Below are 144179 nucleotides of genomic sequence, written 5' to 3'. Positions count from 1 at the left end.
CATGATGACATATATCCCTATGGGTCCTCACATATTAGAATAATTTATATGGGTTGAAGGGAGATGACCTATGACCCCTTTTGACACATTCCATGATGACTTATGTCTCTAGGGGTCCTATCTTATGACCCCTTTCGACACATTCCATGATGACATATGTCTCTAAGGGTCCTAGGACCCTTAGGGACATATTACAATCGTTTATATGGGTCAAACAGGGTCATACGATGACCTATGACCCCTTTCGACACATTCCATGATGACATATGTCCCTAGGGGTCTAAGACCCCTAGGGACATATTAGAATCATTTATATGGGTCGAAGGGAGTCATAGGATGACCTGTGATGCCTTTTGACACATTCCATGATGACATATGTCCATAGGGTCCTAGGACCCCTAGGGACATATTAGAATCGTTTAAATGGGTCGAATGGGGTCATAAGATGACCTATGACCCTTTTTGACACATTCCATGATGACATATGTCCCTAGGGGTCCTAGGACCCCTAAGGACATATTAAAATTGTTTATATGGGTCGAAGGGGGTCATAGGATGACCTATGACCCCTTTCGACAAATTACATTACGACATATGTCCCTAGGGGTCTTAGGACCCCTAGGGACATATTAGGACCCCTTTCGATGCATTCCATGAAGACATATGTCCCTAGGGGTGCTAGGACCCCTAGGGACATGTTAGAATTGTTTATACCCCTTTCAACGCATTCCATGATGACATATGTCCCTAGGGGTCCTAAGACCCCTACAGACATGTTAGAATCGTTTATATGGGTTGAAGGGGGTCATAGGATGACCTATCACCCCTTTCGATGCATTCCATGATGACATATGGCCCTAGGGGTCCTAGGACCCCTAAGGACATATTAGATTCATTTATATGGGTTGAAGATTTCGATGCATTCCATGATGACATATGTCCCTAAGGGTCCTAGGACCCCTCAGGACATATTAGGCTCGTTTATATGGGTTGAAAAGGGTCATAGGATGATCTATGACCCCTTTCGACAAATTCCATGATGACATATGTCCCTAGGGGTCCTAGGACCCCTAGGGACATATTAGACTTGTTTATATGGGTCGAAGGGGGTCATAGGATGACCTATGACCCCTTTCGACCCATTACATGATGACATATGTCCCTAGGGGTCCTATGACCCCTAAGGACATATTATAATTGTTCATATGGGTGGAACCCTATGACCCCCTTCGATACATTCCATGATGACATATGTCCCTAGGGATCTTAGGACCCCTAGGAACATATTAAAATCATTCAAATGGGTTGAATGGTTTCATAGGGTGACCTATGACCTCATTCAACCCATTCCATGATGACATATGTCCCTACGGGTCCTAGGACCCCTTGAGACATATTAGAATCATTCATATGGGTTGAAGGGGGTCATAGGGAAACCTATGACCCCCTTCGACCCATTCCATGATGACATGTGTCCCTAGGGGTCCTAGGACACCTAGGGACATATTAGAATCGTTCATATGGGTTGAAGGAGGTCATAGGTGACCTATGACCCCTTTTGACCCATTACATTACGACATATGTCCCTACGAGTCTTAAGATGCCTAGGAACATATTAGAATCATTCATATAGGTCGAAGGGGGTCATAGGATGACCTATGACCCCCTTCGACCCATTCTATGATGATATATTTCACTATGTGTCCTAAGACTTCTAGGGACATATTAGAATCATTCATATGGGTAAAACTGGGTCATAGGGTAACCTATGACCCCCTTCGATAGATTCCATGATGACATATGTTCCTAGGGGTCTTAAGACCCCTATGGACATATTAGAATTGTTCATATGTGTTAAAGGGGGTCATAGGGTGACCTATGATCCCCTTCCACCCATTACATGATGACATATTTCTCTAGGGGTCTTAGGACCCCTAGGAACATTTTAGAATTTTTCATATGAGTTGAAGGGGGTCATAGGGTGACCTATGACCCCCTTGGACACATTCCATGATGACATATGTGCCTAGGGGTCCCACGACCCCTAGGGACATATTAGAATCATTCATATCGGTCTAAGGGAGTCATAGGGTGACCTATGATCCCGTTCAACCTATTACATGATGACATATGTCCCTAGGGGTCTTAAGACCCCTAGGGACATATTATAATCATTCATATGGGTCGAAGGGGTTCATAGGGTGACCTATGACCCCCTTCGATGCATTTCAAGATGACATATGTCAGTAGGGGTCATAGTACCCCTAGGGACATATTAGAATCATTTATATGGGTCGAAGGGGGTCATAGAGTTACCTATGACCCCTTTTGACCCATTACATGATGACATATGTCCCTAGGGGTCTTAGGACCCCTGCTGACATATTAAAATCATTCATATGGTTCGAAGGGGCTCATAGGGTGACCATTGAACCTCTTCTACCCATTATATGATGACATATGTCCCTAGGGGTCCTAAGACCCTAAGGATATATTAAAATCATTCATATGGGTCGAAGGGGGTCACAAGGTGACCTATGACCCCTTTGGACACATTCCATGGCGACATATGTCCCTAGGGGACATATTAGAATCCTAAGGACATATTAGAATCCTAAGACATATTAGAATAATTCATATGGGTTGAAGGGGATCATAGGGTGATCTATGACCCCCTTCGACACATTCCAAGACGACATATGTCCCCAAGGGTCATAAGACCCCTAGGGACATATTAGAATTGTTCATATGGGTCGAAGTGGTTCATAGAGTTACCTATGACCCCTTTCGACCTATTACATGATGACATATGTCCCTAGGGGTCCTAGGAACCCTACAGACATATTAGAATCATTCATATGTGTTAAAGGACCCATTCCATGATGACATATGTCCCTACGGGTCTTAGGATTCTTATGGACATATTAGAATCATTCATATGGGTCAAAGGGGGTCATAGGGTGACCTATGACCCCCTTCAACACATTCCATGATGACATATGTCCCTATGGGTTGTAGGATCCCTAGGGACATATTATAATAGTTTATATGGGTTGAAGGAGGTCATAGGGTGACCTTTGACCCCCTTCGACACATTCCATGATGACATATGTCCCTGGGGGTCCTAGGACCCCTAGGGACATATTAGAATTGTTCATATGGGTCGATTAGGGTGACCTATGACCCCCTTCGACCCATTCTAGGACGACATATGTCCCTAGGGGTCCTAGTACCCTTAGGGACATTAAATTTTTTCATATGGGTCAAAGGGGGTCACAGGGTGACCTATGAGCCCTTTCAACCTATTACATGATGACATATGTCCCTAGGGGTCCTAGGACCCATAGGGACATATTAGAATAGTTCATATGGGTTGAAGGGGGTCACAGGGTGACCTATGACACCCTCCGACCCATTCCATGATGACATATGTCCCTAGGGGTCCTAGTACCCCTAGGGACATATTAGAATTTTTCATATGGGTCGAAGGGTCCTACACATCCCATGACGACATATGTCCCTAGGGGTCCTAAGACCCCTAAGAACATATTAGAATTGTTTATATGGGTCGAAAGGGGGCCATAGGGTGACTTATGATTCCCTTCCACTTGTTACATAATAACATATGTCCCTAGGGATCCTAGGACCTCTAGGGACATATTAGAATCATTCATATGGGTTGAAGCGGGTCATAGGTCATCCTATGACCCACTTCGACATATTCCATGACGTCATATGTCTCTAAGAGTCGTACAACCTCTAGGGACATATTAGAATCATTCATATGGGTCAAAGGGGGTCATAGGGTGACCTATGATCGCATTTGACCTATTAGATAATGACATATGTCCCTAGGAGTCGTAGGACCCCTAGGGACATATTAGAATCGTTCATATGGGTCGAAGGGAGTCATAGGTCATAGGGTGACCTATGACCCCCTTTGACACATTTCATGATGACATATGTCCCTAGGGGTCGTAGGATCCCTATTGACATATTAAAATCATTCATATGGGTTGAATTGGGTCATAGGGTCACCTATGACCCCTTTTGACCCATTCCATGATGACATATGTCCCTAAGGGTCTTAGGAACCCTAGGGAGATATTAGAATCATTCATATGGGTTTAAGGTGGTCATAGTGTGACCTATGACCCCCTTCCACCCATTACATGTCAACATATGTCCCTAGGGGTCCTAGGACCCCTAGGGACATATTAGAATCGTTCATATGGGTCGAACGGGCCCTATGACCCCCTTCGACACATTCCATGATGACATATGTCCCTAGGGGTGCTTGGACCTCTAGTGACATATTAGAATCGTACATATGGGTTGAAGGGGGTCATAAGGTGACCTATGACCCCGTTCGACCCATTTCATGACGACATATGTCCCTAGGGATCCTAGGACCCCTAGGGACATACTATAATCATATATATGGGTTGAAGAGGGTCATAGGGTGACCTATAACCCCCTTCGATCCATTAGATGACGATATATGTCCCTAGGGTTCCCCTAGGGACATATTAGAATCATTCATATAGATTGAAAGGGGTCATAGGGTGACCTATGACCCCTTTCGACCCATTACACGATGACATATATCCTTACGGGTCCTAGGACCCCTAGGTACATATTAGAATCATTTATATGGGTCGAAGAGGGTCATAAGATGACCTATGACCCCCTTCGACCCATTCCATGACGACATATGTCCTTAAGGGTCCCAGGACCCTTAGGGACATATTATAATCATTTATATGGGTCGAAGGGGGTCATAGGGTGACCTATGACCCCCTTCGACACATTTCATGACAAAAAATGTCCCTAGGACCCTTAGGAACATATTAGAATCGTTCATATGGGTCGAAAGACCTATGACCCCCTTCCACTCATTACATGACAACACATATTAGAATCGTTCATGTGGGTCGAAGGGGGTCATAGGTCACCCTATGTCCCATTTCAATGCATTTCATGACAATGTATATCCCTAGGATCCCTAGGGACGTATTGGGAATGCGTCGAAATGGGTCACTAGGGGCCCTAGGGACATATGTTGTCATGAAATGCATCATTTCGATGCATTTTATGATAATATTATATTTAATAATTATATAATATTTTATATTTTAATATAATAATAATATATTATTAGATTATATTAAAATAATAATCATATATGTTATTAGATTATAGATTTGATAATAATAACCATATGTTTTATTATATATAATAATTTAGTCATATAATACTACTATATATATTTAATAATATTAATATATACCATATATATCACTATATTATATTTAGTTATAATAATAATAATTATATTTATAACTATATTATATTTAATAATAATAATCATACATATTACTATAATATAATAATAATTATAAATAAATTTCCCTCTAAAGTGTCCCTCTTAAATTTATTTCCTCTTAAATTTCTCTCCCTCCAAATTTTAAATTGGAAAAAATCCCCCCTCTCAAATTTCCCTCCAAATTGGTGTGGAAGATTACCAAGCATGATTGGATATCCGATTTCATATCCGATATCCTATTTCAAATTTGATATCCGATTAGACCTAGTATTTACCAAGCCTATTCGATCATCCCAATAAACGTGTTTGAGAAGGGTTTCAATGCCACTTAGACTTCGAGTAGCCATTTGACAATGTTATTTTGATCAAAATTGAATGAAATGAAAAGAATTTTTTTATATCACTCTCGAGATTCCATCGATATAATTGCTTTCAAATTCTGATTTTGATAAGTATTTATTAGTTAATTTTCAATGAAGATTATTGTAAGTGTTGAATAACATACTGATTGAAAAATAGCTATAACTTTCAAATGGTATAACATTTTTCAAATCCAAAAATTGTGTCACATTCTATGCTTCGCATAGTATAAAAAAAAAAAAAAAAATTAAATTTGGTAAAAAAATTTATTAGTTAAGGTGGTCAGACACGGGAGCTTTTTTTTTCCAAAAATGTTTTAGTAGAAAATTCATATTTAATTATTTATTTGGAATAAAAATACCCAAAAATATGAGTCACATCCAAGCATGAGTCTACTTTTTATATCTATAATTATATTAAAAAAATATTATCATTTGATTTTGATTAAGGTGGTTAGACATACACCTACTTTTTATTTTCGTCCTGAAATTTTTGTAGTACTGCATTAAAATCCAAACTTTTGACCAATCAATTATTTTTCTCTCTAGGTAAGACCTAATAGTTTATAAACTAAATTCAATTTTCTTTGGATTATTTTCTTACAAATTTTTTATATAAACTCCATAACCACTTTAAAATTATGTTCCAAGTTAACATAACCCTGATTTACCTATTTTAATTGCCACTTAAGGCCATAGTTTGGTAGACCATGATCCTGCACATACCTAATTATATCTTGTTTTGTTGTTTACAGACCAAAAAAATTTCTACAATCTCCCATGATGTATTCAAATATATTGAGGAATTGATGTAAGGAAGCAAAGGTGTGTGGAATCACTTCTTACGATAATCTTTGAGAGCATGATTATGCAAATTCAACTAACTATTGCAGAGATATCAAGAAATGCATAATAACATAATTAAAATAACAAAGAACATATAAGATTACCATGGGGAAATCCTTCCAAGAGAAAAACCCCACCCTCCAAAACTCACACAATCTATTATCAAACCAAGATGATTACAATACACTTGCAATGCAAGTTCTTACAAGAGCACATTACCACAACTCAAACTTGAAGAAACTCCTTCTAGCACCAGTCTTGCAAACTAAACTCAATTTTCACAAACACCTCCCCAAGCCCTCTTTTTATAGTAATGTTACAACCTGGAAACTACTTGTGGTTTTACAAAACCATGGGAAAAACTACCATGCTACATGTTACCCATTTTTGACATTTACATTTTCAATATGAAAAAATAACTAGGTTAAAATAGTAATCACATCCACAATTTTGTCTCTTAGTCTAGACCCCCATTTAAGTCATAAAATGAGACATCAAAGCTCTAAAAATGACCTACCTATATTCTACTATGGACAAGACTCATTTTTAACAACTCATTAACCAATTTTCAGTGTATAAACAAGTGAAAAACTTCCACAAACAAATTCTACAATTTTCCAAAAGAAGATTGCAAGGTTGAGACACATGTTCTCAACATTCTCCCACTTGTCAAACACCTTGCAAGAGTCAAGGGATCCAAAAAATATTATGGACTTAATTTCTAGGGGCTGAGAGGCCCATAGACTCTGAACACCATCTAAATTTCTTTGTGCTCACGGGCTTAGTTAATGCATCAATAACATTCACCAAAGTCTCTACCTTTTTCAGCTTCACCTTGCCATCCTCAACTATATCTCTCACAAAATGATATTGTACATCAATGTGCTTGGTCCTTGCATGAAAAGTTGGGTTCTTCGCTAGGCAAATTGCACTTTGGCTATCACTATAAATTGTCACTATACCTTGTTTGAACTCTATATCTGAACAAAATCTCTTTAGCCAGATAGCTTCTTTGTAGGCATGAGTAGCTGCCATATGGGTATGTGTAGGGTCATGGTCAACCAAACTATGGCCTTAAGTGGCATTGAAAAACTAACAAATCAAGGTTATGTCAACTTGACAAATAATTTTAAAGTGGTTATTGACTTTATATCAAAAAGTTGTAAGAAAATAATCTGTACAAAATTGAATGTAGTTTCTAAACTACTAGGCCTTATCAAGAGAAAAAAATAATTGAATGGTAAAAAGTTTGAATTTTAATGTAGTACTATGAAAATTTCAAGGCAAAAATAAAAAGTAGGTGTATGACTGACCACTTTAATCAAAATCAAATGATATTTTAAAAAAAATATAATTATACATATGAAAAATAGACTCATGGCCAGATGTGACGCATATTTTTTGGTATTTTTATTCTAAATAAATAATTAAATATGAATTATCTACCAAACCTTTTTTGGAAAAAAAAAGGTCTCGTGTCTGACCACCTTAACTAATAGAAAAGTTTACCAATTTTTTTTTTCTTATACTAGGCAAAACATAAAATGTGACGCAACTTTTATATTTAAAAAATGTTATACCGTTTGAAAGTTATAGCTATTTTTCAATCAGTATGTCAATTAGCACTTTATAATAATCTTCATTGATAATTAACTAATAAATACTTATCGAACTTAGAATTTGACAGAAATTATATTGATGAAATCTCAAGAGTGATATTAAAGAACCCTTTTCATTTCATTCAATTTTGATCAAAATAAGATTGTCAGATGACTACCCGAAGTTTGAGTATCACTAAAACCCTCTTCAAATACATCTTTTGGGTTGACCGGGATGGGTTGGTAAATACCAAGCCTAATCGGATACCCAATTTGAAATTAGATATCCGATATGGCTCGGTGAATTTTGCTAAGAAATTTGAAATCCCAACCCATTTTGGAGGGAAAATCGGATTTAAGAGTTAAAGCTTATGATTTATAAATTATTTCAGTTATATTACTATGTAAAGATGTAAATATATATATATATATATATATATACTAACATAATGTAAAGATATAAGATATAATCTATTAATATACAATAATATATTATGTTATTCTTATTATAATCTATAAATATAATTTATATTATTATTATTTTTACTAAATATAATAACGCAATATATATATATGTATGTATATGGATTATATATTATTATATTAATATGTATGTTATTAATATATATAATAACCTAATATTTTCATTAAATATAATATATGTATAATAACGTAACATATTATATATAATTATTTTAATATGTATGTTATTAATATACATAATAACGTAATATTTTTATTAAATATAATAACGTAATATATATATATATATGTTATTAATATATATTATTATATTAATATGTATGTTATTAATATATATGTATATTATTAATATATATGAGTCAAAGGGGGTCATAGGTTGACCTATGACCCCCTTTGACCCATTAAATGATGACATATGTCCCTAGGGGTCCTAGGATCCCTAGAGACATATTAGAATCGTTCTTATGGGTCGAAGGGGGTCATAGGTCTTTGACTCATTAAATGATGACATATGTCCCTAGGGGTCTTAGGACCCCTAGAGACATATTAAAATCGTTCTTATGGGTTGAAGGGGGTCATATTTTGACCTATGAACCCCTTCGACCCATTACATGACGACATATGTCGCTAGGGGTCCTAGGACCCCTAGCGACATATGTCATCATGTAATGGGTCGAAGGGGTTCATAGGTCAACCTATGACCCCCTTTGATCATATATATTAATAATATACATATATCTTAATAACATACATATTAATATAATAATATATATTAATCATATATATATATATATATATATTAATATGTATAATAAGAGCGATTCTCATATGTCCCTAGGGGTCCTAGGGACATATGTCATCATGTAATGGGTCAAACGGGGTGATAAGTCAACTTATGACCCCCTTTGACCCATATGAACAATTCTAATATGTCCTTAGGGGTCCTAGGACCCCTAGGGACATATGTCATCATTTAATGGGTTGTGGGGGGTCATAGGTCACCCTATGACCCCCTTTGACCCATATTAACAATTCTAATATGTCCCTAAGGGTCCTAGGACCCCTAGGGACATATGTTGTCATTTAATGGGTCGAAGCTCTTAGACCCATAAGAACGAAATATGTCCCTAGGGGTCCTCCCTAGGGACACATGTCATCATGTAATGTGTCGAAGGAGGTCATAGGTCAACTTATGACCCCCTATGACCCATAAGAGTGATTCTCATATGTCCTTAGGGTCCTAGGGACATATGTCATCATGTAATGGGTCAAAGGGGGTGATAGGTCAACCTATGACCCCCTTTGACCCATATGAACAATTCTAATATGTCCCTAGGGGTCCTTGGACCCCTAGGGACATATGTCATATTTTAATGGGTTGAAAGGGGTCATAGGTCAACCTATGACCCCCTTTGACCCATATGAACAATTCTAATATGTCCTTAGGAGTCATAGGACCCTTAGGAACATATTTACTCATTTAATGGATCAAAAAAGGTCATAGGTCACTCTATGACCCCCTTTGATTCATTTAGGACTCCTAGGGACATATTAGAATTGTTCATATGGGTCAAAGGGGGTCATAGGTTCACCCTATGACCCCCTTTGACCCATTAAATGATGACACATATTAGAATTGTTCATATGGGTCAAAGGGGGTCTTAGGGTGACCTATGACCCCCTTTGACACATTAAATGATGACATATGTCGGACCCCTAGGGACATATTGGAATTGTTCATATGGTCAAAGGGGGTCATATGTTCACCCTATGACCCCCTTTGACCCATTAAATGATGACATATGTCCCTAAGGAGGACCTCTAGGGACATATTAGAATTGTTCATATGGTCAAAGGGGGTAATAGGTTCACCCTATGACCCCCTTTGACCCATTAAATGATGACATATGTCCCTAGGGGTCCAAGGACCTCTAGGGACATATTAAAATTGTTCATGTGGGTCAAAGGGGGTCATAGGGTGACCTATGACCTCCTTTGACCCATTAAATGATGACATATGTCCCTAGGGGTCCTAGGACCCCTAGAGACATATTAGAATCATTCTTATGGGTCGAAGGGGGTCATAGGTTGACCTATGACCCCCTTTGACCCATTAAATGATGACATATGTCCCTAGGATTTGTAAGACCCCTAAAGGCATATTAGAATTGTTGATATGGGTCAAAGGGGGTCATAGGAATTGTTCATATGGGTCAAAGGGGGTCATAGGGTGACCTATGACCCCCTTTGATCCATTAAATGATGACATATGTCCTTAGGGGTCCAAGAACTCCTAGGGACATATTAGAATTGTTCATATGGGTCAAAGGGGGTCATAGGGTGAGCTATGACCCCCTTTGACCTAATAAATGATGACATATGTCCCTAAGGGTCGTAGAACCCCTAGGGACATATTAGAATTGTTCATATGGTCAAAGGGGGTCATGGGGTGACCTATGGTCCCCTTTCACCCATTAAATGATGACATATGTCTCTAGGGGTCCAAGGACCCCTAGAGACATATTAGAATTGTTCATATGGGTCGAAGGGGGGTCATAGGGTGACCTATGACCTCTGTTGACCCATTAAATGATGACTTATGTCCCTAGGGGTCCTAGGACCCCTAGGGACGTATTGAAATTGTTTATATGGGTCAAAGGGGGTCATAGGGTGACCTATGACCCCCTTTGACCCATTAAATGATGACATATGTCCCTAGGGGTTGTAGGACCCCTAGGGACATATTAGAATTGTTCATATGGGTCAAAGGGGGTCATAGGGTCACCGACGACCCATGTTGACCCATTAAGTGATGACATATGTTCCTAGGGATGTATTAAAATTATTCATATGGGTGCGCTTTGACTCATTAATTGATAAAATATGTCCGTAGGGGTCCTAGGACCCCTACGAACATATTAAAATTGTTCATATGGGTCAAAGGGGGTCATAGGGTGACCTATGACCCCCATTGACCCATTAAATGATGACATATTTATATACAATTAATACTATTGTAGCATAATAATAATATAAATAAACACTAAATATTAATACTATTATATCTATAGTAATAATAATAACACTATTATAGCTATAATAATATATATATATATATACTATTATGGCATAGTATTAATATATATATTAATACTATTGTAGCATAATAATAATTGTAATATAAATAAACACTAAATATTAATACTATTATATCTATAGTAATAATAATAATACTACTATAGGTATAATAATAATATTGATACTATATATTAATACTATAGCTATAATAATAATATATATATTAATACTCTTATAGCTCTAATACTATATATTAGTACTAATAAATTAAAGTCGGTTTCGCTCCAATAATTATTATAATATTAATACTATTATAGCAAAGTCTATTTTCCCTCCAAATGTCATTGGAGGAAATCGGATATCCGATCTCAAATCAGATATTCGATATTGGATTTTTCCTGGCACCAATTTCTAACATATCCTTGTCCCTGCAGACCCGACAACATCACTTTTTCAGTTCTTTTTTCATCGGTTTTGCAAAAAAGTGCATTTTGGGGCCCAACCAATCGAAAAAAATTTGAAAATATAACCTTAGGTGTTCGAATTTTTCATCTAAATGGGGAGCAGCAGTCGTCGAAAGGAAAAACGCAAAAGGAAGATATCCAATGAAGACATTGCGGCATATAGGGCAAGAGACAAAATGGAACACTGAAGAAAAAGATAAGGTATGCTAAATATCAGTCAAGTTGATGATGAATTAGTCAAAGGTGAAATCATAGAGTCAGATAATGAATATGTACAATTGAGGAATGAAAATCTACCTATTGAAAACGATAATGCCGAAATTGAAAAATTTAGAGAATGAAAATTTTGAAGATGAAATGCTACCAAGTCATAATCCAAATTGCATAATTGACCATGTCAAAAATGACAATGCACAGGAACCTAATGCACAAGAACGTTACATATCTCCTAATTATATTCCACACGAAAGTTCTAAAACATCAGAATGGATAATTGAAATTGATGAAATGATTATTACTAGTTTGGAAGGGAAAATATTAGAAAGAACCATTCGGTTATGGGCTTCAAGACTATATCAAATATTTTTCGGCAACAAGATAGTGGTAGAGAAATGTAAGCTTTTCATGCACTTATTAAAGATGCAAAAGATGAGACCTATGCTTTCCAAATTGAAGATTCGTGTCAATAAAAAGTTGGAAAAAAATACCATTATTGTGAAGAATCTTTTCAGTGCTCTCAATAGCATTGAGAAAAATAACAGGGAGAAGGATAAAAAAGATGCTCGAAGGGTTATTACAACCTCTTTGGTAAGTCATCATTTGAGAAAGGGTAGACATATGAGACAAACTTGTATTGATTTGAATCTAAATCGTACTACTTTGAGAAGAGCACTTAGTCGATGAGAGAAAATTGATGATCCTCTTCAAAATGAAACATGGGTATTTGGTGGGAGACTTCCACATTTTGATAAGAAGCTATCTGATGATGTGAAGGAAGAAATTACACAATTTTGGCACTCTAACTCACGAGTATCACCCAATGCTAAAGACGTGTTAAAGTTGAGAATTGGCATCAGAGACTGCACGCCACATCCTAAACACTATTTGGAGGTAAGTCAAACTATGTTGTTCAAATAATTTAGAGAGAGTCATCCAAGTCTTCATATATCACAAAGGGCTTTTGAATCTTTGAAGCCATTTTATTGTGTGCCACTCAAAATTTGAAATACATGTTGTTGCAAATATCATGTTTAATTTTCTATGCGCTATGAACTATTATGCTCCATCCGTTCTACTTTGCATATTAAATAAATGTTGGAAGATTGTAGTGCTAGTGAGCTTCCAAAATCATCAAGAGACTTTCTAGATCAACTTTTACGTCGTAGAGTTGATGGTTGTTTCTTTTATAAAAATGCTTGCTTAAATGAGAAGTGTTCAGAATGTGGTGGCTTATCCAAGTTTGACATATGTTTCCATGAGAGGTGCGAACAAGATCTTGGAAAGACAATAGTGAAAAAAAGGTATATGAAACGATGAAATACACATTGAAGAGTGGAGGCAAGAGCTCTAGATGTGAATTGGTTGGAAAAGATATCAGTGTGGCTAGTTTTATTTTAGATGTCAAAGTAAATATTTTTTACAAGTATGCAAGACATAGTCACATGTCTCAGTGGTTGGATGAACAATTTAGAATGTGAAAGGAGACTTTTCCCATTGGCACTATTATATCAATTGTTGATTTTGCTGAGAACTACACATTGCAACCTCAAAATGAGACACAATCTTAGTATTACAACTCTATTCAGATTGCTATTTTTGTTCACATAGCATATATACATGCCCTTGATAATGCGGAAGATAATCGAAAGATTATTAGAGACTATCATTTTTATATGAGTGATGATAGATCTCACTCTCACAAGTTTATGCAACATTGTTTCGAGAATTATTTTTATTTCTTACATAAGCATGCAATTGCTATGGATAGACATATCATTTGGTCAGATAACTGTACAGGTCAATTCAAGAATGCTCACATGTTTTATTGGTTGTGTAGGATGCACGTAGAGGGAGTGGTGTGTCATATTTGGAGTTTTTTTGAGTCCAAAAATGGAAAAGGGGAACATGATGGAGCGGGGGCATGTATGAAGAGAGCTCTAGTCAAGGAGCAACTGAAGATTTTAGCAGCAGAGCTTCTTGATGCTCGTAACATTGTTGATTGGTGTAGTTTAGCATTATCACGGGGGGGGGGGGGACTCTTGATTAAGTGGTACACAGGTTCTTTTGGTTGGTTGAGGAAGGGTCCATAGCTGATAGATTAGATTTTGCTACAGTGAGAGACTCATCAAAAATGCATTCATTCTGCAGCTCTGTTTCTAGTACATGGACCATTTGGACATGACATCTAGCTTGCTTTTGTCCTAGTTGTTTTCAATGTGATTGGGATCATTGTGAGTCAAGTGAGAGGGTGGACACATGGGCTCCACATTATCTTATTCCATTGTCTATCATACCCTCTATCAGAAATGATGACATTGAAAGTTCACTTGAGCATAACCATCTATCAGATCTACTTCAGCCAAGACATGTCTTTGCATTGGTTGCACCATAAGGGAATGATGAGAAATCTGATTATTAGTTAGCATGTTGTGTAAGAGTTAAACAAAAACTTGCACAACCAATCACAGATGATGATGGATTCACATATCCTACTGGTTCAGTGGTTGTCATCGGAACATGGCTACGGACATACATGCTTAGAAGGAACGAAATTTTTGCATTCGAAGACTATCAGAAGCACAAAATAATTCTCATATATTCACATCTTATTATAGCAACAAATGTAAAGTTGTTGAAGCATCAAGGAAGACCAAAAGTAAAAGAACTTTTTACTATTGTTAATGTTGATCATGAAGCCTTGTTGGAGACCCTAAAACAGAGAGAGGACCCTATTGGAACACTCGACTAGGTATATTTACTTCTTATGTTATTTTCTTCATAATGATTCAATGAACTGATGATTATCTTGTTTAATACAATAAGTTACTAATTTTTTTATGATATTGGAATGTAGTTACATCATGAAGAGTTGGGGGGGGGGGGGGGGGGGGGTGGGTGGGTATTGGGGAGAATTTCTAAGATTTATGATGTATTATGATGTAAAATGTGAATTTTTTTTGTAATAATGAAAAAGACAAGTTAAATTAGTTGCACATTCTAATTTTTATTTTGGTAGGTTCTTTTTAAGAAATTATAAGAGGAAGATATTGAACAAGTTCTTGCAAATCATATTTGCATGTGATACAAGGCTATAAGGACGATTTTAAGAATATTTATAACTATATGAAAGATAATTGCTTGCAGATATCTTATTACAAATTTGGTTTTTTCCTTATTTGACATAAAGCTGACATTATGATTATTAAAACTATTTTTATCAAACTAATCAAATAAGAAAAATCTAGAAAGTACGGATGAACAATTAGAATACTTGATTTCTTCTATTTTGCAACCAATCATGGCATTTGAAAGCATAAAGAGTCATAATATTGTATAATATTTTGAAATACTTTCATATTGAAAAGTTGTAAAGGACCATGAGATTTGAACTTTAGTAATGTCTAGGTTTGCATAGGGTAAGTGAGTCATTAGATAGGTCCTAATAAGGTCACATAATAATCTCAATTTATTTCATAATTTGAAACATTCAATAAGTCACTTAAAATTTAGCTTATTGCTTTAGAAAATTCAAATTTTGAATGTAACGGCTATATGAGCATTTTGGAAGGAAACTCCATATTTTAAATTTAATGAAATACAGGAAACACTAGTGCAAAGCACCTAATCATTTTTCTTTTCTTGATGTAATAAGGTCTAGGGATAGATCTAATGATCTCCCTGTGACCATCCACATTTGTAATGGACACAAGACCGTATGGTGCAACTATAAGCCTTGGCCATGAATTGGTCCAATAAAGTAGATTTTGGTAAATTCCATATTTTTTAGGTAAGTCTAGATGTTTAGAACATTATTAGGGTCCCTAGGAGTTTGTAGAGTCTATTTGCAATCAAATTTGCAATAAAACTTGTCTTAGCACAAAAATTGCAAAAAGTTGCTTAGCAACTTTTGCAATTTTCTTGACAACTTTTCAAAATCTAACTCCTAACGTCTAGAACTATTTAAATCACCAGTGTCATTAGCTCTGGGTGGGTGGGTGAACCCTAGTGACACCCTTGTTCTAGCCACGAAGATCCTTTATCGTTCGTAGCCACTCCGTACCGAGGAGTCCCCAATGTTCTCTAAGTGCGTTTTGAGGTCAATCTTCTGAGGGTCATAACTCAAAGCTCGTGAGGGCTATCGACAAACTATTGAATCCTATAGGACAGTGATGTTGAGGCCTAAAATAACCTATCTCATTTTTGAGAGATCACATTATGTTTGGATTCGGAACAATGATCTCGCTCGATGCCAAAATTCGCAGTGTGCCTCAGTTCATAGGTGCACCATAGCGTAACTTTGAAACTGTTGATTGTGGCATCAAATCGTTAGCACCATTAGCTCTGGATGGGTGAGTGAACCCTAGTCACACCCTTGTTCCATCCACAGAGACCATCCATCATTTGCGGCCACCCCGTACCGAGGAGTCTCCAAGGTACTCTAAGTGCATTTCAAGGTTGATCTTTTGAGGGTCATAACTCGAAGCTCGTGAGGGCTATTGATGAACTGTCAAATGCTACAGGACAGTGATACTAAGGCCTAAAATAACTTATCTCATTTTTGAGAGATCACATTCCATTTGGGTTCGGCACAGTGATCTCGCTCAATGCCAAAACTCGTAGTGTGCCTCAGTTCATAAGTGCACCATAGCGTAACTTTGAAATCATTGATTTTGGCATTGAATTGTCAATGCCATTAGATCCAGATGGGTGGGTGAACCCTAGTCACATGCTTGTTCTAGCCACGGAGACCATCCATCATTTGCGGCCACCCTGTACCGAGGAGTCTCCAAGGTGCTCTAAGTGCATTGTGAGGTCGATCTTTGGAGGGTCATAACTCGAAGCTTGTGAGGGCTATCGATGAATTGTTGAATGCTGAAGGATAGTGATGTTGAGACCTAAAATAACCTATCTCATTTTTGAGAGATCACATTCTGTTTGGATTCGGCACAACAATCTCGCTCGATGCCAAAACTCATATTGTGCCTCAGTTCATAGGTGCACCACAGTGTAATTTTGAAACCGCTAATCTTGGCATCAAATCATCAATGCCATTAGCTTCAAATGGGCAGGTGAACCCTAGTCACACCCTTGTCCAGCCACGAAGACCATCCATCATTTGCGGCTACTCCGTACTGAGGAGTCTCCAAGGTGCTCTAAGTGCATTTCGAGGTGGATCTTTCGAGGGTCATAACTCAAAGCTCGTGAGGGCTATCAATGAACTTTCAAATGCTACAGGACAGTAATACTAAGGCCTAAAATAACCTATCTCATTTTTGAGAGATCACATTTTGTTTGGATTTGGCACAACGATCTTGCTCGATGCCAAAACTCATAGTGTGCCTCAATTCATAGGTGCACCACAGTGTAACTTTGAAACCGTTGATCTTGGCATCGAATTGTTAGTGCCATTAGCTCCGGATGGACAGGTGAACCCTATTCACACCCTTGTTCTAGACATAGAGACCATCCATCATTTGCGGCCACCCCGTACCGAGGAGTCTCCAAGGTGCTCTAAGTGCATTTCGTGGTTGATCTTTCAAGGGTCATAACTCGAAGCTCGTGAGGGCTATCGATGAACTATCAAATGCTACAAGATAGTGATACTAAGGCCTAAAATAACCTATATCATTTTCAAGAGATCACATTCCATTTGGATTCGGCATAGCGATCTCGCTCGATGCCAAAACTCGCAGTGTGCCTCAGTTCATTAGTGCACCACAACGTAACTTTGAAACCATTGATCTTGGCATCAAATTTTCAATGCCATTAGCTCCAGATGGGAGGGTGAACCCCAGTCAAATGCTTGTTCCAGCCATGGAGACCATCCATCATTTGCGGCCATCCTATACCGAGGAGTCTCCAAGGTGCTCTAAGTGCATTTCAAGGTCGACCTTTCGAGGGTCATAACTCAAAGCTCGTGAGGGTTATCGATGATCTGTCAAATGATACAAGAAGGTGATGCTGAGACCTAAAATAACCTATCTCATTTTTGAGAGATCACATTCCATTTGGATTCGGCATAGCGATCTCGTACGATGCCAAAACTCGCAGTGTGACTCAGTTCATAGGTGCACCACAGCATAACTTTGAAACTGTTGATCTTGGCATCGAATCGTCAGTACCATTAGCTTTAGATGGGCGGGTGAACCTTAGTCACACCCTTGTTTCGATCACAAAGACCATCCATCATTTGTGGCCACCCCATACTCAGGAGTCTCCAAGGTGCTCTAAGTGCATTTCGAGGTCGATCTTTCGAGGGTCATAACTCAAAACTTGTGAGGGCTATTGATGAACTGTCAAATGCTACAAGATAGTGATACTGAGGCCTAAAATAACCTATCTCATTTTTGAGAGATCACATTCTGTTTGGATTCAACACAGTGATCTCGCTCAATACCAAAACTCGTAGTGTGCCTCAGTTCATAGGTGCACCACAATGTAACTTTGAAACCATTGATCTTGGCATCAAATTGTCAGTGCCATTAGCTCTAGATAGGCGGGTGAACCCTAGTCACACCCTTGTTTCAACCACGGAGACCATCCATCATTTACGGCCACCTCGTACCGAGGAGTCTCCAAGGTGCTCTAAGTGCATTTTGAGGTCGATCTTTCAACGGTCATAACTCGGACCTCGTGAGGGCTATCAATGAACCGTCGAATGCAACAGGATGGTGATGCTGAGATCTAAAATAATCTATCTCATTTTTGAGAGATCACATTTCGTTTGGATTCGACACACCGATCTTGCTCGATGCCAAAACTCGTAGTGTGCCTCAGTTCATAGGTGCACCATAGCGTAACTTTGAAACCGTTGATCTTAGCATCAAATTGTTAGTGCCCTTAGCTCCCGGTGGGCAGGTGAACCTTAATGACACCCTTGTTCTAGCCACAGAGACCATCCATCGTCCACGGCCACCCCATACAAAGGAGTCTCCAAGGTGCTCTAAGTGCATTTTGAGGTCGATATTTTGAGGGTCATAACTCAGAGCTTGTGAGGGCTATCAATGAACCGTTGAATGTTACAGGACGATATCGATGAACTATCCAATTAAGTCTCTTAAGTTGAGATATTTTGAAGTTATGTTGAAATTGAAAAGTTGTAGTATGAGGATAGTAACAAAGTGAAGTGCTAGTTATCAAAGATTATGAATCTATGAATGACTTGGTGGTTGGGGATAGAATCCATGGTTGAGGAGTGGAGTCCTTAACTATTTTGAGATTAGATTTGAAGCCAAGAGTTAGTTTCAAGGTTGAAGGTGAAGTTTAAAATCAGATTTGGGGTTATCTGAACCTTGTGTAGGAGATTAACAAGTGTGTTTATGTCATGATAGCACTTCAAATTATACATTGCATCCAAATTTGATAATAAAGGTTGTTAAAATGTTATTAAAAAATTATTGCATTTGAATCGAATATAACAAACATAATCAAAATTAATGATATTCCATAAACATGAAAAATACACATGATCCACGATAAATTGAACAATACTAGATACTAAATTAATATGTATATCATTGTGCACATAAATGATAAAAATATATCAAAATAAATGTATCCATAGACAAAATTTTACACAAATATATATCAAAGATCATGTATCTATAGACAAAGTACTCAAATATATATCAAGATACATAGATCCATATACAAAATGTGGCTGATCATGCCATCAAAATGTATATAATATCAATGTTTCTGTATATAATGTGGCATATGCCATCTCAAAATATCTCATGATGCATCCTACGAAAACTATACTATCCTAGGGTGCTGGTGGATGATCAAAATGCAGCCTCTTCACTGCACTAGGTGGATCAGATGGCTCCTACATAAACAAAAAAGCAAAACCCAAAGTTAGACTACTAAATTTATATGATTCTACGTATCTAACATTGAATTACTCAAATGCATAATGATCTTTTTTGTAATGGAGATTAATACTATCAAAAAATCATAATAAATATCTCTCTCGTCGACCTCCTGCACCAGTCAGGAGTCCTCTCGTATGCCCTCGACAATGCTAGTACCTCTCTGATTGTGGGATGTATATGTTCAAATACCTTTGTCAGATGAATCTACAATTTAAACTATAACATTATAATTCATAACATGCTAAATTTATAAGATATTTAATCATGAATTCAAACTACAACTTACTATTTTAGGCTCCTCCTCAGGAGTGAGTGGCCGCGTCATCAAATCTACATAACTCTCTCGTCAGACCTCATGTGCACTAGGAGTCTCCTATGAGATACAAAATAGCAGTTGTTAATATCACAAAAATCAGTTTTGAATTTATTTATGAAGATAAGGATAATAAAAAATAAATGATACTTATACATACAATGGGGCTCTCAGTGCGAATGAAAATCCCTGATGGTCTACGATGTGGAATCTGTACAGGCTCATCACTAGTAGCGACGCCCTATATACAATAAAGAATGTAATTAAATGGGATTACCACAAAAATTTTACAAAAATGCATCAATATTTAATCAAATAGAAAGCGCCTAATTACCTTTCCTTTGTCAATGTGTGCTGGCTCACCCTCCGCACTTTGTCCCTCCGGGACAGGTGCTACCTACAAGATAAAAGAGAGATTAGCAACCATATTTGCTACAATATCAAATAGAAAAAAAAATGCGAACACAACATAATGTATCGTAGATGTCTCAAGGCCAAATGAAATGGCCAAGAGCGTGGCATCATCAATCTATCTAAGCTCCTCCTCGGTCATCAACTAGACATGAATGAAGATCACATACATATAAAAGTCAATATGGCTTAAAAATTAAAATTACTCTATTATAAAAATTAACTTTAAATCACATATGTCATAACAAAAAAATATATACATGTACCGACACTGAAGGAGTCCATGCCTCTGCATTCCCCTCCTCTCTTGCATAAGGGTTTGTAGCCTCTGTGTGTGTGTCTGGTGTATCCTCGTCTAATACAAAATGATACTTAGGAAGATCACCTATGGGACCCAGGAAAATATATTCTTTCACGTAATGCAAGTGTGAGGCACACAAACGTGTGATGAGCTAGCCGATGATGAATTGGAACCAACATCATTAACATGAGGAGGCAGGATTGACCTAGCCTGAGATATCATTAGGCTACTCAGCCTATGAATGGCTCTGATAGTCTGAGAGCTAGCCTCTATCACAATATTTGGATGCTACACTCGAGGAGGAGGGGAGATGTTAGTGGGGGGGACAAAAGTGCCAGCTTTCTTCCACTAGGAAGAGGGTCTATCCTGAGGAGCTCCTAATCCTAAGCCCATGTTGGGCTTCATGCTCCAATAGTTCACTTTAAGTTTCAACACAAATTCAACATATAATTTTCTAAGGAAATAAAATGGTATGTCTAAATTGCCATGTGGAGGGATATCAAAGACCATCCACCAATGATCCCAAAATTTTGCACGTATGGCATCATTTGTGCACCATTTAATCGATAGTTTGGATTTTTTTGGGTCAATTGGTAAACCCATTTTCGGGTTAGCAAAAAGTCTGGCCAAATTGTCTTTGCTTATGTTGAGAGTCGCAACCTCATCATAATCCAAACCATCATCAAACATCTCATGCATATGATCATGCCAATGAAGAGCGGCATTTTGTTGGTTTGTAAGGGTTTCAATGTTATCCACTATGGTGTTTGACATGGATAACATAGGAGCCAATGCGGGTACATTATTATATGTTCTATGCAAACCTCTCAACTTGGTGAGATTTTCATTTATCAAATCCTCGATTCGAGGAGGGTTTTGAGGGGGTAGAGGATCATTTGGTGGATGGTTTTGTGGGGGTACTGGATCATTTCGTGAGAGGTTACGAGGAATATTATTCCCTGCCTCAGTGTCATCATTCTTATCAGCGATTCCTATTGAATTGCAAAATGTAATATATATTAAAAAAAAACCTTAATTTTAACCTTTTTTTTTCAAAAAAACCCTAGATTCAACTAAAACAAACAAAATCATGCTAAAATCTATCAAATTTAAATTAAAAATTAGTTAAAAAAATAAATAAAAATACCTTAATATCCGATATCTGGTCTCGTGCTAATACTGGCCCCCAAAATGCGAGAAATAAGGGCCCGCGGGTCTGGTCTTTTTTTAATATGTAATGTTATAGATATCGGATATCGGATATTGAATCGGATATCCGATCGCCCACATATCTTATATTTTATATATAAGATATAACATATAACATATAGCTTTGAAATATTATATTATATTTTATATATTTTTAAATTATATTTTACATATATTATATTACATTAATATATATTATAATATAAAATATTATATTATATTATTATAATATAATATTATTATTATATTATATTATTATAATGTATTATATTATATTATATTATTATAGTTTATAATATATTATACTTTTTTAATTGCAAAAAGAGGGGTAAAAATTTATTAAGACAGAAAGGAATACAACAAGGAGAGCTCAACAAGGAGCTCGATCCTAAGCAACAAGATCATCAAATTCTTGCACCATCTCAAAGGACAGTTGCCTCCTATCCCTAATATATTATACTTTTTTATTTTTATATTATATTATATATATTATATTACATTACTATATATTATAATATTAAATATTATATTATATTATTATAATATAATATTATTATTATAGTATAATATTATACGATTATAATATAATAATAACATTATTATTATATTAAAGTATAATAATAATAATTACTATAATATTATATAATATAATATTAAATAATATATTATACTATTATAATATAATGTTTTTATATTATTATAATATAATAATAAAAATGTCATATGATTAATGGATATCCGATAATATCGGATATCTGATATTAAATCGGATATTCGATATTAGATTGGATATCTGATAAGGCTCGGCTTTTCCTTCTAGGCTTGGTACCTGGATAGGTAAAAAAAAGTTAGAGCAGATTTTGAAGTGCTTTTAGACGTGTTCAAAATCTATTTTTTTCACATCGCCACTTTTTGGCACACCATGATCCTGCACATACCCATATACTCTACCTTAGTAGTGGACAAAGTGACCATAGCCCATTGCTTACTCATCCAACTAATTGCACCACCAAATAATGTAAACACATATGCACTGGCGGGTCTTCTTCTATCAACATCACCGACCCAGTCTAAATCCACATAGCCTCGAATATCCAAGGAATGCTTGTTTCTTGTTCCATGAAAACATATATTGAGTACTCTAAGGTACCCTGCAAGTATCTAAAAACTCTTTTTACTGCATCGCAATGTGCTCTTCCTGGATTAGACATATAATAGGAAAGTACTCTCACTGCTTGGGCAATTTTTGGTCTTGTACAAACCATAACATACATCAAACTTCCAACAACACTTTGATATGGTACTCGACTCATCTCTTCCATCTCCAATGGGAATGTAGGACATTGTGAGCTAGAAAGCTTTATTCCCATAGTAATAGGAAGATTCAATGGTCTTGAATCTTGCATATTAAACCTTTTCAAAATAGTACCAACATACTTACTCTGGCCTAGCCAAAGCTTTCTGTTCTATCTATCTTTTATAATCTCCATTCCCAGAATGTGCCTAGTTGCACCAAGATATTTCATTTCAAACTTTATTGAGAGTTGAGATTTGAACTCTGCAATCAAACCTTTTCCTTTGCCAATAAACAACATGTCATCGACATACAAGGCAATAACTAGGAAACCATCACCATCAAATTTGAACTATATACAGTGATCAGATTTAGATTGCATAAATCGCAAACTCAACACATATGTATCAAACTTCTGGTACCACATCCTAGGACTCTATTTTAAACCGTACAAGGATTTCTTGAATTTACAGACCAAATGACCTTAACCTTTCACCACATAGTGCTCTAGTTGTGACATGTAAATTTCTTCCTCCAAATCTCCATGAAGGAAAGCAGTTTTCACATCCATTTGCTTGATCTCTAGATCATAAGTTGTTGCAATAGAAAGCAAAAATCTAATGGATGTCATTTTGGCTACTAAAGAAAAAATCTCATCATAATCTACTCCCTCAACCTAAGAGTAACCTTTTGCATCCAAATGTTCTTTATTCTTCTCAATGCTTCCATCTGAACCCATCTTCCTTTTGAACACCCATTTACAACCAACAGGCTTCCGTCCTTTAGGCAATGATACAAGGTCCCATGTTTGATTCCTCTTAAGAGATGCCATTTCTTCATCCATGGCTATTTTCTAGGACTCTGAATCATTCATACCAAGAGCCTCTTGTACAGATCTCAATTCATCAATATTAGCATTCAATGCAAATATGCACCACCAATCATCAAGAGAATACCCATGCCTTTCATGTGGTTTCCTTTGTCTAGTAGATCTTTGAAGAAGATCAGGTTCAAGTTCAGGAGGTTCAGGTTCATGATTAGGTTCTCCCTCTTCCTTTGATGATTCAAAACTTGTAGAGCTCTCTTCAAAATCTCATCTTTCTAAGGGCCTCGATTCAACTTTCTCAGGTGTAGCAGGAAGTTGAATCGCATCTTTCTTTTCTTCAATCTGTTCTAGCTACACTATAATAGAAGGCTTAGTTTCTCTAAAAATAACACTTTTGGAATAAAATACCTTTTGTGCAACAGGATCCCAAAGCTGTTTTATTATTTTCTCTTATAAGTTGACTAACTTTGATTAAATGGTCATCTATGGTTATGGGTAGATGACGATGGAAGAAGGGAGGAGTATTAGTTATCATTTATGTTCTTATTATCATTCATTATATTTTGTTAGTTAGATGCTCACTAAAAAATAATCTAATAGACCAATAGCAGTGATTTTTTAGAAATTAAGTTTGTAATTGATCAATTGTAAACTTTTTTGGCGACAATAGCTTACGATTATTCGTGGTATAAATATTTTTGTTGTCAAATCCAATGAAGAATGAGACAATGTAGCTTTTGTTTCAGATGAAATATCAAAATGAATACTTTTGGATGCTTATATGTATAATGTATCTCACAATATTTGTCTTTACTACTCAGAAGTTAGAACAATTCCTAGTAAAAAAATGTTGAAATCTAATACCCTTGCTCCTATTGCTTTTCCTATAGGAAAGCCCTCAGACTATGAGAGCTATCCAACTGAGATTTAAAATAGATTATTTTATTTCCCTTTGGATAATAACTGCTCGGGTATTCCTTATCAAGGAGGATATGGGTTCTTGGAAAACCAAAATCTGAGTTGGAAAATGTTTCTTGGCTGCCAGAATGCTGAGTTCTATTTAATTTCTTTTGTATTTGACCTATCCATTAAATTTAAGAATGTTGACTCGATTTTAAAGAAATCGTATGCCATTACTTCATTATCTCATATCTTCTTCGTTTCCTTATGGTTGTGGTCCTCTTATAAAGAAGTATGGTCTCTATGAGTGCCATGATTACCATAAAGGTGAACGGTTTTGGCAAAAAAATTGAAAGTATTGTGGTCGCATGTCGTGGGTGTTGGGTATGCAGAAATTGGATTGAACAAATATTGTTTTAACAAGACTAGAAACTATCAATACAAACAACTACCTTTACCAACGTCCCTTCGCTGATGCAAGGTATGGCATTTGTCACCCACTGAAACTCAAATGATTTTATACTACCTCAAAGGAATTGTGATCTCATCCAACGGTGGTTAGCAATGTTATAGTAGTCATGGCCATTGGATTAGGTTGAGCGGCAGCTAGTGGGGAGATGGCAATTGTGGGGTCTACCCCTAATCTGTCGAATTTGAAGAAATAAGGGTCAGGGCTCACAATATCATGGACGTGGCTATCCTCCCTACAAATCATACCATTGACTAAATGAAAAACATAATGATTTTTTTTGAAATTTTGTGATCGAAAATAACAAAATTTCTGAAAAAATTTCGTCTCCAGTGCATTTTGTCTGGAGATTAGCCAATGCCCAATATCATCAGTCGAGGGAACATTCTGATCAGAGGTGGGAACATGAACAAAGAAGCCGCCATGCTCATCAGAGTATTGAGGTGAATTTGTGGGTCAGATTTCAAGGTGAATTTGTGAATCAAATTTCAAGAATAAAAGTTCATACCATATTCACATATTTGAATATCTCCATGGACATTTGAGCTTCAGTATTGTTAGTAATGATGTTGCTTCTTTCAATTTTGATGATTCTTTGAGTGCTCTTGCATAGCCATAACCTTATTGTGTTCATTATTCTTTTATTGTGCCATCAGATTTATGCTATGATAGATTTTATAAAATTCATAAATCAAATGTTTCCAGCATCAAGGTCATGATGCAAATCTTTGACATTATTTTCAATGAAGAAGGTTCCAAATACAACTAACTTCTTAAAAAATTAATTAACTGTTAACAATAGATTTAAAAGACTAAGGAAAAAACTTCTTGCTACTAGTTGAAATACATTCATAAGGAAAGTGCAAAATCAGACCAACAACCATTGACTTAAATCTAGAAACATTTATTATGCCTCAGTCTAAGTATTTTAAACTATCAATGTGAACACATCTAACTTCCAGTCCTCTCACTTATTTTGTAGTCCTCTCACTTATTTTGTATGATTGACTTGTTTTAATTTGTGGATAAATGAGAAGTGGAAATTAGTACACAACCATGACTAGAGATATGAGGCATCTTATTTCTTTTATTGCATCTCAACTTGATCAAGGACTTCTGAAACTTTATCTGATTTTGATATCTACTCACCTGGAGCTCACTTAAGCCAGCTAAAAACACCATCAAAGAGAATAAAGATATAGTCTTTATAAGATCCGTAAACATCAACAATCAAATTGGTTTTATTGTATCATGACAACGTTAATAACCATAGATAAATAGAAATAATTATAATCTACACACTTGTGAAAAGCAGCTAAAGAGTGAGTGACCCTACATTGTATCGAATACAAATGAGATGGCCAATTGTATAGAAATAAAAGAATGATAGCTGCCTATAGAAGTCAACTCATAGAGAGCTATCAAGCCTTGAAAGTCCAATACAGTAAAATACTCCATGAGAATTTGTGACAAGTTTTATATAGTTAGGGATTGAGAAGATAGAATGATAAGGACGTTGACAAACAAGAAAGACTCCTATGATAAATGATAAGGACGCAATGATGTGACAACAGAGAATGAGGTAGCTTACATGGAATTGCAGGGATAACAAGCAGCGTGAATCAAATTTGCATGCACTATTTATTGATGAAAACTATTTTGTGGTTGTCAATGTAGCCCTGGGGCAGGCCACAACAATTCTCCTGACGCTAGGCCTTAGCTTCTTTGGGTAAAAAATTGTTTGAGAAAGAATAATCCCAAGTCTTGAAGACTCAGGATTCAGAGTGGATATTGTCAAATAGTGGCAGCGTATAGAATGGTTCTGCTCATGTATTAGTATGTAATTTTAGTCATCAAAATGAATTCCTGCCTCAAAGCGTAATATTATTATGTAGATGCACATGCTATAAATACTAATGAGAGGAAAATCATTGTATTAATTTATAATGGTATGGAAATATAAAAGCTATGATCTAGTTGCAATGGAAATTATTAGCAGTAAAAATTTGACCCACAAAAAAAAAACAAGTAAAAGTACAAACAATTAAAATGAAGTCCCCAAACAACATACAGAGAAAACATAACAGAAGGAAGATGATTTCCTTCGAGTCATTTGGTTCTTGAGAGCATCCAAAAAGGAATGTCTTTCTGGAATGATGCCTAGAAGCAACACACACAAAACAAACCAGCTGGTCATCGCATTAAAGAGTAATGTGGGAGTTTTACATGCTTATGACAGGTAAAATAAAATAGACATTCCAAAGTTATGTCCTTTCAGAGCAACTCTTCATGAGGCCTCAGAATATTCTCTTGAATCAATGCTGGTAACGTTGAAGGATGGAGGAACTTCCAATGAGAATAGGCGGTAGTAATTTTGTTCAGATCAAATGTAGCATGACACACCATTTATGTACTTGACACAACCATGTGTTTACATACTTTTAAGGCTTTCTCCCATGTGCAATTCAAGTAATATATGTCATGATTACCTAGACTTACACTAGGAGTCTTGTTTATCATAGCATCAAACCATGATTCCTTACATTATTATTGATGTCTTGTTTATGATGTCTTTGTAGAATTTACAATGCTTCATATGCACTTGATACTTTGGATTTCACTTATAGGTATTTGGTTATAGTTTGATAACACTCCTCAATAACATTTGTTTTCATAAATATTTAAACATATTGCCCACCACTATAGTGATAGTCTTATTTTTAATTTTACAATCTAATAATATATAATATAAATTATGATTAATTTATAAAATTCATATTTTTCATATGTCCAAAGCATATAAAGGATTTATTTTGAAAAGTTCAAATGGACCAAGGTACTGTAATGTTGCAGCAATCCATATCTCACACGGTAACTATAACTATAACTATAACTATAATAAAAATAATTATTTTATTTTCATATGTCAAAAGCATCTTAAATGGCTAGTTGCACAATCTGCAGACATTTGGTTCCCCTAAAGGCATCTTAAATGGTAGTTTATACAAGAGGAGCCGCCAAATGAACCAAGCAACTTTAGCTTCAACAAGTTTTTTCTAGATGTTATAGTAGCATTTTTTCCAAAACTTGTGGTTTAACTTCAATTTTCATACTGAATTTAGGTAATTGGAGATAGAGTCATAAATGGGGGGTTCAAATAAGAAACAACTGCTTGATATTCAAAAATAATCTCAGGAAAGATCCTAATCCTACTTCAAAGATCATTCTTTGGTGGGCTCACGATTATACAGTATTTGAAATTGATATTTGCAGAGGTTTTCTTTAAGAAGTTTCATGGGAAGATTCTTCCATTGTGGACGTGAGGGAAAGGCAAGAAGGCGAAGTCCAAAGGCCATTGTAAAACTCATAGTCTATTTTCATCTTCTATCCATGAGTTTTCTTGGAAACTACAGTCGGTGAAGTCTTTTAGACATTTTTCCATAGCCATTGAATATAATTTGTTACCATGGATCATTTGCAATCAGTCTTCTTCTCTCTTGCTTAAGAAATTGTTGTATTCAATTGTTATACTATAACAAGATCTGGTGTGTTATCGAGATTGCATCAACAAACATAAATTTTTGGTACTTCGTGACATAGGATGGAAGATGAAAAAACTCTTAGAAAGGTCAACAAACATGTCTCAAGAGTCGGTGAATATTTTGAGGTTGACTTCTCACAAATCTGGGAGTTTATACTGCTTCTAGAGTGAGTCAAGGTAATTTGAGTTGTGCAATTCCATTATCATTGTAACTTGAGGTGAATTCTCTCATTGCATCGTTAGGCTCAGGGATAATAGGTATACAGAACCTAGATTTCATATTGGTTTGAGCAATTAGTGCTTGATATTTAAAAATAAGCTTTGAAATAAATGGGGGCTAGAATAAGCAACAACTACTTATGAAGAAAAATGAACATGAATGCATAAGATTTTTTTTCTATTTTTTATTGTATCTTATTTTTTTTCAGAAAATTTACATACAAATTTTTTTATTAGATTTTTTATTTAAACATTCTTTGAGAAAGAGCATGGAAGTACCTCTTCAAAATAGCAAAAATAGTTAACATGAAAGCTAACCTTGGAAAACACGTGTTTTAATCCGCAACTTAGTCAAAGAAGAAAATGAGCCAACTCGGCAACAGAGGAAACCAATTTCACATGGTTAAAGAACAAACCAAGCCAAAACTGAGTCACTTGGGAGAAGAGTAAACCAAGCTAACTCGGTCAATGAAGAACCTGAGCCAATTGGGTAAAAGAAGGAACCAGATAACACGAAATGTTAGACACAAATTTTAGCGTGTTAACCCAAAACAAAGAATCCATCCCATTGAAGATCTCTATGATCCCCTATTAGAGATGGGTTGAATGGGGGACAAAAATGGGCAACATTCTTGGTGACTCAATGGGATGCTTTCCTGCTATGCATAGATCAATGACCTTAAGTAATCCATTGGGCATGGAGTCACCAAGAAGAAATGATGCGTTGTCCCATGTAATGTTCCCTATTATTAGTTTGATTTTTGTAGAGAAGAAAATCGATGGTTATGTGCCTAGGATTGGTCCCATACGGATGAGGAAGTGCCTGGAGTGCAGTGACAGAAGCCGTACGGTGACTATATATTGCTTGTAGCAGTCCGTATGGGAGTTAACAAGAGTGCAAGATTCTCAGTAGGAAACTAAGTCCGTACGGTGAGTAGGTGGGCCACAGAAGACCGTACGGTCTATTGTCGTACGGTGGTATGTTTGTCGAAGGGAATGAGGAGGTGGTCGTATGGTAGATCACAAATGACCATATGGGAACCATAGATCTAGCCGTACGTTGCACTATTATTATATTATGAATGGTGAATTATGAAGCGGGCCAAATACAACACAGAGGAGCCATATGGGCATGAGGAGAAAGAGTGAATGATGAAGGCCGTACAGTAACATTCTAGGAGGCAATTATCAATGCAAACTAATTGATAATCAATAGTTTAGTTGCAAGAAAACTTACACAATTTGCACATGCAGAGACTAAGCATTCACCAACAGGAATAGAGATGAAATTTAGCCTTTAGATTTCCCAAAACAAACTAGGGACACAATAAGAATAGGGTGAGGGTTTTGTTCCCACCGAAACCGAGCGAGCCAAATAGGGAAGGTCTTTCACTTTCGAAATGGCGAACAAATTTTGAACTCCAACAAGAATCCGGAGTACAGAGAAAATATGATCCAAAAACATACCTATCGACTACTACGAGCCGTGCTTAAATACCAATTGGAAATAGCTTTTCGAGGGTGTACAAAGATTAGCCGATGGCGATACAAACTACTATGAAAAAATTAAATTTGGGTCCAAGTTAATTTAAACAATTGGCCCGTTACACAAAAAAATAATTAAATACATTTATTTCTGTTCAAGAACATTATAGTCCTCCCGTCTCGAAATTTGCTTGTCCTCAAGAAAATGCAGTGCTGGATGCTGAAGGTTGTGTTCGCCTTCCCATGTTGCATCGTCCAACGATAGATGTCGCCAACATACCAAGTATTCTCTCACCGTTTGGTTACACAAGAATTTTTTGCGTACTTCGAGAATCTCAGCAGGTTCCAAGATGAGTTTCCCCTCCTCATTGAGTGGTGGAAGATTTGTAGTGACAGAGATGTTTTGCCTGATAGCCTTCTTTAGACAAGAAATGTGGAAGACATTATGAATGCGACTACCTTCGGGAAGCTCTAGTTTGTACGCTACCTCACCAATGCGATGGATCACGCGGTAGGGACCATAAAACTGGGACTTTAGTTTCTCCTTCCTTGTTCCCTTCAGTAAGGACTGTCGATAAGGCTATAGTCGGAGATAGACCAAATCCCCCACTTCAAAACTCCTCTCTAATCAATGTCTTTTGTCAGTTTTGTGCCTGTTACAGGTTTTCTTTCAAACTCTTCAAAATGTCCAGTCCTTCTTGAAGCCAATCCTTCACCTTTGGAGCACGACTGTCGCTCAACACTGTATCGAGGAAGGAGAGTGGTTCGTGCCCATATAGAGCCTTGAACGATGTCATTCCAATCAACATGTGATAAGTGGTATTGTAGTAGTATTCTCCGAGGTGGCTCCATTTCACCCATGCATGTTGTTGCACCAAGACGTAGTTTTGTAGATAACCTTCGAGCCATTTGTTCACAATTTCAGTTTGGTCATCTATCTATGGGTGGTAACTTGTGCTTGGTGATAGTTCAGTTCTTGCCATCCGAAACAGTTTTGTCCAAAAGATACTGATGAAGCGTCTATCTCGGTCGTTGACGATGTTTTGGGGTAACCCGTGTAGGCAGAAGACTTCTCTGAAAAAAAGACCGGCGATCTGTATAGCCTAAAGGTCAAAAAGGATGGCGAAGAAGTGAGCATACTTTGTCAATCAGTCAACTACCACAAAGATGCAATCCCTTCCGTTCACCTTGGGAAGACTTGTTATGAAATCCATTGATATACTTTCCCACTTATGTTCAGGAATCGGCAGAGGCTATAGCAGTCCAACAGGAAGAGTGTGTTTGGATTTGTTCTGTTGGCAAACAGTACATGCTTTGACATGTTGCAATACATCCCCTTTCAATCCCTTCCATGAGAACCTCTCCCGCATACTTCTGTAAGCTTTTAGGAAGTCGGGATGACTAGCCAGAGGGGAGTCGTGCATGTGCTTCAAGATCTTTTTCTTCAACTTTTATTCAGGCACTAGGTAGATCCGATCCTTATAATAAATGATGTCATTCACCACCTTATAACGATCATCATGGATGTGACCATCCATTATCTCATAGGCGAAAGTATTCTTGGAATATTCCACCAACAATTGTGCCTTCCAATCAGTTGAGATCTGCTCTAGTGAGCAGATGGTGGGTCTTTAGGACAAGGCATCTGCAACAACATTGTTTTTCCCCTTTACATATTCAATATCAAAATCAAAAGATTGAACCTTGCTTACCCATTTTTGTTGCCGTTCGTTCAGATCTCGCTGCTCCAGGAAATATTTCAGACTGTTGTGATCTGTACGAACAACAAACTTGGCACCAACCAGGTCTTGCCGAAACTTGGTTAGTGCATGAACAATGGCCAACATTTCCTTATCATAGATGGAATATAGGTGCTCGGCTGGTGTAAGCTTCCTGCTCTCATAGGCGATGGGGTGTTTTTCCTGCATCAAAATTGCTCCAATGCCTTCCCCTGATGCGTCGCATTCCAAAATGAATGGTCAGGTGAAGTCGAGCAATGCCAACACCGAACAAGTGCTCATGGCCTCTTTTAACCTATCAAATGTGAGTTGTGCTTCTTCATTCCACTGGAAAGCCCCTTTCTTCGTTAGATCTATTAAAGGTGCACTAAGCTGAGAAAAACCCTTGACAAATCTCTTGTAGTAGCTGCACAATCCGAAGAACCCTCGCAAGTCCGTGAGTGATTTCGGGGGAGGCCAATTGAGGATAGCTTGGATCTTCTCCTGATGCACTTGAACCCCATATTGACTGACAACATGCCTCAAGTACAATATCTCTGTCATTTCGAACTCACATTTGGATTGTTTGGCAAACAAGGATTGTTCTTCCATGATACTTAGAACCTCGTTCAAATGTTTCAAGTGCTCCTCCCATGTCCTACTATAAATGAGAAGATCATCAAAGAACACCAACAAATACTTATGCAACTACTTGTTAAAGATGCAGTTCATGCATGACTAGGAACTCATAGTGTTCGTAATGGAAACGGAAGGCTATTTTCTCCACATCCTCTTGCCTCATTTGGATCTGATGGTATCCAGAATGAAGATCTATTTTTGAGAAATAGACCGCACCCTATAGTTCATCTAGCAGCTCATCTATCCTCGGAATGGGGTACTTGTTCTTTATTGTCCTCTTGTTCAGTGCACGATAGTCCACACACATACACAACATTCTGTCCTTCTTCTTGACCAACACCACTGATGATGCGAATGGGCTAAAACTGGGATGGATCCATCCCTTATCAAGTAACTGCTGGATCGTCCATTCGATTTTATCTTTGAACTTTTTCGGGTGGCAGTACGATGTGGTTATAATAGGTTTCACTCTTGGTTCCAATTCTATTGTATGTTCAAATCCTCAATGCGGCGGTATGCCAAGAGGAATATCCATGAAAACCCTTTCATGCTTACTTAAAACATCTTGAAGCTCTTTATCCTGTGGAGGTGTTTGGTGCCCCTTAATAGGTTCCACCGAGATGAAACATTGTGCACCCCACGCAACATCATCATGTCGTAGGATTGCCTCCATCTGATGCGCAGACACTTCCTTTGGTCCTTCGTTTGCCATCCCTCAGAGGACCACCTTCTTCCCGTCAGCCACAAAAGTGAAGTCCATTTGCTTGAAACTCTGAGTGTATTCATCAAGCGTCTCCATCCACTGTATGCCAAGGATGACCTCCATGTCGGCTAGATCCACTATGAAAAAGTCCTCTATCACTGTGTGATTTGACATCGTGATGCTTAGCTGAGGAACTAGGTGCGTGTAGGGCAGGAAAGTCCCTCCGACAACTTTGACCTGAAAGCCCACATGTGCTTCTTTCGAAAGATTTCTTCGCTATACTAAAGATGAATTTATGAAATTCAATGTAGCTCTGCTATCCAGCGTCACTGTGACCCTTTGTCCCTGAAGGGTACCTCACACACGAAAAACTGTGCACCTCATACTGCCAGCCAAGGCAATGGATCCTCCACGTTTTATTAAAGCGGCAATCCTCTCCGTATGGTTGAAGTTGGCCATGTCAATGTTATCGTTAGGTTGGATGTCTTCCACAGGCGTTTCCTCTCGATCTTGCTCATCTTCTTCATTGGACATCACTTCGATGTAATGAATTTTCTCTTTCCCGAGGCATCGGTGGCCAGGTTCCCAAGGCCCCTTGCAATTAAAACATAACTTCTTTCTTCGGAGTTCTTGTCAAGATGCTTCATCCAGTGATGGCTTCTTGGGTGGAGGTTTGTCCCTCAGGAACATCAATGATTTTAGATGTGAATGAATCCGAGAGGATGAGGATGATGCTGACGACGACGCCATGCTTTGTGCCTTATTGATTGCTTCCGTCAAGGTTGACGAGTTGAATCCTTTCACCCAACCTTTCAATGGTTCTGCTAGTCCATCCATAAAGAGAACGACCCACCTTCGTTCAGAGATGTTTGTCACCAACACAGAAAATCTCTAAAACTCTGCAATGAACTGATCTACTGATCCCGTTTGCCTCAGCTGTGCCAGATCTTTGAAATTGAGCTCGGGGTATTTTCCATCAAATCGTTCAATTAGTCTCTCTGTGAACTCAGCATAAGTCTTTATTTGATCATGCCCAAGAGTGATAGTGTCGTGGTGCCACCATTCGTGCGCAATGTCCTCCAAGTGTAATGCGGTAAATTTGATCACTTCTTCTTTAGGCATAGGATTTAGCTAGAAGTAGGTGTCAGCTTTCATTACCCATGCCTGTGCTAAAATGGAGACTGAACCATCAAATGGAGACAGGCTCACCTTACTCAATTTTCTCCTTAGGTCATCATTAAAAAATCCTCCTCTGTTTCCACCTCCCGCGTATCTCATTCTTAGATTTGCGTAATCCTTGTAGGAGATGTCTTCTTCAAGATTTGCATTTCACCAATCCTCCCGTATTTCCTCGAAGGTTGGAAGTCTCTCTCTATGATGTGTCTCAGTCCGTGGTGGGAAAATCAGCATGGATGGTTGAGAGTGTGTAGTGTGAGGGTGTGATTTGCCTACCATCGAATCTGCGCTATGTCCATTCGGTTCTTCATAAAAAAATTTTTTTGCCAACTTTTTGAGAGTTTCTTCCATAAGCTGTTGAGTATCAGTGATCTGTGCCTAGTTCTACACAAGATCCCTCATATGTGCAATGAGTTCGGCACCTGTTGATTCTCGTTCCTATCCCTATTCTTCAACCATTCAATCAACAGAATGTGTCCTTCTCTTCCAACTATAAACTCACATTCACCGATCACAGGCTGGTAGGATCGATTGCTCTGATACCATTGTAATGTTCCCTGTTATTAGTTTGAATTTTGTAGAGAAGAAAATCGATGGTTATGTGCCTAGGATTGGTCCCGTACGGATGAGGAAGTGCCTAGAGTGCAGTGACAGAAGCCGTACAGTGACTATATGTTGCTTGTAGCAGTCCGTAAAGGAGTTAACAAGAGTGCAACATTCTCAGTAGGAAACTAAGTTCGTACGATGAGTAGGTGGGCCACAGAAGATCATACGGTCTATTACCGTACAGTGGTATGTTTGTTCAATGCAATGAGGATGTGGCCGTATGATAGATCACAAATGACTGTACGGGAACCACAGATCTAGTCGTACGTTGCACTATTATTATATTATGAATGGTGAATTATGAAGCAGGGCCAAATACAACACAGAGGAGCCGTACGGGCATGAGGAGAAAGAGTGAATGATGGAGGCCGTACAGTAACATTCCAGGAGGCAATTATCAATGCAAACTAATTGATAATCAATAGTTCAGTTGCAAGAAAACTTACACAATTTGCACATGCAGAGGCTAAGCATTCACCAATAGGAACAGAGATGAAATTTAGCCTTTAGATTGCTCGAAACAGACCAGGGACACAATCGGAATAGGGTGATGGTTTTGTTCCCACCGAAATCGAGCAAGCCAAATAGGGAAGGTCTTTCACTTCCGAAATGGCGAACAAATTCTAAACTCCAATAGGAATCCGCAGTATAGAGAAAATATGATCCAAAAACATACCTATCGACTACTACAAGCAGTGCTTAAATACCCATCGAAAAAAGCTTTCCGAGGGTGTACAAAGATTAGCTGATGGCGACACAAACTACTATGACAAAATTAAATTTGGGACGGATTTAATTTAAACAATCGGCCCGTTACACAAAAAAATAATTAAATACATTTATTTCTGTTCGGGAACATTACATCCCACCTGCAACTTCATAGAATTTTGCAACTAGAAAAAAAAAACTTCGGGGAGCTTCGAAAAGCTCAAGAGAGCTCTAGAAAAGGGAACAAATATGCACACACGCTTCTTGGAAAGCTAGAAAGACCTACTCTTAGAATATGTACAAAACAAGATAGCTTTCCAGCACTAGATATGGATAGAAACCAATAGGAACTCAAACTTTTCTTGTTTACTAACAAAGAAACCAATATGAACTCATCATGAGAGATATAGACGAAGAGTAAAACATAAATAAGTAGACATAGACATATATAAATAGAGAGAGGGAGATAAAGATATATGGGAAAGGAAGGAGATAGAAGTATACATATGAGTAAGAGAGTTAAGGAGATGTGGATATAGATAGATAGAAGTGAGAGTGAGAGAAAGAAGGTGGATATTTTTTTATTTTTTTGGATTAGGGTTCACAAAAATAAAGAGAAGTAGGGATAGAGTGATATAGATATAGATATATAAAGAGTTAGAAAGCGATGGAGAGAGAGAGAGAGAGAGAGAGAGAGAGAGAGAGAGAGAGATGGGCATTAGAGAAATGGTTCGGTGGTCTTGTGACCACCTCCAAGATAGGTACCTTGACTATCCTCACCACTCAATAAGAAGAATTTTCTTTTTAATGGTGCCAAGAGATGAGTCTAACTAGGTATGGAATGGGAGAGAGAGAGAAATATATAGGTGATAAGAGAGTTGTAGAGGGATTCAACCTTGTGTACTTAAATCTTGTACCATGAACCATTATCCTAAATCATATGTAGAGTGGGAGAGGGAGAGAGGTATATAGGTGATGAGAGAGTTGGTGTAATTGAATATTAACTAATTGCCATTTAATTAATCTTAATTAGGATAATTAATTGCATAGTAGTTCAAATGTGATACATATAGGATTTCGTACCTATATTAAGTACATGGTGTAGGAGGGTTCTATTTTATGTGGGGATAGTTGTTATCATTCAAGACAAAGAGTTCTCCCTCTCCCCCAAATCTCTCCCATTACCCTTCTAGACACTCTCTTTTTCATCCTAGCTCCCTATGACCCCTTTTAACCCATTTGAAAGCATAATGTATGTCTTAAGGTGTGCAAAGGATTCTTTTGTGTTTTGGATTGGGATTCAACCTCCAGCAATGGTGTAAATTATATCCCGATAATTCTAGGGCCAGTCGATTACTTGATATTAATTTTTTATTGTGGCTTTCCATTTCATGTTACCTCAATCTACAAAATGATGAGATCTTCCTTCTAACTACTTGTTCATATGCTTTGTTCCAGTGCTAAACTATTGCATATATAAATTTGTAACGAATGAAAAATTCTGACATCGTTTATCTTCCCTTTTGTTTTAAAGCACTGCAAAGAATTGAATGGAAAGCTCATGTATTTACCAGTTCTATAATCTAATTTTTTTTAAAACTATTTTTCATTTATTTCAACTTATTGAAATAAGAGATGTCAGTACATTGGTTTTTCCAATCTCATCTTTAAGTCGATGTGTCGGCTTATTGTGGGAGCTTTACTCCCAAAAATTGTTCTTTTGTCAAATATGTTTTAAAACCATTTTCTGGTTGATCTCAGATTTTGTATTTTATCTTCCAATCAATTTTGCCTAGCTTAAATCAATTTGAAATAACTTAGCATGATAAGTATTTTAATTGATATTTTTGAGATTCAACCATAGAGCATTTAATTTCATTATAGTAAATTATTTTTTGGGATTTATTATAGGCATATTTTATGAAAATTAAGTTCTCCATTTTGTCATGAAATCATAGACTTTTTATTCTGTCTTATTAAAATCCTGACTTGAATAACATGAAAAATATTTTTGACTTGATTTATATTCATTTTGTCTTATTAGGGCACCAACAATTTACTAACTAGCGCAATCATTATGCTGAAACAGATACAATTTTGTTCAAAGATGTCATCATGAAATAGAGGTTTTTGCATGATTAATAATTTTTTATTGTAATTTTCATCTAAAAAACTATTGAACATAGTAGCATCTTTATCCACATTAGATTTTGTGTGTAGTGATAGTTCACTGGTCAATTCAATTTTACATTCAAACCAGTTTAGCTAGAGCTTTTCCAAGTTTTTACAAAAATTGTACATCGTGTATTTATTTTAGGTGATGATATTTTGAAATTTTGTAAATAGGAAATTGTCATATTTGTTGAAGGATGATCTTAGAAAGATTTTGATGTTATTTTGGAAATAAATAAAAAAACTTCATATTCAACTATTTTATCTAGCTTGTATTTATTTTTAGTTAATTTTAATTGATTTCTAACTTTAGATTGGTTCATTTCTAATTTACATTAGTTTTTCTTTCTTTTTTAAAACATTTTAAATTACTTATTAACTTAGTTTAATTTTTAGGAATTAATTATATTTTCTTATTTAAATTTGTTTTCTTTTTAATCCACATGCAATCTCTTATGCACAAGAATTGATCAATTAGGAGTCTTAATTTCTCTACCACTTCTTTCTAAGAGTCAACCCACATTTTGTAAGTTGTTACAATTTTCAATTGCATGTACTTTTTAAATTAGTTTGCATTTAATATATTTTAATAATGAAAATATTAATAGTATTGATATAAATATAATATTATATTATAAATTAGTCTATATTAGTTTTCTTAAAAGATGTTCTATATTAATTTTTTAAAATTATTATTTTTTAAATTATTTAAATTAGAAAGTATTTTAAATTTATTTTTTAATTTAAATATGTATACTATATGATATAATAAAGCATATAGTTCTTAAAACAATAATCAATGTAAAAAATAATATAAATTAAAATTCTTGATTGGCTATAAAAATTTCTCAAGTAAATGAAATTCAATATATATTCAATTAATGTAAAATATTGCATTTATATTATTTTCTCTTACAACTTATTATGTAGTCGTATTGGAATAACTTTTGCTTCTTACCGAAATTAGAAAAATTATCATTTTTGTAAGTGTATCACGTGTCCTTAAATAAGGACTCATTTTGTGTGTCTTATGTCTCATTGTAATAAGATGTAAATTCAAGTAGAATGGTGAAACTAATCCTAATCAAATAAATTTTAAACATAATATGTAGACTAAAACATAATATGAAGCTCCTTCCAAATCCATCGAAAAACATAAAGTTACAATATTGCGCATAATTTTTTTAAAATTTGCATTTAACTTCTACTAAGCTACACTTTGTTTTTGCACATTTCATTTTGTCCACGTTCATTAAATTCCTTCTACATTTCAATTCTAAATTGAAATTCAATTTAGTATATTAAATGTTATTTACTTTGACCAATTACACATCAATAAAATATAGAGTTCCATTGTTCATCAAGAATCAATAAAGAAAATCAATTTGGAAAAAGAAAACATTAATTTATCAATCATAATATAATGAACTAAGTAGTTATGCGTGAAACTTTCTTTGTATTGTATTTGATCCTTTTTAAGTCTTGCTTAATATTAATTAATCAATCATAATATAATGAACTAAGTAGTTATGCTTGAAACTTTCTTTGTACTGTATTTGATCCTTTTTAAGTTACAATATTTCGCATAAATTTTTTAAAATTTGCATTTAACTTCTACAAAGAATTATGACTAATTTATATTGATTTTTCAAGCTCTACTAGCATTATACTAATCCTTATGCTCATCTGGTAGCCAAGCTACACTTTGTTTTGGCACATTTCATTTTGTCCACGTTCATTAAATTCCTTCTACATTTCAATTCTAAATAGAAATTCAATTTAGGATATTAAATATTATTTACTTTGACCAATTACACATCAATAAAATATAGAGTTACATTGTTCATCAAGAATCAATAAAGGAAATGAATTTGGAAAAAGAAAACATTAATTAATCAATCATAATATAATGAACTAAGTAGTTATCCTTGAAACTTTCTTTGTATTGTATTTGATCCTTTTTAAGTCTTCCTTTTTAAGTTACAATATTTCGCATAATTTTTTTAAAATTTGCATTTAACTTCTGCAAAGAATTATGACTAATTTATATTGATTTGTCAAGCTCTACTAGCATTATGCTCTGTTGGTAGCCAAGCTACACTTTGTTTTTGCACATTTCATTTTGTCCACATTCATTAAATTCCTTCTACATTTCAATTCTAAATAGAAATTCAATTTAGGATATTAAATATTATTTACTTTGCCCAATTACACATCAATAAAATATAGAGTTCCATTGTTCATCAAGAATCAATAAAGGAAATAAATTTGGAAAAAGAAAACATTAATTAATGAATCATAATATGATGAACTAAGTAGTTATGCTTGAAACTTTCTTTGTATTGTATTTGATCCTTTTTTAGTCTTCCTTTTTAAGTTACAATATTTCGTATAATTTTTTTAAAATTTGCATTTAACTTCTGCAAAGAATTATGACTAATTTATATTGATTTTTCAAGCGTTACTAGCATTATACTAATCCTTATGCTCACAGGGTAGCCAAGCTACACTTTGTTTTTGCACATTTCATTTTGTCCACGTTCATTAAATTCCTTCTACATTTCAATTCTACATAGAAATTCAATTTAGGATATTAAATATTATTTACTTTGACCAAATACACATCAATAAAATATAAAGTTCCATTGTTCATCAAGAATCAATAAAGGAAATGAATTTGGAAAAAGAAAACGTTAATTAATCAATCATAATATAATGAACTAGAAGTAGTTATGCTTGAAACTTTCTTTGTATTGTATTTGATCATTTTTAAGTCTTCCTTAATATTATCTTATATGCATGAAGCTTTCTTTGTGTTCTACATACTCAGAAAAAAGATGCAAGAAGAGAAATCACCTATCTCACCCAACTAAATTACAAAATTTGGCATCCACCTACCTCACATGGAAGTTGAGCTTACTAAAAGTGTTAGTCCTATAAATGATTATTGGTGTAGGTACGAGTGCCAACAACAAGGTTCCACTAATGTGCATGGTTTTCTATGGGTTCCACATGCACCAATGGACATGATCAATTGGAACAACCAATACAAATTAGATCAAACAAAGAAAATCATATTTCCATGATCAATGGTTAGACTTCCATTATTGGGTTAACCTTTTCTTTGTTGATCTTATGTGCTAAGTCTGACAATTTTTAGAGCACTCAATTGTAACATTTGAGAGATTCAAAGCGCTAGATTAGAAAAAAATCAATTGAAATTGTAAGCTTATTTTTCATCACGTTTATACCATATTTTTTGTAGGATTGTAGTAAATATATATAGATTTTGATTTCAACTATTTGGTAACACTTTTTAAAGGTTTAAATGGAAGATTATTAAATTACTTTCACTACAATAAATTTTATTTTTCATGTTCCATTTATCACATGAATGAATGTCATTTTGTGTTGGTAACTTTATATTAAATACATGACGTTTGATTTTGACTGTTTCTTAACTCTTTTTTCAAGTTTACATAGAAAATTTATCTTAAATTTTAGTTTGTCTTTCCTATCGGCTCATTGTCGACTGCTAGTATGTATTAGTTTTTTGAATTGGATATGTATAATTATGTGTCAAATAGAAAGGGTTAAAGTTATAGATCGATCATATATATATAAGGCTAGGTCTTGTGGGAATGGAAAGGGGGCTTGTCTTATGCTCTATACTCGAGCTGTAAATTTTAGTTCCAAAATTTAAAGTGTGCATAAAAAATAAGTTAAAATATAGCTTATTCATGAGACTAACCAGTTCCTTAAAAATAGCTTAAGCCCCTCTCATAGAACCTCTCCCTTGATCCCTTCTACCCTTAAAAATAAGTGCAGTATCGGATAAAGAAACTGCAAAGGATATGGGAAGCTTCCATGAACCGAGCTGGAAATGTTTTTAGTACGATCTTTGTTTTAAAAGTGGAAAAAACATTCCATTATGTCTGCAGCTCAAAGCCAAAACAATGGATATCATCCTTATCATCATCTTACAATAGGCCGTCGGGGATGATTATTGCATTTTGATTAGCTTTAGCATGCTCTGAAAAACCTTCCCATTAAATATGTTATGCGTTTTATTTTCAGTTTTGAATATTGCTGGCAAAAAAAATTCCTATTATTTCTATCCTGTTTTGTAAGTTTTTCTCAATAAAACATAAAAAGAAAAATTGTTTCCATATGGATCAAGCAAAATTCCTCAATATCCTGCAATTCAATTCTTTGGTCCGCATGCATTCTGCAAACCAAGTCTGTCATTCTAATGTTAGAAGAAGACCCGCTGCTTTTTCTGACGCCAAATCTCTTATAAATGTTTTCCAAGCCCGGGTAGAGAGGTATTACAGTAGTGTAAACCGAATGCAGCAGTCCTACAGAACCTGACTGCACTGCACTCCAGGTGTAACCTTATCTATAGAAAATGAATATCTCGAAGATGTTGTAAATTAAGAAGCTCGGAGGGTTTATTTGTTTCTCACTTTGATCACACAGAGCTGCGAGTTGGCTGCAATGATGATTATGATCCGATTGAAGGATCTGAACCACGCTTCTTTATTCAGGAAACCAAACACTGCTCTGTTTTGATAAATTCTCTTTGAACACAGTGCAACAGTCAGAAAGATTCTGTTGGTGTGCACACTCTGTCATTCTCTCAAATTCTAATACCATAGGTCTTCCACAAAAGCATTCCATCATATGCATTTGTCTTCTATGGATCTCTAACTTATTCTTAAAGATGTTGACCCATAAGAGAGTCTTTTCAAATTTGAAATTTCTGGTTTCTAGAAGGATTATCAGTTGTGTTTTCCATCTAAGTTTAAAAGGCCTTTTTTTGCTATGTTCGAATATCTTATTGCCGTATTTATTTCTACTTCAAGGTCTCCTTTCCTTTTGAAACCTTTTAGAACTGTTGGTTGGTGATTCCATTTCTTGATTGAAATGATCATTATCAGATATCCTTGATGTGATTTATGCTAAGTATTGACAGCAATTAATATTGCTCATATATGTGATCATTCTCAATTCACTGCCATATATTCTTCCTACAAAATTTTAGTCCATATTATATTGCTTCTTGCTCTACCCTTACCTTGAAAGGTATACTATTCTGTATAATCTTTAATATAAAATTCCAGATCAAAAGTCCCAGAAAATACTTAAACATCTATCTAGATCAATTATGGTGGTAAGTACTTTTCCAAACTAAGATGTCATTTCAGGATTATAATGATCGCAATGACTTCTACACTCATTCAAACTAAAATCTATATCTAAGGAGTCTCTCTAAAATATAATTTATCTTTGAATTTGGTCTGCAATAAATGCCTTGCTTGATTGGCAACCCACTGATCTTCCATCTCCTTCCACTCTCCACGAGTGTCTTGCCTTGAATTTTTCATCGATGTTGCAATCTATCATTTTCCTTCTTCTCTCAACTTTATATATGATTTTTTCAAAACATTGCAGAATTCGCAACTTAAGATGAAAGGTCAAGAAAGCTTAGAGAATCTCACACCAAAGTGTACCAAAGAATCAGAGTGGTCTCTACTGCCTACCTCCTAAACTTGTCAAACTTATTTACCAATTATTCTAAAATTCTTCTTCATCGAGATCCAGAAATCTTCTCCTCTGAGATGTTTGTGAAAATTAATGAAGTTAAAAGATTGTTAAAAAACATGCAGTCCTTGAACAGAACTTGACGTCTCAACTTCTGAGAGTATGCAATGACATTTTTCAAATGGCATCAATAAACCATGAAAATTTTATAAAAGAAAAACAAAATAAACAAACATATATTACATAGTATGTCTATGAAAATAGAACGGGTTCTATTTAGAAATGTGTTGCCTCCGAAAACAGAATTTTGTACTTCTTTCTAATGATGAATCAGAGAGAGTGATGCAAAATTTTAATTAAAATAAACAAAAACCCAATATCTTACACAAGCTTGGTGAAGAATTCATGGGCTGTAAAAGATTAATAGCTACTAGTGACATATAACTTTTGTTATCCTCACTTTATACAATACTACACACACAAACAGCTACTTTTGCACTCCCCAGATCACAAGGAATTTCTCTTTTCAAGGGTTTTCTCGATAGCCAACAACTTGGGCTGCTGAAAACCAGTTCAGCCCAACCTAGGTTGACAAAATGATTAGATCCCTTCCCTCATGATATTCAACAGAAAGAATTTATTTGTTCGACATGAAAATAAAAACTCAAAATAATAAACACATAAACATATTGACATAGTTATTAGTATTTTATCAACTATAATCAGCCCTGTGCAGGCTAAATGTTCACAATTATATGGTTGCTAGAAACAGTTCCTGAGAGAGAACATCTCAACCTCCCTTAAAATCTTAGTTTCACACTTGGAGAGCGGTTCTACCTTTCTTGGCCTGAAAGGGGAGAGTTTTTTTAAAGAAGAGAGTTTTTTCACTATGTTCGTGAAAGCATAATCTAGCATCCACTCGTGTGTTCTTCTTTCCTCAGTCATCTGATGCCTCAAACCAGCCTTTCCAGCTTCAGAATTTTGATTATCAAGAGGATAGACACGTCCTTGCATAAATTTTTGTGGGCTGTCAACCTCTGTATTACTACTGCATTGCACACTAGAAGTGCCAACCTGAATATGACAGTTTTGATTGCCATCTCCAGAGCAAGAAGAATTTAAAAAATCACATATGCTGCTATCAAGCATAGTAGTTTCATTACCTTGTCTGCCATCAGCACCTTGATCATCTTCCCACTCAACAAATTGTTTTATATGACCATCTGCATTGACTTTGGAAGCCATTTCAGCACCAACACTTCCTGAAACGTAGTCATGGTTTTCTACTGCCTCATCTTTGGGGCATAAATTTACTTGAGAGAATGATACAATAGATGTACCATCCTCAGAATCTCTCTGACTGCTATGATCAGTTCCAAGAGCATTTATCAAAACAGAGCATTGTTGTTCAGTGTGCTCACTTTGATCATTATACATGTCCTGGCAGCTAGCAGATTGCTCTATGAGATCATAAGCACTAACGTCGGAAACAGAGCCTGCTGAAATGCACCCATTTGGTTCTTTGTCTTCAACTTTAAGGGATGGCATTGCTTCAGACCTAGCATGCCCTGTTTCAGCACAATGCACCCTGGCAGGCAATGGTGTAATGTTATTTTGAGTCCTCCTATAAGCCAAAAACTGCTTCACAGAGGGGGTCTTCACACAATGAGAAACATTCAATACCTTGCTACACAAATCAATCTTTGGGGTTTTCGATTTTAACAACCCGGGAGCCCTAGAGAGCTTCGAAGCATCAATTTTCAGGGCTGTTTTCTCAAGGGACTTGGAGGGCTTCGACCCATTGATTTGCACAAGATTTTTCTGGCTCGTTCTACACCCCAACAAAGAACTCTTCCTACCAGAATCTAGAGATACAAGTCCTAAGGAAGAGTTTCTACACTTTGTAAAATGAGGAGGAAACTAAGTTAAGGGTTTGAATTTTTCTCGAGCGCGGATGGATGAATTGGCGGTGGGCCATTGGTAATGGGGCACCATTGCCTTGCCTGCCTCTAAGCCATTCTTTTCTTTAACAATGGGGCTCATTTTTTCAACTTTACTAGAAAGCCTTCTCTGAGGTATGGAATCCATCAAAACCTCTGCTTCAAAGTTTTGATTATTGTTATAATACCTCTATCTACAAAGGCGTGGAAAGCATCCAAGTTTAAACTTTTGTAATGGCGGGAAATTATTTAAAAGAGATTGGGGCTCTGGAATTGGAAATAGGAAATTGGAAGGGAGAATGGGTGCGAAAATGAACATTTGTTGATAGCAGATTTTTACGCAGGCAGTGTTTCTCAAATTTTCCTTTGCCCTTCCTATTTTCATCGTTTATTCTTCTCGGCACATCTCTATTTCCGCTGCAAAGACAGAATATGAAAAGTGCGGCAAATTTAAATTATTCATCAACAGTGCGGAAATGAATTTTGGTGCGGAAATGAAGTTTGGAAAATATTTATTTTTCTTAGCTTTCCTATCCACTTGCTTTTTCTCGATGCTTAGATTGAGATTTATCAACTCTAGCTTTGAGTCTTCTCATATTATTAGTTCTTATTTAGACCACCACTATTAATGCATGAATAGTTTAATTATATAATAAAAAATAATGGACAATAATTGTAAAGTCTATTTTTTTTATTAATTTTTAAATTTATCAATTTAAATGTCATGTACCTTTCATACAATGATTATGTTGGAATAGTTATTGTAAATCAAATAATTGAATTTTTAAAATAATTTGTGTGTTTAATAAATGACTTGAATGATTATTTATATGCATCCTAATAAATGCATATTGTTGATTTTAACATTATGTTGTATACATTATCTAGGTATTTTATTATTGTAAATCTAACAACTAGATAATTGGAAAGTTTTAATTATTAGTCCATGTTATATTAATTTATGTTAATAGTTTTCGAGTGACCTTACAATTAATCCATGTTATATTATTTATTTAACTTATTTTATTCAAATTTTTAGCTATTTAATGATTGGGGTTTTAAAAAAAAAAAAATAGCATTCTTTTAATATTTGCTCATTGAAAAATTAGGAAAAAATACTCTCAACATGGCATTCTCTTTTTATTCGGTGTGTTAGATTTGTGCTTTGACAATTTACAAGCCTAGGTTACATGTCCATAAAGGCTCTCAAGTGGCATTCTATTTTTATTCAATGTATTAAGTTTGTATTTTGGTAGTTTACAGTCGTAGATTACATGTTCATCTCACACCTTGTGTTTTAATTCCTTTACCCAAAACATATATGGCTTAATTTTTTTGTCATTAAAGCTAGACATGGCAACCTGGTGCAAATAAATAAATTTGTGAATGGACTAGTTTGTTTGAATTTATTTATGGCATAACAACTACTCCTATTATTCAAGCAAAAACTTGGTAAGCCTATTTTATTTATTATTGAAATACATTGACGAGCATGCTCACTTCAATCATGAGACATGGAAGGAATACATTGGTAGGCTACTTGGGAAGGAATACGTTGGTAGGCTACTTATTCTTCTCTTCTCCTGATTCCCCTGTTACGATCTAGATGAATAATTTATTTCCAGTGAGTGTGAATTGATTTAAAACATATTGCTAGCAACAAAATTAGTTGATAACTAGGAGATATTTTCCATAGCAAGTCAAATTATGATATTGCTATCAGGATTTAATTATGTAGCTTTTTAGTCAAACTCATTGACTCATTTTCATGAGTAGTGGTTCACGAAACCCATCTCTCATGAGAATGAATGGAACACATAACACTTATTGGGACTATGAGCATCACCTAGACCCAATGAGTGTTATGTGTTCCATTCATTCTCATGAGAGATGGGTTCCATGAACCACTACTCATGAAAATCAGTCAACGAGTTTGATTAAAAAACTACACAATTAAATTGTGATACCAACATCATTAAAAAAAATAGTGTTTTTGGTTGTAGCTAGAAAGTTAGAAACTAAAGACATGCAAAGTGGATTTCTAACAACACAGTTTACAAAACTTTAGTTAGCTTTGACACTTCCATTTTTTTAATTCTTAGTCTTTGTTACATTTGGTTGTCCTTTAGTTAGTCTGTACATTTTTTACTTGCTGCTTCTAATAGTTGTGATGAAGTATCTGTTATTTTTCTATATGTACGCAACAACTATTTTTTGGAATGGGTATAAGCTAATTTTAGAGGCAAAATGAGAATAAGTATTCCTATTCCCTATTCCAAGTGATTAATCAAACAGAAAATAGAAAACGTATTCCAACTTTTCTATTCCTATTACCAAATGGGTAGAAGAAGAGGAAGCCATGAACAAGAGCAGTATGAAGAGCAATCCCTTCGCCATATGTGAAATTAGAGAAATGGTCTACTCATGCTAATGTTTAATTGGCATTAGTAGCGATGTAAAACATACAACGACAACATAAATGACGATACCTACAAAGCTTCACATAATGTCCCACTTGAAGTTTGCGCATTAACTTCCAAATTATGTGCTTCGGAGTTTGCACTTGCAGCAATGGTGATTGGCTTATTACTTAAACGGAGTATTCCATACCCGCATCAACCGTTCTGTAATCAGACAATTGAAATGATTTAAATAATTATAGTAAAAGTTAGAATACAATGTGACTTGGATTAAAAAGTCAATGATAAGACGTTTAAATTAAATTTGATAATAATTATATTAAAGATATGTATACCACTGTAGTGATAGTCTTATTCTTAATTTAATTATTAATTTTACAATCTAATAATATATAATATAAATTATGATTAAATTATAATATTCATATTTTTCATATGTCTAAAGCATATAAAAGATTTATTTTGAAAAGTTCAAATGGACCAAGGTACTTTAATGTTGCAGCAGTCCATATCTCATACTGTAACTATAACTATAACTATAATAATAATAATAATTTTTTAACATATGTCAAAAGCATCTTAAATGGCTAGTTGCACAATTTGCAGACATTTGGTTCCCCTAAAGGCATCTTAAATGGCAGTTTATACAAGAGGAGCTGCCAAATGAACGAAGCAACTTTAGCTTCAACAAGTTTTTTCTAGATGTTATAGCAGCATTTTTTCCAAGACTTGTGGTTTAACTTCAGATTTCATACTGAATTTAGGTGATTGGAGATAGAGTCATAAATGGGGGGCTCAAATAAGAAACAACTGCTTGATATTTAAAAATAATCTCAAGAAAGATCCTAATCCTACTTCAAAGATCATTCTTTGGTGGGCTCGTGATTATACACTATTTGAAATTGATATTTGCAGAAGTTTTCTTTAAGAAGTTTCATGGGAAGATTCTTCCATTATGGACATGAGGGAAAGGCAAGAAGGAGAAGTCCAAAGGCCATTGTAAAACTCATAGTCTATTTTCATCTTCTATCCATGAGCTTTCTTGGAAACTATAGTCGGTGAAGTCTTTTAGACAATTTTCCATAGCCATTAAATATAATTTATTACCATGGATCATTTGCAATCAGTCTTCTTCTCTCTTGCTTAAGGAATTGTTGTATTCAATTGTTATACTATAACAAGATCTGGTGTGCTATCGAGATTGCATTAACAGACATAAATTTTTGGTACTTCATGACATAGGATGGAAGATGAAAAAACTCTTAGAAAGGTCAACAAACGTGTCTTAAGAGTCGATCAATATTTTGAGGTTGACTTCTCACAAATCTAGGAGTTTATACTACTTCTAGAGTGAGTCAAGGTAACTTGAGTTGTGCAATTCCATTATCATTGTAACTTGAGGCAAATTCCCTCATTGCATTGTTAGGCTCAAGGATAATAGGTATATAGAACCTAGATTTCATACTAGTTTGAGCAATCAATGCTTGATATTTAAAAATAAGTTTTGAAAGAAATGGGAGCTAGAATAAGCAATAACTACTTATGAAGAAAAATGAACATGACTACATAAGATTTTTTTTTCTATTTTTCATTGTATCTTTTTATTTTTTAGAAAATTTATATACATAATTTTTTATTAGATTTTTTATTTAAACATTCTCTGAGAAAGAGCATGAAAGTACCTCTTCGAAATAGCAAAAATAGTTAACCCTGGAAAACACATGTGTTAATCCACATCTGAATCAAAGAAGGAAATGAGCCAACTTGACAATAGAGGAAACCAATTTCACACGGTTAAAGAACGAACCAAGCCAAAACTGAGTCACTCAAGAGAAGAGTAAACCTAGCTAACTTGGTCAATGAAGAACTTGAGCCAACTGGGTAAAGGAAGGAACTAGATAACACAAAATGTTAGCCACAAATTTTAGCGTGTTAACCCAAAACAAAGAATCCATCCCATTGAAGATCTCTATGATCGGCTATCAGAGATGGGTTGAATGGGGGACAAATATGGCCAACATTCTTGGTGACTCAATGGGATGCTTTCCTGCTATGCATAGATCAATGATCTTAAGTAATCTATTGGGCATGGAGTCACCAGGAAGAAATGATGCATTGTCCCACCTGTAACTTCATAGAATTCTACAACAACAACAAAAAAAAAACTTTGGTGAGCTCCAAAAAGCTCAAGATAGCTCTAGAAAAAGGAGCAAATATGTACACACCCTTCTTGGAAAGCTAGAAAGACCTACTCTAATATGTACAAAACAAAGAAGCTTTCCAGCACTAGATATGGATAGAAACCAATAGGAACTCAATAGGAACTCAAAATTTTCTTGTTTAATAACAAAGAAACCAATAGGAACTCATCATGAGAGATATAGACAAAGAGTAAAACACAAATAAGTAGACATAGACATATATAGATAGAGAGAGGGAGATATAGATATATGGGAATGGAAGGAGATAGAAGTATACATATGAGTAAGAGAGTTAAGGAGATCTATGTGGATATGGATAGATAGAAATGAGAGTGAGAGAAAGAAGGTGGATTTTTATTTTTTTGGATTAGGGTTTAGAAAAATAAAGAGAAGTAGGGATAGAGTGATATAGATATAGATATATAAAGAGATACAAAGCACTAGAGGAGGGGGGGGGGGAGAGAGAGAGAGAGAGAGAGAGAGAGAGAGAGAGAGAGAGAGAGAGAGAGAGATGTACATTAAAGAAATGGTTTGGTGGTCTTGTGACCACCTCCAAGATAGGTACCTTGACTATCCTTACCACTCAATAAGAAGAATTTTCTTTTTAATGGTGCCAAGAGATGAGTCTAACTGGGTATGGAATGGGAGAGGGAGAGAGATATATAGGTGATGAGAGAGTTGTAGAGGGACTCAACCTTGTGTACTTAAACCTTGTACCATGAACCATTATCCTAAATCATATGTAGAGTGGGAGAGGGAGAGAGGTATATAGGTGATGAGAGAGTTGGTGTAATTAAATATTAACTAACTACCATTTAATTAATCTTAATTGGGATAATTAATTGCATAGTAGTTCAAATATGATACACATAGGATTTTGTACCTATATTAAGTACATGGTGTAGGAGAGTTCTATTTTATGTGGGGACAGTTATTATCTTTCAAGACAAAGAGTTCTCCCTCTCCCCCAAATCTCTCCCATTACCCTTCTAGACACTCTCTTTTTCATCCTAGCTCCCTATGACCCCTTTTAACCCGTTTGAAAGCATAATTTATGTCTTAAGGTGTCCAAAGGCCCCTTAACACACATATTATCATTTGAATGGGTTAAAAGAGATCATACGGTACCTTATGACCCATTTTGACATAATAATGGGATATCTAATAAGGGACACCTTATGTAATTGACATAATATTGAGGCTGGCCTTATGCATGATCAAGGATAGTGAATTTTAAATAAATTTGAAAATATTTGTGTAGTGAAAAGTGTAAGTATGGATGAAAGAGAAGATGTATGACAATGTCCAAGCATAATGTATAAGATTAAGTGAATAATTATAAGTGGAATCTATTATTGAGTTGAATATTAGGTTTAGAAAATTCATTACCTTTATTAGTTAAGAAAATTCACCCTAAGCCATTCAATACAAGAGAAAGAGGAGGTTACAAACATAACTCAAGTTAGATTGGCATCTAAATGAGATCAAGCTTTTCTTGTTAACTAAAAAGAAACCAACTGTATGCACTCATCATGACAAATAGGTGTCGCAACATGCAATGTTTTCTATAAAAGATCAAAAACTATGAGTGTTCATGGTAATAGAGAGGGTTAATAGATAGAAGAAAAGAGAACCAAGTATAGGGAAATATAGCTCAATATATAGATCAAGTATTGAGTTGCTGAGATCAAGTATCTAAGTCTCTCATGTCTCTATCTCCTATAGCTTTATGTCCTCTCTATCCACCCCATCTTGAGTTTTTTTTCTTCCCCTTGATATCTTCCCCCACCCACTTGTTTCTCTCCTTCTCTTATACTTTTTAGTGAAATATCTATCTCTTTATCCCCCTGTCTACATAGGGTTTAGGATACAATATTTATGGTCTATGGATTGGGTTAAATAAGGTTGATGGTATTTCTAATGTTGATACTTTCCTCTATTTGTCTATTTCCCCTTTCTCTTCTCTATAATTTATCTAGGTATATCCTTCTATTGACTTACCTATCCATAAATATATTTCCCATTCCTTATTGAAACCCTAAATCACCTATATCTCCCCCTACCTATGGAACACAAAGGGAGCTGAATATATATACAAACTCAGAGAGAACACTTTTGGATTGCATGATAACTTAAGGTATTACCATCAATGCCAGAGGGGTGAGATATATGGAGGAGGATAGAGTGAAGTGGGAAAGGGATCATGGAGGAAAGAGAATGTATGGTAGGATGACAAGGTAGATAGTGAGAGAGGTTGGGAAAAAGGAAGAGAGTGAGAGAGGGATGGGGAAGAAGGAGAGAGGGATGGTAAATAGGTGGAGAATAGAAATAGGGGGAGAGTAGTATGGAGGGAATAACTTACCCATTTTTATTTCCCTCACTCTTTCCCCTTCCATCACTCTCCCCCTCTTATCATAAATTAAATCTCTAATCTTAGCGAGAAGGTAAACCTTAACCATGGTGTCAAATCTAATCCTATAAAAACTATAAACAATAATCTCAAACCCTAACCCTGTCTAACCATTATATAATGTCTAACTTAATTTAGAATTATTTTTAGTTTTAAATTTTATTCACATTAATGAAGAATAATAAAATTTCTAATTAAGAATGATGGATGGATCTAGTGAAGGAAGATCTACTATCTCTAATGAAGAATCAAAAGCTTCTAAAGCATCTTAAGGGGTTCTCGAACCCCTTAACACACATATATTGGATCTAATAGGTAAAAAGAGGTCATGGGGAAGAGGAAGAGAAGGAAAGTAGAGAAAGAGTGGGAGAGGGGGAAAGAGATGGATAGACCCATGTAGTTTCCTTCTCCATCTACCCCCTCTCTATTTCTCTCCCTCCATCTAGAATTCCCTCCCAAAAAAACTCACACCTATCCTCCTCTTCTATATCCCATCATTTATTTATACCCCGCTCACCTTCTCTTTATATATTTTAGGTCTTGAAAATAGATCAAGATATTAGAAATAGATCAAAATTTTATTGTTTAATAATAAAGAAACCAATAGGAACTCATCATGAGAGATATAGAGAAATAAGAAAACATAAATAATCAGACATGGACATATATATAAATAGAGAGTGAGACGAGGGAGAGAGGTGGGGAAGAAGGATAGAATGAAAAGGAGAGATAGTGAGGGAGGTGAAAAGAGATAGGCCCCACCCAATGTCAAGTTCTCCCCTCCACCTTCATACTGTTGAGATCTAATTGAAAAGATCATTGCTAAGAGAGATTACTGAAAGAGGGAGATTGTTGAAGAAGACTATGTGTTTCAATCATTTTTTTTGTCACTATTGTCAAACCTGCTATTTGTTGGTAAGACAATTGCTTATAAGATTCAAGTACTGTCACTTAGTTGATTGATGAAGAGGATTTGATCAATAAGATGTAACAATAGCACATAGAGGAAAGTTTGAGTTATGAAATTGTACTGAAGTACAAGGATCAGTTAAGATAGTGATGACATGATTTAATTATAATCTACTTAAGGCCGATTACACTTAGAAACTTTAGAAGAACAAGTTACATAAATTTTGTCTTCCAAGCTTGACCGAGTGGATAGTAGGTGCCAAGCAAAGTCAGTGCAAGCCGAATAGAAAGTTAGTTGGAGCCAAGTAAAAGAAAATTCTAGTAGATGCTGAGAAAAACAATTGATGTCGAGTAAAGTTTGGTTGATGCCAAGCATTAGTAAACTTTAGTTGATGTTGAGTGGTTACACAATTGATACCAAGAAACGTAGTATGTGTCGAGCATCAGAAGGTTGATAATGCCAAGCTGTTGCATTATTTAAAAGATCAAAGATTCATTAAATCTAAGTCGACAAGTTTGTTTTCTTAAATTTTGTAAACTAGGAGGAAGATAAGGATGATGAGTTGGTGGCACAAAATTTGAGGTAAACCATTATTTAGGTGAATTCAAATGGATTCTAGAAGAAAGATAGAATATGGGGTAGATACATTGTATCCTACCTAATCTATTTAAACCCTAAAATGGACGATGAAAAATAAAGCAACAAAGTATTTTAATTTTCTATTTATAGGAATGTCTAGTCATGAACCAAATAGAGCAGAAAGTCATGTGCGAGAAACTAAGGGAGACAAGGTTTTGCTTCATCAAGAGACCTAAGAGAAGAATCTGCAATGGCATGCTAAGCAAGAAGGCTTTAGGAGATTAATGCTTGAGGGGTGAACAAGCTATCTTAGCTATAAAGTATAAAGGCCAAGTAGAATTGAGGACTGAATAGAGATTTTTAATCTGCAAGAAGAGTTGTAAGTTGTATTAGATCAAAGCTCTACTTTTACTCTCTAACAATTGTATCAGTTTAGGGTAAATCTTTTGGATTAAGGTTGACCTAACAGTCATTTGTAAATCCATTAACTAGGTGGCATTCCAAGTGAATGACCTAAACTCCTCTAACAAGGCTCACTCCTAATAGGGTGATTGAAATCCTTTAATCGGCTCAAATTTAATAGTGTGTATTGTAACTTTTAACGAGGTTGGCCTTTCATAGGGCATCACTTTAGAAGAGTGAAAAGGAGTAGCATGTTACTGGTGGTTTTTCCCAAATTGGGTTGCCATGTAAATCATTGTGTCAAGTGTGTTGATGAATCTATTATGTTTCATGTTTTACATTTCTGCAAATTGATTTGATAGTAACCTACAAGTTTTTAGTGATTGCATAATCCTATGGATGTACGCATAGATATGAATGTTTTATGGGTTCACTAAGCTATGAAAAGTTTTATTTATACATCTGGACCTTGAATAACTAATTCATCCCCCCTCTTAGTTATTCTAGGGAATTCCAACACATACCTCTATCTTTTCCTCTCTCATACTCTTACCTTGATTCCACCAAAAATTAAAGGTTGGACTTCAAATCCTTTCTCTTTAAGAAGGAATCCACAAAATTTTGAACTATCTAGTCATCTTTGTAACCTTTTCATTCTTCTCTACAAGTTTCTCTTCCTTGCTTCTTTTTTCTTTTGCATTCCTATAAAAATTTAAACTCCACAAGAAAGTTCACTTATTCCACACTTACTTCTATTTCTTGGTTTTTTCATACCAACATTTCCTAACTCTTTGAAAAAAAAAATTTCCATACACTCTTCCATTCTATTTTTACTATGCAGATTCAAACCCAATTAACAGAAGTGTGTATCATATTTTTATCTTTATATATAGAGAAACCTATAGATGGCAGAAATTTTATGGGAGGGAGAAGTAATACACTTTGTTAACATTTTTAAAGGGATCTTGGAGGCAAGGGGGAGTATGTATTAGGATAATAGGGAGTATCTTGTTATACACTTTGTAAATATATCCCTTCCATCTCTAGCTTTACTTCTCCATTATTACTCTCTCCCTATATATCTCCCTCACACTAGTTACCCCCATTTCTCTCAATCTTCTATGCCAAATCAATGGTACAATTGGTTGAGAGATAAAGTAAAGTGGTTTGGGAGAGGAAGAGATGGAGAGAGTGATAGAGAAGAGGGAGAGAGTGATAAAGAAGAGGGAGAGAATAAAAATAGGGAGAGAGTGATAGAGGGGGATAGACCCACATATAACTCCCTATCTATCTACCCCCTTTTAATTTATCTTCCTCTCTCTAGACCTCCCTATCCAAAACCCTTACCCTATCATCCTCTTCTTTCTCACATCACCTCATTATATCTCCCTCGCCCTTTCTTGATAGGATTTAGGGTTCAATGTTTATTTCACAAGGTGAAGGGCATATAAATAATTCTCTAATTTGATATTGCATATAAATAATTCTCAATGGTTACAAAAAGCCATCAAACCTTTGAATTTGAAAGCCATAGGATGGTTATTGCATTTATTATGAAAATTTTCTTTAAAACTTATATTGGTAACCCTTAAGGCTTTTATGTTGTAATATTGAATTACTAAGATCCTTGTTGTTTGGAATTTGAAAGAGATAAGAATTTTTGTTTTAATACCAAAGAAATCAGTAAGAAGTCATCAAGAGAGGTAGGTGCCACAACAAGCAATGTGCCCATCCCCTTCTTTCCCTCTCACTCTCCCTATACCCTTATCTACCTCTCTCTCTCTCTCTCTATCCTATTCTCTCCACATCTTCCTCTATCTCATTTAAAGTGAGATGAAGAAATAGAGAGTTATGTATATTCCATTCCTTATTCCTTCATCCATATATTACATTCCTTATTGAAACCCTATATCACCTATCTCTCACCACTAGGTAAGTGCACCAAGTTGTGGTGCCAAAAAGGTGACACCTTTTTTATTTTTTCTAATTTTCAATAGCGTGTATGTGCTAGCATGTACGTGCTTTATAAAAAACCATTTTTTTATAAATGGGTTGCATACCTATAGCCCATTCATTTTTCCTCTATTTTGCTACTTCCCCTCCTCACAGTGCATACATGGATTGAGAGAATAGAAGGTTTTTTCCACCCGCCTTACCAATATGCCTCCTCACCATTGAATCCCCAAGAAGATCAAAATCAAAATCCTCAACAAGATCCAAAAAAAAACCCTCCACAACAAGAACAACAAATTCCGCAACTTGAACCAATTGCAAGACCTCCTCTTGGCACAAAAGAAAACATTTTAAATGAAATAGAAAGAGGCAAAACCGAATTAGAAGCACTCATTGGTAGGTTGAAAGCTTGTGGACAAACCAATCCAATGAGAGCTCAATTGGCATCCTCCCTCGAGTCCATTAAGACCCACATAGCTTTTGTTAGTGGTCAGATAGATGTTTGGTGGGTTAAGAGGGATGAACAAAAAAGATATTATGCAAATAAATTATCATATCAAGATGTTTAAAGAAAAAGATATACAAAAGGTAGGATTTGTGCATTATTTAGAAAGCCTAGTGAACAAGATATTTTTAGAGAGGGTACTAAATGGTTCCCCATCTGTTGGTGCATACAAGATGGTATTAGAAATATTTTTTGGGATAGATGGTGGATGGTTTTTGATGCCCCTCCTTGCAATAATCATGAGGTCTTGATAAAAGTTGCAAAGAACCACAAAATAAGCATGTACCATCCAAGCATGATGTCTTGTAAAATTTTTGGCCATCTCCTATTTCACATAAAATGTTGGATATGAATTCCCTTGAAGATTTTGGTGGCTCATTCATGTCACAATCCTGCAAAATAAACGTAGAATGCAAAAATACATGTATATGCCTAAAAACATCAAAATGGTTAGAAAATCCAATATGTATCCTACAACAACAAGTTGTGTGTGTGTGATTTATCTTGACATAAAAAGGTTTACCCATCTCAAAAAATCTTTGACTTATTCGAATTTGAGGATACATACCAATAGATTTTGCAAAAAATTGTGCCTGAGTTGAGTTCAAAAAATGTTTCACATGTGGGTGATGATTTTGGCTACCAATCCTCCTCCTTACAACATCTCTTTGATTAGGGGAAACATGTGTGTTATTTTTCTAAAAAATTTTGATCAATGATTTCAAAGCTTCACTAATTTCTTTATCCTTTCATGGTAGTCTACTGCTAAATGTCCATAACTCATTTTTTGTTGGATCTTCTAATCTCTCACGCCTTAGCATGGCTCTCCTTAGAGTACCTCTACCAATTTTCAATATTTTGCTTGTCTTTCTCATGAGTCGAGCTTTCTTCATTTGGGTATTTACAATTGTTGATCTCAGTACTCATCTTGTGATATTACTATGTTTGATGCATGATTTAGAACCCACTTTGTCATAAGCACTCATTAGATTCTTTACAATACTTTTTTCATTTGAATCATCCATCATTCTTATCCCAAGAATCTTCATGATAGGCCTAAATTTCAAATTCCTCATCATTTCAACAAATAATTGGCATTGACCTGTAATATTTAATTCTTCAAAGAATAATCTCCACATACGATTAATTTTTCTTTGACAATTACACTTGCTACTTTTGTCAGGCATTGATTTTAAAATGTTAGTATCAATATCAATCAAATATTTTGGTCTTCTAAAACAAATTCTAGAAAGTGTTATAATCTCTTCCATTCCCTCAAAATTTTGAAAATCAACATAAGGTTGAGTGTTTTGCATACCTTGAATAGAAGATGATGTGCCTTGGCAATAAGATGTAAAAGATGGAATATCACCTACTTGATATGTTAATGTTGTGCCTTCAACATGACATGATGGAGTGTGTACATCGTCGGATCTACAAATTAGTGTCTCTTGAACATGAGAGGATGATATGACTCCAATATTAAAAGATGGTGTAGCTTCACAATTTAATTGTCTTCTTGAGTGTAATAGTCTTGTTCATTCTCTTTGTCTTTCCAATTCTTCCTCTTTGTTTCTTTGTATCAGTGGTTCTTGATTCTCTTTGAAATTCAATTATTCATTATTGCTTTCCAATTTTCTTTTTTCATGTAGTAGTTTCATTTTATCTCTTTTAATTGCCAAATCTCTCTCCCTATCTTCATTTGTTTGAGTTTTTGGTTTCTTCTTTGGCATGATGATGATTTCTACATGTCAAATTATTCAAACATTTGAATCGCTTACAATTTGTAAATTACAAATTGTTCAAATACATATCAAAATTACAATTATTTCAATGAAACACAATATATATCAAACAACTTGCCAAATTTCTAACCATTTCCAAATAATAATTCATTCAAACATACAAATTTCAATGAATTCACTATATATTAAACAATATGTCAAATTATAATCAAATTTGTCTCTATATACCAACAAACAATATTTAAAAAGGATTGCATAAACCTTTTCTATAGAAATAATATTCAAAAAGCCTTCAAATAGTGTATCTAATGATTGAATTTGGTGTTTGCTAGCTTCAAAAAGTCTTCAAATAGTGTTTTCTAACTTCCAATAGCTTGAAACCCGTGTTTTCTATTGGAAAAATAGAATGCACAACAAACAAAAAGCAAAGAATGGATATAATTGGACCCAAACTTGGTTTGTGATCATTTTTGGGTGATTTGATATAGTGCGTACACACTATAGCATGTATGCACTATGTCAAAACACATCTCTCCCTATCCCACCATCCCCATCCTCTATTCTCTCTCTCCTCTCCCATCCCCTACTCTCTCACACTCTCCCTCTCCTATTCCCTCTCCCATCACCTACTCTCTCTCACTCTCCCTCTCCTACTCCCTCTCCCATTGCCTAATCTCTCTCACTCTCTCTATCTCGTCCCCTACTCTCTCTCTCACTCTGTCTCTCCTCTCCCATCCCCTACTCTCTCTCACTCTCCCTCCTCTTTCATCCCCTACTCTCTCTCACCCTCTCTCCTCTCCCATCCCCTACTCTCTCTATCTCACACACTCCCATTTCCCCTCTCTCTCCCATCCCCTATACTCTCTCTCTCTCTCTCTCTCTCTCTCCCTACTCTCTCTCCCCTCTCCCATCCCCTACTCTCTCTCTCTCCCTCTCCCTACTCTCTCTCCCCTCTCCCATCCCCTACTCTCTCTCTCTCTCTCTCTCCCTACTCTCTCCCATCTCCCATCCCCTACCCTCTCTCTCTTTCTCTCCCTCTCCCACTGCCTACTCTCTCTCACCCTCTCTCCTCTCACATCCCCTACTCTCTAGATCTCTCACACACACTCCCATCCCCCCCCTCTCTCTCTCACTCTCTCACTCCCTCTCCCACTACCCACTATCTCTGTCTCTCTCACTCTCTCTCCCTCTCTACTCTCTCTCCCATCCCCTACTCTCACTCTCTCTCGCATCCCCCTACTCTCTCTCACTCTCTCTCCCATCCCCTACTCGCACTCTCTCTCTCATCCTGTTCTCTCTCTCTACCACCCCTACTCTCTCACTCTCTCATAGTCTCTCCTATCCCCTACTCTCTCTCTTACACACACTCCCATCCCCCTCACTCTCCCTCTCCCACTGCTTACTATCTCTCTCTCTCTCTCTCCCTCTCTACTCTCTCTCTCCCATCCTCTACTCTCACTTTCTCTCCCATCCCCCTACTCTCTCTCACACTCTCTCCCATTCCCTACTCTCTCTTACACACACTCCAATACCCCTCTCTCTCCCTCTCCCACTCCCTCTCCCACCACCTAGTCTCTCTCCCATCTATTACTCTCTCTCTCTCTCTCAGTTTACTCTCTCCCTCCCCTCTCCCATCCCCTAAACTCTCTTTTACATATACACACTCTTGTCTCCCCTCTCTCTCCTCTCCCATCCCCTAATCTCTAGATCTATCACACACACGCCCATCCCCCCTCTCTCTCCCCCTCTCCCACTCCCATCCCTCTCTCTCTCCCTCTCCCAATCCCATCCCACTCTCTCTCTCCTTCTCCCACTCCCTCTCCCACAGCCTACTATCTCTCTCTCAAGTTCTCTCTCTCCCTCTCTACTCTCTCTCCCATCCCTTACTCTCACTTTCTCTCCCATCCCCTACTCTCTCTCACACTCTCTCCCATCCCCTACTCTCACTCTCTCTCTCTCTTCCATTCTGTACGAGCTCTCTCTGCCACCCCCTACTCTCTCTCACATGTTCACACTTTCTCCCATCCCCTGCTCTCTATCTTACACACATTCCCATTCCCCCTCTCTCTCCCTCTCCCACTCCCTCTCCCACCACCTACTCTCTCTCCCCCATCCCCTACTCTCTCTCTCCCCTCATCTATCCCCTGCTCTCTCTCTTTCACAAACACACACACTCCCATCCCCCCTCTCTCTTGTCTCCCATCCTCTACTCTCTAGATTTGTCACACACACTCCCATCCCACCTCTCTCTCTCCCTCTCCCACTGCCTCTCGCACTGCCTACTATCTCTCTCTCAAGTACTCTCTCTCTACTCTTTCTCTCTCTCCCATCTCCTACTCTCACTCTCTCTCTCCCATCTTGTACGATCTCTCTCTACCACCCTCACTCTCTCACACTCTCACACTCTCTCCCATCCCCTACTCTATCTCTCTTACACACATTCTCATTCCCCCTCTCTCTCTCCCTCTCCCACTACCTACTCTCTCCCCCCATCCACTACTCTCTCTCCCTTCTGCCATCCCCTACTCTCTCTCTTTCATAGACACACATACTCCCATCCCTCCTCTCTCTCTCCTCTCCCATCATGTACTGTCTAGATTTGTCACACACACTCCCATCCCCTACTCTCACTCTCTCTCACACACTCTCTCTCATCCCCTACTCTCACTCTCTCTCTCCCATCCCATCTGAGCTCTCTCTACCACCCCCTACTCTATCTCACACTCTCACACTCTCTCTCATCCCCTACTCTATCTCTCTTATACACATTCGCATTACCCATCTCTCTCTCCCTCTCCCACTGCCTACTCTCTCCCCCATCCCCTCCCTCTCTCTCTCCCCTCTCCCATCCCCTACTCTCTAGATCTCTCACACACACTCCCATCCCCCTCTCTCTCTCTCCCACCGCCTATTGTCTCTCTCTCTCTCACTCTCTCCCTCTCTACTCTCTCTCTCTCCCATCCCTTACTTTCACTCTCTCTAGCACCCCTACTCTCTCTCACACTCTCTCCCATCCCCTACTCTCTCTCTTACACTCACTCCCATCCCCCCCTCTCTCTCTCTCTCCCACTCCCTCTCCCACTACCTACTCTCTTTCTCTCCCATCCCCTACTCTCTCTATCTCTCTCCCCTCTCCCATTCCCTACTCTCTCTCTTTCACAAACACACCTATCCCCCCTCTCTCCTTTCCCATCCCTTACTCTTTCTCTCACTCACTCTCCCTCTCCCACTCCCTCTCCCATCACCTACTCTCTCTCTCACTCTCACTCTCTCCCTCTCTACTCTCTCTCTACCACCCCCTACTCTCACATTTTCACAATCTCTCCCATCCCCTACTCTCTCTTACACACATTTCCATCCCCCCTCCCTCTCTCCCTCTCCCACCACCTACTCTCTCTCCCATCCCCTACTCTCTCTTGAGCTACTCTCTCTCCCCCTCTCCCATTCCTTACTCTCTCTCTTTCACACACATGCACTCCCATCCTCCTCTCTCTCACTCTCGCTCTCCCACTCCATCTCTGACCACCTATTCTCTCTCTCCCTCATCTTGTACTCTCTCTCCCCATCCCATACTCTCAATCTCTCTCTCCCATCCTATATTCTCTCTCTGCCACCCCTACTCTCTCTCTCACTTTCTCTCTCTCCCATCCCCTAATCTCTCTCTTACACACATTCCCATTCCCCTCTCTCTCTCCCTCTCCCTCTCCCTCTCCCTCTCCCACTGCCTACTCTCTCTCTTCCATCCCCTACCACACACTCCCATCCCCCATCTCTCTCCTCTCCCATCCCCTACTCTCTAGATCTCTCTCACACACACTCCTATCCCCCACCTCTCTCTCCCTCTCCCACTCCCTCTTCCACCACCTACTCTCTCTCTCTCACTCTCTCCCTCTCTACTCTCTCTCCTCCATCCCCTACTCTCTCTCTACCCTTTACCATCCCCTACTTTCTCTCTCTGCCACCCCTACTCTTGCTCACACTCACACTCTCTCCCATGCCCTACTCTCTCTCACACACACTCCCATCCTCCTCTCTCTCGCTCCCTCTCCCACTTCCTACTCTCTCTCTCTGCCATCCCTTACTCTCAATCTCTCTCTGCCATCCCCTACTCTCAATCTCTCTCTCCCATCCCATACTCTCTCTGCCACCCCTACTCACTCTCTCACACTTCTCTCTCCCATCCTCTACTCTTAACCTCTCTCTCCCATCTTGTACTCTCTCTTTACCACCCCTACTCTCTCTCTCACTTCCTCTCTCTCCCATCCCCTACTCTCTCTGCCACCCTTACTCTCTCTCACTTCCTCTCTCTCCCCTCTCCCATCCCCTACTTTCTCTCCATCTCTCTCTCTCACACACATACACACAACCATCCCCTGCCCCTCTCTCTTGCTCTTGCTTTGTGTCTCTTCTTCACTCTGTATGCACTATTTAGGTCTCAATAGTGCGTGCACACTATAGCGCGCATGGGCTATTGAGACCCAAATTCAAAAAGCTTTAAATAGTGCATGCACACTATAGGGCACATGTGCTATTCAAAGCTTTGCATTAAACAAAGCCTAAGTCTTGGTTTTGCCTTGGAGATCCAACCCAAAGGTTTGGAGTCTATAAACTAGTCTGAGACATGTTTTGCTGCAAATATACAAAAAATGATTGATTTTTCTTGTGTGCTCTCCTTCAAGATTCCTCGTGGTTGAGCATCGATAAGATCAAGTTACATGACATTTCAGGTCTTTGTGTTAGCTATATAACCATATAATTTATTTTTATTTTGAACTATTTCAAGCCTTTCATCTATAATTTCTTTTGAATATATGTCTATTTTTTGTCAAAAACCAACATGTACTAATTAGGCTGTAGATTTTAGCTCGTTCATTGAATTTTGCAACAACTTAATTTTTTAGAAATTGGACTCGATTCTACACACTTTGAAAAAGTAAGTTTTGATTTTAGATTAGTTTTCAAACATCTCTAGGGGGAGCACACAGATATTTCACATTTTTGGGATGTGTCTAGTTAAAAAGTTCATTAAAAAAAACATACACATTATAAAATTACCCAAAAAATATGGGATAAACTACATAGTGTTAAGTAACTTTTTACCAGAGCGATTAAAGAATTTCAAAAAAAAAGTTAAAATTTTAGGGGGGCCACACTTTGTACTATGCTATGTTTTTTTGGAATAAATAGTACCACTTTCTATCGCCCCCTTTTATGAGGACCTAAAACTAAACCATTTTGCAAAAAAATTAGTAGTTTAGAAAGTAGATTCAAAGGACTACTACTTTTTTTTTTTCATATCTTGAAATTTTGAGTGTAACTATCTTCAAATTCTTGTTGAAGTTTAGAAATTGTTTATTTCAGAAAAAAGGTGTCCAATTTTACCCCCCTTTTGGCACCACAACTTGGTGCACTTACCCCACTAGGTATGACATTTCCCTTCCACTCTATCATATATTTTTCTAGGTCTCTCACTTTTTTTTATAATTTTACCTCTCTTCCATCTAGTATTACTATTTATCTCTCTTTATTATTATATCCCTCGTCTCCTCCCTTCCTTCCACATTTAGTTTTCTTCCTCCCTCATTTCACTTTCCTTCTATATCTCCCCCATAATAGCTACCTCTCTTTATATATTCTCTATGCCAATAGAATGTACATTTGGTTGATAGAGAAAGTAAAGTGGTAGGGAGATCATGGACAAAGTGAGAAAGGGGGAAGAGAGGGAGAAGGGGAGAGAGGGAGAAAGAAAGAGGGGAAATTGATTTTGATAAAAGATAGAGTATGATAGGATGACGGATGTGAGAGAAAGAAAGTTTGGGAGGAGTGAGGGAGAGGGAGAGAGGGGAAGATAAGTGTGGGATGTGTGTGTGTGTCTATGTGTGCATGTGTGTGTGTGTGTGTGTGTGTGTGTGTGTGTGTGTGTGTGTGTGAGAGAGAGAGAGAGAGAGAGAGAGAGAGAGAGAGAGAGAGAGAGAGAGAGAGAGAGAGAGAGAGAGAGAGAGAGAGGGGGGGGGGGGGGGGAGGCAGGGGGACAAAGGGGCATGGAGATGAATTGGAGAGGGAAATAGAGAAAGATATGGAGAGAGATGAGAAAGAGGGAGAAATGACTCAGATTTTAGGGATTATGGTTATAGGGCTTTGGGGTATATATATGCTTTTCTAATATTCCCAATATTGGTTGAAAGTGCCAAAGAAGAGGAACCACCAAATCACTAGGATATCTAAAATTAAAGGTTAGATATCAGAACATTTATCTTCAAGGAAAAGAGGTATGCATACCTTGACATGATTTCATTATAAATATGAAGTTCTTGATTAAACTCCAAGACATCATACCCAAACTTATTTCTTGGTTGGTAATATGTACTTTTTCTATTCATTTTATATTAATGCATATTAAGAGTTGGATATCAAAACCTTCCTCTTCAAGTAAAAGAGGTATATGCAACTCAATAAGGTTTGGTTGTAAATATAAATTACTAGTGTAAACTACATCTTATGTCTTCCAAGATACATAAATAATGTTATAATTTTAGATAGCCTAGTCATGTTATATGCCCTTACCCTAAAAAAATCCTCATTCTAATTTCATTCCTTATGCTAACCATAATCATAATTTTAATCCCAATCCTTCTTGTAATCCTAATTCATTCAACGATCATTATGAATTATTTAAACCATTATTATATACCTTAAAATATACCTTTATCTAGGGCACCATAATCAAGTCAATTCACCAATGACATGTGACATAGCTCCTAAAATAATTCACAATAGACCTTTAATATATAATAATTTCATGCCTAATGTCATTGCTCCTCTACTTAGAAACTAATTAACAATGAGCCTTAAAAAGATTTCACACATAATGTCAAGCCCTTTTATGTAAAAACTAATTAACAAACTTTTAGTATGTAATGATTTCATGCATAATGTCCACTCAACTATTTACATGATGACCTTCCACCAAAGCATCCATAAGGTAGAAATTATAGAAATTTCTTTCCATAGCTTTGAGTATCTTCCAAGGCATTTAAATTTTTTCAAATTCTTTTGTGTCTTCTCATCTCATCTCATTCATTGATATAACGAAGGGAACAACAAATGATGGAGTGTGTGTCCAAATTGGATACAAATTAATTGATCATTGCTTGAGAAGTTTCAAAATGGGTATACAGTTGACAAATAGTTGTTTATAGTAATTAATTAATCATTTATAAGCTATAATACGATGAGATTTTAATTTTAATTTAATATTAAATAATAAATAAATATCAATAAATAGTCATTTTTTTGACCACACAGATGCTTCTGAGAAGTTGACTCCCCATTGTAAGGAATTATGTCTAATTAGATACAAATTAATTGATCTTTTAAGTGTCTTAATAAGTTGACCTCCCATTGTAAGGAATTATGTCTAGTTGGTGTCCACCAACGAAACATCATCATTAGATATTGTATTTGAAAGTATAAAGCAAAGGTAATCAATTGAAAGGATACAAATTTATAGTTTGTATTGATTTTATATTAATTATTTTGGGTATATTTATAAATGTGTAATTATAATAATTAATAATTAATTGTACACGTTTGAAGGAATTTTTTTATGTGTAGTTTTATAATTTTGTATATAGATGTATATAATTCAATAATACTTAATGTTAGCACATAATTTTTTTATTATGTAAATCTTATATGAAAATCAATGTGCCATTGTGTGTCATTATATATGACCACAGACAAGTCACTATGTAATTTTGATGCTTATATACATGACTCATTATATCTTTATGCATTACCTAAAATACATAAAAAAATTACTTGGGATCTCTAACAGTCTTCTTCTTCAACCAATAGTGGAACATGAACTATCAAGGAGTTCGGTTATCAAGAAATTGGAAGTTTATATAAGCTAAGAAATGAATGCATTCATATTTTCAATTTGTAATCATATTGTACACTTGCACATTTGATCTATTATCACCCCATTTTCTTGTGTCTCATTGCATCCTATTCTTTGTTATATAACTACATTTTGCATTTGATTATCCCATATTCAAAACCAAATTAAGAAATTATTAATGGTCCAATCAAGCTTAGTTTTGTACCTATGCATGATGTTCAATTTCCTTGCTTGCCTTGTTTAACTATCTAGATTAAAAAAACAAAATATGATTGTATTTCCTCCTTTGGTTGCATTCTATCATTACTCTCACTCTCTCTCCCATCCCCCTACTCTCTCTCACACTCTCTTCCACCCCCTACTCTCACTCTCTATCTCCCATCCCATTTGATCTCTACCACCCCCTACTCTCTCTCACTCTCTCACACTCTCTCTCATCCCCTACTCTCTCTCTTACAAACACTCACATCCCCCCTCTCTCTCCCTCTCCCACTCCCTCTCCCACTGCTTACTATCTCTCTCTCTCTCACTCTCTCTCTCTCCCTCTCTACTCTCTCTCTCTCCCATCCCCTACTCTCACTCTCTCTCTCCCATCCCCTACTCTCACTCTCTCTCTCTCCCATCCCCTATTCTCACTCTCTCTCTCCCATCCCCCAACTCTCTCTCACACTCTCTCCCATCCCCCACTCTCTCTTACACACACTCCCATCCCCCCTCTCTCTCTTCTCTCCCATCCCCTACTCTCTAGATCTATCACACACACTCCCATCCACCCTCTCTCTCTCTCCCTCTCCCACTCCCATTCCCCCTCTCTCTCTCCCTCTCCCACTCCCTACTATCTCTCTCTCAAGTTCTCTCTCTCCCTCTCTACTCTCTCTCCCATCCCCTACTCTCTTTCACACTCTCTGCCATCCCCTACTCTCTCTCACACTCTGTCCCATCTCCTACTCTCACTCTATCTCTCTCCCATACCATACAAGCTCTCTCTGCCACCCCCTACTCTCTCTCACACTCTCACACTCTCTCCCATCTCCTACTCTCTCTCTCTCTTACACACGTTCTCATTCCCCCTCTCTCTCGCTCTCCCACTCTCTCTCTCTCACTACCTACTCTATCTCCCTCATCCCCTACTCTCTTTCTCCCCTCTCCCATCCCCTTCTCTCTCTCTCTTATAGACAGACACACTCCCATCCCTCCTCTCTCTCTCCTCTTCCATCCCCTACTCTCTAGATTTGTCACACACACTTCCATCCCCCCCTCTCTCCCTCTCCCACTCCCTCTCCCACCACCTACTATCTCTCTCTCTCAAGTACTCTCTATCCCTCTCTACTCTCTCTCCCATCCCCTACTCTCTCTCTCTCTCTCTCTCTCTCTCTCTCTCTCCCCCATCCCCTAGTCTCTCTCTCTCTCTCTAATCCTGTACGAGCTCTCTCTACCACCCCCTACTCTTTCACACTCTCACACTCTCTCTCATCCCCTACTCTGTCTCTCTTACACACATTCCCATTCCCCCTCTCTCCCTCTCCCACCACCTACTCTTTCTCCCCCATCCCCTACTCTCTCTCTCCCCTCTCCCATCCCCTACTCTCTCTCTCTTTCATAGACACACATACTCCCATCCCCCCTCTCTCTCCTCTCCCATCTCCTACTCTCTAGATTTGTCACACACACTCCCATCCCCCCTCTCTCCCCCTCTCCCCCTCCATCTCCCACTGCCTACTATATCTCTCTCTCTCTCTCTAAAGTACTCTCCCTCCCTCTCTACTCTCTCCTCTCCCATCCCTTACTCTCTAGATTTTTCACACACACTCCCATCCCCCCTCTCTCTCCCTCTCTCAGTCCCTGTCCCTCCGCCTACTGTCTCTCTCTCTCAAGTACTCTCTCTCCCTCTCTATTCTCTCTCTCTCTCCCATCTCCTACTCTCACTCTCTCTCTCTCTGTCCCATCCCATTCAGTAATTTTTTTAGTGGCGAATATTCGCCAATTGGCTATTCCCTCTCTTTGAGAAATCGCAAATTGGATAATAAAACCTACATATGGGGTCTACCATGTCCCCAAGATATTAAATAATTTGGGTTAAAATCCAAGGCTAATCACTCATTAGTTTACACATAATTAGTCCAAATCCGGGTCCAATCACCAATGTAATCTACATTTGGAACACAATTATTTTAAAATTTTTGCCAATGTTTCCCTAATGTTTTCTTATTGGACAATGTTATTTTTCCCTTAAAATAAAATAATATTTTTCCTCAAGTTGAGCATCACCTACCATTTTACTGACGTGTGTCTCCAGCTATCCCTGTTTAGCCAACTACTTTATGTTTTGGTATTTGGGACACGTGTCCTAATTTCGAGAAGATTTAGACTTTATGGTATGTTGTTTAAAATTAGACCCAAAATAGAATTGAATCCATTGATCTATATTACATCAACGGTCTAAATTAATTCCTTCCACCATAAAAATGATAACATTAAACATGATAATGACCAAGTTGGCAATAAAAAAGGGCACATTATTAGTTAAATCTTAATGGATTGGCATACTACAAGTACATTGTACAATGTAAACTTGGCATGTGGGCAATGGACCACTTGTGACTCTATAAATTCACCAAAATTTTACATAATCTCTCTTTGGAAAATGACATATTATCAAACTATATTAATATTTTGTGTTATATGAAATAATTAATTCACCTCTTACATTACAAAAATGTTTATGATCAACAAAATAAATCGCCTACATTTTTTTACATACCAAAAATAATAATTTTAATTTTCCATAGTTATTATTAAATTTTGATATGAAAAGAAAAATTTTGCCAATAGAAAATAATTTTCTCCCTTGCCTCGAATGAAAAAATTGCATTTGATTACAAAATTTCCCTACATATTTAATGTTGAATTTGCTAACATTTTACATATTTTTCTTGGGAGGGGTTTGTTAAAGTTATCCCTAATCCCATACGAGCTCTCTCTACCACCCCCTACTCTCTCTCACACTCTCTCCCATCCCCTACTCTGTCTCTCTTACACACATTCCCATTCCCTCTATCTCTCTCCCTCTCCCACTCCCTCTCCCATTGCTTACTCTCTCCCCCATCCCCTACTCTCTCTCTCTCTCTCTCCCCTCTCCCATCCCCTGAACTCTCTCTTTCATAGATACACATTCCCATCCCCCTGCTCTCTCTCCTCTCCCATATTCTACTCTCTAGATCTCTCACACACGCTCCCATCCCCATTCTCTCTCCCTCCCACTCCCTCTCCCATAGCCTACTGTCTCTCTCTCTCACTCTCTCCCTCTATACTTTCTCTCTCCCATCCCCTACTCTCAATCTCTCTGCCACCCCTACTCTCTCTCACACTCTCACACTCTCTCCCATCCCCTACTCTCTCTCTTACACACACTCCCATCCCCCTCTCTCTCTCCCTCTACCACTCCCTCTCCCACCGCCCACTCTCTTTCTCTCCCATCCCCTACTCTCTCTCTCTCTCTCCCCTCTCCCATTCCCTACTCTCTCTCTTTCACACACACACCCATCCCCCTTCTCTCTCCTCTCCCATCCCCTATTCTATCTCTCACTCACTCTCCCTCTCCCACTGCATACTCTCTCTCTCTCACTCTCACTCTCTCCCTCTCTACTCTCTCTCTACCACCCCCTACTCTCTCTCACATTTTCACACTCTCTCCCATCCCATACTCTCTCTCTCTCACACACTGTAGACGCTCAAAAAAGGTTCACATCTACGATTTCATCACTTCTTTATACTAATTTGTCCCATTTTCTCATTCTACTAACTTTGATCTTTTGGCTAGATTGATCATATTTCCTCATTTGTATCCCCTTTCACATCAATTTTATATCAACTCAGAATCATATCAAATCAACTCGAAATCACCCCAAATCAACTTGGAATCACTCAAAATCAGTCCTATTCAACCCAAAACATATCAAACATCCCAAATCAATCATCATTTATCTGACTCCTAGGTATTGTTGTGACTTTCAGTGCCTTGGAAACCTATCAACCTATCAATCTTTTCAATCTGACCTTAGTACTATCATGGCTCTCAGTGCTAGGTCAAACTATCATTCATGTCATTCAATCTTTGACATTGTTGAGGCTTTCAATGTCAAATCACGACATCATCAACCATTTTAATAACATTGACAATGTTCGTCAATGTTATTATGATCAAACCTTATCAATCAATTTAAATCCTGTAGCATTTACAATGTCGGTTAAATGTTGTAACATATCAACCAATTCATGTCATGTGTCCTTGGCATGTTATCAATTTCAATCAATCAATCTTATCATGGCTTTGATCTATTGGTCATCATCTTATTCGATCTATATCATCATCAAATTTTCATCAAAGGGTACGATCGCATTCATTTAATCAATTTGGCCAATCATCTACTAATTTTCTCTATAGGATTAAATAACCCATAATTTAATCCTATTCTTTTTAATTATTCTTCCTAATTATCATCCTCAATTAATTAATTGGTTTATCATCTGCAAACCATGGAAATTCTTAATTTCCTAAGTTTCATTTTCCATCATTAATTCCATTTTCTACTAATTCTTATATTGTGGAATAAGAGGATTTTTAATTCAAATATTCCATAAAATATTCCATCATCATGACACTTGGATATGACACCTCATGGATTCTCCTTTGACACTTGGCTGAGGCTTGTCATAATCAAATATTATTACCTCTTACACATGTCCCTATTTGGCTTATTCGTCATAGATTCTTGGCTTTAAGTGGGTTGAGGAATCTTATGATGCGTCATAGATTCTCTTCCAAATTTGACTCTCATGTGTCATAGAATATTACTTTTGGCATATTCTATCATATGTGTCATAGGAATCTCTTGCCACATCGCATTTCTATGGGTGACAAATCCAATTCTCTCACCCTACATGAAAATTATAAAATGGACACCCTTCCTCTCATTTCAGGGGGGAATGCTGAAGTTTTGAAAATCCAAATCTTTGAGTCTTTGAGTATCTACTTCTTTGCATGTTGTATTCTCTCTCTCTCATAAAATCACACTTCAAGTATTCTCATGGCATGATCCACATGATAGGCTTTGGATTAAACCTTGTGTGCACTATAGGAAACTTTGGAGCTACAATCATTTGGAGAAGAAAGAAGGACATGGGAGCTACAAGCGAAAAAGGGAGTTTCTATTGCTTTCTTAATTAGTTTGGCTTTCATGGTAGACTAGTGGGTGCTAATATATGTTGATTGAGTTTGTGATTTTCTCATAGTATGTTATGCATTTAGCCCATTTTTTTGGTCCTACATTTGGTGAACCCGACGTGAACATGCATATCTAACTTGGTTTTTCTTGTTTTGTGCTTGTAGGTGCAAGGAAGGAGCTCACTTGGAAGGGTATAACAACTATCTGATCTTCCTTTTCACACCTAGATTAACTAGGGGGTCTAGTAAAATGCTTATATGCTGTTGTTTCATACATTCGGTTAGCTTGTTGTCCTAGGGCGCACTCTGCTCTATCAGGGCGCACTTGGGACCCCTAGGAGTAGTTTTAGGAGCCCAAAAGACACCAAAGCCTCTTTCTATTGTTTCCAACTTACCAAATACACCCATCTGGGCCCCAACTATGTCATTGATGTAGTCTGCACTATTTGGGCGCACTTGGGAGTGTAGCTCTAAACATTTCAATTTCTGGGTCTTGACTAGGCACCCATTTCCCCACACCCTGCACCTGACTTCCCAACTGCGCCCTAAAACTACCAACTACGCCTAACTGGGACCCAACTACATCATTGACATATTTTGCACTATCTGGGCACACTTGGGGATGTATAGAGCCATTTTGGCCTTCTGGGGAGCAATTTGCACTATCGAAACACACCTAGGTTCACAGTAAGCACATGCACCAATCAAAATCTACATTTCAAGCTCCTACCACTCTCTAGGACATAGATTAGGTTATTTTGTGTTACTGATGATCTATTTGCAGCATGTGGTGATCATGGGATGAAGACATGATCATAAACTACTAATTCTTTATTTGTAGAACTTTGTCGAAGACTTTGTGTGTCTTTTAAAACTATGTGTGTGGATTTCCTAGATTAGATAACATTTCATTTGGTGCTTAAAAAGAACCTTTTTCTTTTCTTCCTAGCATGTCTACAGTGTTAGATCCCTAGGAGTTGCATTGGATATATCCTCTCCCCTCGCCATTCGTGGATCTTGGGTGTAAGAGAAATTCGTGTAACTTCTATAGGAGGCCTGCCTTGGAAAAAGATACTCGATATTGGGTATGCCAGGGGATGACCTCAGAGCGGTAATGGGACAAAGCTAGGTCAACATTCTAGCCGCTATATAAAATTTGATTACAGTGAAAGCTGTGTCAGCGGTATTGCTACATGATAGCTCTCCTCCAGTACCCTTGTGGTGCGTCAAACCCCAGTTCTCAGAGCTGGGAGACCTTCTATGAAAGGTTATCATTAACTTGCTAAACGAAATGCCCTGACTAAAAACCATGTTTTAGTGGCCAAAATCCTTTCTATCCACTGGCTCAAGGGGTCACCCATGCCTGTGAGGACATCCTACATTCTCGCGGTCCTTAGTAGAGGCAACTGTCGCTTGGGAAGTCATGCCCCTTGGGAAGCAGATCTTGGTAGCCCCAAGAAGTGAGTGCACTATAAGGGGGAGCCTGTGGTGCCAAGATCCTAGGTTGTCTACTCTAGATAAGCACTGCTGAACTTCAGTTCAAGTAGGAATTTAGTGGATACAGTCTTAAAAGCCTAGGTTGTGGTGTTTTTGTTAACTTTTACAACAACTATTCTTGTCTCAATGTGTGTAAAACATAATCAAGATAAAGGCCAAAATTTTAAATTTACACCTTGGATATCATTTGAACTTGTAAAAACATCACACATTCCCAAAATATTTCAACTTTTATCAAACTTTGCAAACATTGATTCAACACACTTGAACCTTGGAAAACATGGTGACTTGTGCTCCTAAACATGCTTGGCAAAACGTAGACCTCACACTTGCACAGACTTCACTTGAATTCACCTTAGTATAGGCCTCATTCATGCATCATATAGACTTCATATTGCACCTTTTAACTCTCATTTAGTATCTATTCCCTTTCATATTGCATCCATTTAGGTTCAATTTACTTTCCTTAGTTTTTGCATTCCCATCTCAGGATCAACACTTTGCATTCACCACCTTGCATCTTTGCATACCTATTCATCATCTTGACCACTTTATCCATCATTCTAGGTGTCCTAATCATCATTTTGAGCATCCAAATTGGCCCTAACACTGTCCTCTACCATTTACCTCTCTATGACATCAATCCTGAAACCATAGCTTCCAGAATTGCCTCAGTTTCAGCCCAGCTTACCAACTGCGCCCAACTAGGCCCCAACTATGTCATTGATGTATTTTGCACTATCTAGGAACACTTGGTGGTCCTAAGATCCAATTTTGCGTTCCAGATAACATTTTGGGGCTTCAACAGTGTCCTTAGGTACCTGGTTAGCTCCCCTTGCACTAGCTTGCCTAGATCTGCATTCTACAACACCTAATCATCATCACCTTCACTTAATACATCATTATATATGTCATAACCTTTATTTTTCATCTCCCAACCCATCCTAACATCAACCCTAGCTTTTTAGCTTCTTGACATATCAGTTTGACATCCATACCTCTCAGAATCAGCAAACCTTCATTCTAACTTACCAACTGCGCCTAGAAACTACCAACTGAACCCAAATTGGCTCCAAGTGCATCAATGAAGTAGTTTTTACTGTTAGTTTTCACTTGGTACTATTAGGGTGCACTTGGGTACCCGCATGACCATTTTTGGCCTCTGAACTGCACTTTAGGACCCCAAAACTGCATCTAGGAGCCTCTAGACCTACCCATTCTACACTTAACCCAAAATCGTATCCTGCACCCAAAATCCCCTTTTGCATCATAGGCATTGTCTGTATCACATATTTTCTTAGCATCACCATCATTTCGAGTCCTCAAAATGTCATTTTGAACCCCCAAAACCTTTGAATTTAATCAAAAATCTAGACAAAGTATAAGTCTTAGAGTATCTCCTAGTGTTGACAGATAATGGATCTTGACTAGTCTTTTTACCTCTTTTCTTATCATTTTCTTTGGTCAAAATATATCTATGTCTTGATATATTTGACCTTTTCATCTTTTATAAATTTGATCTTTTCGTCTTTTATCAGTTTTTGGTCAAGATCCAAAGTCCTTTATCACAAGGTTAAACTCTTAGGCAAAATACTTTCAAAAGGTTTTATCTAAGTTCAAAACTTTCCATATACCCTTGTCATAACATAAACATATGCCTAGCATCCCCAAACATCATTTTGACTTACCCTAGTGGTATATCCCCTTCATATTGCATTGATCAAAATCCTCAACATCATTTTCACTACCAAACCCTATCAAATTGTTCATCAACCAAATTACCTTCTTAAGCATTTACCCTAATTTTGCATGTCCCAAACATCATTAAAAACCCTAGAAAAACATCCTTTTCATGATATACCTTGCATACATCAACCTTTAGTACCATTAACAAGTCCAAAACATAACCCTAATTGTCATTTTGCATACGTTAGAGTCATTTTCATCCCCTCTAGTCAAACTTCAAAACATCACCTTGCATTTGCATTTGCATAACATCTCTAGGATATTTGCACTTTGCACATCAAAACCCTAATTCATTTAGCATTTCCTCACATTTCATAACATTCCTAAACAATTAAAAATCCCAAAAACAATCATATCTTGCATACCCACCACTCTAAATCACCCAAAACACTCAAAACTTCCATTGCATTTGCACTCTTAGGTATCATACTAGCACTTACTAGGAGACAATCAGCTTAGAGACCCGAGGAACTCTATCAACCTTTGTTTTCTAAGGCATAAGCACAACCAAAACCTCATCCAAGACAAAGAAAGAGCAATAAAATCCAACAAACCTTGGACAAAGACCAAATCGAGGCATCACAACCATTACTAGCAGACCCCTTGAATATGTATCCGCAAGATCCTCATAATCAAATTATGGCACAACAAACCTTGAACAATGCACCTACCATGAGATTTCCTCCAAAAACTTCCCCCACACATGGGATGGTTCAATCGAGTCCTGACTTTGAACCTATATTCGTGCCAATGCCACCAGGAGGAGGAAGTGTACCAACCTCACCTGAAGATGAACAATCACATGCATTTGAATTCAGCCAACCTAACACATCAAACATACAACAAGGTATTGTACACCTAAGTGATGAATTTGACACTAATTATGGCACCACTAATGAATAAATGGCTAAGGCATGTCAAGACAAAAATTTTCGCAAGAACTTTAAACGTTTGGCAGCACAAGAAATTGTGAAATTTAACCCAAACTTGGAAGGTCCTAAGTCCAAAAATCAAACCAACACAACTATTGAAAACATCCAACCCATGATAAATTTGGACTTAGACAAGGGAAAAAAACCTTTGGAGTTTTCAAACACAATAATGGCACCTATAAGGTCCCATCAAGAGTCAACTATCGAAATCCTCCAAAGTACATTTGAACACATCAATGCTAATCCATTGTTTGATGAAATACCACCAATCCCTAAACACCCCAAAAGGACATTAAGACTTGATTTTAGTCACATGATGCAACAACAAGATGCACCTAAAGGGACTTGTGCTCTAGGAATGCCAAACATACCTTCTTTGGAGGAAAATCAATAAAGTACACCTTTGCTCCTTACTTTACCAAGTGCTACGACATCAAACAGTATAGAACTTCTCATAAGTACAACATGTGAAACATCAAGTGCAACCATACCTATGGACACACAAAGAAAAATTCTTATTGACATTACACCCATTCCCAATAGAAATGTATCTCATAGTCAAGTCAATATGATGTCACAAGCAGGAACATCTAAAACACAAAGGTACCAAAACAACAATACAAACATGATGTTCAATTCTCAAGGACTTAGTCAACCCCCACGACAACAACAACCTACAATTGTACAAGGACTCCAAACTTCCAAGGTGCAACCAAGTATACATCCACTTAACACACATCCCACATATCAAAAACAACATCAACCACCATGACAACAACCTCAAGTGGGGAAAACATCCAACGTTCCTAATACACAGTCCCATGAGAACCCACTTGACTTGCACACAATTTATCAACAACAATTTCAGCAGCAATTCTGACAACAACAAGCAATTTTTTCTAAACAACAAGAACAACTCAATCAACAGTTGGAATACCAAAGACACCTTGAGCAACAAATCGCATACCAACAACACATGGTACAACAATCGTAGTCAATCCCACAAGAAGTGCCACATCAAATACCACAACAAGTACCCCAACAACAAGGACCTTTCTGTCTTCGAGGTGCAAACTTGCCTCCACCACCCAGTCACACTTTGTTAGACTCATCAGACACAGAAATGTCAGAACTAAGTAGACATAGTTCTCGCCACAGCAAACAATCTACTCATAGACACAAAAGACTTGAAGGAAAGACCATCACGCAAAACCCCAATGAAGAACTATTACAACAATTCAAACAACTTTCCAAACAAGTCGAGGCATTGGGAGTCCAAAAGAAACAGGCTCTATATATAGAAAGGGACCTACGTCCTAACCCATTCGATAAAAGTCTGTATATGCCTCCATTCCCAAAACACTTTGAAGCTCCAAGGTTTGAAAAATATCGAGGAAAAGGAAACCCTATTGATCACATCCAATAATTTTGTGCTTCATGTACCGAACTCAATGATGAGCCCGCTTACCTTATGAGATTGTTCCCTCATTCTCTAGGTGGGCCTGCACTTGAATGGTACTCCAAACTTCCTGGTAATATCAAATCTTGGTCAGAGCCAGCAGACAATTTTATCTCCCACTTTGCCTTTAACATTACAAATGAGGTGACACTTTCTAATTTGTGCTCAACTAAATAGAAGACAGGAGAATCATTCATCACATTCTTACTGCATTGGAGAAGCTTAGTTAGTCAATGCTCACTAGACATTCCTAAAGAACAACAAGTAAACTTGTGCATTGAAAACTTAGTCCCGAACTTAATGTATGAACTCAAAATCAAGAGTCCAAGCACCATTTCTAAACTAATGAAAAGGGGGGCTAGTATTGAAGATGCTCTTATATGTAAGGAAATCCTCAAGATAAACAAAGAAAACACAAACACCAACTCATCTAATGACAAGGCAAAAATTTTCTCCAAACACAAGAATGTGACTAATGATGGCATTGTGGATGCTCACACAATTAGCACAGCACAACCTCAACTAACTTTGAAAGGTGTAAACCCTACAAATTCACAACCTCCTAATCAAACAACACCTCAACAATAGAAAACTGAGACTTCCATGCAAGACAAAAGACATCTTAGAACCAAGGATAGAAAATTCACACCATTGGGAATACCTCTTGAGATTGCATTGCAACAGTTACTAAGTAATAACTTCCTTCAGCTACCCCCAATCAAAGATGAACCATTAACTAAAGCCGATTGGTGGGATGACAAAAAGTATTGTGATTACCATCACACCAAAGGACACAAGAGTTCATCGTGCTTCCAATTGAAACATGTAATATAAGACCTTATTGATGATGGTGTAAGCACAGTTGATCCATCACTGTTAGCATCCAACTCTGATCATACTATTTTCAAAGATCCTTTGGGTAATCATGACAAAGATAAACCCTCAAGTTCAAACTCAAACTCGCAAGGTAATGTGAATTACACATGCACCGGCTATGACTACACCATAAATTGCTTTAATGAGTTTGACTTTCACATATCCAAATTCACATTGAAGGCTGAAGACCCTCATTGTGCTGTCACTACATGCCGTAACAAGATTACCCTACCTGGAGCCCCAGCTAAACCTACTACTTCTACTAGACTTGCACCCGCAAGTAGACCTACTGCTCCTACTTCATCTGAGTATAGTCTTCTTGAACAACTTGGAAAAACCCCTACACAAATATCCAATTTAGACCTACTGCATGCATCCCCCCAACACCAAAAGATCTTAGAGCAAGCCCTTAAAGAGTCAATAGTCCCAGATAACATGGATGTTGCCCAGTTCCAAGCCATGGTTGGGAACCTATCCGCATCACAGCATATCACCTTTTCCCATCGAGATATTCCTAAGCATAAGCCTAACCATAATGATCCCCTTTATCTTGAAGTCTTCATCCATAATGCCAAAGTCAGACATGTCTTAATAGATGGAGGAGCAGGACTGAACATCTATACTCTTAAGGTTGTCAACAATTTGGGTTATTCTGAAGATTATGTGGATCCCTCTCGAAGAATCACAATAAAAGCTTATGATGATGGTGAATGCTTCTCTAGGGGCATCATCACATTACCTTTCAGAGTTGGTCCAGCTACTGAAGACACATTGTTCCATGTCCTAGACATTGAAATGAATTGCAATATGATACTAGGATGCCCTTGGCTTCATGCTATGAAAGTAGTCCCTTCTACATATCATCAATGTTTGAAGTTTTCCTATAATAACATGGAGGTTACCATCCTTGGCGATCCAGATCCTTTCCAATTTTGTGCTAATCTACAAGATGCTACTGCATTCCAAATCCCAAAAAACAATGAAGCACAACCCACAAATTCCTCTTAGTATGTGGATGCTGATATACTGCTCAGTAAAGCCTAGGAAAAGATGAAGATTAAAGACAATGGGTGTGGAGAGTACTTTATGTATCAAGTCTCTCACATTAGGGAGTCACCACTTTCTCCCATCAATACAAAGAATGATACTTCTATCAATGAGAATACATCTATATGTATCGAGAAAGAAAAAGTAGAATGAGAACCCACTTTGATATCTCCTAGCAAGTATGGACTTGGGTTTACCATCATGCAAAAATAAGGTTATGATGGCTATAGCAATCTTGGATCTTAGAAACAAGGAATCATTCAACCTATCACTATAGAAGGACAACCTCCTAGTTTGGGGCTTGGATTTAAACCATTATGAATAGGTACTCCTAGTACCATAGTACCTACATGTAAGACTATGGATGTTTCAAATGATGAAAAGGCATCTGAGGATATCCTGTTTGAAACCAACAATCCCTTAGCCTCTGAGCATAACCCCAATGACCCAATTGAATTAGTTACCCATATATCTACCTTCAACCAAAGCCCATTCAACACTGATGATGACATCTCCTCAAGTTATCTTGAACCTTTGGATTGGGACCAATGTGGACCACCAATTTTTGATCAATTCGATAATGATGACACTCTCATAATAGACTTTGAAGGAATTATGATTGAAGATCATAAAGCAAAAATTTCTTCTAAAGAGAACACATTGGCATACTTTGGGGAGCCTAGTCCACCTTCTAGTTACAAAGCAAAAAGAGAAAGAAATAAAAAGCATAGGTCTCTTGGTGAAAATCGAAAGGCACCATTAGACTATAAAAAATCAAAAGCTAAGTAGCTCCCAATGATACAAAATAAAAAATATGATGCCATGAATATTAGTGTTCCAATGTTCAACATGCCACAAAGTCTTTTGGAGCTCTCTCGATCAACATTGACATGGAAGGTCATTGGTCTCAACCCTCCCAACCCTCCCTTATATCCCTTTGTTTATCCCCAAATCCAACTACCTACTTTGTCCAATAACCAAAATCAGTCCTTTATCCAACAAGCCTTTGCATATGTCATCATTAGTGACATCCCACATGACATTTCTATTGACCCAATTATCCTTAGATGCCTTGATTCGCAAGAGATAAACATTGTCTTACATACGGTACATGATGGTATCTCTCGAGGCCTTTCTAGTGGTTTGATTTTAGCTACAGACTTGAAAAAAATCCTATGTAGTTATGGTCAATCATGGATTTAGAGCTCATCAGCTAGCAGCACCAACAACAGATATCTTCTCAGCATTTGTCAGTGACATTCTTGATTCCATCTAAATGTCCTGAAAAAATACCAAAAAAATATCAAAAAGTCATGATAAAAGCAAATAAAAAAGTGAAAAAAGTCATGAAAAAATGGATGCCTTGATGAAAACCTGGCAAATAGGCATCTTGGCACCAAAATTTGAGTCAAGAGAAAAATTTTGTCCAAAAGTGAAAACTTAGCAAACAGGCGCTTTGGACAAGTACCATGGTGAAAACTTGGCAAACAGGCGCCATGTGTAATCAATTATTGCTCCTCCATCTATCAAGATTCCATCTGGTCTTTTCCCCCTCTATCATTCCTTGATCATACCCTTCATATTGCAAGACATCCTTGGTTCCTTATCATGGCTCATGAACTGGTTAATGTCCTTTGTTACCTTACTTAAGTATCACCTATCTACACACACACTCTGTCATTGGCCTCTGTACATAATTTGCATCTTGTCTGGGGGCATATTACCTACATGGTGCATAAGTTTGAATTTGAACTAGGGGCATACCTCTAAGTGCTTTTTATCCATTAGATCTATCGCATAACAAATTGGAGCTAACACTTGTTTATGCTTATACGATTCTGAAAAAATCCCTAAAAATCATAAAATGTCCTTAAAAAATAACTAAAAATCACATAATGTCCTAAAAAAATCCTAAACATTCAAATATGATCCTGAAAAAATCACTAAAAATCATAAAATGTCCTGAAATAAACCCTAAAAATCATAAAATGACTTGAAGAAATCAGTCACACAAAAACATCAAATATCCTCAAAAACCCTAAAAATCACAAAACCCATCAAAAATTTGCAATAAACCTTGTACATACTCACTGTGGATAACCACCCCTTTTGAGTAAACACTTACACATTGTAGACTAAAATCCAAAGCACTACACTTTCAAGACAATCACCCTATATAGACAACGTGACCAACAATCAATCCAACCAGTCACTACAAACCTATCAATTGAATCCACAAACAGTGCTATCACATTATCAACCTATCAAACACCATCTAAACACCTAAAACACTAAAAAGAAAGTAATAATGGACAAGGATAGCTGTTGGCTCACACTGTTTAATGAGTGATTTATTTCTTGCTTTGTTTTTCTTTGATCATGTTCCTATGCCACTTGATGATATAAATTGATCTATGAGAGTGGCTAGGATGGTTCATGGTCATCTTTTTCTCTTTTTGTTTGTTACAATGCACCTTTGAGAGTCTAGGGCATGTACATATGCCTCAGGAAGGACAAGATCATTCTATGTATGCATCGTGCTTGTTTACGCAAAAGGCTTGCATTTGTGCGCTGGCCCTTTATGCCATGATGTGTTGCACTCCATTTGACATATCAAAATAAAGCTCCATTTAACATATAGTGCACTTTCTAGAAGAAAAATTCTTTCCATCATACTAACATCTCCTCATCTCATCTTTCTTCTTCATCTCATTCTCCATCGCCATAATCATGTCTTTTGATTCACCAAATCATCTCCATCTTGCATTCATGCATTCTTGCATCATCTTACACTGTCAATCAACTTTCTGTGGCTTTCCACCTGGTTCAACCTCAATCTGAAATTTTTCTCATCATATTTGATAAAATACAACCATTACTGATGATTTCCCTCATGTTATGACATTTTTCCATCATTTTGGGCATGTACGCACAGTTTCGGGTCATTCCGAGTCCAATCGGGCTGATTCTGGGCCCCGGAGCCTTTTAGGGTGCAATCTGCACTTTCAAGGCACATTTGGGCTTCCCAAGTGCATCATTGACACACTTGGTACTATCATGGCACACCTGGGCTTACCAAGTTCGTCAATGATGCACTTGGTTGAGTTTTGGGCACAGTTGGGGACCTAGGATACCCAGAACTGCTCCCGAAGCCCCTATGTTGCACTCCGGAGCCCATAACTTTTATATTTTAACTTAGAATTACAATCCGACAGTTGCGTTGGATTTTTATCTTCGTTGTGGACAACATGAAATATCATTTTCATCATTTTGTGTTTTTCTTGAGTAGTAACCCATGCAATCACTCTCAGGCTCTCGATTGACCCTGTTTTGCACTCTAGACCTCATAACTTTCACATCTTAGCTCTAATTTGCGATCCATCAATTGCTATGATTTTGTATTCTTGTTGTCAATAAATTGAATTATCATATGCTTATCATAGTCAATTTCTCAAGGGGGTACCCATATATATCATCCCTACTGGGGCATGTTGTGGCCTTCTCATCGGTTATTCTTTGATACAACGCTCTAAATCACATTGTATCAAAGAGGGGCAAAATGTAGATGATCAAAAATTGTTCGCATCTATGATTTCATCACTTCTTCATACTAATTTGTCCCATTTTCTCATTCTACTAACTTTGATCTTTTGGCCAGATTGACCATATTTTGTCATTTGTATCCCCTTTCACATCAATTTCATATCAACTTAGAATCATATCAAATCAACTTGGAATCACCCCAAATCAACTTGAAATCACTTGAAATCAGTCCTAATCAACCCAAAACATATCAAACATCCCAAATCAATCATCATTTATCTGACTCCTAGGTATTGTTGTGGCTTTCAGTGCCTTGAAAACCTATCAACCTCTCAATCTTTTCAATTTGACCTTAGTACTATCGTGGCTCTCAGTGCTAGGTCAAACTATCATTCATGTCATTCAATCTTTGACATTGTTGAGTCTTTCAATGTCAAATCATGACATCATCAACCATTTTAATAACATTGACAATGTCCGTCAATGTTATTATGATCAAACATTATCAATCAATTTCAATCCTGTAGCATTTACAATGTCGGTTAAATGTTACATATCAACCCATTCATGTCATGTGTCCTTGGCATGTTATCAACTTCAATCAATCAGTCTGATCATGGCTTTGATCTATTGGTCATCATCTTATTCGATCTATATCATCATCAAATTTTCATCAAAGGGTACAATCGCATTCATTTAATCAATTTGGCCAATCATCTACTAATTTTCTCTATAGGATTAAATAACCCATAATTTAATCCTATTCTTTTTAATTATTCTTCCTAATTATCATCCTCAATTAATTAATTTTATTAATTAATTGGTTTATCATCTGTAAAGCATGGAAATTCTTAATTTCCTAAGTTCCATTTTCCATCATTAATTCCATTTTCTACTAATTCTTATTTTGTGGAATAAGAGGATTTTTAATTAAAATATTCCATTAAATATTCCATCATCATGACACTTGGATATGACACCTCGTGGATTCTCCTTTGACACCTGGCTGAGACTTGTCATAATCAAATATTATTACCTCTTACGCATGTTCTTATTTGGCTTATTCATCATAGATTCTTGGCTTTAAGTGGGTTGAGGAATCTTATGATGCATCATAGATTCTCTTCCAAATTTGACTCTCATGTGTCATAGAATCTTACTTTTGCCATATTCTGTCATATGCATCATAGGAATCTCTTGCCACATCAAATTTCTATGGCTGAAAAATCCAATGCTCTCACCCTACATGAAAATTATAAAATGGACACCCTTCCTCTCATTTCGGGGGGGAATGCTGAAGTTTTGAAAATCCAAATCTTTGAGTCTTTGAGTCTCTACTTCTTTACATGTTACATTCTCTCTCTCTCATAAAATCACACTTCAAGTATTCTCATGGCATGATCCACATCATAGGCTTTGGCTTGAACCTTGTGTGCACTATAGGCAACTTTGGAGCTACAATCATTTGGAGAAGAAAGAAGGACATGGGAGCTACAAGCGAAAAAGGGGGTTTCTATTGCTTTCTTAATTAGTTTGGCTTTCATGGTAGACTAGTGGGTGCTAATATATGTTGATTGAGTTTGTGATTCGCTCATAGTATGTTATGCATTTAGCCCATTTTTTTGGTCCTACACACACATTTCCATCCCCCCTCTCTCTCCCTCTCCCACTCCTTCTCCCACCGCCTACTCTCTCTCCCATCCCCTACTCTCTCTCAAGCTACTCTCTCTCTCTCTCTCCCCCCTCTCCCATTCCCTACTCTCTCTCTTTCACACACATGGACTTCCATCCTCCTCTCTCTCACTCTCTATCTCCCACTACCTACTCTCTCTCTCTCCCCCATACCATCCTCTACTCTCAATCTCTCTCTCCCATCCTATACTCTCTCTGCCACCCCTAGTCTCTCACACACTTCCTCTCTCTCCCATACCTTTCTCTCTTACACATATTCTCATTCCCCCCTCCCTCTCTCTCCCTCTCCCACTCCCTTTTGCATCGCCTACTCTCTCTCTCTCTCTCCCCTCTCCCATCTCTTACTGTCTCTCTTTCACACACATCACACACTCCCATCCCCCTCTCTCTCTCCTCTCTCATCCCCTACTCTCTAGATCTCTCTCACACACACTCCTATCCCCCCTCTCTCTCCCTCTCCCACTCCCTCTTCTACCACCTACTGTCTCTCTCTCACTCTCTCCCTCTCTACTCTCTCTCCCCCATCCCCTACTCTCTCTCTCTCTCCCCTCTCCCATCCCCTACTTTCTCTCTCCACCACCCCTACTCTCTCTCGAACACACTCCCATCCTCCTCTCTCTCTCTCTCCCTCTCACTCCCTCTCCCACTGCCTACTCTCTTTGTGCCATCCCCTACTCTCAATCTCTCTCTGTCATCCCCTACTCTCTCTACCACCCCTACTCACTCTCTCACACTTCCTCTCTCTCCCATCCCCTATTCTAAATATCTCTCTCCCATCCCATACTCTCTTTGCCACCCCTACTCACTCTCTCAAACTTCCTCTCTCCCATCCCCTACTCTCAATCTCTTTCTCCCATCTCATACTCTCTCTTTGCCACCCCTACTCTCTCTCACACTTCCTCTCTCTCCCATCCCCTACTCTCTCTCTCTCCTCTCCCATCCCCTAATTTCTCTCTATCTCTCTATCTCTCTGACACACACAGCCATCCCCCTCCCCTCTCTCTCTTGCTCTTGCTTTACATCTCTTCTTCCCTCTCTATGCACTATTTAGGTCTCAATAGTGTGTACACACTATAGCACACACATGCTATTGAGACCCAAATTCATAGTGCATACGCGCTATTCAAAGCTTTTCATTAAACCAAGCCTAAGGCTTGGTTTTTCCTTGGAGATCCAACCCAAAGGTTTGGAGTCTATAAACTAGTCTGAGACATGTTTTGCTGCAAACATACAAAAAATGATTGATTTTTCTTGTGTGCTCTCCTTTAAGATTCCTCATGGTTGAGCATCGATAAGATCAAGTTACATGACATTGTAGGTCTTTGTGTTAGCTATATAACCATATAATTTACTTTTAATTTGAACTATTTCAAGACTTTCATCTATAATTTCTTTTGAATGTATGCCCATTTTTTGTCAAAAACCAACATGTACTACTTGGGCTGTAGATTTTAGCTTGTTCATTGAATTTTGCAACAACTTAATTTTTTAAAAACTAGACTCTATTCTACACACTTTAAAAAAAATAAAATTTGATTTTAGATTAGTTTTCAATCATTTCTACATATTTCACATTTTTGAGTTGTGTCTAGTTAAAAAATTCATTATAAAAAAATACTCATTATAAAATTACCCAAAAAAATGGGCTAAACTACATAGTGTTAAGAAACTTTTGACCAGAGCGATTAAAGAATTTCAAAAAAAAAGTTACAATTTTAGGGGGGCCATACTTTGTACTGTGTTATGTTTTTTTGGAATAAACAATACCACTTTCTATGGGCCCCCTTTTTTGAGGACCTAAAACTAAACCATTTTGAAAAAAAATTAGTAGTTTAGAAACTAGATTCAAAGGACTATTACTTTTTTTTTTTTTCTTATCTTAAAATTTTGAGCGTAACTATCTTCAAATTCTTGTTGAAGTTTAGAAATTGTTGATTTCAGAAAAAAGGTGTCTAGTTATACCTCCCTTTTGGCACCACAACTTGGTGCACTTACCCCACTAGGTATATCATTTCTCTTCCACTCTATCATATTTTTTCCTAGGTCTCTCACTTTTTTATAATTTTACATCTCTTCCATCTAGTATTACTATTTATCTCTCTTTATTATTATATCCCTCATCTCCTCCCTCCCTTCCACATTTAGTTTTCTTCCTCCCTCATTTCACTCTCCCTCTATATCTCCCCCACAATAGCTACCTCTCTTTATATATTCTCTACGCCAATAGAAGGTACAATTGGTTGATAGAGAAAATAAAGTGGTAGGGAGATCATAGACAAAGCGAGAAAGGGGGAAGAGAAGGAGAAGGGGAGAGAGGGAGAAAGAAAGAGGGGAAATGGATTTTGATAAAAGAGAGAGTATGATAGGATGATGGATTAGAGAGAGAGAGAGAGAGAAATTTTGGGAGGAGTGAGGGAGAGGGAGAAAGGGGAAGATAAGTGCGGGATGTGTGTGTGTGTGTGTGTGTGTGTGATAGAGAGAGAGAGAGAGAGAGAGAGAGAGAGAGAGAGAGAGAGAGAGGGGGGGGGGGCATGGGGACAAAGGGGCATGGAGATGAATTAGAGAGGGAAATAGAGAAAGATATGGAGAGAGATGAGAAAGAGGGAGAAATGACTCAGATTTTAGGGATTATGGTTATAGGGCTTTGGGTATATATATGCTTTTCTATTATTCCCAATATTGGTTGAAAGTACCAAAGAAGAGGAACCACCAAATCACTAGGATATCTAAAATTAAAGGTTAGATATCAGAACATTTATCTTCAAGGAAAAGAGGTATGCATACCTTGACATGATTTCATTATAAATATGAAGTTCTTGAATAAACTCCAAGACATATTTTTCATCATACCCAAACTTATTTCTTGGTTGATAATATGTACTTTTTCTATTCATTTGATATTGATGCATATTAAAAGTTGGATATCACAACCTTCCTCTTCAGATAAAAGAGGTATATGAAACTCGATAATGTTTGGTTGTAAATATAAATTACTAGTATGAACTAGATCTTATGTCTTCCAAGATACATAAATAATGTTATAATTTTAGATAGCCTAGTCATGTTATATGCCCTTACTATTGGTCTTGGAATGGTCTTGACATTCGAGTGTCAACACACTTAACAAACTCCAACATATATGCCGAGTACACTATGTATGCCGAGTGAGAGATAATAGCTACCGAGTCAAAATCTTAATAGGTGTCGAACAAGTAATAGATGTTGAGCAACACAGAGTGTAATAGGTGTTGAGAAAACTAGAAATGTAACATGTGCCGAGAAATACATGAACATTCAAGTGTCAAGCATCAACAATATAATATGTGTCGAGTAACACAAAATCAACATAATAGTTTGTGCCTTTAGAAGCTAAGATGTAGATCATTTTTGGAACCGAGTAAAAGAGATTTTGAAGGAGAAAAAGGATAAGTACTAATGATTTACATTCCCTATGCGATCTGCATGCAACCAATCAGAAGAATGGAGAAGGCATGCAACCTATGACAAAAATGCAAGGTATGAGCGGGAATTTGAAGATTCAATGTTGATCATAGATCCATACCTAACCCTAACTCTTCACAATCTTCAAAAGGAGGTCAAAAAATCCATTAGGAGAGGGATGAGAATAGTGTATGGGGAGATTATAGCAAAATTTTAGTGAGAAGAAGAAAAGACTTAGAGGAACAGAGTAGCAATTTCATATCCAGTTGATTAGAACAACACAAGGGACAAGGAACACATATAGAGATCAGATCAAGTAAGGATCAAAACAGGAAGAGCAGATCTAGTACCTAAACCCCACAATTGAAGATTGCACTCTATCAAGTCAAATGTTCTAATACTTTCTCACCATTATATTAGATGCTAAAATCTTATATTGATAGGTTAGCTTAACAGGTAGGTAGGAGAACCTTTGAAGAAGGTGATTGAAAATCCTATGTATTAGGTGGGTTTAACAACCTATTGTAAATCCTTTAATAGGGTGACACTTCATATAAAAGTGTTTCTAAAACCTCTAACTAGGTCTCTATTGACATAGTGTAAAGCCTTTAACAAGGCAAACCATCAAAAGTGGTTGAACATATTGCTACAGTAATTTTTTGTGGGTGTCATCCCCACCCCAGTTTTACCTTTTTATTCCTAGAGGGTTTCTGGGTTACCAAATATCTTGTGTTCTGTGTTGATGCATGCTTTCATTTCATGTTTACTTATATGTTTACATGCATGTACATTACTTTTAGTTATGTGATAATGAGGGTTTAAAAGGATAAAAACTAGTTACTTCTTATTCACCCCCTCTCCTCAGAAGTACTCATCCCATTTGAATATTCCAACAATTGGTATCAGAGCTTGAGTTCTCATCAAGAGAATCCTAACAGCTTGGAGAAAAAGATCAAAAGATGGAAATCTTCAAACTTGGGAAGATTATTGACAATCAAGTGATTGATGTGCATCTAGCTCTACACAAAGTAGAGGAAGCCAGAGAGGAACTGAGAAAATCCTTGAAAAGAAGAAAGGAGATAGCCATAGCTGAGAATGACATACACTACAAGGAGATTGATACCACACAAGTATTTGCCAATGGAGATTCCAAGGAGTTTGATGCAGCAATAGTAGAATTGATGGAGAAAAATAGAGCTCAAGTAGAAGAGATAAGATCTCTTAAAATGGAACAAGAATCACAAGCCATAATGCTATGTGAAATAACTGAACAAAAGAAGAGAGCAATTGAGGATAGATCCATGCTTGAAGATGACAAAATAAACCTTACAAATAGATTGGAAGAAACAAAAATTGAGCTTGAAAAGATCTCAAACATGCAGCTAGACACCTTAAGCCAGATGATGAATGCTCATCATGAGGTAAACATGAAGGAGATTGAGATCTCCACCTTGAAGATGTAGAATGAAAAATTGCAGAATGAATTAGAGAAAAGGAGATAGCAGAAAGCTACAACAAACCCAATGAGTCTATCAAGTACTTTGAACAATTATTAAAATCACCAAGGGCTAGTAATGATACTTCAAGACTTGGTTACACTAGAACTAAACAAGCAGAATCATCCAAGGCTACAACAGAAAGGATCAACAAAGGTAAGAACACCAAATCCACTTGTCATTTCTGTAATAAAAAAGGGGCACACTACTAATGTTTGTAGGAGTAGAAAGACCAATTAGTAGGACACATCCAAAAACAAAGGTTATTGTTACAAGTGTAACATGCAAGGACATTCAACACAAGACTATAGAACCAAGACCATGAGGACACCAAGATTTGAAGGTTACTGCTACAACTACAAAAAGTATGGACATAGAGCTTTTGAGTGCAGATCAAAGCCTATGTGGACAACCAATCAGCCTGTAAGGAGAAACAATAATGTACACCACTACAATTGGAATTAGAATACTAGGAAAATTTATCACTACTATCAGGAATATGGTCATGTTCCTCAGAACTGCATAAGAACACACTAAACCAAATCACATGTTCTAGTTGCTTGAAGATAGGACATGTCAGCAAAAATTGCCCAACAAAGGCCAAGGCACCCAAGCCTGAAGTCAACAAAGGTAAAGAAAAAGTTAATGTGGAACACATCAGGGAAGAAATGAAAAAAACAAGGCAAAGAAGAGATGGATCAAGTTCATCCAATGGAGAGATCACTTCACCCAAGAGGTCAAGTGATCACACTTCATCTAATTAAGCACAAGAAAGATACATGGGTCTGATATATATAAAGATGTATCATACATCAGTCCAAAAGAACAAAGAAGTGCTGCCAAGAAGAAATCTACATAAGAAAAGGTGTCAAGTTAGAAAAGAATTAATTAAAATTTTATAAAAGATGTCGAGCTCCAATGGATGTTGAGTTTCCAATAGCTGCTAAGCTAATAGTTGAAGCCAAGTGAAGTAGAAGTCTAGTGGAGGTCGAGTAAAAGAATTACAAAGGGAGCCGAATTGTATTCAAACCTTTTAGTGCCGAGTGTATAGTTGTAAGCACTATGCAATAAGTGCTAGGTTTTGAACCTAATAAAGTTGAAAACACTCATTTTCAAGCCATTCAAACACAAAGAAAAACAAAGAAGAGTGAAGAGGTGACCAAATAGTGATTCTACAATGATTTGCACCGATCTCAAAAGCAATCCAACCCAAAATTTTTGATTTAAAGGTATTTCATCAAGTGCCAAGCTACGCAGTATTTGAAAATATATTTAAATATTAAACCCTAGTTCGGTCAAGATGGCATTTGGGTCTAAAACCACAAAGGGAAAGGATGATCATGAGATTCAACTTGTTAGCAATGAAGTTAAACAACCAAAATTTAGGCCAATACCCAAAGTTTCCTATAAAAATGACCTAGCAGGTGCTTTGTCAGTCATTCCGAACAAAGTAGTTATGATCCAAGATGTCAAGAAATGTTATAACTCTAAGATTCAAGCCATAGGTGACCTAGAAATTTTCAATGCCTTTCATAAGCTATGTCACAAGGGTATATTGAAGGACGAGTTTCAAATTGTTGAAAAGAAGGGTTTAACTAAAGCCCTAGTTTTCCCCATTGTATTTAAGACTAAATGGATTTGTGTAGTGTTGAGCCAAATTCATGATGAATCATTTTGGTTAGAAATAGGGTCAATGAAGATCACAAAGAAAATTGTTCATAGGGTTACTAGATTCTCAACCATAGATTGGCCAAAGACCCTGAGAAGTGACAAAAAGGAGGCCATAGAGAAAAAAAATAGTGCCAAATCAAACAGTAGGGAAATTACCATTGATACCATTACTGATCCCCTACTTGATTTCACTATCAGAGTCATGTCTCATAAATTCTATCAATCAAGGAGATTGAATAGCATGCCATGCATAGCAGTAGATGTTGAACACAAACTTGTAAAGAAGGACCACACTTATGATCTAGCAGAGCTCATGCTACAACAAACTAAGGAAAATTTGGGAGCCATAAGGAAATCTAAAGGAGCTCAATGCAAATTTGGATTAGTGTTGGTCTGCATACTTTTCTATGTCATGAAGGAATTTTCATCAATTGGAAAGGTAAGATGGGATCCAAATAAGACAATTGTCACACAAGTCAATGAGTTTATTGAGCAAATGGGAGACAATTTTGATGCTTAGATGACAAGTTACTTTGAGGATTTCAAGAAGTCCATGAAACAAAGGATGAGGATACTAGTATCACTAGTTGAGCAACATGTAAATAACATTTTTTTCTTGGTTGACATAGATTACACCTACATCCAAGTCATGATACCTAGAGTAAGATGGCTTAGGCCACTTGCATATGAGCTTGATGTAGACCAAGCTTTAGTTGCAATCATTGTTTTACTTGCAGAAGAAATTGACAAGGATGCTCCTCATTTTGCAACTTATAATATTGTCAAATCTAGGGTGGTAACATATTTGAAGATAGCATCTACAATGAAGAAGAAAGATAAAATGGAAAGAAAAATAAAGAAGACATTTGGGGCAAATATTGAAGGTGAAGCAAGAGAGGAGGTAGAAGAAGTTGAAGGTGATAGTGAGGAAGAAGGTGAGTAAGGGCAAGAGCCAGAAGAATTGACACAAGGCCTAGGAGAGGACAATGAAGAAGGTCCTGAGGAAGAAGAAGCCGAGGAAGAACCCACTAAAGCCAAAGCTACCAAAAGGAAAGCCAAAACTTAGCTTGCACCTCAGCCTAAGGCAAAGAAAGGGACAAAGCCCATTGAAGTCAAAGCAAATAAGCATACTACAAGGGCTACCACCAGGGCTGCAACTCAAAAGGAAAAAGATGAAGCCAAAGAGAAGAAGAAAGCCACAAAGTAGACTAGTGAGGAACCAAATAAGAGAAGAAGATATGTTTCCCAGCTAGACTCAGATGAAGAAAGAACATATTCAGATGATATCATCCAATTTAAAGTGGTAAGTCATCCCACAAAGTTTGCCATTGATAAGTTATGTATAAATATTAGAAAAGAAAACTTGAATGGTTTAAAGACAATAGACTTTAATAAGCTCAATAAAGAAGAGCAAAATAAAATAGAGGAATCAGTGTATGCAATGATGGCCAAATACAAACACACACCTCTAGAGTTAGATAGTACAATGCCCAAGGAGCTATACAAGATAGTTGTAGATAAGTGGCATTTTTCTTTACAAATGGAAAAGGAGATAAGAGAATCAACCCTAGCTACAATATTGCTAGATTTGACTAAAGGTCAAATAGCTAAGGCAAGTAAAAGGCATAATAGAAATTTTTCTCCTAAAAATAGTGCATTTTGCATTCTCCAAAATAAGATAGAGGATGTTGTAAATATATCCAAAAAATTGTGGAAATCAATATACAAGTCAATTGATGATGTATTTGATGAGGAATACAAGGTAGAGGCTAGCTCAAATTAGAAAAGAAGCAAAAGAGACAACAGAGAAAGTGGAGGAAAAGAAAAGTGAAGAAGAAAAGAAAGTTGAAGAAGGAAGAGTAGAAGATAAATTAAATGAGGAAAAAAAGAATACAACTAAAAGAGACGAAAAGGCATTAGATGAATAGGAAGAACAAAGTGTGCAAGACACACAAATGCCACCTCCTAGCCCTCCTCATGCCACCATCACACCTGCAGAGATCATAAAAATAAAGGATGTTATTAACACTTCATGTCAAAACATCAATCCTTTAACTGCAAAGGATCCCTCAAAGATCCTTCACCAATCTACTCTACAGGAACAGTTGTGTACAAGCCCTGTATTGGTGAGTGTAGATGAACTACAAAGAGTAGTAGCAACACCTCAAAGAGAAAAGGTGAAGCCAAAGGAACAACCTTTTACATACATTCCTACTAAAATCCTACTACCTCCACTGCCATCTCCACCAAAAGCAGTAAGTGATGCACTTCAGAGGCCAAGTGCAACAATAGGGGAAGATGCAAGAAAACAAGAATAGTCAATAGATTCACCCTCAGCAATTGTTAGTGATAAAGGTAGTCAAGAAGAAGGAGACAAGAGATGAGGAGCAAGCTGCAATACAAACATTGGTTGAATTACCAAAAACTGGTACTCCCACTCAGACTCTTCAAAACCCAAGCACTGAAATGATATCAATGAAAGTCCAAACACCAAGCTCAAGCTCTAGAAAGGTAGCCAAGATAATTCATTATGGAGATCCTAAACTTGATGAAGAGATCATCATTCCCTCCTATGATTCCAACACCGTCACCATAGAAAAGATAAATGAAATACAAGGTGCACTAGATAGGAGAAAGAGAGAAGAAGTATTAAGAAAAGAATACAAGTATAGGAAAGCATTGAACAAGATAAATGACATCTTCATGGCGGCCTTCAACTTGCAGTCACCAAATGAAACAAGGCCTATAGTAGAACAACTATCAAATATAGTTGACCGGGTGACTAATGAAGACCATGATACAAATGTGAAACTAATGGAATAGTCAAAAAGAAAATTCCAAGGCAAAGTAAATGAGAAAATATCAAATGATATAGCATTATCACAAGTTGAATTGGCTAAGAAACTAGAAAGGGTGAAAATTGTACTTGGGAACACTTTCTCATTATACACCAAATTGTGTGATTTTTCCAACTTCACACAAGAGACTAGCCAAAGAATAATGAGCTTGGAAAGAAATCTCAAGATTTCTAGCATGCAATTTCCAACAAAATCCAGCTCAGAGTGAGCAACATTTTCCATAGACGCTTCACACACAAAGGGAATTGGTTGTATTAAAAGCAGAGGAGGCAAACATAAAGGCAAAATTGATGCAAATCTAGTCCTCCATAACCCCACACCTAGAGGTCCTCCATAAGGAGCAAGCATACACAGAAACAATCCTAAAGAAAGATCCAAATATTTCTACCCTAGATAGACTTGTACACCTTCCTGTAGAGACTGTCATCTAGCACAAATCACTGGACATTGCATTGGAGAATTGGGATGCAGCTCTAAAGATACTCTTGGAGGTAAATAGTACATTTTTGGCTAAGTATGGTATTACTCCTTAAAACTCTTTGACATCAATGTCAAAAAAGGGGGAGATATATATAAATTTGGGGGAGATATGTATATATGGAGATGTATAAAGATATATGGAGAAATACCAAATTTTTATCATTTTGATTACATACATTCTTTCATTCATTTTGAGAATAAAGTGGAAAGTCTGTAGGTAGCCAAAAAGGGACAAGAAATAAGGAAAAGTGAGGGGGAGATGCAAAATTTTGACAAGCATATGGAAAACAAACCTAAAATAGGGAATTCATACAAATCAGATACAGTATACAGGCACAAGGAACAAGAACAGGACAAAGAATAGAGAGAATCAAGCACATGACCACAAAATTTCATTTTCAAGAATGGATTAGGCATAATCAACTTAGGGGAAGTCATCAGATCAATTCATCGATGCATAGTTAAGTTTTTTTGACACTCATGTCAAAGGGGGAGATTGTTGGTCTTAGAATGGTCTTGACATTTGAGTGTCAACACACTTAACCAACTCCACCATATATGCCGAGTACACTATGTATGCTGAGTGAGTGATAGTAGTTGTTGAGTTAGAATCTTAATAGATGTCGAGCAAGTAATAGATGCCAAGCAACGCCAAGTGTAATAGGTGCTGAGAAAATTAGAAATGTAACATGTGCCGAGCAATATAGGAACATTCAAGTGTTGAGCATCAGCAATATTATATGTGTCGAGTAACATAGAATCAATATAATAGTTTGTGCCTTCACAAACTAAGATGTAGATCATTTTTGGAACTGACTTAGAGAGATTTCAGAGCAGAAAAAGGATAAGGATGAATCATTTACATTCCCTATGCAATCTACATGCAGCCAATCAGAAAAATGGAGAAGGCATGCAACCAATGACAAAAATGCAAGGCATGAGCAGGAATTTTAAGATTCAATGTGGATCATAGATCCATGCCTAACCCTAAGTCTTCACAAAATTTAAAAGGAGGTCAAAAAATCCATTAGGAGAGGGATGAGAACAGCGTATGGGGAGATTATAGTGAAATTTCAGTGAGAAGAAGAAAAGACTTAGAGGAACAAGGCAACAATTTCATATCCAGTTGATTAGAACAACACAAGGGACAAGGAACACATACAGAGATCAGATCAAGCAAGGATCAGAATAGGAAGAGCAGATCTAGTACTTGAACCCAAAAATTGAAGATTACACTCTATTAGGTCAAATGTTCTAATACTTTCTCGCCATTGTATTAGATGCTAAAATCCTATATTGATAGGTTAGCTTAATAGCTAGGTAGGAGAACCTTTGAAGAAGGTGATTGAAAATCCTATGTATTAGGTGGGTTTAATGACCTATTGTAAATCCTTTAATAGGGTGATACTTCATATAAAGTGTTTATAAATCCTCTAACCAGGTCACTATTGACATAGTGTAAAGCCTTTAACAGGGGAGACCATCAAAAGTGGTTGAACATATTGCTGCAGTAATTTTTTGTGGGTGTCATCCCCACCCCAGTTTTACCTTGTTATTCTTGGAGGGTTTTTGGGTTACCAAATCTCTTGTGTTATGTGTTGATGCATGCTTTCATTTCATGTTTTCTTATATGTTTACATGCATGTACATTACTTTCAGTTATGTGATAATGAGGGTTTAAAAGGATAAAAACTAGTTACTTCTGATTCACCTCCCCCCCCCCCCCCCCCCACCCCTCTCAGAAGTACTCTTCCCATTTGAATATTCCAACACTTACCTAAAAAAATCCCCATTCTAATTTCATTCCTTATGCTAACCATAATCATAATTTGAATCCCAATCCTTGTTGTAACCCTAATGTATTCAACGATCATAATGATAGATAATGCCAATTTAAGGTATGCATAAAAAAAAGCTAAAGTATAGCTTATTCATGAGATTAACCACTTCCTTAAAAATAGCTTAAGACCCTCTCATAGAACCCCTCCCTTAATAGTTTGACATACCCCTTCTACCCTTGAAAAGAAGTGCTAGTATCGGATAAAGAAATTGCAATGGATATGGAAAGCTTCCATGAACCGATTTAGAAATGTTTTTGGTACGATCTTTTTTTTAAGAGCAGAAAAAAAATTCCATTATGTGTGTATCTCAAATCCAAAAAAATGGATATCATCCTTATCATCATCTTACAATAGGTGGTTGGGGATGATTGTTGCATTTTGATTAGCTTTGTGGATGCTCTGAAAAACCTTCCCATTAAATATGTTCTGCATTATTTTTAGTTTTTAATATTGCTGGCAAAAAAACATTCCTATTATTTCTATCCTATTTTGTAATTTTTTCTCAATAAAACATTAAAGGAAAAATTGTTTCCATATGGATTAGCAAAATTCGTCAATATCCTGCAATTCAATTCTTTGGTCTACATGCATCTTGCAAACCAAGCCTATCATTCTAATGTTAGAAGAAAAGCTGCTACTTTTTCTAACCCCAAATCTCTTATAAATGTTTTCCAAGCCCAAGTAGAGGTATAACACTAGTGTAGATTTGTAATGACTGCCCCTACAAAAAAATAGCCACATCAACATTCTCCGTAATATGTGGAAAAGTTAACGAGAGTCAAAGTCTTTGAATATTGACTAGTCAACATTAGTTGATTAACTATCATTAACTTTAAACAAAATGATACATATACATATATGCTCAAATTTAAAAGAAATTGTAAATTCGTTACCAGATTACTAATACCAGATACCAGGTGGTAAACCATGACGACCAAGTTGAAAAGAGCTCCAGAACCTGTCCAAGAACACAAGGCGAGAATATTTTAGGAGTGCTTTTCCACCCTACCATAAAGCTGTTAAGCTTCCTCAGAATGTTTCTTGACATGAAAGATACCCAGCCCGGCATTGAGATAGTCTAAACAAGTAAAACTTAGAGGAGTAATGGAGTCGTGCTACACAAATAATGTCAAGAACATTAACTGGTTAACCAAATAATCAAAACAACATTTTGACAGTTATTACTTCAGTTTCACAATCCCTTCTCCATCATTTATAGTAATTAAAAACATAACAAGGTATATCCATCATTGACTTCCATATACCCATCCACTTACAAGGATAAAACCATAAAGTTCGTTTATCATAGATCATTTTATTACATCATCTTAGCTCTTCTCTAGCAAGAATTTTAGTCCAACTTTAAAAAGTGCAACAAGTACTACCATCAATTCAATAATTAGCACATTCTATAAATATGCATATCTTAAACCATTCACATAGCTAACAAGAAAACTCCTTCTCCATCATTTCATAGTCCTAGCATGTTATCCAGTCTTGAATTGCTCTCATAAATCATAAATACACAAGATGTATAGTAAGTAACAAGAATGAAACCATTACTTTCCATTCATCGTGAGATCATAATCTATATATAATGTAGGAGGCAATGAGAAATACAATAATGTCTTTTCTAAAAATGTCACGTATGCATCATGAAATGACCACATCTATGTAACATGATAATTTATAGGTCAACATCCTTCTATGAGTTACTAGTCCCTAAACATAGTTGATAAAGTCGTGGTAAAATAAATGATTACTTTTGTGTATGAAATACACATATGTCCATTCTTTTTCTATGGTTTAGCCCAACACTTAAATGTTGATTTAACATTGTGTGACTAATATAAATACATATAGTTTTTCCTTCTTCTTTTTTTGTAATAGAGGAACCTATACATGAGATTTTGATATTCTGTTTAAAATGTTGGAGTAAAGTTTAAATAGAACATAAACACTTGAAGAAGAATCAATGGTGGTCGTATCCATCATGGTGACCTAAGTACACAATTTCTCTTTCTCCCTTGATTGGGGATGGCTCCTAAGTCAATATAATATTGGATAAAGTCACTATCTAATTCATGACTATTTCACTATGAAAAATGTTAAAATGGCTCAAATTTAATCCATCTTTATACAATACCATATATCTACGCATAAAAACAAACCCATTCCTTAAGTTGTGACTAAGTTTTGAATAGAGAGAGGATATTTTACTGGGTCTTGGGCCCAAAATGTCCAACATGGCATTTGATATTTCAATCGGCTTCAAGACAGATTGACACGCTACTCCTAGACTGGTCTTGGATGGTGTTAAGACCCAGCACATACAGTCAATGTAAGAAATTAAAAGGAACCAGATACAAACAGGGTATCAAGACCCCTAAAGAGACAAGGTGTGGCTTTCAAACCAGTCTAATGAGACGTAGAGGGTTACAAACACAACTTCTAAGGGACTATCGTATGTAACAAATGGATTCTTGTAAGAAATTACAACCCAATCCCCTCTAGCATTCGGTAAGAAACCTATGGTATCATTTCACATAGAACGGCTATGGTATCATTTCAAAATACTAGAACAAATATCAACATACAAGAAAACCATGCAAATTACATATTCTCACTTTCGAATTCAGAGATCAAACAAGTATTCAATGATTTCTATTAACGAAAAAGGGAACCTATGAATTGATGCTTGCTTAGTTTCCTTGCCTTCCAATTGCTCCCTTTCGTCCCCAAATATTTCCCATGTTTCCCACCAAGAGAAGATCTTTAATAATTGGGTAGGCCATGTGAAAGACCCCTTTGCAACCATTCCTCGTTAACTACAAATGAACTAAGATAGAGACATTTCTAGATGCATATGGCGTCTTTTCTGCTGACCCAAAATTGAGATATGATCTGGTAGATGCCAGAAGAACAAGGAGTCGATATGGTGTAATCGAGCTATATTTTTGTATGGAATGGACTTACTAGGGCTAGCAAACTGTAACTACCATAAAAATTGCCCATAATACAACATTGCTCATTTCCGTCAGTTGGGTAGTTGGAGACAACATAAACTATGCAAGAATTCAATTTTCTCCACAACAAAATGGCAAATAAGGCTCTAACGAAGCTCATTCAAGGTGGGAGAGGAGAGAGAAGAATAATGCATGTCAAAATAGCTGAACTGTCATTGCCTTGCACTAGAGATTTCCAAAGTCAGCTTTTTAGCAGGCGGGGCGTATTCTCTCTTAGCCATTTTGAGGCAGCAGCTTCATGGAGGAATAGTACAAGGAGCAATAAAACAATAAAATGGGACTTTGAAGGCATTCCTTCTTGGAAGGAGGACAAGAATGGCTAGTTTTCTGAGCTCTGTGAAAGTTTCAATGTAGTTCAGTGCTGGCTATATTAATTATAGGAGACAAATCGCACCTCAAAAATGTACAACTCTTCTCTCTGCCATAGGCAATGCCCCCATTTGTATTCATAACTACATTAAATAATAATTCTCCACAAAAGATGCCCACATTCATCTGTAACTGTCACTCTTAAATCAATTCAAGATTAAATCCCTTTTAATGTTTAGTTAGTAACAATAATAATGCCGATTTATATGGATATAGAAAGGTGGTTGTGACAAGATTGGTGCCTTTACCAGTGACCCGCCGCCAATTCATCCAAGCAGACTCAGAAAAATTCAAATCCTTAAATCTGATTATTATATATTTTACAAAGGGTAGAAGCTCTTATGATTTACATCTCCAGACTGGTAGTTAGAGTTCTTCTCTGGTATCTACAACTAGTCAAAAAAATCCTCTACAAATTAATAGTTTGAAGCCCTTTCAGTCACTTGAGAAAATTGCCCTAGAAATTGATGGTTTGTTGTTTGAATCTGACGATGGCCATGGAAATAATGGAACACTGATTGATGAGATCTAAATGGAAAAATTAGAAATTAAGATGGAGGTTGATGAATCTATGGAAGTCATTGTAGGGGATGAGAATGTTGAGAATGATAAACAAGAGATTGCTATTGACGACACTTCTGGAAGTGCCATTATGTGAAATCAATTGTTGCCTTCAACACAAGTTGAAAGAAGAAAATAGTTGTAATTTGCTAGGATTTGAGGTTGAACTTGTTTTTGAACAAGTGCTAATGATTCCATAGAGCAGTTTGTTGTATATGAGAATAATTCTGATCAACCTGCAGAAACTCAACTTTCCACTAAATCAAGGAATCGAATGCAGCAGTCCTATAGAACCTAATTGCACACTAGGTGTAACATTATCTATAGAAAATGAATATCTCAAAGAGGTTGTGGAAGAAGAATAATGTTGTAAATCAAGAATCTCAGAGAGTTTATTTGTTTCTCACTTTGATCACACAAAGCTGCGAGTTGCCTGCAATGATGATTATGATCCGATTAAAGCATCTGAACCACGCTACTTTATTCAGGTAAATATTTTTGGACCTGTATGCAACATTTTAAGAAAACCTTATGTTCTACCACAAGCAACTTCATTGAAGAAAATTCATCCCTAAACCCTAAAGGTGAACTATGAAGTCAAAAATCATTATAGGTGTTTTTCATGAAACTCTTAGTGTGGTTCTGATTTTGATGATATTGATTTTAATCTCATAGAGCACTCTACTACCTACCAGGACATGTATTGTCAAAGTGAGGACACCAAAAAATGCTCTGTTTTGATAAATTCAGACTACAACGGTCAGAAAGATTCTGATGGTAAACAGACTACAATAGTCAGAAAGATTCTAATGGCATGTACAATGTGTCACTCTCTCAAGTTCATTTTTGAAAGATTAAGCAAAAGAAGAAAATGACTATGTTTCAACAAGTGTTTGGGTGAAATGGCTTCCAAAGTCAATACAGATGATCATACAAAATAGTTTGTTAGCTGAAAAGATGACCAGAGTGCTTATGGCAGACCCGGTAATGAAATTAGTAAATTATGAGCTTTATAGCAACAAATGTGGTTAATTCTTTTTACCGTGAAGATGGTAACCTAAACCGTCATATTCAGATTGCCACTTTTATCATACAATGCAATAGTTATACAAAGGTTTTGACAATGAACAAAGAAATTCAGTTGTTGAATCCGTCAAGGGTTCCATAAAATTAATAAAGGAGGAGTGCATTGACATTACAGGAAACATCTTGGATGGATTTCATGATGACTTCAATCTAATAAGCCTTTTCGCATAATGCAAGGATGATAGTAGCAGGGAAAGTGAATCAAATCTTCACATACAATTCAACATTACTAAAAATGTCAACTGTCCAATAGACAATTCTCCACTTGAGTCCAGTACAAGTTCTGAGTTTGATGAAGGTATGTCCATACTTCAGCTAGTAGACAAGATTCTTGTGCTATGGAAAAGCAATATTTAGAACTTGAGAATACAAAAATGAGATCACTAAAACAAGAAATGGTTTTGATGATGATTAGACCCAGTATCATGAGCTATCCAACGAAGAAACAGAAGAATTCTTTCTTATTTTGAAGTACTCTCTGATTGGATCAGTTCTAAAGTATGGAAGCCCCAAAACAAGACTAAAAGGGCATAAATAATTTTGGAAGAGAACAAAAGCAAGCCTTATTATCTCAAATTCATGCAAGGACATGTCTATTGTTTTGATTATCAAAATTCAGAAGCTGATTTGAGACATTAGATGTCTGAGAAAAGAAGAGCGACATATGAGTCGATGTTGGATTATGCTCTCACAAACATAGTAAAATCAATCAATGCCGTCACAAACAATGTCAAAAAACTCTCTCCTAAACACCTAAAGACAAATTTCATTGGAGTTGAGACCTTTTATATAAAAATAGTTGAACCAAGTATGTTAAGTAGTATATGGTCCTGTATCTTTCTTGTGTTTATTTTTATAATATTTTCATCATTTATTAGAAGTTGAGATGTCAAACAGACAGTCTAATCTACTTCGCCTTTTATGGGAGGTCATGTCTAGTTCCATTTTCCCATTTTGAGATTCAATTTTACATAAGCTTACAAATATCTTCCTTAGTCACTTGACTTATGATCTCAATTCGTAGATACTGACCTCTATGGCAATGCCAAATGATTCTCCCAAATAGAATTGTTGAAAGTGTTTATCATTCATTATAAATCAAGATAATATCGAGATATTAATCTGACTAAAGTAGTTGATCAAAGGTTCCCATATATGACTAAATTTTCAACCATTTTCACAACTGCCATTTCATGAAAAATCTCTTTTAATTTATATTTTTGTAAATACTTTATTAAATTGAATTATTTATTTCTATGACCGTCCTAAGCGTCAATCTATTTCTCTAATACTATAGGTCTTCCATGAAAGTATTCCATCTCCTCAATGAATCTCTAACTTATTCTTAAATATATTGACCCATAAGAGAGTCTTCTCAAACTTTTTCTTTTCGAATTTCTAATTTCTGGAAGGATTGTCAGTTGTTTTTTCCATCTAAGTTTAAAAAGTCTTTTTGCTATGTTAAAATATCTTGTTGTCGTATTTATTCCTACTCCAAGGTTTCCTTTCCTTTTGAAAGGCTTTAGAACTATTGGTTGGTGATTCCATTTCTTGATTGAAATGATAATTATTAGATATCCTCGATGTGATCTATGCCAAGTAGTGACAATAGTTGGTATTGCTCATATATGTAATCATTCTCAGTTCACTGCCATATATTCTTCCCACAAAATTTGGGTCCATAGTATATTGCTTCTTGCTCTATCCTTGCCTTGAAAGGTATACTATTATATATCATCTTAAATATTAATATTAAATTCTAGATTAAAAGTCCTAGAAAATACTTAAACATCTATCTAGATCAACTATGGTGGTAAGTATTTTTCTAGACTATAATGCCATTTCAGGATGATGATGATGACAATGAGTTCAACACTCATTTAAACTAAAATCTATCTCTAAGGAGTCCCTCTAAAATATAATTTATCTTTGAATTTGCTCTGCAGTAAATGCCTTGTCTTGATTGGCACCCCACTGATCTTCCATCTCCTTCCACTCTTCACAAGTGTCTTGCCTTGAATTTTTCATCAACGTTGCAATCTATCTTTTTCTTTATTCTCTCAACTTTATATGATTTTTCCAAAACATTGCAGAATCCACAACTTAAGATGAAAGCTCAAGAAAGGTTATAGAATCTCACACAAAAGTGTACCGAAGAATCAAAGTGGTTTCTACTGCCTCCCTCCTAAACTTGTGAAACATATTTACCAATTATTCTAAAAAAATTTCTTCATGGAGATCCATAGATATTCTTCTCTGAGATGTTTGTGAAAATTAATGAAGTTAAAGATCTTATTAAAAAACATGCAGTCCTTGAACAGAACTTGACGTCTCAACTTCTGAGAGTATACAATCACATTATTCAAATGGCATCAATAAACCATGAAAATTTTATAAAAGAAAAACTTCTCAATGACATTTTTCAAATGGCATCAATAAACCATAAAAATTTTATAAAAGAAAAACAAAAATACTCGAACATATATTACATAATATGTCTATTAAAGTAGAATGGGTTCTATTTAGAAATGTGTTGCCCCCGATAATACTAGAAAATGGAATTTTGTACTTCTTTCTAATGATGAATCAGAAAGAGCGATTCAAATTTTTAATTTAAAAAAAACACAAACCCAATATCTTACACAAGCTTAATGAAGAAATAATGGGTTGTAAAAGATTAATAGTTACTGGTGACATATAACTTTCGTTATCCTCACTTTACACTAGATACAATACTACACACACAAACAGCTACATGGATTTATAAATTAATAAACATTTCACTGTGCACTCCCCAGATCACAACTTGGGCTCTTGAAAACATGATCAGCCCAACCTAGGTATGACAAAATGATTAGAACAAAAAGAACTTATTTGCTCAACATGAAAAAAAAAAAACTCGGAATAATCAACACATAAACATATTGACATAGTTATTAGTATTTTATAAATATTCCTGGGAGAGAACATCTCAACCTCCCTTAAAATCTTAGTTTCGCACTTGGAGAGTGGTTCTACCTCTCTTGGTCTAAAAGGGGAGAGTTTTTTTAAAGAAGAGAGTTTTTTCACTATGTTCGTGAAAGCATAATCCAGCATCCACTCGTGTGTTCTTCTTTGCTCACTCATCGGATGCCTCAAACTAGCCTTTCACATATTCAAAGTTGTGCTTGAATTTATAGATTGATTCGATAATAGGGTGAGAAATAGACACGTCCCTGCCTACATTTTTGTGGGCTGTCAACCTCTATATTACTACATTGCACACTAGAAGTGCCAACCTGAATATGACAGTTTTGATTGCCATCTCTAGAGAAAGAAGAATTTAAAAAACCACATATGCTGCTATCAAGCTCAGTAGTTTCATTACCTTGTCTGCCATTAGCACCTTGATCATCTTCCCATTCAACAAATTGTTTTGTATGACCATCTCCATTGACTTTGGAAGCCATTTCAGCCCCAACACTTCCTAAAACATAGTCATGTTTTTCTACTGCCTCATCTTTGGGGCATAAATTTACTTGAGAGAATGATTCAATAGATGTGCCATCCTCAGAATCCCTTTGACTGCTACAATCAGTTCCAAGAGCATTTATCAAAACAAAGCATTGTTGTTCAGTGTGATCACTTTGATCATACATGTCCTAGCACCTAGCAAATTGCTCTATGAGATCATAAGCACTCATGTCAAAAATGGAGCCTACTGAAATGCACCCATTTGGTTCTTTATCTTCAGTTTTAAGGGATGACATTGCTCTAGACCCAGCATGCCCTGTTTTAGCACAATGCCTTCTCCGAGGTATGGAATCCATCAAAGCCTCTGCTTCAAAGTTCTAAAAAGCATCCAAGTTTAAACTTTTGCAATGGCGGGAAAGTAATTTAAAAGAGATAGGAAATTGGAAGGGAGAATGGTGCGAAAATGCGCTTTCCATTTCAGTAAGACCAAAGATTTGAATGAACATTTGTTCACTGCCATTTTCTGTTTAGTTGTGTTGACTTTTAAAAATAATTTGTGTGTTTAATAAATGACTTGAATGATTATTTATATGCATCCTAATAAATGCATATTCTTGATTTTAACATTATGTTGTATAAATTATCTATGTATTTTATTATTGTAAATCTAACAACTAGATAATTGAAAAGTTTTAATTATTAGTCCATGTTATATTAATTTATGTTGTAGCTTTCGAGTGACCTCACAATTAATCCATGTTATATTATTTATTTAACTTTTCTTTATTTCAAATTTTTAGCTATTTAATTATTTGAGGTTTTTTAAAAAAAATTAGAGTTCTTTTTATATTTTCTCATTGAAAAATTAGGAAAAAATACTCTCAACATGGTGTTCTATTTTTATTCAATGTGTTAGATTTGTGCTTTGACAATTTACAAGCCTAGGTTACATGTCCATAAAGGCTCTCAAGTGGCATTCTATTTTTATTCAATGTGTTAGGTTTGTACTTTGGTAGTTTACAGTCATAGATTACATGTCCATCTCACACCTCATGTTTTAATTCCTTTACCCAAAACATATATGGCTTAATTTTTTTGTCACTAAAGATGGACATTCCAACCTAGTGCAAATAAATAAATTTGTGAATGGACCAGTTTGTTTGAATTTATTTATGGTATAACAACTACTCTTGCTATTCAAGCACAAACTTGGTAAGCCTAATTTATTTATTATTGAGATACATTGATGAGCATGCTCACTTCAATCATGTGAATGAGACATGGAAGGAATACATTGGTAGGCTACTTATTCTTCTCTTCTCTTGAGTTCCCTATAACGATCCAAATGAATAATTTATTTTTGATGGGTGTGAATTGATTTTAAAACATATTGCTAGCCACAAAATTAGTTGATAAGTAGGAGATATTTTTCACATCAAATCAAATTATGATATTGCTATCAGGATTTAACTATGTAGCTTTTTAGTCAAACTCGTTGACTCATTTTCATGAGTAGTGGTTCATGAAACCCATCTCTCATGAGAATGAATGGAACACATAACACTCATTGGGTCTAGATGATGCTCACTAGACCCAATGAGTGTTATGTGTTCCATTCATTCTCATGAGAGATAGTGTTATGTGAGCATCACCTAGACCCAATGAGTGTTATGTTTTCCATTCATTCTCATGAGAGATGGGTTCTCTGAATCACTACTCATGAAATTTAGTCAACAAGTTTGATTAAAAGGCTACACAGTTAAATTGTGATAGCAATATCATTAAAAAAATAGTGTTTTTGGTTGTAGCTAGAAAGTTAGAAATTGAAGACATGCAGAGTGGATTTCTAAAAACAAAGTTTACAAAACTTTAGTTAGCTTTGACACTTCCATTGTTTTTATTCTTAGTCTTTGTTACATTTGGTTGTCCTTTAGTTAGTCTATACATTTTTTACTTGCTGCTTCTAATAGTTGTGATGAAGTATCTGATATTTTTGTATATGTACGCAACATCTTGAATTGAATAACACAAAAAGACTTGTGCAATTTTATTCTGTATTCTCTCTTTTGTTCACACAACATGTATAAAGCCTTTTAAATTTATTTGATTTTTGAGCTATTGTTGAGTACAATTATGTAAGTATCTTCTTCAATCTTTTATTTGATATCAAAGCCAATTTTCTCTACCTCCAATCCCAAATTAACCTTCTATTGATGATTTTGTATCCCTTCTGAGAAAACAAAGATCAAGAAGCTTAATTTAGGTATAGCCTCTCATGAAGTTTCAATTGTTCAACCCATCGTGGTAATGAATTCTTATGTGGAATGTACATGAGAAAATGTGTATTCATAAGACTTTAGAAGGAAGCACTCAAAATGATAGTAAATCTAATGATAAAGAAACTTAATAACAACTATCAAATAAACCTTTCAAGAACGTCTCATCTGTCCCTAACTAAAATAGCTAAAATTGCTCTCAAACTCATACAATGGGAATTAAGTTATGATGAAGATCTAACAATAATTCTTGAAGATTTCAAAAAGCTACATGAAAGCTAGATGCATGAGTGATTCAACAAGCTACAAACTTGAAATGCTTCTAGACATGATGCTATAAATGCTCTAGAATTGCCTAAAGTTATGATGCTTAAATGAATGCTCTTATATGCCTAGAGTTTAGAAGGGATACATAATCATCAATAGAAGGCTAATTTGGGATTGGAGGTAAAGAAAATTGGCTTTGATATCAAATAAAAGATTGAAGATAAAGATAAGATAAAGATAAAAACTTTATCTTTATCTTATCTTATCGTTAGATTAAGATAAAGATAAGATAAAGATAAAGATTATCTTATCTTATATTTTCAATGCATAAAAACTTGGATACTTTACTCTCAACATGCCTATATCTCTAATGCATAAAAAATGGGATCCTTTACTCTCAAAATGCCTTCTATTTATAGATTTTTCAAGGGATTGAGGTAGAGTTTAGATTTTACCATGGTTTCAAGAGGGTAAAGTTAAATTAATAAAATAATAATTTTCATGAGATATTTTGATTTAAAAATTAATATTTGAAATTCTATTTTTTAATACAAGACTCCTTCGAGTATGAGCTTCCATTTTTTAATATAAGCCTCCATGTTTGATTATAAGCCAATTTGGATATATATATATATATATATATATATATATATATATATATATATATATATATGTGTGTGTGTGTGTGTGTGTGTGTGTGTGTGTGTATATATATATATATAGTTTTATGAGGATAGAACTCAATTTATTTTCTTTAAAACTGATTTTCATGTCTAATATTTAAATGGGTTCAAATATTTAGATTTTTTAATGGGTTTTTTATTTCGATTGATTTTTATTATTTGTTTTAAATTTTGATTTATTTTTGTTTTTCATTTCTAATAACAAATTTAGGGTGTCTACATGGACCTTGCATCTGAACCTCATAATTATCTAAAAGATGAAGGAAAAATCTTTTGGAAGAAGCCATGGAATAAGAGCACAACTTCGTCATAGCAACCAAAATATGACCTTACTTTTGATCACAAGCTTATCAAATGTAACTTGGTATATAGGATAAAGAAAGAAGTAGATGGACATGAGAAAATAAAAATAGCCATAGGCTCTTAACAAATTCAAAGCATTAACTATGATGAGAATTTTTCTCCAATAGAAAAAATTGACTACATTTAGCCAAGGGCAGTGCAAAAGGCTTGTTGAAATGTTGAAAGTCGAAATGAAGATTGCATGCAAAATGACCCCTTATATTCCACCACTATTGCATTTGTATGATCCTATAAAATAATTTTAAATTTTTTTTTTGCATAATTTATTATTCTAATATTGTATTTAATATCTTTCTTTCCTTTTTAATTTAAGAAAAGTTATTGCAAATTAATAATTTTTTTGTAGTTATAGAAATATTTTATAGAAAATGGAAGTTTCGAGTTGGTTTGTGTGATTTGACAAATCATCAATTAAAATGATTTTCTAGAACACAAGTGCATGTAAAAAGCTCTTCTTTCCAAGTAAGCTACGTGGATTTGTAGAAACCAAAGATAAGAGTTTTTCTTTTCTCTCTTTTAATTGAACATGCCAAATTGTATATAATTTTATGTAAAGAGAGGGAAGATATTTTCATTTATTTCTTTCTCAAATGAGGAATTTTCTCTAATATTATTGTATATTAGTGGTCTTTTGAATTGTAAAGTGGGAAAGAAGAAACTATAAATGCAATTCCACAATGAGAGCATAAGACATGGGAGTGTTGGGTTGGGTGCATTAGAACATAAAATTGCTTACTCAAAGGTCATTACAACGTTGTATTTCAGTACAAAACTCAATTAAAAAAAAAATTATGCATTTTTCTACTTCTTCAAAAACAAAGATGTATGAGATCATTAGCCGATAGGCTACTTCTCTGGGGATCCTATGCTTAGAAGTTTCCTATTCAACCTAGAAAATGGTTCACCCAGTGGAGATATAGATTGGAAAAATAAAATTCTAGGTGATTACCAATACCCATTTGGTGGAAATGGACAGCAAGAAGCATCTAAGGTTGTGCAGCCATAGTGTTGCTTACAAAGGTCTGCCTGAGGTGTAGAATAGAGAAACCACAGAGCTGCTTCCATAGCACGCAAACATCTTTTACTGACAATAGGAAGCACATAATGACCTCCACAGACACTTTCCCTTTGCCATTAAACCTTTGGGAGAAATTCTTGAGATATTTTCATGCAGGAGAAAGAAAAGGGGGTTTCCAGAAAACAAGTCACCATGCCAACCAACCTCGTCTTCAATGTCTCATTCACTAGCATGTATGATATGGTCTTGTGGAATTAATCTCAAGTAGAGCACCACTTGTATCTACCCTAGTCTTATCTAGGGATTTATGTGCAAATTTTCAAACTAATGGAGTAAAATTTTCAACCTGAATCCTTCCAACCCACTTTTTTGGTGATTGAATCCCATTTGAAAATTGCTTCAATAGGAAGTGAAAAGAAGACAATTCAATTAATGGCAGAAGTATATTGCATCGAGGGGCTTTGGATATTTAAGGAGGTGTCGAAGATTTAAACACCATGGATTACTGCCATTATCCTGAAGACTACTTTAGGTGGCCACTAGTTGTGTATTGGCAAGGAGGGCTACAAATGAAGCCTTAATATAGTCAGTATAATCATCTAATTTTGTTAGCTCCAGTATATGGTACTCTCAACAATAAAAAGCCTATTGAATTATCTCATAGGTCAATTGCTACAACATGGCAGAGCCTCCATCCTATGGTTGAGCAAGTTCTTTTGGAGCACAATGAAAACAAATCACATGACAGTGTGGACTGTTTGCTTGGTTTGAAGTCAACTAAGCTGGGGGAGAAGGCTCGTGTTGTAGTGTTGGGTTTGCTATTGTTTGATAAAAAGACTAAATACAAAACTATATGATGTTGTTTAGAAGATCTAGGTACCAAACCTAGAAAGTAAGGCCCAAGCCTTATCAAATATCTAATTTAATATCGAATATCTGATACTAGCGGCAAAAAAATAGGAGGGAAAAATGAATTTGTGAGTTATATGACTAATTTCAGTAATGAATTATGTAAAGATATAATATATAATCTGTAAATATAATATATATTATTATATTATATTATTATTATTATGACCTATGTTATTAATATATAATAATATATTATGTTATTATTATTATAATCTATAAATATTATATATATATATATTAATACATATATATATATATATATGATTAAATTACACTATATTATTATTTTTACTCTGTTATTATATTTTTACTATATTATTTCTATTACAATCATTTGTATGCATCGAAAGGGGTCACAGGATGACCTATGACCCCTTTCGACACATTCTATGACAACATATGTCCCTAGGGATCCTAGGACCCCTAACGACATATTAGAATCGTTTATATGGGTTGAAGGGGGTCACAGGATGACCTCTAACCCCTATTGACAAATTTCATGATCACGTATGTCTCTAGGGGTCCTAAGACCTCTAGGGACATATTATAATCGTTTATATGGGTCGAAGGGGGCAATAGGATGACCTATGACCCCTTTTGACACATTCCATGATGACATATGTCCCTAGGGGTCCTAGAACCCCTAGGGACATATTACAATCATTTATATGGGTCGAAGGGTGTCGTAGGATGACCTATGACCCCTTTTGACACATAACATCATGACATATGTCCCTAGGACCCCTAGGGACATATTAGAATCATTTATATGGGTTGATCCTTTGACCCCTTTCGACACATTCCATGGCGACATATGTCCATAGGGATCTTAGGACCCCTAGGGACATATTAGAATCATTTATATGGGTTGAAGGGGGTCATAAGATGACCTATGACCCCTTTCAACACATTCCATGACGACATATGTCCATAGGGGTCCTGCGACCTCTAAGGACATATTAAAATTATTTATATGGGTCAAAGGGGGTCATAGGATGTCCTATGACCCCTTTCGACACATTCCATGATGACATATGTCCCTAGGGGTCCTAGGACCCCTAGGGACATATTAGAATTCTTTATATGGGTCGAAGGTGGTCATAGGATGACCTATCACCCCTTTCAACACATTCCATTGCGACATATGTCCCTAGGGGTCTTAGGACACTTAGGGACATATTAGAATCATTTATATATGTCAAAGGGGGTCATAGGTCAACACATTCCATGACGACATATGTCCCTAGAGGTCTTAGGACCTCTAGGGACATATTAGAATTGTTTATATGGGTCGAAAGGGGTCATAGGATGACTTATGACCCATTTTGACACATTCCATAACGACATATGTCCATAGGGATCCTAGGACTCCTAGGGACATATTAAAATTATTTATATGGGTCAAAGGGGGTCATAGGATGACCTATAGCCCCTTTCGACAAATTTAGTGATGACATATGTCCCTAGGGGTCCTACGACCCCTAGGGACATATTAAAAATATTTATATGGGTTGAAGGCAGTCATAAGATGAGCTATGACCCATTTTGACACATTCCATGATGACATATGTCCATAGGGGTCCTAGGACACCTAGGGACATATTAGAATCATTCATATGAGTCGAAGGGGTTCACAAGATGACGTATGACCCATTTCAACACATTACATGATGACATATGTCGCTAGGGGTCCTAGGACCCCTAGGGACATATTAGAATTGTTTATATGGGTCGAAGGGGGTCACAAGATGACCTATGACCCCTTTCGACACATTCCATAATGACATATGTCCCTAGGGGTCCTAGGACCCCTAGGGACATATTATAATTGTTTATATGGGTCGAAGGGGGTCATAGGATGACCTATGACCCCTTTCGACACATTCCATGATGACATATGTCCTTCCATGATGACATATGTCCCTAGGGGTCCTAGGACCCCTAGGGACATATTAGAATCATTTATATGGATCGAAAGGGATCATAGGATGATCTATGAACCCTTTCGACACATTCCATGATGACATATATCCCTAGGGATCCTAGGACCCCTAGCAACATATTAGAATCATATATATGAGTCGAAAGGGGTCACAGGATGACCTATGATCCCTTTTGACATATTCCATGATGACATATGTCTTAGGGGTCGTAGGACCCCTAGTGACATATTTGAATCGCTTATATGGGTTGAAAGGGGTCATAGGATGACCTATGACCCCTTTCGACACACCTTTCGACACATTCCATGATGACATATGTCTCTAGGGGTCCTAGGACCCCTACAGACATATTATAATCATTTATATGGGTCGAAAGGGGTCATAGGATGACCTATGACCCCTTTCGACACATTCTATGATGATATATGTCTCTAGAGGTCCTAGGACCCATAGGGACATATTACAATCGTTTATATTGGTCGAAGGGGGTTATAGGATGACCTCTGACCCCTTTCAACACAGATAATAATGACATATGTCTCTAGAGGTCCTAGGACCCCTAGGGACATATTACAAGTATTTGTATGGGTCAAACGAGGTGATAAGATGACCTATGACCACTTTTGACACATTCCATGATGATATATGTCTCTAGGAGTCCTATCTTATGACCCCTTTCGACACATTCTATGATGACATATGTCTCTAGGGGTCTTAGGACCCTTAGAGACATATTACAATCGTTTATGAGTTGAAAGGGGTCATAGGATGACCTATGACCCCTTTCGACACATTCAATGATGACATATGTCCCTAGGGGTCCTAGGACCCCTAGGGACATATTAGAATCATTTATATGAGTCGAAGGGAGTCATAGGATGACCTATGACCCCTTTCGACACATTCCATGACAACATATGTCCATAGGGGTCCTAGGACCCCTAGGGACATATTAGAATCATTTATATGGGTCGAATGGGGTCATAGGATGACCTATGAACCCTTTCGACATATGTCCCTAGGGGACCTAGGACCCCTAGGGACATATTAGAATTGTTTATATGGGTCGAAGGGGGTCATAGGCCTTTCAACACATTCTATGATGACATATGTCCTTAGGGGTCTTAGGATCCCTAGGGACATGTTATAATCATTTATATGGGTCAAAGGGGGTCATAGGATGACCTATGACCCCTTTTGACACATTTTATGAAAACATATGTCCCTAGGGGTCCTAGGACCCCTAGGGACGTATTAGAATCATTTATGTGAGTTAAAAAATTTCATAGGATGACTTATGACCCCTTTCCACACATTCTCTAATGACATATGTCCCTAGGGGTCCTAGGAACCCTAGGGACATGTTATAATCATTTATATGGGTTGAAAGGGGTCATAGGTCATAGGATGACCTATGACCCCTTTTGACACATTCCATAACAACATATGACATATTCGAATCATTTATATGGGTCAAAAGGGGTCATAGGATGACCTACGACCCCTTTCGACACATTCCATGATGACATATGTCTCTAGGGGTCCTAGAACCCCTAGGCACATATTACAACCATTTATATAAGTCGAACAGGGTCATAGAATAACCTATGACCCCTTTCGACACATTCCATGATGACATATGTCCCTAGAGGTCCTAGGACCCCTAGGTACATATTAAAATCATTTATATGGGTCGAAGGGGGTCATAGGATTACCTATGACCCCATTTGACACATTCCATGATGACATATATCCCTAGGGGTCCTCACATATTAGAATAATTTATATGGGTCGAAGGGGGATGACCTATGACCCCTTTTGACACATTCCATGATGACTTATGTCTCTGGGGGTCCTATCTTATGACCCCTTTCAACACATTCCATGATGACATATGTCTCTAGGGATCCTAAGACCCTTAGGGACATATTACAATTGTTTATATGGGTCAAACAAAGTCATATGATGATCTATGACCCCTTTCGACACATTTCATGATGACATATGTCTCTAGGGGTCCTAGGACCCCTAGGGACATATTAGAATCATTTATATGGGTCAAAGGGAGTCATAAGATGACCTATGATGCCTTTTGACACATTCCATGATAACATATGTCCATAAGGTCCTAGGACCCCTAGGGACATATTAGAATCATTTAAATAGGTCAAATCGGGTCATAAGATGACCTATGACCCCTTTCAACACATTCCATGATGACATATGTCCCTAGGGGTCCTAGGACCCCTAAGGACATATTAGAATTGTTTATATGGGTCGAAGGGGGTCATAGGATGACCTATGACCCCTTTCGACAAATCACATTACGACATATGTCCCTAGGGGTCCTAGGACCCCTAGGGACATATTATAATTGTTTATATGGGTCGAAGGGGGTCATAGGATGACCTATGACCCCCTTTTAACACATTCCATTATGACATATGTCCCTAGGGGTCCTAGAACCCCTAGGGACATATTACAATCATTTATATGGGTTAAAGGGGGTCATAGGATGACCTATGACCCCTTTCGACGCATTCCATGATGACATATGTCCCTAGGTGTGCTAGGACCCCTAGGGATATGTTAGAATTTTTTATACCCCTTTCAACGCATTCCATGATAACATATGTCCCTACGGTTCCTAAGACCCCTACGAACATGTTAGAATCGTTTATATGGGTCGAAGGGGGTCATAGGATGACCTATCACCCCTTTCGACGCATTCCATGATGACATATGACCCTAGGGGTCCTAGGACCCTGAGGGACATATTAGATTCATTTATATGGGTCGAAGCTTTCGATGCATTCCATGATGACATATGTCCCTAAGGGTCCCAGGACCCCTCAAGACATATTAGACTTGTTTATATGGGTTGAAAAGGGTCATAGGATGATCTATGACCCCTTTCGACAAATTCCATGATGACATATGTCCCTAGGGGTCCTAGGACCCCTAGGGACATATTAGACTTGTTTATATGGGTTGAAGGGGGTCATAGGATGACCTATGACCCCTTTTGACCCATTACATGACAACATATGTCCCTAGGGGTCTTAGGACCCATAGGGACATATTAGAATTGTTCATATGGGTAGAACTTTATGACCCCCTTCGACACATTCCATGACGACATATGTCCCTAGGGATCTTAGGATGCCTAGGGACATATTAGAATCATTGAAATGAGTCGAAGGGGGTCATAGGGTGACCTATGACCTCGTTCGACCCATTCTATGATGACATATGTCTCTACGGGTCCTAGGACCCCTAGAGACATATTAGAATCATTCATATGGGTTGAAGGGGGTCATAGGGAGACCTATGACCCCCTTCGACCTATTCTTTGATGACATATGTCCCTAGGGGTCCTAGGACCCTTAAGAACATATTAGAATCATTCATATGGGCTGAAGGAGGTCATAGGTCCCTTTCGGCCCATTACATTACAACATATGTCCCTACGAATCTTAAGACACCTAAGAACATATTAGAATCGTTCATATAGGTCAAAGAGGGTCATAGGGTGACCTATGACCCCCTTCGACCCATTTCATGATGACATATTTCACTACGTGTTCTAGGACTCCTAGGGACATATTAGAATCGTTCATATGGGTAGAACTGGGTCATAGGGTAACCTATGACCCTCTTCGATAGATTCCATGACGACATATGTCCCTAGGGGTCTTAGAACCCCTATGGACATACTAGAATTGTTGATATGGGTTGAAGGGGTTCATAGGGTGACCTATGACCCCCTTCCATCCATTACACAATGACATATTTCTCTAGGGGTCCTAGGACCCCTAGGGACATTTTAGACTTGTTCATATGAGTTGAAGGGGGTCATAGGTTGAAGGGGGTCATAGGTCCTTCGACACATTCCATGATGACATATGTGCCTAGGGGTCTCACAACTCCTAGGGACATATTAGAATCATTCATATGGGTCGAAGGGAGTCATAGGGTGACCTATGACCTCGTTCAACCTATTACATGATGACATATGTCCCTAGGGGTCCTAAGACCCTTAGGGACATTTTATAATCATTCATATTGTTCGAAGGGGTTCATAGGGTGACCTATGACCCCCTTCGACGCATTCCAAGATGGCATATGTCAGTAGGGGTCCTAGTACCCTTAGAGACATATTAGAATCATTTATATGGGTTGAAAGGGGTCATAGAGTTACCTATGACCCCTTTCGACCTATTACATGATGACATATGTCCCTAGGGGTCCTAGGTCCCCTGCTGACATATTAAAATCATTCATATGGTTCGAAGGGGCTCATAGGGTGATCGATGAATCCGTTCCACCCATTACATGATGACATTTTTCCCTAGGGGTCCTAGGACCCTAAGGATATATTAGAATCGTTCATATGGGTCGAAGGGGGTCACACGGTGACCTATGACCCCTTTGGACACATTCCATGATGACATATGTCCCTAGGGGACATATTAGAATCATTCATATGACCCCCTTTGACACATTCCAAGATGACATATGTCCCCAGGGGTCCTAAGACCCCTAGGGACATATTAGAATTGTTCATATGAGTTGAAGGGGATCATAGAGTTACTTATGACCCCTTTCAACCCATTACATGATGAGATATGTCCCTAGGGGTCCTAGGAACCCTACATACATATTAGAATCGTTCATATGTGTTGAAGGACCCATTCCATGATGACATATGTCCCTAGGGGTCTTAGGATCTGTATGGACATATTAGAATCATTCATATGGGTCGAAGGGGGTCATAGGGTGACCTATGACCCCCTTCGACACATTCCATGATGACATATGTCCCTATGAGTCGTAGGACGCCTAGGGACATATTATAATAGTTTATATGGGTTGAACGGGGTCATAGGGTGACCTTTGACCCCCTTCGACACATTCCATGATGACATATGTCCCTTGGGGTCCTAAGACCCCTAGGGACATATTAGAATTATTCATATGGGTCGAAGAGGATCTTAGGGTGACCTATGACCCCCTTCAACCCATTCTAGGATGACATATGTCCCTAGGGGTCCTAGTACCCTTAGGGACATATTAGAATTTTTCATATGGGTCGAAGGGGGTCACAAGGTGACCTATGACCCCTTTCGAGCTATTACATGATGACATATGTCCCTAGGGGTCATAGGACCCATAAAGACATATTAGAATAGTTTATATGGGTTGAAGGGGGTCACAAGGTGACCTATGACTCCCTTCGACCCATTCCATGACGACATATGTCCCAAGGGGTCCTAGTACCCCTAAGGACATATTAGAATTTTTCATATGGGTCAAAGGGTCCTACACATTTCATGACGACATATGTCCCTAGGGGTCCTAGGACCCCTAGGGACATATTAGAAATGTTCATCTGAGTCGAAGGGGGTATAGGGTGACTTATGACCCCCTTCCACTTGTTACACAATGACATATGTCCCTAGGGGTCCTAGGACCTCTAGGGACATATTAGAATCATTCATATGGGTCGAAGGGGGTCATAGGTCACCCTATGACCTACTTTGACACATTTCATGATGACATGTGTCTCTAGGGGTCTTACAACCCCTAGGGACATATTAGAATCATTCATATGGGTCGAAGGGGGTCATAGGGTGACCTATGACTGCATTTGACCTATTAGATGATGACATATGTCCCTAGGGGTCATAGAACCCCTAGAGACATATTAGAATCATTCATATGGGCCGAAGGGGGTCATAGGGTGACCTATGACCCCCTTTGACACATTCCATGATGACATATGTCCCTAGGGGTCGTAAGATCCCTATTGACATATTAGAATCATTCATATGGGTTGAATCGGTTCATAGTGTGACCTATGACCCCTTTCAACCCATTCCATGATGACATATGTCCCTAAGGGTCCTAAGAACCCTAGGGAGATATTAGAATCATTCATATGGGTTGAAGGTGGTCATAGTGTGACCTATGACCCCCTTCCACCCATTACATGTCAACATATGTCCCTAGGGGTCCTAGGACCCCTAGGGACATATTAGAATCGTTCATATGGGTCGAAGGGGCCCTATGACCCCCTTTGACACATTCCATGATGACATATGTCCCTAAGGGTCCTTGGACCCTTAGTGAAATATTATAATTGTTCATATGGGTTGAAGGGGGTCATAGGGTGACCTATGACCCCGTTCGACCCATTTCATGATGACATATGTCCCTAGGGATCTTAGGACCCCTAGGGACATATTATAATCATATATATGGATCGAAGGGGGTCATAGGGTGACCTATGACCCCCTTCGACCCATTCCATGACGATATATGTCCCTAGGGTTCCTAGGACCCCTAGGGACATATTAGAATCATTCATATAGATTGAAAGGGGACCCATTACATGATGACATATATCCTTAGGGGTCCTAGGACCCCTAGGTACATATTAGAATCATTTATATGGGTCGAAGGGGGTCATAAGGTGACCTATGACCCCCTTCGACCCATTCCATGATGACATATGTCCCTAAGGGTCCTAAGACCCCTCGGGACATATTATAATCATTTATATGGGTTGAAGGGGGTCATAGGGTGACCTATGACCCCCTTCGACACATTTCATGACAAAAAATGTCCCTAGGACCCCTAGGGACAAATTAGAATCATTCATATGGGTCGAAGGACCTATGACCCCCTTCCACCCATTACATGACGACATATGTCCCTAGGGGTCCTAGGACCCCTAGGGACATATTAGAATCATTCATGTGGGTCGAAGGGGGTCATAAGTCACCCTATGACTCATTTCAATGCATTCCATGACAATGTATATCCCTAGGACCCATAGGGACGCATTGGGAATGCATCAAAATGGGTCACTAGGGGTCTTGGGGACATGTTGTCATGAAATGCATCATTTCAATGCATTTTATGACAATATTATATTTAATAATTATATAATATTTTATATTTTAATATAATAATAATATATTATTAGGTTATATTAAAATAATAATCATATATGTTACTAGATTATAGATTTGATAATAATAACCATATGTTTTATTATATATAATAATTTAGTCATATAATACTACTATATATATTTAATAATATTAATATATATCATATATATCACTATATTATATTTAGTTATAATAATAATAATTATATTTATAACTATATTATATTTAATAATAATAATCATACATATTACTATAATATAATAATAATTATAAATAAATTTCCCTCCCTCCAAATTTAAAATTGAAAAAAATCCCCCCTCTCAAATTTCCCTCCAAATTGGCGTGGAAAATTACCAAGCATGATCGGATATCCAATTTCATATCTGATATCCTATTTCAAATCTTATATCCGATTAGGCCTAGTATTTACCAAGCCTATTCGGTCAACCCAAGAAACGTGTTTGAGAAGGGTTTCAGTGACACTCAGACTTCGAGTAGCCATCTGACAATGTTATTTTGATCGAAATTGAATGAAATGAAAAGAGTTTTTTTATATCACTCTCGAGATTCCATCAATATAATTGCTTTCGAATTCTGAGTTTGATAAGTATTCATTAGTTAATTTTCAATGAAGATTATTGTAAAGTGTTGAATAACATACTGATTGAAAAATAGCTATAACTTTCAAATGGTTTAACATTTTTTAAATCCAAAAATTGTGTCACATTCTATGCTTCGCATAGTATAAGAAAAATAAAAATAAATTAAATTTGGTAAAAAAATTTATTAGTTAAGGTGGTCAGACACAAGATTTTTTTTTTTCCAAAAATGTTTTAGTAGAAAATTCATATTTAATTATTTATTTGGAATAAAAATACCCAAAAATATGCATCACATTCAGGCATGAGTCTACTTTTTATATCTATAATTATATTTTAAAAATATTATCATTTGATTTTGATTAAGGTGGTTAGACATACACCTACTTTTTATTTTCATCCTGAAATTTTCATAGTACTGCATTAAAATCCAAACTTTTGACCAATCAATTATTTTTTTCTCTAGGTAAGGCCTAATAGTTTATAAACTAAATTCAATTTTATTCAAATTATTTTCTTACAAATTTTTTATATAAACTCCATAACCACTTTAAAATTATGTTTTAAGTTGACATAACCCTGATTTGCCTATTTTAATTGCCACTTAAGGCCATAGTTTGGTAGACCATGATCTTGCACATACCTAATTATATCTTGTTTTGTTGTTTACAGACTAGAAATTTTTTTACAATCTCCCATGATGTATTCAAATATATTGAGAAATTGATGAAAGGAAGAAAAGGTGCATGGAATCACTTCTTACGCTAATGTTTGAGAGGATGATTATGCAAATTCAACTAACTATTGCAGATATCTCAAGAAATGCATAATAACATAATTAAAATAACAAAGAACACATAAGATTACCATGGGGAAACCCTTTCGAGAGAAAAACCCCACCCTTCAAAACTCGCACAATGTATTATCAAACCAAGATGATTACAATACACTTGCAATGCAAGTTCTTACAGGAGCACATTACCACAACTCAAACTTGAAGAGACTCCTTCTAGCACCAGTCTTGCAAACTGAACTCAATTTTCACAAACACCCCTCGAAGCCCTAAAATGTCCCTTTACTGATTTTTTATGATATTTTCAACCTCTAATCAGATCTTTAAGATCAAACAACCAATATCTCAAAGATCCACCAATTTCTCAATAAACCCCAAATCGGGTATGCCAGAAATAGTGCCAAAAGCTTCACAGCCTCACCTATTATTAATAAATCTAAAAGTGGAAATTTTTATAGAAATTTGAGCAGCATAACAGCCTATAAAAATAAAATTTTCAGATCTGTATAACATGCACACAATAGCTCCTAAACGGAGGACAAAAACGATGCTCATCGAGCTCCCAAAAATAGCACAAAATAGCCCAGAATCACCACAAAAACTTAATAATCTATCACAAAAGTATAATCATATCCAAATACATATATTCAGCTCTATTTTAATATTTAAAAGTCTGATATATAGCAGCAACCCAAACTGCTATGAAATACTCAACTGGAAACACCAAACTCTTACAAAATATACACCCGAAAACCCACAAATCTGCACTGTTCAGCACAAAGGAAAACTATGCATGAGCATGCACATGGAATGGCTTCAAACTCCCATCCTTAGCCTTCCTAGAAACCTACAAACTCTCATTCTTGAGTCTCCTTCTCCATAGGTTTGGCAGCCTCTGAAGAATAACAAAGAAATGAGCAAAAATCAAGTTCTGGAATGAGGCCAAAATGCCTCCAAACCCCTTAAACGAGGGCATAACCTTAAATCATGTCCAAGAGGGGTTAATAAAACATATTTTAATAATAATTTTCATTTATTAGTCCATTTTCTTCCAAATATTATCCCCCTTTGTTGAAACTTCACCTTTTTGGGCCTGCCTGCCTTAGCAAAGATTATTATTTTTAATTATTTGAAAAGGGGACATGACAAGTCTTTCCCTCCCAAATATTGCTTGTCCTCAAGCAATGGCTAAACAATAAACCAATCAATCCACCTAGATCCCAAATGTAGTCATGAACTATACTACTACCAATTAACACAGGCTCCTGCAATATCCTCTGCAATATGACCAAGAGGAATCCATAATCAAACTAACAATTACAGCTCAACCAAACTCCAAAATCACCACTGCCACAGTCAAAAACCCATGAGACAAAAAATCTTAGAACATCAAAACCCAAGTAAAGTGGACAAATCAAACTACCAACACAGTAAATACCATCAACGCATCCCACTAGCCTATACGAAATGTACAACCCAACTCTACAAAAATGGTGAACGCTCTCGAATAAAATTGTACCAAGTATGGAGAATCCACACGCTATACAACTCCTACAATCAACACAACTCTGCAAATCACTGGCCACTATCTCATAACCATAAATCTCATGCACTGCTGATGGTGAAAAGACATTACAAGATAAAGAGTAAGAAATGGAACCCAAACCAAATTTTCCATGAACAAGTGATATAGCCCACTATGACTGACTACCAGCTAAGCTAGGAGATGTCATAGCCAAAGGAGTAGAATCAGTAACAACAACAGCTGAAGCATCACTCCCAAAATCCTGCTCTAAGTCATGTATTATCAAGCTGTCAACTGCAGAACCTATCACCATGTCATGCCCATCACAACTCTCATCCTGATGACAAGCACTAGGAACAAAAGTACATCTTTGTATCATCATCTCATCAACATGGTCATCAAAGGTAAATTGATGAGTGTACCTCACAGTGTAATATCGATAGAATGTGCCAATCTCAGCAAGTGGCTTAGACTGTAATCCAGATGAAACTAATTGCAATTGATCATTAACCATGTTGGAACTGACTACTACCTCTAAAGATATCACCAAGGGAGTAGTATTACTAGCAGGAACCATGCCAACTGCCGACTCACCAACATCACACATGATCTTTGATACATCTCTAGTCTCCTTGCCATCAGTACTAGAGGCCACCACCATGTTAGGCATACAACAATCTGCTACAACACCCAACTCAATTGAACCTGACTCTAGTGGGAATGAACCTGATATGCCAATGTTAGTATCAAGAATGGATGCATCCCCATCTCCACTGTCTCTAACAATCTCGGCCATGGAAATCCTTGGATCACCAAACACCATAGCTTGTGACTGTATAGAATTAGGTAAAGATTGTAGTCGATCTAACTCCATGGTCACCTTAGCCAAATGAAATTGTGACTCCTTGAAAGCCAACTGTGTACTCTCAAGAATCTCAGAAGTCACCTCAAGCTGCTGAGTAAGCTCACTCACCTCATCTTCCTTGGCCAACAATGCATCGTATGTTGTACTGCCCTACTCCATAAGATAATATCTATCTGCTAGCAATTGCATATAATCCTGTCTCAGAATCCGGATAGCCTCCCATAAAGAGTGGAACTCTGTCAAGAAAAGATAACTACCTCCCTGCTCATCACTAGTAGGAGAACCCCATCCATAAACTGCTAACAACTGACGAGCAACATCAAAATGCTGGAAAGCAATAGCAATGTCTCACTCACTAACTCTCAACTGATTAGACACATGATGGCACTGGCTAGACTGTCTCCTACAAACCTCCTCTGATGCACTATCTAAAGGAGTATCCTCAAAGTTACTAGTCTCTAGAGTATTACCATCCATATCTTGTGAATCAACTCCAAAACTCATATCAACATATGGAGTATCAAAAATTGTTGCACTGATGTCTAACTCCTCTGTACCAAAAGAAACTGCTAAGGAAACTACGTCTTCAAAACTACCCACTGCATCCTCCTAGATGTCATCAATGCCAATATGATCCTGGGACTCATCTGTACACACTACCAAATATGAAAGATCATCAACACATTCAAGCAAGTATGGTCAACTGGATATATAAACAAAACCCAACACCCGTGTATAAAAACTAATACCAGCATCGGACAAGCTGCTGGAACAAGAAAAGACAACACCTTGCAATCTGCTAATCAAATCCATGATAGCACCCAAACAAACACTACTACCAAAAAGTGTTAAAGATCTCCAGTCAACTGAATCCCAAACGCCAATATAACAATCTCGAGTCCATATCTATAAACTAGAATCAGCTGGTAACTCAAGAAAACTCCTCACCTGAGTAATATGACCAATACCAACTAACTCCATATACCTGTCATGATGAGATAACGAAGTCACAATACTATCTTTGTCCACTTTCAGCTGGCTAGACAAATCATGTGAAGTACTACTAGCCTCAACCTCATGTGTCGAAGCATCTAACTGTGCCTGGTACTCTTTCTCAGAAAAGTCATGAATGCTCAATGTCTGCTCATCTCTACCAGGTATCTCACCATCATGCACAACAACATCCTCATAATCATCATCTGAACCCACTACGCTGTAGTCACTACCTGTTGTAACTATACCATCCTGAATACCTGTGACATCACCCTTTGACGACCTGTATACAATTGTCTCACCATTACTATCAATCTGCGTAATATCCTTTCTCACTACCTCCTATGGTGGAGTAGAATCTGAGACCTTAGCCTGGCTATAAGCTAGTTTCTCAAACTCCTCATGCAAGTTCTTGGTAATTGTGTCATTTGCCCTGTGAGAAAATCTTCCAAATAGAAATTCAGTCAACTTATCCACCTTAGCTGGGTCGGACAACATGTCATTCATTATACGGTGGTGCTCAACCAACTATTCAGACATGTCATGGCTTATTTTCCTAAGTTTATCTTGAATGTCTAAATAACCATCCTTTCTATTGTTCTGACTCTGGATATCAATTATCCACGATCGTGTCCTCTGAGACTCTGTACTATACCTGTCCATTCTGGATAAAGTAGAGTGTAACCTCAAGAGGTTATAACTTCTTCAAACACCAAGAACTAACATGTAAATGATTAGAAGTAGCATGCAACCATAGATTTTGACATGCAGCTGATTAGAAGCAACATGCAACCACCAAATTTACCAAGAACTAACATGGAAATGATTAGAAGTAGCATGCAACCATAGATTTTGACATGTAACTGATTAGAAGCAACAGGCAACCATAAATTATGACATGCAAGATCTGGGTAGTTATCAAAACTGACATGCAAGATCTAGGTAGTTGTCAAAACTGACATGCAAGATCTAAGTAGTTGTCAAAACTGACATGCAAGATCTGGGTAGTTGTCAAAACTGACATGCAAACTTCTACAAACCCTCAGGCTGGCAAGATCATGGCTCTAATACTGCTGAAATGTCCCTTTACTAATTTTTTATGATATTTCCAACCTCTAATTAGATCTTTAAGATCAAACAACCAATATTTCAAAGATCCACCAATTTCTCAATAAACCCCAAATCGGGTATGCCAGAAATAATGCCAAAAGCTTCACAGCTTCACCTATTATTAATAAATTTGAAAGTGGACATTTTTACAAAAAATTGAGTAGCATAGCAGCCTATAAAAATGAATTTTTTAGATCTGTATAACATGCACACAATAGCTCCCAAACGGAGGACAAAAATAATGCTCATCAAGCTCCCGAAAATAGCACAAAATAGCCCAAAATCACCACAAAAACTTAATAATCTATCACAGAAGTGTAATCATATCCAAATACATATATTCAACTCTATTTTAATATTTAAAAGTCTGATATACAGCAGCAACCCAAACTAATATGAAATACTCAACTGGAAACACCAAACTCTTATAAAATATACACCCGAAAACTCACAAAACTGCATTGTTCAGCACAAAGGAAAACTCGGCATGAGCATGCACATGGAATGGCTTCAAACTCCCATCCTTAGCCTTCTTGGAAACCTACAAACTCTCGTTCTTGGGTCTCCTTCTCCACAGGTTTGGCAGCCTCTGAAGAATAACAAAAAAATGAGCAAAAATCAAGTTTTGGAATAAGCCCAAAAAACCTCCAAACCCCTTAAAAGAGGGCATAACCCTAACTCACATCTAAGAGGGGTTAATAAAACATATTTTGATAATAATTTTCATTTGTTAGTCCATTCGCTTCCAAAGATTATCCCCCTTTGCTGAAACTTCACCTTTTTGGGCCTGCCTGCCTTAGCAAAGATTATTATTTTTAATTATTTGAAAAGGGGACATGACAAGCCCTCCTTTTATAGTGATTTTACAACCTGAAAAACTACTTCTGGTTTTACAAAACCATGGGAAAAACTACCATGCCACATGTTACCCGTTTTTGACATTTACATTTCCAATATGGAAAAACAACTAGGTTAAAATAGTAATCACATCCACAATTTTGTCTCTTAGTCTAGACCCTCATTTAAGTCATAAAATAAGCCATCAAGGCTCTAAAAATGACCTACCTAGATTTTACTATGGACAAGACTCATTTTTAACAACTCATTAACCAATTTTCAATGTATAAACAAGCGGAAAACTTCCACAAACAAATTCTGAGATTTTCCTAAAGAAGATTGCAAGGTTGAGACACATGTTCTCAACATTCTCCCACTTGTCAAACACCTTGCAAGAGTCAGGGGATCCAAAAAATATTATGGAACTAATTGCTAGGGGCTGAGAGGCCCATAGACTCTGAACACCATCTAAATTTCTTTGTGCTCACGGGCTTAGTTAATGCATCAATAACATTCACCAAAGTCTCTACCTTTTCTAGCTTCACCTTGCCATCCTCGACCATATCTCTCACAAAATGATATTGTACATCAATGTGCTTCATCCTTGCATGAAAAGTTGGGTTCTTCGCTAGGAAAATTGCACTTTGGCTATCACTATAAATTGTCACTATACCTTGTTTGAACTCTATATCTGAACACAATCTCTTTAGCCAGATAGCTTCTTTGCAGGCATGAGTAGCTTCCATATGGGTATGTGCAGGGTCATGGTCAACCAAACTATGGCCTTAAGTGGCATTGAAAAACCAACAAATCAAGGTTATGTCAACTTGAAAAATAATTTTAAAGTGGTTATTGACTTTATATCAAAAAGTTGTAAGAAAATAATCTATAGGAAATTGAATCTAGTTTCTAAACTACTAGGCCTTATCAGGAGAAAAAAATAATTGAATGGTAAAAAGTTTGAATTTTAATGCAGTACTATGAAAATTTCAGGGCAAAAATAAAAAGTAGGTGTATGTCTGACCACTTTAAACAAAATCAAATGATAATTTTTTTTTAAATATAATTATACACATGAAAAGTAGACTCATGCCTAGATGTGATGCATATTTTTTGGTATTTTTATTCTAAATAAATAATTAAATATGAATTTTCTACCAAACTTTTTTTGGAAAAAGAAAGTCCCGTGTCTAACCACCTTAACTAATAGAAAATTTTACCAATTTTTTTTTTTTTTTATACTAGGCGAAACATAGAATGTGACACAACTTTTATATTTAAAAAATGTTACACCGTTTGAAAGTTATAGCTATTTTTCAATCAGTATGTCAATTAGCACTTTACAATAATCTTCATTGATAATTAACTAATAAATACTTATTGAACTTAGAATTTGACAGAAATTATATTGATGGAATCTCAAGACTGATATTAAAGAACCCTTTTTTCTTTCATTCAATTTCGATCAAAATAACATCATCAGATGACTACCCGAAGTCTGAGTATCACTAAAACCCTCTTCAAACACGTCTTTTGGGTTAACCGGGACGGGTTGGTAAATACCAAGCCTAATTGGATACTCAATTTGAAATCATATATCCGATATGGCTCAGTGAATTTTGCTAAGAAATTTGAAATTCCAACCCATTTTGGAGGGAAAATCGAGTTTAAGAGTTAAAGCTTATGATTTCTTAATTATTTTAGTTATATTACTATGTAAAGATGTATTTTAATATATTATATATATATATACTAACATAATGTAAAGATATAAGATATAATCTATTAATATATAATAATATATTATGTTATTCTTATTATAATCTATAAAGATAATTTATATTATTATTTTTACTAAATATAATAACGCAATATATATATATATATATATATATGTATATGTATTATATATTATTATATTAATATGTATGTTATTAATATATATAATAACGTAATATTTTCATTAAATATAATATATGTATAATAACATAACATATTATATATATATATATATATATAATATGTATGTTATTAATATACATAATAATGTAATATTTTTATTAAATATAATAACGTAATATATATATATATATGTGTGTGTGTGTGTATGTTATTAATATATATGTATATTATTAATATATATGAGTCAAAGGGGGTCATAGGTTGACCTATGACCCCCTTTGACTCATATATATTAATAATATACATATATCTTAATAACATACATATTAATATAATAATATATATTAATAACATATATATATATATATATATATATATATATATATATATATAAAGCATACATATTAATATGTATAATAAGAGCGATTCTCATATGTCCCTAGGGGTCCTAGAGACATATGTCATCATGTAATGAGTGAAACGGGGTGATAAGTCAACCTATGACCCCCTTTGACCCATATGAACAATTCTAATATGTCCTTAGGGGTCCTAGGACCCTTGGGAACATATGTCATCATTTAATGGGTCGTGGGGGGTCATAGGTCACCCTATAACCCCCTTTGACCCATATTAACAATTCTAATATGTCCCTAGGGATCCTAGGACTCCTAGGGACATATGTTGTCATTTAATGGGTCAAAGGCCTTTGAACCATAAGAACAAAATATGTCGAAGGGGGTCATAGGTCAACCTATGACCCCCTATGATCCATAAGAGTGATTCTCATATGCCCCTAGGGGTCCTAGGGACATATGTCATCATGTAATGGGTCAAAGGGGGTGATAGGTCAACCTATGATCCCCTTTGACCCATATGAACAATTCTAATATGTCCCTAGGGGTCCTAGGACCCTTGGGACATATGTCATATTTCAATGAGTTGAAGGGGGTCATAGGTTGACCTATGACCCCCTTTGACCCATATGAACAATTCTAATATGTCCTTAGGGGTCATAGGACCCCTAGGGACATATGCCATCATTTAATGGATCAAAAAGGGTCATAGGTCACTCTATGACCCCTTTTGATTCATTTAAGACTCTTAGGAATATATTAGAATTGTTCATATGGGTCAAAGGGGGTCATACCCTATGACCCCCTTTGACCCATTAAATGATGAAACGTATTAGAATTGTTCATATGGGTCAAAGGGGGTCATAGGGTGACCTATGACCCCCTTTGACACATTAAATGATGACATATGTCCCTAGGGGTCCTAGGACCCCTAGGGACATATTAGAATTGTTCATATGGTCAAAGGGGGTCATATGTTCACCCTATGACCCCCTTTGACCCATTAAATAATGACATATGTCCCTAAGGGTCCTAGGACCCCTAAGGACATATTAGAATTGTTCATATGGGTCAAAGGGAGTCATAGGGTGACCTATGACCCCCTTGAACCCATTAAATGATGACATATGTCCCTAGGGGTCCTAGGACCCCTAAGGACATATTAGAATGGTTAATATGGGTCAAAGGGGGTCATAGGGTGACCTATGAGCCCCTTTGACCCATTAAATGATGACATATGTCCCTAAGGGTCCAAAGACCCTTAGGGACATATTATAATTGTTCATATGGGTCAAAAGGGGTCATAGGGTGACCTATGATCGCCGTTGACCCATTAAATGATGACATATGTCCCTAGGGGTCCTAAGACCCATAGAGACATATTAGAATGGTTAATATGAGTCAAAGGGGGTCATAGGATGACCATAGGGTGACCTATGACCTCTTTTGACCCATTAAATGATGACATATGTCCCTAGGGGTCATAGGACCCCTACAGACATATTAGAATCATTCTTATGGGTCGAAGGGGGTCATAAGTTGACCTATGACCCCCTTTGAACATTTAATGATGACATATGTCCCTAGGGGTCCTAGGACCCCTAGGGACATATTAGAATTGTTCATATGGGTCAAAAGGAGTCATAGGGTGACCTATGACACCCTTTGACCCAATAAATGATGACATATGTCCCTAGGGGTCCTAAGACCCCTAGGGACATATTAGAATTGTTCATATGGGTCAAAGGGGGTCATAGGGTGACCTATGGCCCCCTTTGACCCATTAAATGACGACATATGTTCGTAGGGGTCCAATGACCCCTACGGACATATTAGAATTATTCATATGCGTCAAAGGGGGTCATAGGGTGACCTATGACGCCATTTGACCCATTAAATGAAGACATATGTCCCTAGGGACATATTAGAATTGTTCATATGATCAAAGGGAGTCATAAGTTTACCTTATCACCCTTTTTGACCTATTAAATGGTGACATATGTCCTTAGGGGTTCTAGGATGCCTAGGGAAGTATTAAAATTGTTCATATGGGTCAAAGGGCATCATAGGGTGACCTATGACCCCCTTTGACCCATTAAATGACAACATATGTCCCTAAGGGTCCAAAGACCCCTAGGGACATATTATAATTGTTCATATAGGTCAAAGGGGGTCATAGGGTGACCTATGACCCCCTTTGACCCATTAAATGATGACATATGTCCCTTGGGGTCCTAGGACCTTTAGGGACATATTAGAATGGTTAATATGGGTCAAACTCTATGACCCCCTTTGACCCATCAAATGATGACATATGTCTCTAGGGGTCCAAGGACCCCTAGGGACATATTAGAATTGTTCATATGGGTCAAAGGGGGTCATAGGGTGACCTATGACTACTGTTGACCCATTAAATGATGACATATGTCTTTAGGGGTCCTAGGACCCCTAGAGACATATTAGAATGTTTAATATGGGTAAAAGGGGGTCATACGGTTACTTATGACCCCCTTTGACCTATTAAATGATGACATATGTCCCTAGGGGTCCAAGGACCCCTAGAGACATATTAGAATTGTTCTTATGGGTCGAAGGGGGTCATAGGTTGACCTATGACCCCTTTGACCCATTAAATGACATAATATGTCCCTAGGGGTCCTAGGAACCCTAGGGGCATATTAGAATTGTTCATATGGGTCAAAGGGGGTCATAGGGTGCCCTGTGACCTCCTTTCACCCAATAAATGACGATAAATGTCCTTAGGGGTCCAAGGACCCCTAGGGACACCCTATGACCCCCTTTGACCCATTAAATGATGACATATGTCCCTAGGGGTCCTAGGACCCCCAGGGACATATTAAAATTGTTCATATAGTCAAAGGAGGTCATAGGTTCACCTTATGATCCCCTTTGACCCATTAAATGACGACATATGTCCCTAAGGGTCCTAGGACCCCTAAAGACATATTAGAATCATTCTTATGGGTCGAAGGGGGTCATAGGTTGACCTATGACCTTCTTTGACCCATTAAATGATGACATAAGTCTTTAAGGGTCCTAGGACTCGTAGGGGCATATTATAATTGTTCATATGGGTTAAAGAGGGTCATAGGGTGACCTATGACCCCTTTTGATCCATTAAATGATGGCATATGTCCTTAGGGGTCCAAGGAGCCCTAAGGACATTATTAGAATTGTTCATATGGGTCAAAGGGGGTCATAGGGTGACTTATGGCCCCTTGTGACCCATTAAATGATGACATATGTCCTTAGGGGTCCAAGGACCCCTAAAGACATATTAGAATTGTTCATATGGGTCAAAGGGGGTCATAGGGTGACCTATGAGACCCTTTGACCCATTAAATGATGACATATGTCCCTAAGGGTCCTAGGACCCCTAGGGACATATTAGAATTGTTCATATGCATCAAAGTGGGTCATAGGGTGACCTATGACCCCCTCTAACCCATTTTGTGCATATGGGTCAAAGGGGGTCATAGGGTGACCTATGACCCTCTCTGACCCATTAAATGATGACATATGTCCCTAGGGGTCCTAGGACACCTAGGGACATATTATAATTGTTCATATGGTCAAAGGGGTTCATAGGTTCACCCTATGACCCCCTTTGACCCATTAAATGACGACATATGTCCCTCGGGGTCCAACGACCCCTAGGGACATATTAGAATTGTTCATATGGGTCAAAGGGGGTCATAGGGTGACCTATGACCTCCTTTGACCCATTAAATGATGACATATGTCCCTAGGGGTCCTAGGACCCCTAGAGACATATTAGAATCATTCTTATCGGTTGAACGGGGTCATAGGTTGACCTATGACCCCCTATGACCCCCTTTGACCCATTAAATGATGACATATGTCTTTAGGGTTCGTAGAACCCTTAAAGGCATATTAGAATTGTTCATATGGTTCAAAGTGGGTCATAGGTCACCCTATGACCCCCTTTGACCCATTAAATGATGACATATGTCTTTAGGGGTCCAAGGACTCCTAGGGACATATTAGAATTGTTCATATGGGTCAAAGGGGGTCATAGGGTGAGCTATGACCCCCTTGACCTAATAAATGACTACATATGTCCCTAGGTGTCGTAGAACCCCTAGGGACATATTAGAATTGTTCATATGGTCAAAGGGGGTCATAGGGTGATCTATGGTCCCCTTTGACCCATTAAATGATGACATATGTCCCTAGGGCTCCAAAGACCCCTAGGGACATATTAAAATTGTTCATATGGGTCGAAAAGGGGTCATAGAGTGACTTATGACCTTCGTTGACCCATTAAATGATGACATAAGGACCCCTAGGGATGTATTAGAATTGTTTATATGGGTCAAAGGGGGTCAGAGGGTGACCTATGACCCCCTTTGACCCATTAAATGATGACATATGTCCCTAGGGGTCCTAGGACCCCTAGGGACATATTAGAATTGTTCATATGGGTCCGTATGACCCCTGTTGACCCATTAAATGATGACATATGTCCCTAGGAGTCCTAGGACCCCTAGGGACATATTAGAATTATTCATATGGGTACGCTTTGACCCATTAAATGATGAGACATGTCCCTAGGGGTCCTAGGACCCCTACGGACATATTAGAATTGTTCATATGGGTCAAAGGGGGTCATAGGGTGACCTATGACCCCCTTTGACCCATTAAATGATGACATATTTATATACAATTAATACTATTGTAAGATAATAATAATAATATAAATAAACACTAAATATTAATACTATTATATCTATAGTAATAATAATAATACTATTATAGCTATAATAATAATATATATATATATATTAATACTATCATGGCATAGTATTAATATATATATTAATACTATTGTAGCATAATAATAATAATAATATAAATAAACACTAAATATTAATACTATTATATCTATAGCAATAATAATAATACTATTATAGGTATAATAATAATATTGATACTATATATTAGTATTATAGCTATAATAATAATATATATATTAATACTCTTATAGCTCTAATACTATATATTAATACTAATAAATTAAAGTCGGTTTCACTCCAATAATTATTATAATACTAATACTATTCTAGCAAAGTCTTTTTTCCCTCCAAATGTCATTGGAGGAAATCGGATATTCGATCTCAAATCAGATATTCGATATTGGATTTTTCCTGGCACCAATTTCCAACATATCCTTGTCCTTGCAGACTCGACAACATCACTTTTTCAGTTATTTTTTCATGGGTTTTGCAAAAAAGTGTGTTTTGGGGCCTAACCAATCGAATTTTTTTTGGAAATATAACCTTAGGTGTTCGAATTTTTCATCTAAATGGGGAGTAGCAGTTGTCGAAAGGATAAATGCAAAAGGAAGATATCCAATGAAGATATTACGGCATATAGGGCAAGAGACAAAATGGAACACCAAAGAAAAAGACAAGGTATGCTAAATAGCAGTCAAGTTGACGATGAATTAGTCGAAGGTGAATCATAGAGTCAGATAATGAATATGTACAATTGAGGAATGAAAATGTACCTATTGAAAATGATAATTCCGAAATTGAAAATTTAGAGAATGAAAATTTTGAAGATGAAATGCTACCAACTCATAATCCAAATTGCATAATTGACCATGTCGAAAATGACAATGCACAGGAACCTAATGCACAAGAACATTACATGTCTCCTAATTATAATCCACATGAAGGTTCTAAAACACCAAAATGGATAATTGAAATTGATGAAATGATTATTACTAGTTTGGAAGGAAAAAAATCAGAAAGAGCCATTCGGTTATGGGCTTCAAGACTATATCAAATATTTGTCGGCAAACAAGACAGTGGTAGAGCAATGTAAGCTTTTCATGCACTTATTAAAGATGCAAAAGATGAGACCTATGCTTTCCAAATTGAAGATTCGTGTCAATAAAAAGTTGGAGAGAAATACCATTATTGTGAAGAATCTTTTCAGTGCTCTCAATAGCATTGGAAAAAATAACAGGGAGAAGGATAACAGAGTTGCTCGAAGGGTTATTACAACCTCTTTGGTAAGTCATCATTTGAGAAAGGGTAGACATATGAGACAAACTTGTATTGATTTGAATCTAAATCATACTACTTTGAGAAGAGCACTTAGTCGATGAGAGAAAATTGATGATCCTCTTCAAAATTAAACATGGGTATTTGGTGGGAGACTTGCATGTTTTGATAAGAAGCTATCTGATGATGTGAAGAAAGAAATTACACAATTTTGGCACTCTAACTCACGAGTATCACCCAATGCTAAAGATGTGTTAAAGTTGAGAATTGGCATCAGATACTGCACGCCACATCCTAAACACTGTTTGGAGGTAAGTCAAACTATGTTGTTCAAATAATTTAGAGAAAGTCATACAAATCTTCATATATCACAAAGGGCTTTTGAATCTTTGAAGCCATTTTATTGTGTGCCACTCAAAATTTGAAATACATGTTGCAAATATCATGTTGAGTTTTCTATGCGCTATGAACTATTATGCTCCATTCGTTCTACTTTTCATAGTAAATAAATGTTGGAGGATTGTAGTGCTAGTGAGCTTCCAAAACCATCAAGAGACTTGCTAGATCAACTTTTATGTTGTAGAGTTGATGGTTGTTTCTTTTATAAAAATGCTTGCTTAAATGAAAAGTGTTCAGAATGTGGTGGCTTATCCAAGATTGACACATGTTTCCATGAGGGGTGTGAACAAGATCTTGGAAAGACAATAGTGAAAAAAAGGTATATGAAACGATGAAATACACATTGAAGAGTGGAGGCGAGAGCTCTAGATGTGAATTGGTTGGAAAAGATATTAGTGTGGCTAGTTTTATTTTAGATGTCAAAGTAAATCTTTTTTACAAGTATGCAAGACATAGTCACATGTCTCAGTGGTTGGATGAACAATTTAGAATGTGCAAGGAGACTTTTCCCATTGGCACTATTATATCAGTTGTTGATTTTGCTGAGAACTACACATTGTAACCTCAAAATGAGACACAATCTTAGTATTACAACTCTATTTAGATTGTTATTTTTGTTCACATAACATATATACATGCCCCTGATAGTGCAGAAGATAATCAAAAGATTATTAGACAGTGTCATTTTTATATGAGTGATGATAGATCTCACTCTCATGAGTTTATGTAACATTGTTTTGAGAATTATTTTGATTTCTTACATGAGCATGCAATTGCTATGGATAGACATATCATTTGGTCAAATAACTGTACAGGTCAATTCAAGAATGTTCGCATGTTTTATTTGTTGTGTAGGATGCACGTAGAGGGAGGGGTGCCTCATATTTGGAGTTTTTTTGAGTCCGACCATGGAAAAGGGGAACATGATGGAGCGGCGGCATGTGTGAAGAGAGCTCTAGTCAATGAGCAACTGAAGATTTTAGCAGCAGAGCTTCTTGATGCTCGTAGCATTGTTGATTGGTGTAGGTTAGCATTATCACAGGGGAGGACTCTAGATTCAGTGGTACACAGGTTCTTTTGGTTGGTTGAGGAAGGGTCCATAGCTAATAGATTAGATTGTGCTACAGTGAGAGACTCATCAAAAATGCATTCATTCTGGAGCTCTGTTTCTAGCACATGGACCATTTGGACACGACAGCTAGCTTGCTTTTGTCCTAGTTGTTTTCAATGTGATTGGGATCACTGTGAGTCAAGTGAGTGGGTGGACACATGGGCTCCACATTATCTTACTCCATTGTCTATCATACCCTCTATCATAAATGATGACATTGAAAGTTCACTTGAGCATAACCATCTATTAGATCTACTTCAACCAGGACATGTATTTGCATTGGTTGCACCATAAGGGAATGATGAGAAATCTGATTATTAGTTAGCATGTTGTGTAAGAGGTAAACAAAAACTTGCATAACCAATCACAGATGATGATGGATTCACATATCCTACTAGTTCAGTGGTTGTCATTGGAACATGGCTACGGACATACATGCTTAGAAGGAATGAAATTCCTACATTCGAAGACTATCAGAAGCACAAAATAATTCTCATATATTCGCATCTTATTATAGCAACAAATGTAAAGTTGTTGAAGCATCAAAGAAAACCAAATGTAAAAGAACTTTTTACTATTGCTAATGTTGATCATGAAGCCCTGTTGGAGACCCTAAAACAGAGAGAGGACCCTATTGGAACACTCGACTAGGTATATTTACTTCTTATGTTATTTTCTTCATAATAATTCAATGAACTGATGATTATCTTGTTTAATACAATAAGTTACTAATTTTTTTATGATATTGGAATGTAGGTACATCATTAAGAGTTGGGGCGGGGGGGTGGTATTGGGGAGAATTCCTAAGATTTATGATGTATTATGATGTAAAATGTGAATTTTTTTTTTATATGATTTTTGTAATAATGAAAAAGATAGGTTAAATTAGTTACACATTCTAATTTTTATTTTGGTAGGTTCTTTGTAAGAAATTATAAGAGGAAGATATTGAACAAGTTCTTGCAAATCATATTTGCATGTGATACAAGGCTATAAGGACAATTTTAAGAGCATTTATAACTATATGAAAGATAAATTCTTGCAGATATCTTATTACAAATTTGGTTTTTTCCTTATTTGACATAAAGCTGACATTATGATTATTAAAACTATTTTTATCAAACTAATCAAATAAGAAAAATCTAGAAAGTACGGATGAACAATTAGAATACTTGATTTCTTCCATTTTGCAACCAGTCATGGCATTTGAAAGCATAAAGAGTCATAATATTGTATAATGTTTTGAAATACTTTCATATTGAAAAGTTGTAAAGGACCATGAGATTTGAACTTTAATAATGTCTAGGTTTGCATAGGGTAAGTGACTCATTAGATAGGTCCTAATAAGGTCTCATAATAATCTCAAGTCATTTCATAAGTTGAAACATTCAATAAGTCACTTAAAATTTAGCTTATTGCTTTAGAAAATTCAAATTTTGAATGTAACGGCTACATGAGTATTTTGGAAGGAAACTCCATATTTTAAATTTAATGAAATATAGGGAACACTAGTGCAAAACACCTAATCATTTTTCTTTTCTTGATGTAATAAGGTCTAAGGATAGATCTAATGATCTCCCTGTGACCATCCACATTTGTAATGGACACAAGACCCCATGGTGCAACTATAAGCATTTGTAAATTCCATATTTTTTAGGTAAGTCTAGATGTTTAGAACATTATTAGGTTCCCTAGGAATTTGTAGAGTCTATTTGTAATCAAATTTGCAATAAAACTTGTCTTAGTGCAAAAATTGCAAAAAGTTGCTTAGCAACTTTTGCAATTTTCTTGACAACTTTTCAAAATCTAACTCCTAATGTCTAGAACTATTTGAATCATCAGTGCCATTAGCTCTGGGTGGGTGGCTGAACCCTAGTGACACCCTTGTTCTAGCCATGAAGATCCTCTATCGTTCATGGCCACTCTATACCGAGGAGTCCCTAAGGTTCTCTAATTGCATTTTTGAGGCCAATCTTTTGAGGGTCATAACTCAGAGCTCGTGAGGGCTATCAACAAACTATTGAATGCAATAAGACAGTAATTTTGAGGCCTAAAATAACCTATCTCATTTTTGAGAGATCACATTCTATTTGGATTCGGCATAGTGATCTCGCTCGATGCCAAAACTCACAGTGTGCCTCAGTTCATAGGTGCACCATAGCGTAACTTTGAAACTGTTGATTGTGGCATCAAATCGTTAGTGCCATTAGCTCTGGATGGGTCAGTGAACCCTAGTCACACCCTTGTTCCATCCACGGAGACGATCCATCATTTGCGGCCACCCCGTACCGAGGAGTCTCCAAGGTGCTCTAAGTGCATTTCGAGGTCGATCTTTCGAGGGTCATAACTCGAAGCTCGTGAGGGCTATTGATGAGCTGTCAAATGCTACATGACAGTGATACTAAGGCCTAAAATAACCTATCTCATTTTTGAGAGATCACATTCTGTTTGGATTTGGCACATTGATCTTTCTCGATGCCAAAACTCGTAGTGTGCCTCAGTTCATAGGTGCACCATAGCATAACTTTGAAACCGTTGATTTTGGCATTGAATTGTCAGTACCATTAGCTCCAAATGGGCGAGTGAACCCTAGTCACACCCTTGTTCTGACCACAGAGACCATCCATCATTTGCGGCCACCCTGTACCAAGGAGTCTCCAAAGTGCTCTAAGTGCATTTTGAGGTCGATCTTTTGAGGGTCATAACTCAAAGCTCATGAGGGCTATCGATGAACTGTTGAATGTTAAAGGATGGTGATGTTGAGACCTAAAATAACCTATCTCATTTTTGAGAGATCACATTCTGTTTGGATTCGGCACAGCGATCTCGCTCGATGCCAAAACTCATAGTGTGCCTTAGTTCATAGGTGCACCACAGTGTAAATTTGAAACTGCTGATCTTGGCATCAAATCATCAGTACCATTAGCTCCGAATGGGCGGGTGAACCCTAGTCACACCCTTGTCCAGCCACAGAGATCATCCATCATTTGTGACTACTAAGTACCGAGGAGTCTCCAAGGTGCTCTAAGTGCATTTTGAGGTCGATCTTTCGAGGGTCATAACTCGAAGCTTGTGAGGGCTATCGATGAACTTTCAAATGCTACAGGATAGTGATACTAAGGCCTAAAATAAACTATCTCATTTTCGAGAGATCACATTCTGTTTGGATTCGGCACAACGATCTCGCTCAATGCCAAAACTCACAGTGTGCCTCAATTCATAGGTGCACCACATTGTAACTTTGAAACTGTTGATCTTGGCATCGAATTGTTAGTGTCATTAGCTCCGGATGGGTAGGTGAACCCTAGTCACACCCTTGTTCTAGCCACAAAGACCATCCATCATTTGCGGCCACCCCGTACTGAGGAGTCTCCAAGGTGCTCTAAGTGCATTTTGAGGTTGATCTTTCAAGGGTCATAACTCAAATATTGTGAGGGCTATCGATGAACTATCAAATGCTACAAGACAGTGATACTAAGGCCTAAAATAACCTATCTCATTTTCAAGAGATCACATTTCATTTGGATTCGGCACAGCGATCTCGCTCGATGCCAAAACTCGTAGTGTGCCTCAGTTCATAGGTGTACCACAACGTAACTTTGAAACCATTGATCTTGGCATCTAATTTTCAGTTCCATTAGCTCCGAATAGGCAGGTGAACCCTAGTCAAACCCTTGTTCTAGCCACGGAGACCATCCATCATTTGCGGCCATCCTGTACCGAGGACTCTCCAAGGTGCTCTAAGTGTATTTCGAGGTTGATCTTTTGAGGGTCACAACTCAAAGCTTGTGAGGGCTATCGATGAATTGTCAAATGTTACAGGACAGTGATGTTGAGACCTAAAATAACATATCTCATTTTTGAGAGATCACATTCCATTTGGATTCAGCACAGCGATCTCACTCGATGCCAAAACTCGTAGTGTGACTCAGTTCATAGGTGCACCATAGCGTAACTTTGAAACTGTTGATCTTGGCATCGAATCGTCAGCGCCATTAGCTTCGGATGGGTGGGTGAACCCTAGTCACACCCTTGTTTTGATCATAGAGACCATCCATCATTTGCGGCCACCCCGTACTGAGGAGTCTCCAAGGTGCTCTAAGTGCATTTCGAGGTTGATCTTTCGAGGGTTATAACTCGAAGCTTGTGAGGGCTATCGATAAACTGTCAAATGCTACAAGAAATTGATACTGAGGCTTAAAAAAACCTATCTCATTTTTTAGAGATCACATTCTATTTGGATTCAGCACAGTGATCTCGCTCAATACCAAAACTCGTAGTGTGCCTCAATTCATAGGTGCACCACTATGTAACTTTAAAACCATTGATCTTGGCATCGAATTATCAGTGCCATTAGCTCCAGATGGGCGGGTGAACCCTAGTCACACCCTTGTTTCGACCACGGAGACCATCCATCATTTGCGGCCACCTTGTACTGAGGAGTCTCCAAGGTGCTCTAAGTGCATTTTGAGGTCGATCTTTCAACGGTCATAACTCGGACCTCGTGAGGGCTATCAATGAACTATCGAATGCTATAGGACGGTGATGCTGAGATCTAAAATAATCTATCTCATTTTTGAGAGATCACATTCCATTTGGATTCGGCACAACGATCTTGCTCGATGCCAAAACTCGTAGTGTGCCTCAGTTCATAGGTGCACCATAGCGTAACTTTGAAACCGTTGATCTTGGCATCAAATTGTTAGTGCCATTAGCTCTCGATGGGCCGGTGAACTTTAATGACACCCTTGTTCTAGTCACAGAGACCATCCATCGTCCGCGACCACCCCATATGGAGGAGTCTCCAAGGTGCTCTAAGTGCATTTTGAGGTCGATATTTTGAGGGTCATAACTCAGAGCTCGTGAGGGCTATCAATGAACCGTTGAATGCTATAGGACAGTGATACTGAGGCCTAAAATAACTCAGAGCTCATGAGAGCTATCGATGAACTATCTAATCAAGTCTCTTAAGTTGAGATATTTTGAAGTTATGTTGAAATTGAAAAGTTGTAGTATGAGGATAGTAACAAAGTGAAGTGCTAGTTATCAAAGATTATGAATCTATGAATGACTTGGTGGTTGGGGATAGAATCTATGGTTGAGGAGTGGAGTCCTTAACTATTTTGAGATTAGATTTGAAGCCAAGAGTTAGTTTCAAGGTTGAAGGTGGAGTTTAAAATCAGATTTGGGGTTATCTGAACCTTGTGTAGGAGATTAACAAGTGTGTTTATGTCATGATAGCACTTCAAATTATACATATTGCATCCAAATTTGATAATAAAGGTTGTTAAAATGTTATTAAAAAATTATTGCATTTGAATCAAATATAACAAACATAATCAAAATTAATGATATTCCATAAACATGAACAATACACATGATCCACGATAAATTGAACAATACTATATACTAAATTAATATGTATATCATTTTGCACATAAATGATAAAAACTATATCAAAATACATGTATCTATATACAAAATTTTACACAAATATATATCAAAGATCATGTATCCATAGAAAAAGTACTCAAATATATATCAAGATACATAGATCCATATACAAAATGTGGTTGATCATGCCATCAAAATGTGTATAATATCAATGTTTCTATATACAATGTGGCATATGCCATCTCAAAATACCTCATGATGCATCCTACGAAAACTATACTATCCTAGGGTGCTGGTAGATGATCAAAATGCAGCCTCTTCGCTGCACTAGGTGGATCGGATGCCCCCTACATAAACAAAAAAGAAAAACCCAAAGTTAGACTACTAAATTTATATGATTCTACGTATCTAACATTGAATTACTCAAATGCATAATGATCTTTTTTGTAATGGAGATTAATACTATCAAAATTTCATAATAAATATCTCTCATCGACCTCCTACACTAGTTAGGAGTCCTCTTGTATGCCCTCGGCAATGCTGGTACCTCTCTGATTGTGGGTTGTATATGCTCAAATACCTTTGTCAGATGAATCTACAATTTAAACTATAACATTATAATTCATAGCATGCTAAATTTATAACATATTTAATCATGAATTCAAACTACAACTTAATATGGCAGGCTCCTCCTCAGGAGTGAGTGGCTGCATCATCAAATCTACATAACTCTCTCGTTGGACCTCATGTGCACTAGGAGTCTCCTATGAGATACAAAATAGTAGTTGTTAATATCACAGAAATCAGTTTTGAATTTATTTATGAAGATAAGGATAATAAAAAATAAATGATACTTATACATACAATGGGGCTCTCAGTGCGAATGGAAATCCCTGATGGTCTACGATGTGGAATCTGTACAGGCTCATCACTAGTAGCGATGCCCTATATACAATAAAGAATGTAATTAAATGGGATTACCACAAAAATTTTACAAGAATGCATTGATATTTAATCAAATAGAAAGTTCCTAATTACCTTTTCTTTGTCAATGCGTTCTGGCTCACCCTCCACACTTTGTCCCTCCGGGACAGGTGCTACTTGCAAGATAAAAGAAAGATTAGCAACCATATTTGCTATAATATCAAATAGAAAAAAAAATGTGAATGCAACATAATGTACCGTAGATGTCTCAAGGCCAAATGAAATGGCCAAGAGCATGGCATCATCAATCTGTCTGAGCTCCTCCTCGGTCATCAACTAAACATGAATGAAGATCACATACATATAAAAGTCAATATGGCTTAAAAATTAAAATTACTCTATTATAAAAATTAACTTTAAATCACATGTCATAACAAAAAAATATATACACGTACCGACACCGAAGGAGTCCATGCCTCTGCATTCCCCTCCTCTCTCGCATCAAGGTCTGTAGCCTGTGTGTGTGTGTCTGGTGTATCCTTGTCTAATAAAAAATGATACTTAGGAAGATCACCTATGGGACCCAGGAAAATATTCTTTCACGTAATGCAAGTGTGAGGCACACAAACGTGTGATGAGCTAGCCGATGATGAACTCGCACCAACATCATTAACATGAGGAGGCAAGATTGACCTAGCCTGAGATATCATTAGGCTACTCAGCCTATGAATGGCTCTGATAGTCTGAGAGCTAGCCTCTATCATAATATTTGGATGCTACACTTGAGGAGGAGGGGAGATGTCAGTGGGGGGGACAAAAGTGCCAGCTTTCTTTCACTGGGAAGAGGGTCTATCCTGAGGAGCTCCTAGTCCTAAGCCCATGTTGGGCTTCGTGCTCCAATAATTCACTTGAAGTTTCAACACAAATTCAGCATATAATTTTCTAAGGAAATAAAATGGTATGTCTAAATTGCCATGTGGAGGGATATCAAAGACCATCCACCAACGATCCCAAAATTTTGCACATATGGCATCATTTGTGCACCATTTAATCGATAGTTTGGATTTTTTTGGGTCAATTGGTAAACCCATTTTTGGGTTCGCAAAAGGTCTGGCCAAATTGTCTTTTCTTATGTTGAGGGCCACAACTTCAT

Source organism: Cupressus sempervirens, chromosome 11 (genome assembly GCF_028749045.1).
Source record: "Cupressus sempervirens isolate cs-2001-9-10 chromosome 11, ASM2874904v1, whole genome shotgun sequence".
Taxonomy (NCBI): domain Eukaryota; kingdom Viridiplantae; phylum Streptophyta; class Pinopsida; order Cupressales; family Cupressaceae; genus Cupressus; species Cupressus sempervirens.
The sequence above is the reverse complement of the archived record's forward strand: the minus strand, read 5'-3'. Positions refer to the sequence as shown.